The sequence below is a fragment of the Cyprinus carpio genome, chromosome B20 (genome assembly GCF_018340385.1).
Source record: "Cyprinus carpio isolate SPL01 chromosome B20, ASM1834038v1, whole genome shotgun sequence".
Lineage (NCBI taxonomy): Eukaryota > Metazoa > Chordata > Actinopteri > Cypriniformes > Cyprinidae > Cyprinus > Cyprinus carpio.
The window spans coordinates 11,094,799-11,238,977 of NC_056616.1; positions in this window are offsets into that span (position 1 = coordinate 11,094,799).

Below are 144,179 nucleotides of genomic sequence, written 5' to 3' on the forward strand. Positions count from 1 at the left end.
ATCTCCAGTGAAGGCTTCTGCATGCAAAAAAGAAAAGACCTGCATGAACATAATGATAGCGTAATGATATCACATGTATGATAGCATAATGAAGCTAGTGGCTTTTCCTGATGGATCTCAAATCCATAAGATGAATTTCTGTGTGCGAGGTTGCAAACGTTTGTTCCTTTTTTTTTTATGCACGTTTCTTAAAAATACACTTAACACTAACGCGCAAGTTCGCATCTGGAATAGTTTAAAAGAATTCGGATCCATTTGGAAAAAGCACATTTATTTTAAAGTAACCGACACCTGAGGCTGCTAATACCGAACCCGACCCATGTCCAATGCACTCATAGAAGTTTTGGGCCTTAACGCGCTCTGGTCTCGGGTTGGACCTCAGGTTTTCGGATCCAAGTGGACCCGTGAAGACCTCTACCACTGATGTCACGTGGACTATTTTAACAGTCTTTTTTTTTTAACTGACTATTTTAATACCTTTCTGGGCCTTGAACGTGTCAGTTGCGTTTCTGTCTATGCAGGGTCAGAAAGCTCTCGGATTTCATCAAAAATGTCTTAATTTGTGTTATGAAGATGAACAAAGGTCTTATGGATTTGGAACGACATGAGGGTGATTAATAACAAAAATTTCAATTTTGGGTGAACTATCCCTTTAAAGTGTTGGCAAAATGGACTTTGAATAGAGGGACAGAACTCTGTCAGGTTTCCTTAAAAATATCTTTGTTCTAAAGATGAATAAAGTTTGGAAGGTGATGAGGGTGAGTAACTGATGACATAATTTTCATATTTGTGTGAGCTATCCCTTTAAATACCGATTTAATGCACCCTGAGCAAATTCTGTCACAAATAATCATCCAACAGGTCTTGTGGCACATCCCCTACACCACCGTTGCATGCCGTCTTTCCTCTGAACCCATCAAAACTACGCTCACCCCCTCTGGAGTTCTTGCAATTTTTTTGTTTTTTTAACTGTCACATTTGTTATCCAGGTGGAATCCAATTCTTATTCTCGCCTCTACATCTCCAGCTAGTTTATTTATTTATTTATTTAATCAGAGGAAGAATATGATCTCCAGACTAATCTAGACTTTAATTATAACAGAAACCTTGAGCAATAACTGAGCAACTGGCAAATCAATAATGCATATCTGAGTTTTACACTACAAATGCACATATCCTGTGCTCTCCAGCCTTCAGATGTTTGATTGCAGTATCCTAATGGTGCTATCCGTCAATTCTGCACACAATTTTAATATTCCTGTCAACGCACTCAAGCAAAAACCTGCGGTCCATCTAAACTCACCATGACAGAAGCTGCATCTGTGGTTGGACACCCAAACGAAGGCCTGATTTATACCCAAGGAGGAAGAATAACCCTTACAAACAGCACATCACCACCATGCATTGTTATGACTCTCGCAACATCTATCAGAGAGAAAATTGGGGCTCTGATAATGAAGCTACGCTAACGTCAACACAGAGCGTGGTGCGAAATGTCCTCCCTTGATCTGTGCTTACAGACTAAACCGTTAATCTATGCCATCTCTACATCTGAGATCATCTAACAGAAATAGACTGACATGCAGAGGGGACTCCTAAGCGAGTGTTTCGCTAACAATTAAACAGAGAAGAAATCATGACTCCATTTGTGTCATTCTGTCACTGTGATTATGTCTGGGTCACAGAATGGAGAGCAGAAGAAAGCGCTAAAAATACTGAGCACAGTGCATGGTGTTGGCAGCCCTCCCGGCCTTCTTCATCATGTTACAGCTACTGTTGATTTAGCTGAGCAGGAAGCAGATGTCAATGGGAGGAGCTGCAGTGCCACTCCCAACCTGTAGGGTGCAGTGTTTCCATTTTAAATGAACAATGGATGAGCGGTGGATGGGATAGTGTTTGTTCTGTTTTCTTTTTTTTTTTTTTTTTTTTTTTTTTTTTTTTGTGAAGGGCACTTTAAGCTGAGGTCTTTTTTTTTCTTTTTCCTCTCCTCATTCTTTTCTCTCTATGTCTCAAGCTATATTAGAGCACCAGTGAGAGGTAAAATAGCTATTATTAACAGTCTGAGATTAAGAGTATAAGCTTGGTGACATGTTTTAGATGTATTTTTGATTAGGTGAGATTCATCATTACCCAGTCCTTACAAAGAATTACCCATTTGACAGCAGATCAAGAGTCACATGGCAGATCCGGAGGACACCATGCGTTATTATTAATTTTAACAAATCCTGTTATCTTCAAGATTTATATTTCAGTTTTAGTTTTAATCAACATCAAGTTAAACTAAATGAAAGTGAGAAATTCTGGCTTTATTTTTTGTTTAATTACCTTTGTGACAGCTTGCTCTGATATGACATGTATTGAAAATATTGTCCTGAGAACATAATTAACTATTTACAGTACTTTCATGAATACATGTTACTAATGCCTTCTATATATATATATATATATATATATATATATATATATATATATATATATATATATATATATATATATATATATATATATATATATATATTATTATTTTGTTTTGTTTTTTTTAAGTGCTGATTTTACTTCTGTAGCTCAAACTGCAGAGTGTCGTGTTTGCAAGACCATACCAAGGGCTGGTTCAAACCGCGTTTTTGGGACTGCAATTGGGAAACTACAGTTTTAAGGAGAAAATACTCAGCAATGGTGTTGATTAATGGATTGGCACATGCTGTCACGTGTATGTTCCTGTTTGTCTTTATTTGGTTTGGTTCCTGTTCTCGTTGTGTCATTATTAGTTGATTATCCTCACCTGTCTGTCATTCTAGCCTGTTCTGTTCTCCCTAGTCCGGTGTTGAATGTTGATGTTAAACATGTGTCCTGCCTGCTGTGTATTACCCCTGTTTGGATTAGTTAAAGACTGTTTGACCTAATCTTCCTCCCCGTGCGTGTTTGACAGACCATGATACAGTGACACATCCTTTGTCTAAAAGCAAATTAAAAACAACACATAGACAAATAAACAACATTAAAACTTGATTTTCCCTACAGGGGGACTTTAAAGCACTGTTTGTTTCATTTGTATCTTTTTTTCTATTGTTTTTGAGCTTTGCTTTTTTGTTTTTATTGTATTACTGACAGTTTAATTATTATCAGTATTTTTGAGGACTTTTACCACTAATTTATAACACAGCTTTGTGGAATACTTGATTCTGATTGGTCTGTCGTGACATTCCGAGGTATGTTATCCCTCAATAACAACTGATAAAAACTAATAACACAGGCTCATCCGGGTAACAGCAGTCAGCACTGTACTCTTGCTTGAACTATTTTTTCTTGGTGGAAGCTTTGTGTTTATTTAGCTAATAAAATATTACAACTCGATTCAAAATGGTGTACAATTATTTAATTATGTCATCCTGGTATCTCAGACTTGCTCTAGTTTCATACAAACGCAGCTGCTGCCATTTTGCTACGATTGGTTTGTACGCTGTAATGGATTATAAGAAAACTAACAAACTGGTAAGGTTTTAAAACATTTTCATCTTAATTTTTTTTTAGTGTCTTAATTATTTTTGTGGTGAAATGTTGTGTAATAAGTGGTTTGACTGCACCGTTTCCCTTAAATGTCCGTCTAGTTTAAATTTGCCGCTTGCTCGCAACTATTGTCTTCATGGAAGCTTTGCATTCAAATATTTCAACTCAAATCAATATTTCATGTTTAATTATTTACTTATGTGGCAAGTAGAGTGTAATAAGCGGGATAATGTACATCCAGCCGGTTGTTATCTCAGAATACACCCCTTCAGTCTGATACAAGACCCCTCTGTTTCGCTTCGATGTCCTGATCACCCTGTCGAGATTTATTCTGAGATAACAACCGGCTGGATGTACATTATCCCTTGAATAAGGTTTTGTTCATATGACCCACTAATAATCATGTTAAATAATCATGATTATAATACTGACCAAAATAATCGTGATTATGATTTTTGTCATAATCAAGCAGCCATAGCGCAAGTCACCTGAAAGAGATGAGTCGGTAAAGGTTCTTGATTGAAATCAAGGGATTGAGAGAGATTTGTTTAGAGCGAGAATGAAGATTTGTAATTAGACTTCGATGAAATCTCTCAGAAGTGCTGCATAATGACATTTCAGTTAAATTGAGGAATCAAATTGGAGATGGGTCTATTCCTTTGGCAATACAAACTTTCTGTGGGGTTTAATTAATTTGAGGATGTGATTATGCTGTGCCTACGTGCCCCATATAATGTGTTGCATCTAAATGCGTTACTATTTTTGCCATTAAAGAATTCAATTTTACTCCCCACTTCACACAAACAGGCAGCTGGCCCAAAGCCCTAAACAAACCCAACATGTGCGTTTAAGCTTCTCTGTTTGACAAATTTCTCCCCAATGCTGAAAGATTGAGCTGATTAAATTGATTTGTTTTAACCGACACGTAAATAAATCTATTTTATGCTTCTTTAAGATACCGCACAACCCGAGTCCCCTGTCAGCGTGCTGTGTGTTGCTCCGGCTGCATAATATTAGCCTTAAAAGAGTTCAGTCCTCAGAACAAATGACTCACTTCTGCATTTCATTTCAAAACGGGTGTAGATAAGCTGACCTCTGATTTTTCTTCAGAGACTTGAGGAATGTTTTTATAGGTGCGGCGTGTAGTTTTTTGGATGTTAAAATACTTTTTCATATCCCAGCTTAATGTTAGTTTGCAGCCTGGTTCCCTGAAGTGTAAATATTGTGGTTATGTGGTGCTATTAAAACACTGATATGTTTATTTGAGCGTCCTGACCAACCCATATTTGGGTGGGAGTTTTGTCTAATCAGTGGTAGACAGGGAGAGTGTTCAGGATACCAGTATGACAACAGTTATTATTCTTGCAGATCCGTGTGTTGAAAATAATTGACAAATCACACGCATCACCCTTTGACCACTGAGCAAATCATTTTGTGAGTTCTGTCAAAAGTTTGTGATCATGTGTGATATACATTAATTTGTTTGTTTATTTATTTATTTATTTCAGCCATCACTCCAATCTTGTCACACAATCCTTCAAAAAATATTATTCTAATATGCAGATTTGGTGCACAAGAAGCATTTCTTATTAATATTTATTTTTTTGGGGAAAAAATCTGCTTAACAATTTGTAGAAACTGACACTACCATTCAAAACTTTGGCTGAGTGAGTGATTGAGTAATTTATTTATTTTGACATTACTACTTTTATTCAGCAAGGATTAATTAAATTGACAATAAAGGCATTTCTTATGTTACCAAATATTTTTCTAAATGCTGTTTCTTTCTTGTCCTAAAAGAGTGCTGAAAAAAATCCACAGAATCACAGTTTCCACAAAAAAGTTTTTTACATTAGTAAAACATTACATTTTAAAACACAATTTTTTTTTTACATTGTTATAATATTTCACAATATTACTACTTTTTAATCAAATAAATAAATGTGTGTGTTTGTGTGTGTGTAAAAAACTGTATGTAATCATATATATATATATATATATATATATATATATATATATATATATATATATATATATATATATATATATATATATATATATGACCCTAAACCACAAAACGTCTCGGTTGGAGGGAACGGACAAATGGGGTCTCACTTGGGAGGCCAATCATCTCTGAGTTTTAGAGAAAATGCCAATGAAAATTGGCAAGTGGATTTTGCATGCTGAGCCACTCCCCGTGCCTATGGGTAAATAAGGCAACATCGTGAATCCATTCATTCAGGTTTTTTGCTGAGGAGCCGAAAATGTGTCCCGGCAACAGCGAATAGTTCAAGGCTGTGGCATGGGGACATAACGTCTCCATTCCCTCCATCAGGGAACGAGGGTTACGTACATAACTGAGACGTTCCCTATCTGTCAGTAAATACAAGTTATGTCGAGCAACATATGGGGTCCATGGAAAACGCCACAACCTGAACACCATCACAACCCTGTGGCGCTGCAATTGTCGACAAGCCGTGGCATGTCAGAAAAGATGCACTAAGGTCGTAACCTTCCCAAAGCCCTAGCGCAAATTCACTGACCTTGATTCCGAAGGGGACCAAAAGGGTGAGTACATCGCTGCGGGAGAAGACCATGCTGCTGTTCCGTCCGCAAAAAGTTTTTGGAAGAGATTTCAACCTTCAGTCTAAGATTGCTTCAAATCTTTTCTATTTGTTCCTTCAGCTAGGCAGAACGATGGGGAAGTGAGCCTAGGAAAAGGTCGCTATGGAGACCACATCCTACCCGTAGGGAGGTGACGTGGAGATACTGATATGGACTGACAAAAGGGGGCAGTTCTACATATGGAATGGGTCTCTGAGGCAGGTCCTACCTTAGAGTAAGGATGGAACAGCTGTCAGAAGAGACTGACACAGTGGGTCTGTCAACGGAAGACACAGGTTTACCAAGAGGGAAACCTTACTGCGGAAGAATACACATATGGGATTACCCATAGGGAATCAAGCCATATGGACACCTAGCCCAGTACAGGGGCTGACCGGGACTCCGTGCATGCTAACACCAGTACTGGGCCTGGCAACAGACTGCTCCGCCAAGTCTGACCACTGAGGGTGCTGGAGGATGCTCGACCAGGGTACGCCAACCGGGGAACTCTACTGGGAGAAAAAAGGCGCTCGCATCCCCGTGTTAGGGGTAATGGTGCAGCAGGCGTGACACCAAGCCAGTTCTTCCCGCCAATTACCTGTTACCCAACACACAGGAAGAAACTGGCTCTACACAAAGGTTGTAAAACCTCGCTAAGGTGTTAGATGTCGCCCAGCCCACAGCTTGACAGATTTCTGCCAGAGAGGCACCGTGCGCCAACGCATAGGAGGAGGCAACACTCCGTGTGGAGTGACCCCTCACCCCCAGGGGGCACGGCTCGCCTTGGGAATGGTACGCCAAGGCGATGGCATCCACTATCCAGTGGGCTAACGTCTGCTTGGAGACAGCCTTCCCTTTCTGCTGACCCCTAAAGCAGACCAGGAGCTGCTCAGAGCTTCTGAAGCTCCGGGTGTGGTCCACATATATACGAAGCGGTCTTATGGGACATAGCAACACCAAGGCTGGATCTGCCTCCTCTTGGGGCAGTGCTTGCAGGTTCACCACCTGGTCTCGGAAGGGAGTGGTGGGAACCTTGGGCATGTATCCAGGCCGGGGTCTGTGTCAATGGGGGACAATGTGAGAGTAGGCCAGCCCGAACACAAGGCACTCTTCACTTACCGAAAATGCTTTGAGGTCCCCGACCCTCTTGAAGTGAGCGCAATCAGGAGCACTGTCTTGAGAGACAAAAACTTAAGCTCAAATCACTAGCTCCAACCTTTTTGCAGGAAACATGGACCGGCCGTTCACTGCATCATGATGGGCTGCAATGGCAGCCACATACACTTTTAAGGTGGAGGGTGACAGCCTTAGCTCCAACCTTTTTGCAGGAAAGAAAGCACGACTCTGACCGAGCATCTCCGGGGGTCTTCTCAGTGAGAAGAACACCAATTTGTGAACAGACTCCACTTCAAAGCAAAGGCCTGCCTCGTAGAGGGAGCTTTAGCCTGAGTGATAGTGTCCACCACTGCTGGTGGCAGATTACTTAGGTCTGCCGTGTTGTCCTTTCCAGAAGCCACACGTGGAGGTTCGAAAGATCTGGACGCGGGTGCCATATGGCGACAGAGGGCTCTGCTGCACTCCCCTTGAGGAGTGAGATACACGATCGCAGCGATGCCATGCTCATATGCCCACAACGGACGCATGAGTCATCCACGAGCACCGCCTCAGCGTGTTCGATGCCCAGACACTGAAGACAACACTCGTGACCGTCAACCGAGGACAGGAAACGACCGCATCCAGAAGGACATGGACAAAACGGCATCTTGAAAAAGACGCGAATCGTCCGTGATTTGCTCTTTTAGGACAAAACTGCTCTTATAGCCAAAGCGCCCAGGGGAATCACCGCTCCAGGGACACCGCTGTACTGCACTGTCACACCGACCAGGAAGAGTCTTCCACCACGAGATGAAAATGGCTTTGTAGCGAATGTCTATCGTCGACTACTCGGCTCCGAAGCAAAAATCTGAATGAATGGATGCACACTATCGCCTTATATACCGGTAGGCACGGGGAGAGGCTCAGCATGCAAAATCCACTAGCCAATTTTTTTATTGGCGTTTTCTCTTAAACTCAGAGATGATTGGCCTCCCAAGTGAGACCCCATATGTCGTTTGACTCATAGCGACCAACAGATAGGGAACCAGTCATATGTAGCATGGGTATATTTGTAGCAATAGCCAACAATACATTGTATGGGTCAAAATTATCGATTTTTCTTTTATGCCAAAAATCATTAGGATATTAAGTAAAGATCATGTTCCATGAAGATATTTTGTACTTTTCCTACCGTAAATATATTCGAACTTAATTTTTGATTAGTAATATGCATTACTTAGAACTTCTTTTGGACAACTTTTAAAGCGATTTTTTTCAGTATTTTTTTTTTTTTTTTCGTTTGTTTGTTTGTTTGTTTGTTTGTTTTTGCATTTCCCTCAGTTTCCAGGTTTTCAAATAGTTGTATCTGGGCCAAATATTGTCCTGTCCTAGCAAAACCATGCACCAATGGAAAGCTAAATTATTCAGCTTTCAGATGATGTACAAATCTCAATTTTGAAAAACTGACACTTATGACTGGTTTATATATGGTATATATGACTGGTGTGTGTATATATAAATCATAGAACCTGTTATATCTAAATTCCAAGATTAAGGCCAAAATCCCTGTGTATGAGTGTGTATTTAATTTTATACACCCAAAGTCTTTTATAGATAATATGTATTTCAATTATAAGTTATAAAATGAAACAAACTTGAGATCACATTGCTATGTTTTTGTGCATGTATTTGTACATATTGTATTATCAGTGTATTTCATTTTTGCTGTGCAGGAACATCCAGATCTGCTGCTCATCTGTTGTCTGTATAAAGATGACTTAGCATGCATGGTACAAAAAAGAGCTGTAGATAAAACTAATAATGTGCCTCTATTCACAACAATAAAATAATCATTCCTAAAAACTCATCTCAAGGTCTGGGTGGCACAAACTCATTTTGCATGTTCAGTCAGTCCTCAGTTCAGTTCAGCCTTTTTCACAGAAAAGGACTGTAGCTTTAGCAGAAAACATGTTTATGGCAGCTATTTATGTGGCATACCTGTTGATTTATAATAACCATTCCCACCTCTCTGTGATTGACTGAATTCACACAACTTTTTTTGATGATCACGTGTAGTGGATGCAAATGGAAAACTCCCACCATTCCTCATCTGCATTCCAGGTCTTCATTTAATTACATGTCACATGTAGTTTCACGCTAATTACTATATATGTCCAGTCATTATTACCATTAGGGAGTTAAGTGTAATTCCAGGTCTCTCTCACATCCAGACCTTAACTGCAGCCAATGTAACCAAGGAAACCATAACTGAGGTGGTGACTGGCTCATTTTAGATAATTAGTACAGAGGTCTGTGCATTGGCTCAAAGGAAGGTCTTGCTCAAAACAGCCCTCATATTCAGACACAAAAGCAGTCATGCCTATCTGCACACGGATATTCAAAATTAATTTCACCAGATATAAAGATCAATGACAAGAGTGTCCACAATAAAGAAAAAGGAAAAATATTTTTTAAGAAATCTAGTTAAAAGTAATTAAGTTTATATTTTTCTTAGACCCTGAATACATGTGTGAGTGCATCTTAATATTTTTTTTTTTTAAAAGGATTTTAAATATATTTTTCAAGATAAAAGTATTTTTGTAAGTACCTCGAGTTATTAATTCATAAATATCATTACATTTTGTGCAGTAACACTGGATGACATTTTATAAACTGAACTAGCCTTCTTCGTCATAAAAAGGTCAAATTATCTAATATTTTAACAGTCTTCTAGAACATGGCACACAGTCTTGAGGGTTTGCATCTTTATTATATGATTTCCTCTTCTCAGGGGTTTTTGTTTATTTATTTATTTATTTTGCATGTTGGTTGTACCACATGACTTGGCAGATAACTGTTTATTAGCAAAGCAGTTTTGTCTTTTCTTTGAATTAAAAATAATAAAAAATAATAATGAAAAAAAAAGCCTTAAAATTATGAAATTCTTTTTGAGTTGTTTTGAATAATCTTATTATTTCTTATAATAATAAATGTATTTTATTATTATTTTAAGGAATAAAAGATGTAGATAAGTTTGTTTCATTATCAGAACAAATTTGGAGAAATGTAGTATTAAATCACTTGCTCACCAGTGGATCCTCTACAGTGAATGTGTGCCGTCAGAATCAGATTCCAATCAGCTAATAAAAACATCACAATCCACAAGTAATCCACATGACTCCATCAATTAAAAATCCCATTAAAAAAAAAAAAAAAAATTGGAGTCCGATGTTAAGGCATTTTAACTTTAAAATGTTGCTTCTGGACAAAATACAATTCCATAATCCATAATAATGATTCCTTCTGTTGTCCTCTCACATCAAAATCCACAGACATATTTGTTCAGAACTGTTTAAGACTTTTACACTCGTAAACGTTGTATATCTGCCTATATTTCTCTCCTAATTTAGACAAGATGACTTTTTCACTGGAGAAAGCAGTATTATGGATAGAGGACTTGTATTTTTGAAGTTAAAATAAAAAAAATATCTTGATGGATTTGTTTACTACAAACACACAGCTTTTGAATTCATAAGAAGTTAATTGATGGATTGGTCAATTATTTGTCAATTATTATAATGTTTTTTATCAGCTGTTTGGACTCTCATTCTGACAGCACCCATACACTGCAGAGGATCCATTGGTGAGCAAGTGATGTAATGCTAAATTTCTCCAAATCTGTTCTGACGAGGGAACAAACTCATTTACATCTTGGATAGCCTGAGGGTGATATATTTTAAAAATTTCATTTAACTATTCCTTTAATTCAGAAATGGAAAAGCATGCTCCTCGTAGAAAGGGTGTTTTCAATTCAATATATGAATGCAAAATAGCTCTCAAATATTCTCAGGTTGAGTAAATGATTGAAATAGATGCAGGGACAATGACAGCTCAAAGCTCCAGGGCTGGGACATATACAATTACTGCACATCGGCCCGGTGACTAATGTTATGATTCCACTATTGCAGTTAAGCAGATATCACATGCGGCATGCTGTCATAAAAGTTATGAGCCTGTGAAGCATATGAGATCAATGGGGCATGAAAGAGTGAACGAGATAGAAAGATTGATCAAATGAGCATGTAGCCTCATACTGTGTCTCTCTGAAGGTGGAGCAGGACTGCTGCGTTCTTTGGTGGTGGGATGAGCATACAAATGTTCTTTCGCTTTCTCAGTTTCAGAATGCTCATCTTTTTGTTCAAAGAAAGACAGAAAATGTATGTGTAGCATGTGACCCTCATTGATGATTTTCATTAACATATTAGAATCTGCAAAAGACAGCCAAGGAGTGATAAAGATACAGCCAGAGTCCTTACCATCTCAAAATGTCTTATAACAGCACATGGTTTAATGTCTGAACCACTCCATTTATCTGACAAGCTGTCAGTCTGTGCGCTGTTTGACATGGAAAGGTACTGTATTCCTTGTCCGAGAACTGTCAGAGTAACTTCCCATACTATGTATTAAATGTAGGTTATTTGATATTAACCTCTTGCTTTTTTTTTTTTTTTTTTTTCTTTTTTTTTTTTTTTAAACACACAAAGTTAAAATAAAAGCATCAGAAACTTTCAGAATTGGGAGAGAAGGCCCTCAGTGGCATGTTGTTGCTGATTATTTAAAGGCAGGGTAGGTGATTTTGTTAAAAAAACATTTGTATTATGCCGTTTGAAAGTCTCTTTACATCACGATAGCAATTACTAAATTAAGTTGTCTAAATTTATGTACTTATATCAGGCGTAGGAAGGCGTTTTATTTGTTGTATTTTTTATTTTATTTTTTGGTAAGAAAAATATCCATGTTTCGAATGTAATAAACACTTTTTTTCTCACATCCGCTGACTGTCACACGTGCAAGCCGTTCCAGCAGATGACGCAGCATGTATGTGCAGCCCGTGCACCTCTGAGATATGCTAATCTCACAAGTTTGTTTAGAGAAAGTGAAAGTGAAAGTTACGTGACATACAGCCAAGTATGGTGACCCATACTCAGAATTCGTGCTCTGCATTTAACCCATCCAAAGTGCACACACACAGCAGTGAACACACACACACCGTGAACACACACCCGGAGCAGTGGGCAGCCATTTGTGCTGCGGCACCCGGGGAGCAGTTGGGGGATCGGTGCCTTGCTCAAGGGCACCTCAGTCATGGTGTTGCCGGCCAGAGACTCAAACCCACAACCTTAGGGGTTAGGAGTCAAACTCTCTAACCATTAGGCCACGACTTCCCCACAGCAAAGAAAGCAAAGTTTCCTTACTTTAGCAAAGGAAAACCAGTCTCCTCTCGGCTTATATCAAAATCCTCCAACATTTTTCTTTACAAATCCTTGTTTTGTGCTTCATATTCGTGACTGGCATTCTTCTCTTTCCGCGTTTGTCGCTAATCATGCAACATAGCAGTCCTACATCATCCTCTGGAACGGTACGACAGTCAGCGGAAGTTAGAAAAAAGTGTTTATTACATTTGAAATATGGATTTTTTTTTTTACATAAATGCATGGATTTGGAGCTGTGATTTATGCAATGCTGTATCGCGTGAGCCACCAGGCAAACCTACTGAATTAGAAAGCTCTAATAATAATATGCGGTTTTTACTGTAATGTTTTCTCACTGGTGAATGTGACATGAAGTAATCTGACAGTGTTTCATTGAATCCTCCACCAACGTCATCTCTCATCGAGTTGCTGGTTAGTCTCTGGTCTGCCTGTGCATGTTCATGTGTTTTGGAGGAGGAGTGGGTTTGGAGAGTGATTTGCAGGGAGGGTGGGATCTTATGCTTCCAAAGCTAGCTTGCTATTGCTCTCCAAAATTAACTACCCTACCTTTAATTATTTAATTGAATATTACATTTCAAAATACATTTACATTTAATTTGACATGAATACCTTTTTGGTACTAATGATATCCCACAAAAAAAGATTAAGGATACGACTAAAAACTCACTGCACATCAACTTTGACTTTTTTGTTGTTTCCTTTTCTTCATTTTCATTTGTTTTTCTTTCAATTCCAATTTCATTTGCAGTCTTTGTTGTCCTTGCAAATGCGTTTGAAATACATTGCTCCTTTTTTGATGCCAATAAAGCACATTTGAATTGAATTGAACAGAGAGGGGGACAGAGAGAGAACATTAGGCTGGAGTGAAATTAGCGTGATTTGTTATAGCTTTCAAGAATAGCTGAAACCCATTTGCTGGACGTTCAATGAGTAAAAGACTGAAAAACAAGGAGAGCAGCCCACATCAAAATAATGGGCCTATGGTATTTGAAGATGAGAGCGAGAGCAAACAGTCTCATCTTTCCTTTCTTTATTTTCCCAGCCCAAAGTACACATTTTTTTTTTTTTTTGTTTTTTTTTTTTCGTATATCGTCTGGTTTTCCTAAAGCCTTACATGTCTGTTTTCCCACCCTGCGCCCATGTAGAGGCCTGTGGCGCAAATCCAGGACCGGCAAACAGAGAAGGACAGTCTCTTGTGAGAGTTATGGGCTAAACTAAAAGAATTTGCTACATCTTTTGGATCTCTGACAGCCCACTCAGTGGCATGTCATTGTCATGGCTTTAGTGGGCTATATTTGTCTGGTGATTTACCATGCTGCTCAGTGTAAAAAAATGGCTGACTCATGAGTCCGCATTCTCCACCATATGGAAACACTTTCAGACAGCCTGCTGTGCCCTCAAACTCTTACATGACTTTCCTAGTTTTAATAAAGAAAAAGTCTGAGCTAAAGCCAAATTATTATGGCATGCTGCTTTCTCTGGGCTAGAGTAACTGTAGCTGGGGAGGTCTGGAGAGAGTTTTAAGAGCAGGCTTTAGGAAATGGTTTCCTCAAAGAGCTCTTAGCAATGGAGCCTCAGCAAATTTGATTATGAGTGGTAAGGGTGTGAATGTGACACAACTGCATGTATCAGAGCGATTACATTTAATCTCTCGCTCGCTCTCACATCCCTCGCTCTCTTCCTGTGAATATTTATTTGAAAGCATTTAAACTAATGGGGCTGACTTTTGCAGGTCAACAGGGATGAACAAATGAAAACTTATCACATCGAAAAGATGGACGCATTGGTAAGTCGCGCATTGAGGACAGTGAGATGCAGAACCTGCAAAAATATCTATAATTAATAAACTTAGTATTCAGGGGTGTTTTAGATAACCCTGTGTGTCCTGCACCCTAGGGACATTTTGCAGTCTTTGTACAGAACTGGAAAGTGTTTGATGTGGTGATAAAGGAATATTCTGGGTTCAGAACAAGTTTAAAATCAGCAGTTTGTGACATACAGTAATTTTGATTATGACAAAATTTAGTTTAGACTAGTCCCTCCTTCTCTTTAAGAAAAAGCAGAAATTTACATTACAGTTAGATATTTATCATTAAAGTCTATGGAGTCAATTTGTAAATGTTAAAATATTCTCACATTTATATAGTATAGCCTCAAGATTTGTGTTAATATGATTTTATTATGATTTTTTATTTATTTATTTATTTTTTTTCTGGTAAGTTATGTACAGTTCTGCTACATTGACATATGCAACACCATATACCTTAAAACCATAAAATTAGTGGTTTAAAAAAAAAAAAAACATAACTGCTCATAAAAAACACATTTTGACAGAAGAATTTCTTTAAGTGTTTTTATAAAATTGTGAATAAAAATGAATGAATGAATGAATTAATGAGCTGTGGTCACCAGAGCGTAAATACTAAAATGTGACCTGTGTTGGCAAAATGAGTCTCAATTAGCAAATTTTCAAAAATGAGTTATTTTTATTCTTATATTCTTATACTTAAATACTGTAATTCTGTGTATATTTATTGGGATTGTGTGCTGGCAGAAGCACCTTTATTGGCACGATTCATATATCAGCCAGCAGCGCAAGAAGCGAGCAGAGAAAAGGGTACTCCTCTAAGAAAACATACAAATAAAGATAATTTTAGACGTTTAATTACTGTTTGGAGCATTGGGATTGCTCACGAGGGCATAAGGAAAGCTCAAAATTAAAAAGCTGACATTTCACCAAAATATAAAAATAAAATAACACAAGTAAAAATAAAATATCATTTTGCCAGCACAATCACATATATAGAAGGTGCCGAGTCATTAACAAATAGCACTAAAATAATGCAATAAACATTAATTTAACAACATAAGTTGTAAAATAAAACCCTAATTTATGTATCTTTTAGAGCGAGAGAAAAAAAATATTCATTTTAATGAAAAACCATCAAATGTGTGTTTTATCACTCTAGATTCTAAAATGTCTTTCGTCTCAGAATGCTGACTGTTTCTATAGCAACTGGGGCTTCTAGCGGCAGCTGCAGTGACACGCTGACTTTATTGATTAATGATTGGCTCTTTCATTCAGAAGGTGGGGCTTCCTGCGATTGAGCGGCCATATTAAGCATTGCATTTTTCCCCATTCAAAACTATACGAGTGACATGTCTTGGGTATTCTATAGTATTTGCTGAAACATCCCGTTTGCTCTATTACAGTTTTTTTTTTTTGACAATTAACAAGTTAAAAATAATGACAATTTTGTAATCGTTCATTAACCTTCAAGTTGTTCCAAACTTGTATCAGTTTGTATCAGCTGAACACAAAATAAGCTGTGTTGTTGATTGAACTTATATTGTATTGAACCTGGAACATTCCTTTAAACATAGGCAAGAACTTCAAACTAACAAACAGGCCAAAGACGCACCTGGAGCCAATCAGCAGACAGGAATGTGTTTGACAAAGCCCTGAATCTGTTTCTTATGCTCTCTTACCGCGTGCACTTTTGACCGAGTTTATCTGGGTGGGTTTTGAGAGCCGCCAGTCCATGTGAGGGTTTGTTTTTAAGCCTGATGTTTGTTCATGATCCAAAATAACTCACTGTAACTTCTGAGGGTGGTTTTAATAAGGGTCGCATTCGATCCTGAGTTATCCCAGTCTCTCTCCCACTCTCCTCATTTTCATGCTTTCTGAGTATCTTATTCCATTCACCTGGTTGTATCTGCCCTCCAGATGTCCCCACAATCCCTTTCATCTCTGTGGGAACCCTTGTCAGGAAGAAGTTATTTGTTTTAACATTTTCTGCCAGGGGAAAAAAAATCCTGGCATGATACTGCCCTACCTTTTGGTCTACTGAGAACGAGATGAAAAATATCATTTCCTGGATTTGAACAGTGTGAACACACAGCAATGAAGTTTTTCCTCTGACTACTAGACCACATCTTAGAACAAATAAGCACATGAGAACTTGTTTTAAAGGGATAGTTCACTTCAAAAACAAAAATGCTGTTATTATTTATTTGCCCTCATGCCATTCCGAAACCGTGTGAGTTTCTTATGTCAAGCACAAAGAGATGTTGGACAAAATGTTCAGGCTGCTCTTTTCAGCAAAATGAAAGTAATAGGTGACCAAAGGCTGACAAGATCCAAAAGTGAGATGTAAGAATGTCATAAAAGTAATCCAAAGTACTTTTAAATGACATTTCAAGTCATTTGATAGCTTTGTGTGCTTTAATTTTGGCCGTTGTAACTGCATTCCCGACATACAAGAGCCCAATTATATCTAGCATCATTGATGTCAAACCAAGTATTTGACGTTTGAATATAGGCAAAAATTAATACAATTTAAGAGCTACAGAACTGGATTATTAATAAATACAGTAATTTTTGCCTTGCACATAGCTATCAGATAGGTTTACTACCTTTTTGGAGTTTGACAGCCCCTGGTTTCATTGAATAGAGAAGAGCAGCATAAACGTTCTGCTAAACTTCCACAGAATAAAGGAAGTCATAAGGTTTTGAAATTACATGAAAGTAAATAATGACAGAAGTTACCTCTAATGGGCTTAAATTTTAACGCCAATGTACGTCATCTCTTCCCTTAATGCCACGTTTCCTTTTATGAGACAAAAATGGAGCGGATATGGAGAACGTGGACTACTTCTCTCTCTTTCTCTGTGCTGGGAATAAACGGGATGGGCTTTCAAGTCCTTCTCTTTCATCGCTTATAAAGGTGTAGGATGACATTTACAGCCCAGATACACCATTTAACTGGCAGTGCTTTACTTTGGACTTGTTCTCTGTGTGTGTGTTGCTGTGAAACATCCATTTAGGCAATGTGTCAGTGCAGCCTGTCTGTGTTCCCTTTACCTTTCCTCAAAGATAGCATCATCAGATGTAGGTCTCTCTCTCTCTCTCTCTCTCTCTCTCTCTCTCTCTCTCTCTCTCTCTCTCTCTCTCTCTCTCTCTCTCTCTCTCTCTCTCTCTCTCTCTCTCTCTCACACACACTCACACACACACACACACTCACACACACACTCACACACACACACACACACACAATCATCAAAGTCATCTAAGAGCTGCGGAAATCTCTCGAGAGAACTTTTCATGCATGGTCATGTCACTATTTAGAGCTGAAACTCACTAAATATACAAATCATCATCTAACTGATGGCAGACAGCATGAAATATTAAAGAGAGAGTGTGTATGTTGCCGCGTATGATACTAATTTGATACTTTAATCTAATCATTTAAAAAGGATGGTTTTGGTCTATTTAAAATTCTAAACTCTGTCTTTGGAGGGATGGAGGGTCTAATGAATATTTAAAGACTATTTTGATTTGAGTGTTTTTCACTGTTTTCAACTAGGAGAAAGCTGGAACTGTAGAAAACCTTGGTGCTGTCTTGTTACTGAATGAACAGGGCCAATAGCTGTTATCACCCCGCTCTTATAAAAATTCTTTCACACACTCCTTCCTTTTGAAGTACCCTTCATATTCTCCAAAATGGTTTTATTGCATTAACCCAAAAAAAAAAAAAAAAAAAAAAAAAAAAAAATGTGAAAGTTTAATTGTGTTGTCACCTATCTACAAATATTTTAGGATTGAAGTATTTTGTTTTTATCTTTATTTTTGTTTGTTTTTTAATAGTTTGTCTTGAGAAGCATGACTATTTAAAAATTCATTCATTATTAATAAATAATTGATTATTTAACATACATTGGTGCATATAATATTTATATATTAAATGAAATGGAAAGAAATATGATTAAATGTTAAAGAAATAGTTCACCCAAAAAATGAAAATTCGGTCATCATTTACTCACCCTTGTTTTTCCAAACCCATAAGACTTTCTTTCATCTTAGAAACAACTTGAGACTTGGACTTCAGAGTATTCTATCTCTCAGTCGAAAGTGTAATCCCTCAAAACTATGATGCTCATAAAACAGATCGTAAAATGAATCCATATGAGTTAAGCAGTTTAATCCAAGCCTAGGATAGGATTGTTTTATATGATGAATCGATTTAATTTAGGATTATTTTTACATGTAAACATTGCAAATACATAGAGTGCATCAAATATTGTAAACGGAAGCTCAAATTATTGGTATTATTGGCATAGACTTTTCAGCCAATGGAAATCTGTTTTTATTAAAAATACCCTCATTTGTGTTTCGAAGATGATTGGAAGTGTCTTGAGTTTGGGACAAGTAATTGCTGACAAATTTCCATTCTTTGTTGAATTGTCCCTTTAAATGTTAATTGGTTAGTTAAATGTTAGTTTTTGACTCTACTAAAGCATTAAAATACCATAATATGTTTGCAGATATTTAGGAGACATGCTAAGTTAACATACTTGTTTACCTAAAAAACAATGCTACAGTCAGTTATTGTCCTTTGAAAATGTGTGTTCTGTGCCGGAATGGCTGTCTTTGTTTTGCCAGTTTAACCAATTATATTTCAGCATCCCCGGGTTGCCAGTTGGCAGAAAACATAGCGTATTTGTGTCATCTGTTGGTGTCATCAATCTGGCAACCTGCATGTGCATCAAGTCTGAGGAGGAGGGGCCGGGTGAAAAAAACCCTCTCCAATATTTTGAATTTGGACTGCAATACCTAGTTCAACCACTCGGTGTCAATCCTACATACAGCACCTTTAAGCTAGACAATGTATTTAATTTTTATCCCTTTTATTACACACGCTAGATTGTATTTTGCAGAAAAGGAATACAGTATATAATGTAAAATGATACCTGTAGTTTTTTTTATATATATATATATATATATATAGTTTCATATCACGAATTTGAATAAAAAACAATAAAACTCAGCTCAGAGATATTCAGACTTATAAATATGATTGTAGATGTTCTCTGCTCAACACCGCTCCATGCTGGCATTGCACAAAAGAGAGTTTGACCTTCCTTTGGTGAGATGGCTGAAGCGATAGTTTTGTGCTCTTCCTGACAATTCAGCAGGGGTTTCATACATAATGCATTCGATGGCATACACTGCAGCTGGCCATGGCCACAGTCTTTAATAAATATCTGTGACAACAGATAGACAGAGAGAAGAAGCATTATAACCAACAACAAGCTAATGTCTCCGTGCACTTTCATGAGGCTGCGAATGCATTATTCAGCTTCAGAATAGATGGCTTCCCACTGCATTTTTCATGCTCTTCTATTCTCTACCTTTTTTATTTTCTTCCTTGCACTTTCAAACATTTCTTTTTTTATTCTCACTGACTCTATATGTATGTGTGTGTTCTCAGTCAGTCTCGTCGGAGCCTGGAGGTGTGATCGTATGTGTATCACTGCGCAGATTCTGATGTCGTGTTTATTCGCAGGCGTTGCGTCTGTCTGAAGAGATGCAACTTCACACTGGGGCAAATAGAGAGAAAAAAACAGCACTTCAGAGATCTGAACTGATATGACTTACAGCGCCTTAAGAAAAAATCTGTGCAAAGAGAACAGGGCTTGCTGCCATTAAAGCTCTCTTTAGAAACAGATGCATACATTTTCATAGAAAACATCTTGCGGCGTTATCTTATTTGGAGTGGAAATTTTTTCATATATCTCATATTATCCTTGTGAGCTGTTCGAGTTTGGGTTTACATCTGAATAGTGAGGCAGATCTGTAAAGGCAGATTTTATGTTTTTAGCATGACACATGATGTCATTTTCAGAGCATGACAGACCCATTTTTATGCAAGACAATGCAAGGCAATTTTTAACTTGTTCTAATTTCTTGCAATAACTTTTTACTGTTTGTATTGCTGTTGATTTCATGGTTTTGAATTTTTTTGTTTTACCAGTTTTAAGAAAGATTTGAATTTAATGACTCAAGAAAAAAGTAAAAGCTTCTATCTTTACTATACATATATGAATATATAAGTATGTGTACAATATAGATAGATAGATAGATAGATTGATGATTTTTTCTTTTTTCTCTCTCTTTTACCTGTTTATTTTTATGCATAAGATCATCTTTTACATAAAGATGATCTTACACATATTCAGGGTGTGGGGAAAAAATCATGTTATTATTTATTTATTTATTTATTTTTACCTGATGGTTGCACCACATTACATTTTTGAGTCGTTAATTTGAAACCTTTCTCTAAATTCTTACCTTTAAAAAAAAAAAAAAAATCACGAAACGCACATTAATACAAAGAGTAAATTAAGCCATATATCTTGTACTGCATGCAGAACATGTGAAAACACAAGCATGCAAACATAATCTGTATTATTGTTAGTTGTAAAACTGTGAGTTGTCAAAACAAAACAAAACAAGAAATGCAAAAACATCTTTAATAAAATGGAATAAACATGTTGAATTATTTGAAATAAAATTCAGAAATGAACTTGACAAAATAATTGTTAGCCATAAGTATGCAGCCTTTGTGGCCTATGATGACTTCCTGTAACCATCTATCTTGCTGTGGTTGAATATAGACTAGCCTCAGTTTTCTATTCATGTCCTCATCTTTTATACTCTGTAATGTGTTTGGCCTGTTAGATGACCCCTCACCTTGATATCAGGCTTAATCCAAGAGTTTTAAAGTGCTAGTTTAAGTGTGAGTGTGAGTGTGAACATATTTTGCTCTAAAATAAATCTTTTATCTGATTTCTTCATATGAAATACAGTGGGCTCTTCATTCTATAGCTTCCCATAACATTTTAGATGGAGTTCATGTTAGGGAAGATGCTTTGTAGTCTTGAGAACTTTCTTTACCATTCTGTTTGAATTAGTGTGTGTAGTAGCTGTACTTTACTGCAGCCAGTACCCCCATCCTTTTGACTTGTAGAAATATAGTGGAGGGGGAAGGATATCTGTGTGCTTTTGTTGTCAGTTTTGTAATATTACCAAACTTGTTTCAAAAAGCCACGTTTGTATTTACTCTATTTTAACACAGTTTTTCAGTAGTATGAAGATGCATATGTCTTTTCAGTCATTAGAATGAAACTACTGCATCTAGAGCTGGTTTATTTTCCATGTAAATATGAACTGTGGAAGAGTGCTTCTGTGTTTTTAATGTTAATTTTGAAATATTACCAAATACATATTTCAAAAAATGCCACATTTGTAGATTACTTCTTGTTTTACCACAGTGCTTTTTTTTTTCTCAGTGGTGTACTGATGAATGTCTTACTTTTCAGTCTTTGCAGTGAAACCATGGGGTATAGACCAGGTTTACACTCCAAATTTGTTTTGATGAGTAAATATGGACTGGGGAAGGATACTTGTGTGCTTTTAGTGTTAATTTTGAAATATTACCAAATATGTGTTTCAAAAATGCCACATTTGTAGATTACTTTTTGTTTTACCACAGTTTTACCAGTAGTGTACTGATAAATGTCTTACTTTTCAGTCTTTGCAGTGAAACCATGGCATAATAATATTACCAAATACACTTTTCAAAAGACCTTTTTATTTTTCAGTAGTATAAAGAAGGATGTCTTACTTTTCAGTCTTTGCAGTGAAGCTTTACTGCATCTAGAGCAGGTTTCTGGGTCCAAAATTGGTTTTAGCAAGTATATAAATGTAATTATGCTTAGTTACTACTTAGCTATTCATTTGAAACATATTGCATGGATTACATCACAAGAACTATAATCTGTCACTGTTTTGTAAGACATAAATGTTGTGAGCCATTGAAATCAAACACATACATATGCTATACTAAATATGCTTTACAAACAGATCAAAGAGCATAGAGACTTTGTGCGTTTACTTCAGTGAAAAATATAGCATCAGATGTTTTTCCAAAGGTATTTTTTTTTCTTTCTTTCTTAGAACTCTATGTGGGAATGCATATGTGTAATATTCTTTGCATTAAACCACCAAAACAAAAACATAAGGGATGAAATCACAGTGTGCTTCACAAATGTAACAGGTGCAGATTTACAGAGAGACAGTGACTGTCTCATCTCATATACGAATTACACAGAAGAAAAACAGCTATATTTATGCAGCTTAATGTAAATATTTAATGTTGGTACATTTGGCAGTTATGACAAAAAAGTTAACTTTGTACATCTTTCAAGCGACTAAGCACATTACTCAAAATACTGTTCATATGTAGCTTTAATTGCATAAGGATGTGTTCCAAAGAAAGACAGTTCTTACAAATAAAAGCAGGTGCATGTTGTTGTCGCTAGACTGATTCTAACATATCTGGGCCGAGTTTAAGAGCTTTTGTTTAAGGGTTGACAGTGAAGTAGCATTTAAAAGAAAGAAAACGGTTATTCCTTTACACAGTAATACACACATACGTAATAGGACAGATACACATCTATTTTATTTTCATTTGTGATATTGCTGGAAAGGGTTCTCATGTCTTTATAAGTGCAGGGCTAGGTTTGAGTGCTTTGATTAAGGTTTGACAGTGTGATATTCTTTTGATTATGGAGACAGCATGAAGGGGTTTATCCAGAGATGAAAATTAACTGTCAACGTCCAACAGAAGTACTTTGAAAGGATTGCACTGAAAAGTAGTCACTTCTATTTTATTCCGTCTCATTAAAATAAAAAGGGGAGAGATGCTGAAGAGGCTTTTGTTTGCTTATTTATATTTGCAAAATCTGCAAATCTTTTCTTGATTGTGTTGCTCTGAACTGTGAAAACTGTGAATACATTTTTTTTTTTTCACTTGACCATATATTTAATTGAGATCAGAATCTATTAATCACAATGGAAAGCTGTGAAACTGCTATAATCTTTAATAAATCTTGTTTACTACACTTGGTTTAGTTTATGTCCAAAGTTATTAAAAAGTACTCTCTGTATTAATGTTGGTTTCATATTGATTTAACTTTACACTTTTAAAACTGAAAATATTAAGTAAAGGTAAAAGTCCTATTTTACAAATCATGAATTATTAATTAGTAATATTTTTAAGGAAATAAACCATAGTATATCACATTATTAAGACAATATATTTTGTATTACATGTTTTCTAAAAATAAAAATAAAAAAGTTGTTTAAATATTAAAATAAGGCATTATCTAATTGCACCACATGACATTTTACAGCCTGAGCTAATCTTGCGTAGTCATGAGAAGTCAAATTATCTGATTCTTTAAAAGACTTGTTGAGATGATAGGGTTCTTCTCTATGATATTTGTCTGTAGTACTGCATATTGGTCATACCACATGACACTGATTCGTTGGACAAATGCTTTTCAAATGTTTGTAAGCACTGGAGTAGCTTTGTTACTACTTTTTTGGTGCCAAACTAAAGCCAGATTTTTTTTTTTTCATTATTATTATTCTTTTAATCTGTTTAATATACAAATGAAGGTTACATTGGAAATTAAAAACATTGTCATCATAGAAGAGTATTCCACTTATTTTCCTACAGTGGTTGGCCATTTTTTTTCTCTCTATTTTTTGGGTAAACCAAGCCTTAAACGACACTTTAATCGTATAAGGATATCTGTTTTCAAGCATCAGTTACATAGACTCCGTCATGCAATTCTTAGCGTGTCTTAATCTACAGTGTGCATGATGTATGAACGCACTCAAAAGATCCTGTGTGTGTCTGACACTCAGTGTGCGATCTCACGCACCCGAGATCTATCTCATCACTGCTGCCTGCTTCTTGAAACATGGAAAAGTAAATAGTGTGATATATCAGTTTCACATCAGTTGGCATGAGGATTCCTCTCTCACCGGTGAATCGCAGATCGCGTGGAGCTCACCGCATGTAAATGAGACATCACAATGCCGCTTACCAGGAGAAAGCTGTTTTAGTTTGATTTAGTTGGTTATTATGCAAGACACTGATTAAAAGGGACAATAAAATGTGACAGTTTTTTTTGAGATGCCATTGCAATGTTTCATAGTGACAAGAAACGCTCTTTGATCCAATTGATAAAGGCATGCTCTGTTTCTAAACCTAGTAGAATGGGTATGTAGGCAGAGTTTTAACGCATCATTGTTGCATTCCTGAAGTAAAAACTATTTCAAAAGATAGGCAACTTAATTAAGATGACGTCTCTGTTACGTACGTAACCCTCGTTCCCTGATGGAGGGAATGGAGACGTTATGTCGAATGACATATGGGGTCTCACTTGGGAGGCCAAACTGTTATGTTTGTAACTGAGATGTTCCCTATCTGTTGGTCACTACGAGTTATGTCGAACGACATATGGGGTCCATGGAAAACGCCACAACCTGAACACTGTCACAACCCTGTGGCACTGCAATTGTTGACAAGCCGCTGCGTCACAAAAGCTAAGCTTAAGGTTGTAACCTTCCCAAAGCCCCAGCGCAAATTCACTGACCTTGGTACTGAAGGGGACCAAAAGGGTTAGTACATCGCTGCTGGAGAAGGCCATGCTGCTGTTCCGTTCACAAAAGTTATTGGAAGGGATTTCAACCTTCAGTGAAAGATTGCTTCAGATCTTTCCTATTTGTTCTTTCAACTTGGCAGAATGATGGGGAAGCGAACCTAGGAAAAAGGTTGCTACGGAGACCACATCCTACCCGTAGGGAGGTAACGTGGAGATACTGATATGGACTGACCCAGGGGGTTTATGTTCCAAGTGAGTGGTGGGAACCTTGGGCCGGGGTCTCAGGACAATGTGAGAGTAGGCCGGCCCGAACACAAGGCACTCTTCATTTACCGAAAATGCTTGGAGGTCCCCAACCCTCTAGATGGAAGTGAGCGTGATCAGGAGCGCTGTCTTGAGAGACAGGAACTGAATCAACTGAATCAAGTGACACAAATGACCCATCTGAACTCCAGCCAGGACAATATAGAGATCCCAGGAGGGTATCAGGGGTGTCCTAGGAGGATTTAACCTTCTGGCACCCCTCAGGAACCTAACGATCAAGTCATGCTTCTCCAGGGACTAGACGTCCACTGCATTGTGATGGGCTGCAATGGCAGCCACATACACTTTCAAGGTGGAGGGTGACAGCCCACCCTCCAACCTTCCTTGCAGGAAAGATAGCACGACTCTGACCGAACATCTCCGGGGCTCTTCTCGGTGAGAAGAACACCAATTCGTGAACAGACTCCACTTCAAAGCATAGGCCTGCCTCGTAGAGGGAGCTCTAGCCTGAGTGATAGTGTCCACCACTGCTGGTGGCAGGTGACTTAGGTCTGCCGTGTCCTGTCCAGAAGCCACACGTGGAGGTTCCAAAGATCTGGACGCGGGTGCCATATGGTGCCCAGTCCCTGAGAGAGGAGGTCCCTCCTCAGGGGGATACACCAGGGAGGGGCTGTCGCGAGGAGCATGAATTCCGAAAACCAGGTCCGGGTGGGCCAGTAAGGCGCAACCAACAGGACCTGTTCCCCGTCCTCCCTGACCTTACACAGTGTCTGTGCATGCAGGCTCACTGGGGAAACGCATACTTCCATAGAGCCCGAGGCCAGCTGTGTGCCAGTGCATCTGTGCCCAGGGGGCCTGGGTCAGGGAATAGTACAGCTGGCAGTGGGAGGACTCGTGGGAAGCAAACAGATCTACCTGGGCTTCTCCTAATCGACTCCAGATCAGCTGGACCATCTGGGGATGGAGTCGCCATTCCACGGGGAAAGTGAGCTGTTGTGAAACCGCTGTAAACCTAGATGCACTGCCAGCAACTCCGGACAGTTGATGTGTCGAGGTCCTGTCCAGGACCCTGAAGCTGCCTGCCCATTGCATGTTGCACCCCAGCCCGTGTTGGAGGCATCTGTCGTGACAACAACATGCCGGGACACTTGTTCTAAGGGCACCCTGGCCCGTAGAAAGGCAAGGTCCGACCAGGCGCCGAATAGGTGGCGAAACATCGATGTGTACCGCGGTGCCATGCCCATCTTGGGACTCGGGAGTGTAACCAGTGCTGAAGTGGTCTCATATGAAGCTACGGATGCCATATTCCCCTAGAGCCTCTGAAAATGTTTCAGTGGTACCACTGTCCTGCCTCTGAAGGAACTCAGGCAGTTCAGCACCGACTGGGCACACTCGCTGGTGAGATGCGCCGTTAAACTCACTGAGTCTTACTCCATACCGAGATAAGCGATTCTCTGCAAAGTGGAGAGCTTGCTCTTCTCTCCGTTGACCTGAAGCCCCAACTGACTGACAGACACTAGGTCCCTTTGATCTCACAATTCCTCTTGGGACCCGGCCATGATGAGCCAGTCATCGAGATCCTGATGCCCACTTCCCTAAGTGGGGCAAGGGCGCCCTCCGCAACCTTCGTGAAGACACCGGGGGACAGGGAGAGCCCGAAGGGGAGGACCTTGTACTGCCATGCCCAACCCTAGAACGCAAACCGCAGAAACGGTCTGTGGCGAGGTAGGATTGAGACATGAAAGTACGCGTCCTTCAGGTCGATCACTGCAAACCAACCCTGGGCTTGAACGCATTTGATAATACGTTTATGTGTCAACATCTTGATCGGGAGCTTATGCAGGGCCCGATTCAAGACTCGCAAATCCAGGATAGGTCGAAGGGCACCGCTTTTCTTGGGTACGATGAAGTAAGGGCTGTAAAACCCGCTCCTCATCTTGGCTGGAGGGACCGGCTCGATTGCATCCCTTGCCAACAGGACAGCAATCTCCCCATAGAGGCGTCCCAGACTGCCACCAAAGTCTCGAGAATGCCATTGAACTTGGGAGGTCACCGTGCGAACTGAATCACATAGCCAAGTCGAACCGTCCGAATGAGCCAACAGGACGGGTTGGGCAGCACAAGCCACACCCCCAAACTCCGTACGAGTGGCACCAAAGGGACAGTCGATGTACCCACAGTGTGTTACGATGGGGAGTCGTGTTGGATGGCCCCGAAAGCATCACGTTCTGAGTCATCACAGCAAAACTCCCTGTGTTCCCGAAGGAACTGGCCAGAGATGTGTGGAGAGGCATTGCGTCTCCAAAATGTGACCTCTTGGCCACTGGCGATAGGGGGTGTTGTGGGTGAGAATGAGGAGGCAGTGTGTCACTCATTGTCAACCCACGAGCCCTGCAACTTGGAAGAAAGGGAAATTGCTCTTTTATTGAAAATGTGGGTACCATGTGGAACAAAATGAGAAGAAATCTGAAGATTCATCACCTGGCCCTCCTCCGGGGGAAAGAGTGCCACTGTCTCCGCCAGCTCCTGAAGAGCAGTCTCCCACATCTCCGAGTTGCCCGTGTCAAGGCCACTTCGTCGTGTTCCTGGACAATTTTGCGGCTGGATGTGACACAGGGGCACCGTTCTCCTGCACGGGGCTCAATGCGCCAGCCTCTAAGAACTCTCAGTGTGGGGCGGAGCTGGTGTGGAGGACGCAGGAGGGCGCCCACAACAACAAGCAGGCTGAGGCATGGCCCGCAACAGAACGGTGGCAGCCAGAGGATCACGTTGGGGCAAGATGCGCTATATGGCCTCAGTCTGCTGTTGTACTGCCGGGAACCTCAACCAACATCAACCAAAAACATCACCACACAGGCCAGCCTGGGAGATAGGAGCATCAAGAAAGTGCACTTTGTCAACATCTCTCATCTCAACCAGGCTGAACCAGAGATCGCACTACTGGACAACCAAAGTGGACATCGCCTTCCCTAGGGCCTGCGTTGTGACTTCCATCGCCCGGAAAGGCGAGGTCAGTCAACGTGCGCAACTCATGCATCAACCTCGGGTCAGTTCTACCCTCGTGCATTTGTTAAAGCCTTAGCTTGGTGAATTTGCAGGATTGCCATGGTATGCAGGGCAGAGGCAGTTTGGCCCCCCTAGCTGCCCCACCATCGAGGGTAGTGAGGACGGAGGAAGGAGATGAGCGGCTTACCCATGCACATCCGGGAAGAAAGGAGAGACACGATCGCAGCGTTGCTATGGTCACGCATGCAGTGCGGGCATGAACCATCCACGAACGCATCTTCAGCGTGCTGAGTGCCCAGACACGGAAGACAACGCTCGTGGCCATTGTCAGAGGACAGGAAACGACCGCATCCAGAAGGACATGGACAAAACGGCGTCTTCATCCTCCGGACCATTCAACCAAAATAAATTTTGAAAAAATTGTGTCCCTACAATTTAAGTCAGTGGTTAACCATCTTCAAAACATAGATTTTTTTATGTTTGAGAGTTTTATAATAACTTAAGGGTAACAATTTATTTATTTATTTATTCATTTGATGAACTATCCAGTTATTATCATTGATGAAGGCAGATGAAAAAATCATGTTTAAGTGTATAGAAATTGATTTTTAGATTTAGAAATATATTTGTTTCATTTCTGCTTCTTGTCTCAGAAATAAATAACGATTAACAATATATATATTTTTTTTAATTAACTATTATTAATAATAAGTGTACACTAATTATATTAATTCAAAATTGTTCTTCAATTTAAATGTTCATAGATTGTATGCATTTCAGGCAGTTTTGGGTTATATCGCTTACATTTACATTTATGCTTTTAGCAGAAGATTTTATTCAAAGCATCACTTGATAAATGGCTGTAATATAAAAAGTTGTTTATAATTAACTTTTAGATTATGCAAACTATGCATCAAAAGTGTAAGCTGAATACCCTTGTTTTCTGTGTTTTTATAGCCATTGTTGTACATTATCCCACAGAGACCCACCAAATTGTGGTGCTTTAACCTTATACTGAAGACTTTAAACAGTTAATAGAAAAGAGTGAATATTGATATATAAAATATCAGTCAAAGCAACTGTTTTTCTGTCTAAACATCTTTTGGTCAAATCTAAGGCAGTATTAAATATCATTTAAGGTCATATTTACAGTTGATCTGTGAAGATTTGTGAGTAAAATAGATTAATTTCAATAGGTCAGAGTTTTGCACGAGAGCGAAAAAGTTCCCCATGCAGATTTTGATCATTTTCAGGGTGGTCAGTTGAATTCACCACTCTGACCAACAGAAAGCTGCTTGGCTGGAAAATGAATTCTATGTGATATATATATATATATATATATGCTGAGGTCAAACTCTATTAAAATCAATTGAATGGAATGGAATTTATGTCCCTTGCAAAGTACTACTTGTAAGACACATTTAGTTGCTTGCTTATTTACAAATTCGTCATCTGAGGTCATGATGGTTAAGATGCTGCCTCAGAAGGCAGTATGTAGGCAGTGAGACAATTTACTAGATTATGCAAAAGAACTAGATTAAAAGAGGAGGTCATGTTCTGATTCTAATTAATGAATGCAAAGCTAAAGGTCTGAAGTCTTCATCTGAGACTTCTAATTGTGGAGATATGAAGTGCAGTTCTTCAGACTGCTGAGTGTTTCTGTTTGTATCCTATATGAACTCCACACTGAGATTTTTATCCACCGACTGAACGCATGCCTAGATGTTCTCTCGCGACACACACGCACACACAGGACATGATGAGTGTGTCAGCTAATGCTTTTGTTTCAGATGAGAGCTGTAATCAAATGTGACAGGCTGTGTGTGGGGGGGATGTGTCGATGGCTAATTGCAGGGCTTGTTTAGTGAATAGGCTCATTGATAGACATCCGCAGGTCTGCATAATGTCATGTAAATGGGGCATGATGGTGTCTTAACCTCGTTTAACCATCCCCGCTCATCTGTAGGGTCTCTATCCCCCTATCTGTCCCCCTTCTCTCCATCTCTCAGCACTGTAAGGCCAAATGATTTAATTCAGATGCTGAATGTCAGAGAGCTTCTGGATCCAGTTCTCTAATTGCTGATTAGTTGTGAGAGGTCCAGGAGTTTACAGAGCATGCTGAAATTTGTGAACGGGTTGGCAAATCTCTTAGGAACAGCATGGTTTTGTGAGCGTGTTGTTTGCTTTTGTTTTCCACTGTAAGTAATAAACACCTTGGTTAACAGAGTTTAATTGTAGAGGATATTTGAAATGGTTGTTACTGCATGAATCACAATTCTAAGTATTCACACTGTATTGGAGGTCAGTGTGCTCTCGCTGGAAGCCGTTTGTTCTTGCTCAAGTACCCATGATGCGTTAGGGCATGAGTGAAGATAAGGTCTGTTGTTTTTAATCAAAATACTTTATTGGAGCTGATCTCAACTGTGGTGTCATTCACATCAACAGCACAATATGTTCACGAGCTTTGGCAAGTCTTCCAAGGCCAAGTCTTTCAAGTCATATCTCGAATACGTTTTGTTAACAATACTGCTGTATGTGCTGTAGGTTAGTTTTAAAATGCAAACTGTGCTGGGTAGTAACTGATTACATGTAATCTGAATTATGTAATCAGATTCCAAAATTACTACTTGTAATTAGATTATATTACATTTTAAAAGCCATTGTCTTTGGAAGGCTTTTGTTTTTCAAACATATTAAAATGCACAAAATTCACATATTTCTTATTTACATGTAATGCAGGAAGTCACAAATTTTCTTTTTTTCAGCTGAACCTCTTTCACCTAATATATTTTTATTTGAATTAGCTCCTGAGATTTTAAAGTAATAAGTTAGTAAAATATTTGTGTGTTCATGGTTCTCTGACATTGGTTAATGGTCACATGACATGTAGCTAACCTTTAGGAAACCTTGAAGTAATGTTTAATGAACTTGATGTTCTTAATAACAACCAGTGGAATATATTCTCAGTTTCTTTTTATTTTTATAACAATATGGTATAGTTTTTTACCCAGTTTAAATTGATGTAATAAATGTGTTAGGTCCCAAGTAATCTAAAAGTAATCAAACATAGTCTGATTATGTTACCTAAAATGCATACTGTAATGGTTTACATTGGTAACTACATTTTTTTCATGTAATTTGGAAGCAGTAACAGACTACAGTTTGTAAGTAATCTGCCCAGCACTTGCACACACACAACACAGTGTGTGTGTGTGTGTGTGTGCATGTGCATTTCTGAAGATTCATGACACTGAAGACTGTACATCACAGTTTGGGGTGAGTTTTTATATGTTTTTGAAAGAAGTCTCTTATGTTTATCATCACTGCAAGGTTTTTATTAATATTATTATTTTTTTTTTACCATAAATGCGGTAAAGACAGTTATATAGCGAAATATTATTACAATAAAAACATTTATATAAAAACTGTATTTTAATATATTTAAATTTTCAATTCAATATATTTTTAAATGTTATCTATTCCTGTGAAGCTACAGAGTGTATTCTGCGATGTTGACTTTTTTCCATAGCAGACTCTGTTTTCTGCATGTCCTCCAATGATATGATTATTGACAGTTATTTGAGTAATTCTCAAGGTTTTTTTTATTATTTTCATTAAGTGTTTTTAATAAAGAAATTTATTTACACATTCCTCATTGTTCCTGGAACAACATTCCTATAGTATGATTAGCAAAGGATTAACAACTGACAGTTGTAAACTGTAATACTGGATAACTGTTATCTTTTCCACAAGATCCAGGAAGACTGTACTTGAGTGAATTCTTGTAAAATCCCAACTTCCCCAAGTTTTCTATCAAATATTTTGTGTTTATAACAATAGCCTGTCAAGTTGCAGCTAATGGCAGAGGGTCAAATGTGGTGACAAAATGAAAGCATACTAAAAATTAGTTTACAGTGGCTCAAAAATGTTTCAGTGATATGGACATCTCCTTCTTTGCCCTATTTCATCAATCACCAGAATGCAGCAGGTTTTATTGAATTTCTTAGAATTCACCCACAACATCCAACTTGGATATATATATATAGACAACTACTGTTTTTTTTTTTAAATTCACTTTTAATTTCAATCTTTTTTTTTCCCTCTAAAACACTGTAATTCAATTTCATTTAAAGTAACAGCCTTTAATAATACAGGTAATAAAAACTCTTAATTTGCATCTGTTCTTAATCTTTTTAATACATCTAACTATTTAAATGAAGTGTTCGGTCGAAAATGAATGTCAGTATTTACTCACATTTTTATTCTAAACCTGTAAGACTTACTTTCTTCTGCACAACACACACACACACAAGAGAGAGAGAGAGAGAAAATAAAAAAAAATATTGGTGACCTTTGACTTTCACAATATGGACAAAAACATTTCTCAAAATATCTTCTTTTATATGAATTATGACAGAATTTTAATTTTTTGGGGGGGTGAATTATTCTTTTAATGATGAATAAGTAATTTAATTATAGATGTTGATTCTTTTGTAAATATATTTGACTCTTTTGTGTATTGTCAAAGAATGATCAAAAACTAAATTGTTGACCTTATACGTTCAAAATGAGCATGAGCATTTGTAGTCTGTCAGCATAGTTCAGGGTAGACCGCCAGAGAGAGGAACCGATCGATGACTGTGCCTCATCAGAGAGGTCAAACAGGTGGGCATGGGTCCCGTCAAAGCGCTGAGGGCAGGGAGCTGTTGTCAAATGAAGTCCAGGTCATCGTTACAGCATGTCATCTGATAAACAGAAGCCTTACCATGGCAGACAAAAGCAGATATATTGAAGCAATTAAAAAGCTGTAGGAAATGCAGTGCCCACAATGAGTAATTTGTTTAATGGTCTGAAAATGATCTACTTTTGCCCACTGGTTTCAGCTGGTACATCATTAACATTTTACACAGTTTTATGCTCTTTTTTGCAACTCAGGGTGATAAAACTTTTCGTTTAGCTTGATGAATCCGAGTTGCCCCCCTTTTTTAATTTTTATGTGGAAGAAATTGGTTAACACAAAAGAATGGCTTTTGTAAGTCCTGCCCTCAAAATAAAAGTGCTAATAGTTGTACATATATTTATAAAGACTGCAATTTAATGATTTCTTTATTGTAATATATTTTTTGTTCAATAATTTTAATAATAATCACAATAAAAATCAATGGTTTGATTTTTTTATCTTATTTTCTATGCAGATGCACTGCCAATCAAAATCACTCAGTCATTCTAGAATTAAACTCTCTATTATTTGATTATTCTTTACAATTCTTTTCAAATATAGCTATTCAAGTCATCTGATGAAAATTCCTGTTTTGCTTTGCTTTTTGATTTTATATCGCAATATATTACAGAAAATCAAAGCATCATGTATACATGTATTTCTTTCATTATTTGAGAATAATAAACAATACAATACAATACCTTTCCTTTGAATTTTCTAATTGATTTGAAATATTTTATTGAAATATGAGTTTGTATTTATTTTATAGTACAATGGTATTTTTATTGCAACATATTTCTTGTTTTAATATTTGACTTGAATAATAATCATAATAAAATCAGTAGTTTGCACTCAAAAAAAAAAGCCTTGGAAATTTTTTAAGCTTACTTTCTATGCAGATGGACTGCCTCATCCAGTCATTCTAGAATTACAAGTTCAAATATAGCTTTCAAGTCAAATCTAGCTAAATACAGTTTTTACTGTTATTTGAGAATAAAAAAAAAAAAAAAATGAAAATCAATTTATCATACTTTTCCTGTTTTACTGATTTGAAATATTTATTTGGAATGTGAGTTTGAAAAGGTGTTTGAGATATTCGTACTTCCTCACCAATTAGAATCTTTGCTTGCATAACTAAACATAACTTCCCAAGTGTGTTCCCAAGATGGCCACCACTTCGGCTGACTTCCTTTGAAGGGACTTCATTTTTATTATTAGTTAGAAAGTAATTATGGCTGAAATGTTGACATTATGGGCCATTAGCGCGTTATGTTCATGATGGAGTGGCATTGAAGCGATCGTGGAGTGAGAAAGAACACAGACACAAAGGCTCCTCGCTTCTGGCAAAATCACACATACTCTGCTCCAGAACAGCTTGTTTGTTTTCTTCCGGATCACTCTAGTCAGACAGTGATTATTAGTTCTTGTTTATTTAGTCGAGAGTTTAATATAAATGTCAATTTATTATTGTGTCTGTGATTCAGTAGTCAGACAGCAGGGGGAATTACTGCTGGGTAAGCAGGGTGTCATCTGATACTGACTGATGACTCAGCCACACACACACACACACACACACACACACACACACACTTGCTCACATGTTTGTGCAAAGTTATTTCCAGTGTTTTATTTGGTCATGGTTTTATCTTTCAATTACTCTTCTCTAAACAATAAAACTGCAGGATGGCACAGTGTCCAGTCATAGTTCACCCGAATCATACTGGCACTGCGTATCCACACACACACACACACACACACACACACACACACACCAGCATCAGCACACACACCATTTCCCATGAGTCAATGAGATTTATGCCCTGCTCGGCCCTAAGTAAGGCAGCTGGATGCCCCATGGCCTTCTGGGTAAAATGAAAAGTCTCTGGGAGATAAATTATCAGCGGCCTGGCTGATTTGGCCGTCGCGCTTGGCCACTCAGACTAGCTGCTGTTTATAATTGATTAGCCTCCCACAATGTTTTCTCATTTAGCGACCTTTGTGAAACACGGTCACGGTCATAAAGCCAAAACCTCCCTCCCTTCCCCTCCGTGAACACGTCCTCAACCGACAGCGACGAACAAAGGCAAAGAAAGACGGAGGATGACGAAAAGGACACTATAGGGCACCTGATCAGAAGATCTAAATCACTTACAACAGCACTTTATCCACTTTGTGCTGCTGTATCTGATGGTGGATCATCTTAAAATCCTGAAGAAAAGTCAAACGATAACAGGTGCTGTGCGATCGTACCCAGTCATGAGGATTTTCGAGATAAGTACATCCCCTGTAAGTCTGTTCGCCGTTTTTCAAAAAGTAAGAAATGGCGATATGTTAGATTTCCAGCTCCAAGACTTTGGCACATGGCGCCGTCCTTGACACTAATTACCCGGCAGCCGGGTAGGACCTATATATCACCATGTTTACACTTGCGGTATCGATCTTGATGTAATGGGCCAGAGATTTCTGCCTGTCAAATCTCTCTCGCCCCATCCTCCTGCCTAACTCTCATTTCTTGAGTGTAGAGAAGGGTAGATGTGGGAGGTCATCTACTCATCTCCCATAAGACACTTTTTTCTGCATTTCACTGTCTCTGTTTGTGTGTGTGTGTGTCTTGTCCTTTGCTGAAAACTCAGTAATTAGATAGTGATGGGTCTCTAATGGATTTGACTTAGTGCATTAAGGTGCAGGCGCAGTCCCTGAGGAACATGCCCACAGCACAACAATCACATCAAAACAACAACAGTGACTCCGTAGAAAGAACAGCTTAAAAAATAGTTGCCAAGGGCAGCCACTGATAATGAAAAGATGAATGGTGACAAGGAGAAACCCAAATTACAAGTAAATGAAAACACAACAGGAATTCAATTTACCAGGATGTTTTTAATTACAGGATACGTCAAATGTGTTGATATGATGTATGATCTGTGGAAATGTTTGAACTCAGTTAGACTCCTACATTTTGAAAGTACAAACACTGAATTTTATGCAACGTCACATATGATTGTTAATTAAAGGGATAGTTCACCCCAAAATGAAAATTCTGTCATTGTTTACTCATCCTTCACTTGTTCCAAACCTGTACTTTCTTACTTCTGCTGAACACAGAAGAAGGTATTTTGAAGAATGTTCTTCTATAGTATGAAAGAGAGAGAGAGAGAAAACTAGGGATTATTTCTTCTGTGTATTAACTTTTGAACTCTGTAACCTTTAAAAAAAAGGAAGAGACTTGTGTTGTAATTTAAGGAAGTATTTTTATATAAGAACACTCACAAGGAAACATGACTCTAGTGACTTTAACCTTTTCAGTGGTGAGTTTAAAATATTCTAGCGGTCCCCCCAGAGATTAATTTTGTTTTTTTTAAGGCGACCGTTATTTTAGAACGTTTCCCCTTACTGTTTCCATGATTACGCATCAGGCTTGTCACGTGACACACCGTGGCTGCAATAACACTGAATGACAGATGGATCGCTTTTATTTTGTTTTTCCTTTTTCATTTAAAATATTCACAAACTTGCATACCATGTCATGAACAATCTGATTTTCTGATTCACAAATATTTGTAAATGAGTGTGTTTTATCATTTAAAAATCTTTCTAAATGATCGTGATCTGTAATGTGCGCCGCCATGTTTGTTCGGGCTGCAGTTCAGAGAGTCCTGTCAGTCAGATTTATAGCATGTGAATTCATTGATTTCTCCCGAAATACAAGTAATAAGTGGCTGGTGAATTGGGAGAAGAATATAGAGTGAATTTTATAGTTACTGACACTATGTGTATCTGATATGAATAAAACATCTGCAAATTAAATTTGAATGGATTGATATTGTTGCTTCCATAGACATATGTGTGTATTTTTCAAACACTAAATGTATTGTTTTACTAGTACTTATGTGTATTTAAATGTCTGAAACCTAAATATATGCATTATTAAGAACACTGCATAGTTGTGATAATATAACGCCAGCCAACGCGCGAAACCACAGTTTGAATTTGGCAGTTATGCAACATCACCAAACGTTCTAAATCCCATATGTGGGACCGTACTGCTCAAAGGGTTAATCACACGCCACCAAAATGTCACTCTTGTTCCGTATTTCAGATGTCACTCTGCTTGGAAAATCTGTAAAATGATTCCTAATAAAAAAAAGTTTTGTTTGAAACATTTCGATTAGGTAAAATCAGATGAAGAAAAAAAAAGGAAGAAAAACTATACTAAGAAACACCTGGAATATTTCTTAATTGCCCTATTTTAGGACATGGCAAAAATGGCAACACCCACTCAAACCAAAAGTTAAATCATTTACAGTTCACACCTTTGTTGTTCAGTTAATTATGATATTATGATGAAAGAACGCTAACTATTATGATTTTCTTGGCAAATTGTAGTTATTTTATCTAATATGGAATGGACATGAAAATAGTGCATAGGTGTTATCTCTACACTAACCTGTGTAGGTGTTAGCCAAGCATTGTGAGCTAATAACCAACTGAATTACTGAAAATGTGTGTTGAGTTCCACTGTGCTGGTTTTCTAATTGTTTTTCTATGTAAATATGCATTACATGGGCATTTTTTTTTACCAAGTCTTGCCAATTTTTCAGTATCTCACACATGAGCGCAGCATTTTTAAGAAGTTCCACTTTTAAAAATGTATCTTGAGACACTGGGTTCCTTTCCATTCATCCTTGCTGCAGCGCTACAAACATCCTGCCTTTAAACAGCAAAAATGTTTTGTGCGAACAGCCCCTTATATGATTTTTGATGTGCTGCAAAGCATTTCAGTGAACCTCATAGGCCTGGGATCTAGGTTAGATGCAGTAAAAGTGAACAGTTGAAGTCTATATATTGTGTGAACACTTTGGCTAACTGAGTTATTAGTCAGACATGGTCTGTTTCTGTTCATCTATATAGTCACTGTCTCAGTTAATCTGTCTTTCTCTCTCATTACTGTGTCTCTGTGATGTACCACAGTACAAAAAGCAAACAAAGGATTAGATTAGTTAGCCCCAAAGCCCTCAGTGCAATCAAAGTCTTTTTTAGGCCAGTCAGTTCACTCTGTGGCTATCTTTGTAACACCCCAGGGCAGCTGTTTTCTATGGGGGCACACAAGTGCAGCTCCTATGTACTTAAATGGGGAAAGACATCTCTAAAACTGTTTGTCAAGTTACATTACAGCAACATATTTTATATTTAAAAAATGCCATCATAAAAATAACTTTTTTACCTCAAATCATGCTAAAACCTGCACTGTAAAACTGTGCTGCATGTGGTATAAACTGAATTAACTGCTGCTAACCAAGTAAAAATTATTTATTTATTTATTTATTTATTTCAGGATAAAATATTTCAGGATTATTTGATGAATATAGAATAAGTTTAAAAGAGTCACCATTTACTGGATTTGAAATCCATAATCATTTGCAACATTATAAAAGTCTTTAATGTCACTTTTAAACAATCTAATAAAGACTTGCTGAATAAAATTATTAATTCATGTAAAATAAAATCGTACTGCCTTGAAATATTTGAACTGTATTTTATATAACGGTTAGTCAGCCTGATCACTTTAAGGTCAACTAAGTTAAAGTTACTACTAAGTTACAGAGAAATTAAAACGACAGCGTTATAGAGGTATTTATTACCAAACAATCTCATGAAAGAATTATTTTACCTTTAATGATGTCATCTGAGATTTGAGAGCTAGTACTTCGCTGTGAAAACTTTATTTTGTGGTTTTCAAGGCTGACACGACTGAACGAGTTTGAAAAGTCTTTTTTTATGATACATCTTTTCTCCTCACCAACTCTTCCTCCTTCATGTTCTCAAGTCATATTCTTACTTGGGTCAGATGGCCTAAGAGCTTCTTCAGAGGTTCACTGAGGTCTGAACTGAGCTGTGAAAATCAAGGGCTCTGTCTCTCTAACACACATATACACACACTTCTGGAACTGGAACAAGCTGAAAGAAATTCTTACATAAAAGCTGACATGAAGTCTCTCAAGCAAACCTTTCTGAGTAACAGAGAAGGCAGGAGAAAGAAAAAGAGAGAAAGACAAAGCAAACCACAGACAGAAGAGTTGAGAGAATGGTGATGGTTTTGACTGGTTAAACTGGTGATGTAATGGCCATGCGGCGCCCCTGTGGGGTCAGCAGAGAGCATCCATTACGATTCCGTGGCATTAATGTGATAATCTGAAGCCTAATGAGAAACTGCCTCAGGGATGTTGTTTGAGAACAAGGGGTTGGGATGTCACCTTCAGTCTTTAGCCCTCTCTGCTCTACCCTTTCAATCTCCGCTGTCCTGTCTCTCTCTTTGTCTGTCTTTGAACTCAGAGGTCAGTGCATTAGCCTTGCTGGAGGAGCTGCCGGGGGAGTGAAGTGTGCAATCCGTGTGTTTAGCCGGAGCGGATGACCCTGTACACACACCTGCAGCCCACACATAAAACAACATTGTGAAGAACAAAGTACATTAATTTTCTTTTCCTCTATGCTCCTTTGAACTTAAAGGACAAAAGTATGTGGAAGTTCTCTTCTTATTAGTGGATTTTGCTATTTTAGCTACTCACAAAACAAGTGCATTAAATATGTCTATTTGTCTGTCCGTCCGTCCATCCGTCCATCTGTCGATCTCTGTACATCTGTCTGTCTATTTATCCGTCAGTCCGTCTGTCTGTCTGTCCAAATAATTCTACTCTCTTACATTCATTTTTCAATCTGTGTCCAGTTTGCATCTGCTCGATTCAAATTACAATTTTTTTCAGTTTCTTTGGTATATTTCTTAGATAGGACCTGAAATTCTCAAAACTACTTGTTCAACTTCAACATCATTTAGTCACTTGTGCACAAGCAATTTCTAATTATTTTGAAAAAAAAAATGTTAATGCTTTTGTACTTTCATGCAATAGGTTACGTACAATTGTCTGCTGTTTCCTTAATTATCAGTTGCTTATATTATGTTGATCAAAATATAATTTATACTGGTTTTCTGTATAATAGCCTTACCTCTCAAAACATCTATAGGCATTAGTTAATTGGTTATGTCATTTAGTGCAAAATGGTTGAGCTAGTTGTCATAATCTGACAAGCATATTTTCCATACTTTTTGTTTGTAAATGTGTTCTTTAAATTTAAGTTTATGCATTTAGCAGACGCTTTTATCCAAAGCGACTTACAGTGCATTCAGGCTATCAATTTTTACCTATCATGTGTTCCCAGGGAATCGAACCCCCAACCTTGTGCTTGTTAACACAATGCTCTACCACTTGAGCTACTAATTGCAGTTAATGTAAGATGTAAGATCAGCCAGTGATCAACCAGTTCTCTAAGTGAGTAGATGAAACGGTAGGCAGGCAGACAAAGAGGTAGAAGGGGCCAAGGATGTATTCAAGATTCCTGTTGTTCTATTGATATATCATACAGGAAAAAGTGCATTTGTGCATTTTCAATCTATCATTGTAACGAAGACTGACGCGGTTGTGGGTTTGAATCCATGTGCAGAGTTTTATTAAGCACCACAGCACAAACAGAGGCAAACGGAGAGCAGATATCGTGGTCAATAAGCAGGCAAAGGGTCACAAACAATAGCGGCAGTCGAGATAGCAAACACATCCAAATCGGTAATCCAAAAGACGAGGTCAAAGGCAGGCAAAAGACATACACAAGCAAACAATCCGTGACTAAGAAATACGCTTGGTAGAGACAGGGTAAACTGGCAATACTTCGCAACATAATGCACAACCAACATGGCTTATAACATGTGCCGGCAGGAAGTGATGAGAGAAGAAGCGGCAGTGTTCAGTATTCGGGAGATGGCTCCCTCTGGCGGTTGGATGAATGAATGGCGGATGCAGATGTTACAGAATCCCTCCCCCTATGAACACCTCCAGGTGTTCTCCGAGGCCGTCCCCTTGGTCTGGGTGAAGGACGATTAGGGTGTGCCTGGTGGAACTCCTGGGTCAACGACGGGTCTAGAATGTCCTTGGCCGCCACCCAAGATCTCTCCTCTGGAACATAAACACACCACAACACCACATATTGCAAACGGCCCCCCATGACGCCTGGAATCCAGAATCTCCTTTACCAAGTAAGCTGGGGCTCCATCAATGTCAAGTGGCGGAGGAGGTTAACTCTCCTCAGTAGTGGGGCCTGAAGCAGGGTGGACCGGTTTCAACAGAGATACATGAAAAGAGGGAGAGATACGGTAATGAGCAGGAAGCTCTAGCCTGTAAGTTACTGGATTAATCCGTCGTAAGATACGAAATGGGCCTACATACCGTGGGCTGAGCTTCCTGCTGGGGAGCCGCAACCGTAGGTCCCGAGTCGATAACCAGACCTTCTGGCCCGGCTGATAGTTGGGATGGGGACGCCTCCTGCGGTCTGCCTTGATCCTCTGGGCTCTGATCGCCCTTTGCAGCCTCACATGGGCACTGTCCCACACACGTTCACTTCTTCTGACCCAATCGTCCACCGCAGGCACTTCAGAAGGTTCCCCAGACCAAGGGAACATGGGAGGATGATAACCTAGAACACACTTGAAGGGGGTGAGTCCTGTAGATGAATGAGTGAGTGAGTTCTGTGCATATTCCCCCCAAGGTAAAAAGTCACTCCAACGCTGTTGTTCCCGACTACAATAAGATCTGAGATAACGCCCCAATTCCTGATTTAATCTCTCAACCTGTCCATTAGCCTGAGGGTGATAGCCAGATGTTAAGCTTACGTTAATGTCCAGTTGCTTGCAGAAAGCTTGCCACACACGAGATGTAAACTGTGAACCCCTATCAGAAACTATATCCTCTGGTATTCCATAAACACGGAAAACATGGTGAAACAATGCTTGTGCAGTTTCCATAGCAGTGGGTAGGCCCCTTAGCGGGATAAGACGGCATGACTTCGAGAAACGATCAATAATTACCAGGATTGTGGTGTAGCCATTGGAGCTGGTAAGATCTGTAACGAAGTCCACGGCCAGGTGTGACCAGGGGCGCTGAGGAATTGGTAGGGGTTCAAGAAGACCAGCTGGTAGTTCCCGTGGTGTCTTGGACTGAGCACACACACTGCAAGACTTGACATACAAAGAAACATCATTAAATAGATTAGGCCACCAAAAGGAGTTACGCACCATTTCTACTGTCCGTTGGATGCCAGGATGCCCGGAGCTCAACGATGTATGCACCCATTGTATAATTTGTTGGCGGAGAGACCCAGGCACATAATGACAGTCAGGGGGACAATCTGGTGGCGTGGGTACTGTTTGCCTTTAACGTACCAGCCAACCAAATACACACCAGCCAATGCGTCACACAACCAACGAAGGAGGTAGAATAGGCCCTTGGCAGCAAGAAGTTTCATTCGAATCAAATCTTCGTGAAAGGGCATCAGCCTTGCCGTTCTTGCTTCCTGGACGGTAAGTGACTGTGAACTGAAACCTAGTGAAAAATAATGACCAACGGGCTTGTCTAGGGTTGAGACGTTTAGCACCCTTGATGTACTCCAAATTCTTGTGGTCAGTAATAACCTGGAAAGGATAGCGAGCTCCCTCCAACCAGTGTCTCCACTCTGCCAGTGCTGCTTTAATTGACAATAGTTCCTTATTACCCACATCATAGTTCTTTTCTGCGGTTGTTAGCTTTCTGGAAAAAAAGCACAGGGAAATACTTTTCCAAGGTTTCCATGTCTCTGCGACAGAACTGCTCCAATGCCGAAGTCAGAAGCATCTACTTCTACAATGAATGGTAATTCAGGATCCGGATGTTTCAAAATTGGGGCTGTAGTAAAACTGGTTTTCAGAGTCTCAAAGGCTGTCTGGGCAGACTGAGTCCAAGATAAATTTCTTTGGTTTGCCCTTAAGCAATGAGGTTAGAGGGGCTGCAATGGAACTGTAGTTACGGATAAACCTCCTATAGAAGTTAGCAAATCCCAAAAATCTTTGTAGCTCCTTTAGAGTGGTAGGACGTGGCCACTCTGTGACTGCCTCAACCTTTCCATTGTCCATCTCTACTCCTTTATGACTTATCTTATAACCCAGAAAGGTGGTACTAGAAACGTGAAACTCACACTTCTCTGCCTTGACATATAGATTGTTAGCCAGCAGTCGGGACAGAACATTTCCTACATGATGGATGTGCTGCTCACGTGTCTTTGAATAGATCAGAATATCATCAATGTAAGCAATAACAAAGTGATTCAGAATGTCACGGAAAATCTCATTAATGAATGATTGGAACACAGACGGAGCATTGGCCAGGCCATACGGCATAACGGTGTATTCATAGTGCCCCCTGGTGGTGATAAAGGCGGTCTTCCACTCATCACCCTCTCTGATTCTGATTAAATTATAGGCACTGCGCAGATCCAATTTAGTGAAAATAGTGGCTTCACGTAACTGTTCTAATGCAGGAGGAACTAATGGAAGTGGATACCTGTTCTTGACACTCACTGTGTTGAGACCGCGGTAATCTATGCAGGGACGTAGACCTCCATCCTTCTTTTCAACAAAGAAGAAACCTGATGCTGCTGGCGACGTGGAAGGACGGATGAAACCGGATGCTAGAGCCTCCTCAATGTATTTTTCCATGGCCTGCGTTTCCGGAATGGTTAATGGATATACCTTGCTCTTGGGGGGTGCAGTGTACGGTAACAGTTCAATTGCGCAGTCCCAGGGGCGGTGCGGGGGTAACTGGGTGGCCTTGGTTTTGCTGAAGACCTCGTTGTAGTCAGAATATTCTGGGGGAATAACAACTGATTTGTTAGATGCAGGGCTTTCAATGCTGGTGGTTAAACAGGGAAGTCGTAACGGGAGTTGAAGGCAATGGCTGATACAATATGGGGACCATTTAGTAAGCTCCTTGGAGCTCCAGGAAATCTGTGGATCATGGATAGTTAGCCATGGATTCCCCAAGACTACCGGATGTTGTGGTGTAGATGTGACATACAAAGACATGGTTTCTGAGTGGAACAGGCCAATCTTGACAGTAATGGGCACAGTTTGATGGGTAATTCCTCCACCAATAGGTTGGCTATTGATGGCAGTGATGTTAATAGGTGGTATGCACTGGATAACAGGTATGTTTAGTTTATGGACCAAATCATGATGAATCAAATTCAATGCAGAACCGGAGTCAATTAGCGCTGGAACACAATGAGCAGAATTAGCATGGTTGATTGTGAGGAGAAGAGTAAAACAACTGGTCAGCATAGTAGTTAGGGAAGTATTCACTTTGATCTGGGAGGGCTTGTTAGGGCATGAACGACATTGATGACCTGATTGACCACAGTAGAAACACAGATGGTTAATTCGGCGTCGTTCCTTTTCTTCCACAGAAACTTTAGTGAAACCAATCTGCATGGGCTCAGCGGTTTCCTGATAATTAGTGGCTGGAGTGGACATTGAAGTAGCAAGCAAACTCGGAGGGATATTACATAGAAGATTATCAATCTTGATAGCCATTGAAATCAGTTGGTGGAGATCTGAGCTAACATCCTTGCAGGCCAGTTCAGCCTGTAATGTCTGATTGAGGCCCCTGCTTAAACACTGGTTTCAATGCTACCTCATTCCAACCACTCTGCGCCGCTAGGGTGCGAAATTCAACTGCATAATCAGCAGCGGTGCGATTCCCTTGACGTAACTGTAGTAGCTGCACTGAAACGTCTCTCCCACCCGCTGGGTACTCAAATACTTCACGTATTTGTTTGGTGAAGTAATCAAATGAGGTTCTTATACAATCATTCTGGTCCCAAACAGCTGATGCCCACTCGAGCGCTCTTTCCCGTTAACAATGACATCGTAAATGAGCACTTCGTCGAGTCTCTAAGAAACGCCTCGGGCTGGCTATCAAAATAGATTGTACACTGACGCAAAAATCCCCTGCATTTTTCAAGTGAACCATCAAACTTATCTGGTAGAGAAAATCTTACCGGATCAGGCCTGGTCGGTGGGAGGGATTGAATGTAGCGTGTTAGGTGTTCGTTTGTGGCTTGCAGAGAAGAGAGTTGGCCCTGGAACTCCTTTATCATTTCGTTCTGATAAGCGAACGCGGCCTGTAGTTGCGTCAACTCATATCGATTCCAATAAGCAGAAAAATTATGTAACGAAGACTGACTCTGTTGTGGGTTTGAATCCATGTGCAGAGTTTTATTAAGCACCACAGCACAAACAGAGGCAAACGGAGAGCAGATATCGTGGTCAATAAGCAGGCAAAGGATCACAAACAATAGCGGCAGTCGAGATAGCAAACACATCCAAATCGGTAATCCAAAAGACGAGGTCAAAGGCAGGCAAAAGACATACACAAGCAAACAATCCGTGACTATGAAATACGCTTGGTAGAGACAGGGTAAACTGCCAATACTTCGCAACATAATGCACAACCAACATGGCTTATAACATGTGCCGGCAGGAAGTGATGAGAGAAGAAGCGGCAGTGTTCAGTATTCGGGAGATGGCTCCCTCTGGCGGTTGGATGAATGAATGGCGGATGCAGATGTTACAGAATCCCTCCCCCTATGAACACCTCCAGGTGTTCTCCGAGGCCGTCCCCTTGGTCTGGGTGAAGGACGATTAGGGTGTGCCTGGTGGAACTCCTGGGTCAACGACAGGTCTAGAATGTCCTTGGCCGCCACCCAAGATCTCTCCTCTGGACCATAGCCTTCCCAGTCCACCAGGTATTGCAAACGGCCCCCATGACGCCTGGAATCCAGAATCTCCTTTACCAAGTAAGCTGGGGCTCCATCAATGTCAAGTGTCGGAGGAGGTTCTCTCTCCTCAGTAGTGGGGCCGGAAGCAGGGTGGACCGGTTTCAACAGAGATACATGAAAAGAGGGAGAGATACGGTAATGAGCAGGAAGCTCTAGCCTGTAAGTTACTGGATTAATCCGTCGTAAGATACGAAATGGGCCTACATACCGTGGGCTGAGCTTCCTGCTGGGGAGCCGCAACCGTAGGTCCCGAGTCGACAACCAGACCTTCTGGCCCGGCTGATAGTTGGGATGGGGACGCCTCCTGCGGTCTGCCTTGATCCTCTGGGCTCTGATCGCCCTTTGCAGCCTCACATGGGCACTGTCCCACACACGTTCACTTCTTCTGACCCAATCGTCCACTGCAGGCACTTCAGAAGGTTCCCCAGACCAAGGGAACATGGGAGGCTGATAACCTAGAACACACTTGAAGGGGGTGAGTCCTGTAGATGAATGAGTGAGTGAGTTCTGTGCATATTCTGCCCAAGATAAAAAGTCACTCCAACGTTGTTGTTCCCGACTACAATAAGATCTGAGATAACGCCCCAATTCCTGATTTAATCTCTCAACCTGTCCATTAGCCTGAGGGTGATAGCCAGATGTTAAGCTTACGTTAATGTCCAGTTGCTTGCAGAAAGCTTGCCACACACGAGATGTAAACTGTGAACCCCTATCAGAAACTATATCCTCTGGTATTCCATAAACACGGAAAACATGGTGAAACAATGCTTGTGCAGTTTCCATAGCAGTGGGTAGGCCCCTCAGCGGGATAAGACGGCATGACTTCGAGAAACGATCAATAATTACCAGGATTGTGGTGTAGCCATTGGAGCTGGGCAGATCTGTAACGAAGTCCACGGCCAGGTGTGACCAGGGGCGCTGAGGAATTGGTAGGGGTTCAAGAAGACCAGCTGGTAGTTCCCGTGGTGTCTTGGACTGAGCACACACACTGCAAGACTTGACATACAAAGAAACATCATTAAATAGATTAGGCCACCAAAAGGAGTTACGCACCATTTCTACTGTCCGTTGGATGCCAGGATGCCCGGAGCTCAACGATGTATGCACCCATTGTATAATTCGTTGGCGGAGAGACCCAGGGACATAATGACGGTCAGGGGGACAATCTGGTGGCGTGGGTTCTGTTTGCCTTTCACGTTGCAGTTCTTCCATTATATCCCAGCGAATGGGTGCCACAATCACCGAAGGAGGTAGAATAGGCCCTTGGCAGCAAGAAGTTTCATTCGAATCAAATCTTCGTGAAAGGGCATCAGCCTTGCCGTTCTTGCTTCCTGGACGGTAAGTGACTGTGAACTGAAACCTAGTGAAAAATAATGACCAACGGGCTTGTCTATGGTTGAGACGTTTAGCACCCTTGATGTACTCCAAATTCTTGTGGTCAGTAATAACCTGGAAAGGATAGCGAGCTCCCTCCAACCAGTGTCTCCACTCTGCCAGTGCTGCTTTAATTGACAATAGTTCCTTATTACCCACATCATAGTTCTTTTCTGCGGTTGTTAGCTTTCTGGAAAAAAAAACACAGGGAAATACTTTTCCAGGGTTTCCATGTCTCTGCGACAGAACTGCTCCAATGCCGAAGTCAGAAGCATCTACTTCTACAATGAATGGTAATTCAGGATCCGGATGTTTCAAAATTGGGGCTGTAGTAAAACTGGTTTTCAGAGTCTCAAAGGCTGTCTGGGCAGACTGAGTCCAAGATAATTTCTTTGGTTTGCCCTTAAGCAATGAGGTTAGAGGGGCTGCAATGGAACTGTAGTTACGGATAAACCTCCTATAGAAGTTAGCAAATCCCAAAAATCTTTGTAGCTCCTTTAGAGTGGTAGGACGTGGCCACTCTGTGACTGCCTCAACCTTTCCATTGTCCATCTCTACTCCTTTATGACTTATCTTATAACCCAGAAAGGTGGTACTAGAAACGTGAAACTCACACTTCTCTGCCTTGACATATAGATTGTTAGCCAGCAGTTGGGACAGAACATTTCCTACATGATGGATGTGCTGCTCACGTGTCTTTGAATAGATCAGAATATCATCAATGTAAGCAATAACATAGTGATTCAGAATGTCACGGAAAATCTCATTAATGAATGATTGGAACACAGACGGAGCATTGGCCAGGCCATACGGCATAACGGTGTATTCATAGTGCCCCCTGGTGGTGATAAAGGCGGTCTTCCACTCATCACCCTCTCTGATTCTGATTAAATTATAGGCACTGCGCAGATCCAATTTAGTGAAAATAGTGGCTTCACGTAACTGTTCTAATGCAGGAGGAACTAATGGAAGTGGATACCTGTTCTTGACAGTCACTGTGTTGAGACCGCGGTAATCTATGCAGGGACGTAGACCTCCATCCTTTTTTTCACAAAGAAAGAAGAAACCTGATGCTGCTGGCGACGTGGAAGGACGGATGAAACCGGATGCTAGAGCCTCCTCAATGTATTTTTCCATGGCCTGCGTTTCCGCAATGGTTAATGGATATACCTTGCTCTTGGGGGGTGCAGTGTACGGTAACAGTTCAATTGCGCAGTCCCAGGGGCGGTGCGGAGGTAACTGGGTGGCCTTGGTTTTGCTGAAGACCTCGTTGTAGTCAGAATATTCTGGGGGAATAACAACTGATTTGTTAGATGCAGGGCTTTCAATGCTGGTGGTTAAACAGGGAAGTCGTAACGGGAGTTGAAGGCAATGGCTGATACAATATGGGGACCATTTAGTAAGCTCCTTGGAGCTCCAGGAAATCTGTGGATCATGGATAGTTAGCCATGGATTCCCCAAGACTACCGGATGTTGTGGTGTAGATGTGACATACAAAGACATGGTTTCTGAGTGGAACAGGCCAATCTTGACAGTAATGGGCACAGTTTGATGGGTAATTCCTCCACCAATAGGTTGGCTATTGATGGCAGTGATGTTAATAGGTGGTATGCACTGGATAACAGGTATGTTGAGTTTATGGACCAAATCATGATGAATCAAATTCAATGCAGAACCGGAGTCAATTAGCGCTGGAACACAATGAGCAGAATTAGCATGGTTGATTGTGAGGAGAAGGGTAAAACAACTGGTCAGCATAGTAGTTAGGGAAGTATTCACTTTGATCTGGGAGGGCTTGTTAGGGCATGAACGACATTGATGACCTGATTGACCACAGTAGAAACACAGACGGTTAATTCGGCGTCGTTCCTTTTCTTCCACAGAAACTTTAGTGAAACCAATCTGCATAGGCTCAGCGGTTTCCTGATAATTAGTGGCTGGGGTGGACATTGAAGTAGCAAGCAAACTCGGAGGGTTATTACGTAGAAGATTATCAATCTTGATAGCCATTGAAATCAGTTGGTGGAGATCTGAGCTAACATCCTTGCAGGCCAGTTCAGCCTGTAATGTCTGATTGAGGCCCTGCTTAAACACTGGTTTCAATGCTACCTCATTCCAACCACTCTGCGCCGCTAGGGTGCGAAATTCAACTGCATAATCAGCAGCGGTGCGATTCCCTTGACGTAACTGTAGTAGCTGCACTGAAACGTCTCTCCCACCCGCTGGGTACTCAAATACTTCACGTATTTGTTTGGCGAAGTAATCAAATGAGGTTCTTATACCATCATTCTGGTCCCAAACAGCTGATGCCCACTCGAGCGCTCTTCCCGTTAACAATGACATCGTAAATGAGCACTTCGTCGAGTCTCTAAGAAACGCCTCGGGCTGGCTATCAAAATAGATTGTACACTGACGCAAAAATCCCCTGCATTTTCCAAGTGAACCATCAAACTTATCTGGTAGAGAAAATCTTACCGGATCAGGCCTGGTCGGTGGGAGGGATTGAATGTAGCGTGTTAGGTGTTCGTTCGTGGCTTGCAGAGAAGAGAGTTGGCCCTGGAACTCCTTTATCATTTCGTTCTGATAAGCGAACGCGGCCTGTAGTTGCGTCAACTCTGCTGGATTCTGGTCAGGCGAAGTATTCTGTAACGAAGACTGACGCGGTTTGTGGGTTTGAATCCATGTGCAGAGTTTTATTAAGCACCACAGCACAAACAGAGGCAAACGGAGAGCAGATATCGTGGTCAATAAGCAGGCAAAGGGTCACAAACAATAGCGGCAGTCGAGATAGCAAACACATCCAAATCGGTAATCCAAAAGACGAGGTCAAAGGCAGGCAAAAGACATACACAAGCAAACAATCCGTGACTATGAAATACGCTTGGTAGAGACAGGGTAAACTGGCAATACTTCGCAACATAATGCACAACCAACATGGCTTATAACATGTGCCGGCAGGAAGTGATGAGAGAAGAAGCGGCAGTGTTCAGTATTCGGGAGATGGCTCCCTCTGGCGGTTGGATGAATGAATGGCGGATGCAGATGTTACAATCATCAAAACCATGCCTTAGTTTACATCATGAAATACATAGTACACTGTTATACTGACAACATGGCTAACTTGTTCATGATCAGTGCCACAAGGACTTGTCATTCTGATAGCATGATATGTAGGGCTGCCCCCTATTAGTCGACTAATCGTTAGTCAACCAGAAGAGGCTTGGTCTACCAACATTTTATTAGTCTCTTAGTCGCAGAAAAAAAAAAGAACAAATCCACATTGGCAAAGTCACGTTTGTGACGGACAGATGGTTAATGGCTAGTCTATGGTAATACAATACATCGGGCATGACATCCAAATGCTCACCTATCATTCATCGACCTCAAATATGGCTTATCATCTGAAATATGTAAGTATTAGCAACTTTACATGGTGGCTCAATCTAGTATTAACCTAGAGAAATGTGTGCTGTTCAAGTGTCTGTGCAGAGTGTGGAAGCTGAACAGTAGTGTGCTCTCTGCAAGACAGATGGAGGTGCCTGTGTGCTCACTTGCTCTTAAAATACTCCTTCATTTTTGGTCATACAGATAAGAGTAATACATCTTTCAACTCTGTAAAGACTCTATGTTTATTTGTGTCCATTCACAATAACAACAAAACACGCATTTGTAAAATATTGAAAACAAAAAGGATGCGCTTTCTGTCGTCTCAGTCTCTGTGAACTTGAGCGTGAAACTCTGTGTATATCTTTGCCTTACAGACATTAGAAAAATATCTTTAGAGAGTGAAATGTCTACTTTCAAATGAACCAATTTAAATGGAAAACAATATTTTCAGATTAATCTGTATGAAACATGCACACAGGACTACACTACTGCGGAGATGACGAGTCAGTGTCACGAGTTCATCTCTTAAACCGAAAACAAAGAAAGCACTAGTTTATCAAATTATTAAAATGTTAATGCAGCCTCCTTACTGTTTTTTCCCGACACATTCATAATCAGTACTTCTGCCGGTGCGCTGTGGCAAGCTTTATGCATGTGCTTGAGCACTTATTAGGCTATGTAGGTAATTAAAGGATCTTTATATGATTTGGAGCAAGTTACAGTTTTTTTGTGTTGTGCTGTATATATGAATTATTGTGAGAAATCCACATACTGGTTTGCAAATATTAATTTATATTAATATTAATTAATATTAATTTAATTGGAATTTATCAGTTTATCAAGGCATTCTCATTTCAGTTCTGAATGGTGCACAACCCACATATAATATGACCATATAATTCAGCCAGTCTACACAAACAAATATTTGAAGTATAATATACAGTTTTGTGGTGCTGGATTTCGGACCAATGAGATTTCACAGTAGACAGGGCTACCACATACTTTCCTGTCTCTCGCTGAAGCTGTGGCTTGTTAGGACAAAAATCCTTGTTTACACGAAAGATATTACTTTTATCTGGTTAGGACAGTGTAAGTCTCTACAACAAACCATTATGCCATATTTTGTCCCTTGCAACACTTGCAGCAAAGAGCGGATATTCCTGTGTCATCGGTTAGTTTCTACCTACTCGGCCATGCAGTGTAATTTACAATGTCATTTATTAATTTACAAGGTCATTATTATGCAGATATGTTCCTGTGTGTGTATTTGTGTTTTGCCAGTAGAATCCACTCATTCTTCTGTGCATATGCATGTGTGTGTGTTATATACTCAGTGAGTGTGATGTAGTAGACTAATTCAGTTACATTGTGATTACAGGAGCATATCTCAAAGCTCCCTATCAGGATAAGAACAAGATGAACGAGACTGCCAAGGAGAGTGTGAGGAGAGAGGATCGAGAGGGTGAGAGAGAGGGAGAAAGAAGTGAGAGGGTACAAAGAAGATATTGAGGCAGTCAAGATGACAAATAAAGGATGGAAGACAGATTAAAAGAGGAGAATAACATGGTAAAGGAGACAGAAAGGACATAAATGGTGTCGTTTGTTGGGATCACACAAGCACACAACTCACAAACACTCACATCTGTACACACAATCTTACACACACAGTGGAGCTGTTAGATGTATTAGTTTTTCTCTGCGGTGATCTGTCTTCAGTAATGGCTAATACTTAAAGACAGCGTCTGTGATAGTGCAGACGAGCAGAAGATGAGTTAGTCAGCGTAGGGGACCGGCTCTATGCCTGGGGACAAGCCGTAAGGACCTGACTCTCAAAAAACATCACTAGAGCACCCTGATGCTCGCCCCTGGCAAACACTCAGCCCCCTACTCTCAAGACGTTACCTCAAACGCCTTCTCTTCTCTTATAAAGACTAAAATACAGAGAAGGAATTCGCAAAGAATAGTGTGCCCACTGGTAGCAGGGTCAATGTCATGGGGGGGGTATTTTATTTAATTAAAAAATACATAAAAAGCACATTTCTTTTATACAATATCTGGAATAAAAAGTGAAAGTAAGTGACGTGACATACAGCCAAGTATGGTGACCCATACTCAGAATTCGTGCTTTGCATTTTACCCATCCAAAGTGCACACACACAGCAGTGAACACACACACACACACACACCATGAACACAAACCCGGCGCAGTGGGCAGCCATTTATGCTGAAGCGCCCGGGAGCAGTTGGGGGTTCGGTGCCTTGCTCAAGGGCCCCTCAGTCGTGGTATGATTGTAACTTTTGTTACATCATCTTTTTAAATGGTGCCAGCTTTGACATCATTTGTGACATCTGCTCTAATAAAATGACCGCCTCTGTCAATAGATGCACCGGTACAGCTGAAATCATCATGTTCATCTGTAGAAGAGCTAAACAGAAACCCAATTTGGGTAATTACCAAAGCAATATTAGTTTCGTACAGTTGTACTAAAGTTTTTGTTGTTGTTGTTGTTTTATCTGTCTGAAAAAATAACAATTGAAACCACATATACCCTGGGTGGCCTTATAATCATGATTAGATTAAGTTTAATACATAGTGTAGGTATTTCATTGTAATACAATGTGTTTGTCTGTTTTAAGGTTCAAAAAACACATTATTTTCTACATAATGTACATTATTGTTGTTCTTCTATGCCCCACCTTTTTGAAACACGTCGATTTTTACAAAGCTCATTGTTCTGAAAAAGTGAGGTGTATGCTGACTGGCCAGCTAACCAGTGGGTTGTGATTGGCCGAATGCCTCAAGCATGTGATGGAAATGTTACGCTCCTTACCGTACTGTGATGCTGTGTCTAAAACCATGTCTGCATTTGTGATCGGACAAATGACAAATAACAACACATACTCTAAACCACAAAAAACATACATTCCACACGTCAGTGGCAAATCCCCAAAACATATAAACGTACTTACAGACTGTGAGCCAGAAGCGCCAGACTGTCCTTGCAAAGTTGGAATTGCCCCACTTTATAGAAACAGCCTTTGTGCCACAGACACATCGTAGACTACTGGTTCAGGAAACAGTCCTCATCCTCCATAAAATATGCAGCACACATCTGAATATTTGGGTTGAACTGTTCTGGAAAAGTGTTGTAAACACAACTTAACCACTAAATTCCAGTTGCGTCATCAACAATAATACAAAAAAAAATAGTTTCGCTTTCACAAGAAACACACAGCGACTCCACAACATGGCGGCGGCAGCGGCAACAGCGAGAATAAAAGTTATGCCCTCTTTCTTTGTGTGAACATTTGGGCGGTGTTATGCAAATCTTCCCACATGTGGGGGTGTGTGAGAATGAGCCGTTTCGGAGGGCATGCTTGACTTTTAACTTTATAAAGAATATCTCTTTGGGTTTGAGACTTAGTCTTTGCAACTTTATAGATCTTCTTTATGCACCAAGAGCTTGTAACACTCCAAAGATAAAGGAAAACTTGAAATCACATCATATGCCCCCTTAAAAAAAAATCATATACAGTAAATGAGTAAGAAAAGTATAACAACACAGATGGAAGTCAGTTTCCACCACACAATAAGGAAAGAAAGAAAGAAGTTAATTGAATCTTTTTTCTATCACAATTTAAACTTTCTCCTGTCTCAGACTTTATAACTCACCTTCTAAGCTTATATCTCACAGTTCTGACTTTTTTCACAGAACTCTGAGTTTTCATCTTGCAGTTTAGTTTTTTGTTGTAGTTTGTTTCCACCACAAAATAAAATAATAATAAAAAAACATTGACAGTGTTTTTTTTGGCACAACATGTTTTTAAAAATATTTACAGCAGGCTAATTAAAGGTATTCATGTTTGGTGTGTTTTAGAGTGCATCTTTAGAGAGCACCATATGTTTTTTCAGAGTAACGAAAGACTATAAAGCCCTTATACGAGTTGAAACCAGGCATGTTTTATGCAAATTATGCACGTTGTGAATTAAGCTGAATTTTATTTGGTTTTTTTGTTTGCTTGTTCGTTTGAAGTTCTCCTGTGGGTGCAAAATATATGCAATTATTAGTGAACAAGACTTACTGTTCCTTAGTGAGTAACTTTTTTTTATACCGCGCATATATATATATATATATATATATATATATATATATATATATATATATATATATATATATATATATATATATACACACACACACACACACAGTTTTATACCTCTATCTAAAGTTATGTAGTGTACCTTTAAATAATCTTTCCTTTTATGTTTTTATCTTTTACTTATCAATGACCCAAGTACAGACATTGGCACATGCCGTGTGTTATTTTAGCACCCGATTCAGTAAGCAAATTGCACAAACAGTGCTATTAATAATGCTTTGTTGCTTCATTGCACAAGAAACACGGCACAAAAGAAGAGACTGACTGATAGAAATAACACAAGAAAGGGAGAGAGTGACCTTACATTTCACTGATTTGCGTATTTCCATGATGGAATTTTGAGCAGGAATTTCACTGTGCTGGAAACATTATCTTTCTCTTTGGGATGGCTGGAACCTTCATATGACTAAACAGCATTTCCAAAAAAAAATAACATAAAAAAAAATCTGTTCTTGCATGAAACGTTGGTCTTTTATAACAGCATAAACTCACACAGGCCCAAACACACATTCTTTGAAAAGTGGAAGAGAGATTTTCAGCACGATTAGCCCCACTAGCAGTCCTAATTGTTAGTCTGTTTCCATGGTGATCACTGTCTTCCAGCTGTGCTTGCGATGCCTGACTGGGGGTTTTATTGTTGGGTAACTGGACCTACTAAATCGGTCTGATGAGATGTGCTCCTTTTCATTCATGAGTTAATTAAGAATATGTTTGGCATCTAAATATGTTGTACTCACAAGTGTGGAAAAGATATCTTGCAGCATTCTAACCAGCAACTTTATTAGGTACACCTTTCTTCACTCTAAAAAATGCTTTGATATATTTTTAACCCAAATGCTGGGTAAATTGTGCCAAAACGGTTAAATTTGACAGTGGTCATTTTGTGTTCTTTCCTAAGACAAAAAACTTCCTGAATGAAATTAAGTTTGTATTACATTGTATTCCTATCAAATCATTACTTTATAAATAGGAGAATGTCTGAAGTCTTAGATGTTTCCTTTTTTGTTTAAATGTAGGTCCTTCTACAAACGCAACATACGCCAGATCTACACTCAAAGGGAATGACATGCTGGAGCCACCATGGAAGTGTCAGCTTTCGCCAAATGAATACGCGACCAGGGCTAAAACATGATGCAACTTTACTGTTATATATAACAAAGTTTCCATGTGCTCCACTGACTACAACAGGAACGTTTTTGATCTAGTGCACCATTAGCTATGTTTCCATCCAAAGTTACGAGTTAAACGAGTTTAACTTGAGTTTTAAATTGACAAAACTAGCATTTCAGAAGCTGTCCCGTGAGATCAGACCGTTGGTTGATCCAGTTTTATACTGTCCTGTTGCAAAGTCATGTCTTTTTGATGTGCATTAATTAATTTATTAAGTAAAAGTGTTTCCATCGTAGTTTATGTGCATGTTTTCTTACTTAGTTGAGCGCATAAGGTTTTTATGCACATTTTTAGAGTTTATGTGCATCTTGGCATTTCCATCCAGCATTTTCTTTATGCCATATCCCAAAATGTGCATAAAAATAGGTAAATGGATATATATACATTAACTATTGTTGCAGCTGTGGTCATGATATGCATTTGACAGGTTGAAACTTAAGTGTCTGAGAGACAAAATGGCATGAGATAAAGCTGTTTTTGATGTAACTTTTCAAATATGAATATAAGTCATGAATTCACAAGTAATTTATATAAAAAAGAGATTTAAGAGGGCTTTTTTTATTTAAAATTAAAAGCCTTCAATTAGTTGACTGACCTAGCACTGTCAAAAAAAAAAAAAAAAAAAAAAAAAAACAGCAAATGGGTTAATATAAAACTTAAGCTGCATGGGTCAAAATTACGGCGCCCCGCACATGACATGCAAGAAAAAAAAAAAAATCATGTGCACGATTTACTTATTCGTTCCCTCGATGTAATAAAACGTGCACACGATTACTAATTTGATCCTCAGTTTGCTAATTAGTTCCTTCGATTTGCTAAACCGTGCGCACAATTTACTAATTTGTTCTCTCGATTTATAAATTGTTTGCATGATTTAGCAAATCTAGGGAATGAATTAGTAAATTCTGCACACAATTTATAAATTGAGGGAACGAATTAGTAAATCGTGCACAAAATTTATAAATCGAGGGAATGAATTAGTAAATCGTGCACAAAATTTATAAATCGAGGGAATGAATTAGTAAATCCTGCACACAATTTATAAATTGAGGGAATGAATTAGTAAATCGTGCACACAATTTATAAATCGAGGGAATGAATTAGTAAATCGTGCACACAATTTATAAATCGCGGGAACGAATTAGTAAATCGTGAACATGATTTCGCCTACTATTTTTTTCCTGCATGCCATGTGCGAGGCTCACCCAGCATGTTCTGTCCAATATTTACCCAGCAATGAGTTGCCAAATAACCCTTCTTTTTTTATCCAACATTTTTTCGAAATTTTAGTCTTTTTTTGAAGTCTTTTTGTCTGTCTGTCTGTCTGTCTATCTGTCTATCTATCCATTTTTTTTTATATATTACACATACTTTTCTGTGTCCTTTTTAAAGATGGCACACATTTCATGTCTCACATTTCAGAATGGTTCAGATTTTTTTGACATTTCTTTTCCATTGGTTCTCCGTTGATTGATAGATTCAATATCATTCCATTTTTCCCTCACTCTAAAAAGATTTTTAAAAGGCAAAGGCATTGAGAAACTGCAGTAGTTTTCAGTCATACACAGACGCCATATTCACTGATGGCAATGAAAATGAGACCGTGAGGGACAATATGTCACACCATGCACCTAGGTGTCAATCATTCAGCTGCAGCAACAATGAAAATGCATCTTTGCTCATATTTCTGTGTAAATTTCTGTGTAAATTTATTGTACATGTTTCTACCTTATATTATATACAATTTTTATTAAACGTTCCATTGTATGTAATCTTAACAATGGTAGGTCAGTTTTGGCAACCCTCCCTGAGGGACAAAGAAAGTCTCACCATCCATAGCCAAACTGCTTATTCATCCGGACATGCTATTAACAAAACAGTCTTTGTTGGGTAAACAAAAATTACTATTTCAGGTCTGCAAGTGCTTTTTTCCCCCCTAGCTGCAGGGAACGACCCACAGTCTTCTGCACTGTGCTTACTTTGAGACTCTTTTTAAATTCAGGTCTCAGACCCACCAAGATGAGTTTAAGTAGCAGCAGGGAAATGCAGAACATGGCTGTTTTCATGCTGCGATCATAAACAAGCCTCAAAACACTCTAACACACACAAACCGCCTCAAACATACAGGCAGGAGGAGACCTCAGCTGAACTCTGCTGATTCATTAGGCTGCAGTGATATCTGCGAAACATTACCCTCTTGCACGAAGAGCAGAAATGTTCATTGTGTCATGCTGAGAAAACTATATGTGTTCAATCTAAGATAAAAGCGGCAAATCTGTGCAAACAGCGCGGGGCTATAAAGCTGATTTGCTTGAAATTGTAATGTCATTATGAGCCCTTTAATGTTTCTAACATAGATTCTCAAGACGAAGCCTTGCTGATTTCATTGATTGAGAGATATTTGGTGTGTCAGACCATCATGGCTGGGCAGATGAGGTCTTTAGTTTGAATGGTCTCGGATTTGCCATTGGACGTCAGAGCAAAGAGTCAGAATCCAGAGATGAAGCTCTGAGGAGGCTTTTGGCCCAGTTTGGCCCCCAGTCATCTCTCCAAATGCCACTCTATAATGTTGCAGCATTGGAATCAAGGCCCAAGCTATTTGTCTCTTCCAAATTTGTAACAATAGAAATGTGATGAAGCCAGTGCAATGTCTAGATTTTATGACTGGGGTGTAAATTATATATGTTATATTATTTAACAATTTGTGTATTATTATAATGTAACTATGTATATATATATATATATATATATATATATATATATATATATATATATATATATATATACATTGATACATTTTAAATAAGGTTTTTATTATTTATAAAATATTATTATTAACATGTTTACTTATTATTATTATTATTATTATTATTATTATTATTATTATTACATATGTGACCCTGTACCACAAAACCAGTCATAAGGGAAATTTAAATTGAGATTTGTTCAATCTGGAATCTGAGGGTACAAAAAAAAAAGTTTTGTTATATTTACGGTAGAAATTTTACAAAATATCTACTTGGAATATGATCTTTACTTATTATCCTAATGATTTTGGCATAAAAGAAACATAGATCATTTTGACCAGTACATTGTATTTGTGACTATTGCTAAAATATACCTGTGCTACTTAAGACTGGTTTTGTGGTCCAGGGTCACATATATAAGTATTGGTTTCAGTATCTCTTATACATTTTGTATAGTTTGTTCTTTAATAATTCTGTATTTTAGTGCATTAAGATTTAGTATCAGTTCAGTTGTTCAGCTAACTGTTAAAAATAATGTTCAAAGAGCATTACTCAATTGACATAATAATTTCATTCTAATATTAATTTCATGTAATATTTCCATATTGCTCTGTATTAATAGAGAAAATTTATATAGCATACACATAACACACTAACACATTTCTAATATTCAAATCCGTTAAAGGATTGTTAGGGATGACCTCTACCTCAACTACCTCAACTAGATGAGCCCCAGACCTCTTGACCTCAACGACCTCGACCATCAGGACAAGACCACAGGAACCAGTTGAATCCTCTGCACAATCTAACTTTGCTGCAGCATGGAAAAACCTGATGGTTCATCTGGCCAGAGGAGAACTAGCCCCCCAACTGAGCCTGATGTCTCCCAAGGTTGTTTTTTCTCCATTCTGTCACGACTGAGATTTGGTCCCTTGCCGCTGTTGCCTCTGGCTTGCTTAGTTGGGGAAACTTAATTTCCAGCGACATCGTCGACTTGATTGCACTGATATTATTTAAACTGTACTGAGCTGGATGATGACATCACTGAATGCAATGATGAACTGCCTTTGACAGAAAATTGAATGTTTACTATTGTCCTTTTGCATTGACACAATCTGTATTGTTAAAAGCATTATATAAATAAAGGTAACTTGACTTGATTAAATATATTAATTTTATATATTTTATTATTTATTAAAAAACTAAAAGCATAGTTTGAAATGCATTTTTATTTTATTTTATTTTTTTATTAAATATTGTACTCAATCCTGCATTTTAATTTTATTACCAACTAATTTACATTTAGGTTTAGTATCAGTTCAGTTGTGATTTTCTCCAGTAAAATATTATTATGTGCACACTAAATATTTCAGACATTGCTTTCAACCCAAAGCATAATACCCAGAATATAACCAGATATGAGGTGACATGACACATCTGACCATGTCAAGGAGAAAATGGACGATCATAGCACTTGGTGTCATGTTCCACTTAACACATTATCACATTGTCTGCAATGGACGTAATCATTATTTATAGTCGCGCTTCCACATCTGATTACTTCAAGCCTTCTTGAATTTCACAGGCCAAGGATGCACTTCTGGATCACAAATGTGACAATGCAGTGCAATTGACAGTGGTCTCTGTTATAATTTAAACTAAAGAGGTTCAGTGTGGTTTGAGTGAAGGTCTGCCTCTGACTCGATAGCCAATCTTAATTTAGCATTTTGAAGTGACACTTGGGGTGGCCAATCAGATAGCAAACAACCCATATGGAGGTACCCCTGATGATGGAGAAAATATTAGCACAAAATTATTTTATTTTTTTAAACCCCTTACCCTTAATTTGTATTTTTTTGATGAGCAAATGTGAAGGGTGATAATTGGAGTGTCATGTGTCTGTGTGTATCTGTGCATGTCGGTTCATGCCAGGCATGCATGCACATGTTTGTCTGATGTTTGTTCCAGACTAAATGAATACCTGTTTCAGAATATATTTGCACTGTATGTCTCATGCGGATGTACTGGGAGCGAAGTTGCGTTGTCATGGCAACCATGAGCTGGAAGGATGATTTTTGGCCATATGTACGCAAGTTACCAGCAGGATGTGGTAGCAAAGTCCTCTGATCAACGCTTCAAAATGTGATTGCTCTCCCTACACTTCTTTCTCTTTTCTTTCGTCTCCTTCTCCTCCGACTTCATACAGATGCGACAAAACTGCCGGCTAGATTGTAGTTTTACATCATGTTGTGAGGCACACTCTTGTTTATAGTGAGATTTTGCAGAAAAATATGTTCTTCTGATGTGTCTTGTCCATTAAAACCTGCATGGGGTTTAAAACCCAAGGCTTTGTCACAACTCTTTCTCTAGGCATTTCTTGGAAACTAAATACTGCATGTAGATTTCGAAAGACTGTCAAATGCTTACACCCAATATTTCACACGTATTGCATCTTTGAGATCATAAAGAATGCAAAAACATTCATAAAAGAGCAATAGAAATAAAGAGAGGACAAGAGGACAAAGTTGAGGGCATAATGACTTTCAGGGATTCAAAACATTGATTTGATGCTAATTGCATTGTCTGGTGGCATAGAAAGAGAACATCATTAGTGTCTTTAAGTGTAAACATTCTCAAGTGTAAGTACAATGAACTAACACACACATACACACCTGATAACTGCATTCATCAACATTCATCACTCCCTGCCTTTTCTTATTTTTTTTTTTCTTATTTTTTTTTTTTTTCAAGGGATCTGTATTCATTTGGATGCATCTTTCTTCTTGTTAGACACCCTGCCTAAGCATGAAATGGTTTCCGTCTGTACTTTCCCCCTGGTTATGCTAACACAGCCTGCTTTTGGTCTGCTGGAAATAAGCCAATCCGGTTGCTTTCTTTTGCATTAATATGCATGAGATTGTGATTTTATTGGTGGGGTGTTATTAATGCTGATTTGTACTTCCCTAATAAACAATCTGTACACACATTTGTAGTAACAAACATGCATTTGTGGGTCGGAGTTTGTCCAAGGCGCTCTCCTGTCTGTGGCCTGAGATGCTGAGATGGGCTCCAGCATCCCAGCGACCCTACATAGAACAAGCTTTGGAAAATAGATGGATGAACACGGTTTATGTTTTCAGTTGTTCTCTTTTAATGATGGTGACTGAAAATGAATATACTGTGGATGAAGCCCTGGAGAAGAAGCTTGAATTTTGGTTCTGCATAGAACATAACCTCTTTTAAAACTCTTTTTATTCACTGGTTTGTCTACTAATATTGTGTATGAGTGTTTACATCAAAATAGTTTTATTTTTTGCTTTGTTTTGCTTTTTATTTTGTTTTATTTTGTTTTTGTGCTTTGTTTAACTTTGATTTGCTTCTGTTTAGTTTTTTTGTTTGCTTTGCTTTGTTTAGCTTTGATTTGCTTCTGTTTAGTTTTTTGCTTTGTTTTGTTTAGCTTTGATTTGCTTCTGTTTAGTTTTTTGCTTTGTTTTGTTCAGCTTTGATTTGCTTCTGTTTATTTATTTATTTTTGCTTTTGTTTTTCATATTCTTAGTTTGGTCAAACTTTATTTTAAGAACCAATTTGCGCTAATAATAAACCATTAACTATAACTTTTGCCTTAATAAACTACTATTTTGCTTCTTATTAATAGTTAGTAAAGTAGTTTTTAAGTTTAGGTATTGGGTAGGATTAGGGATGTAGAATATGTGCTTTATAAGAACTAATAAACAGCAAATATGCATGCTAATAAGCAACTAGTTAATAGTGAGAATTGGTCCCTATACAAAAGTGTTTGCATTGTGCTCATTGCATCTCTGTGGAAATTCATTTCTATGGAGTTGGCAATGATGCTTTTTGTACCATGTCACCTAAGCAATGGTTTGCAGTAAAGTCTGATTATGTCAAAAGTTTGTTGGAAAACCACATCAGACTGTGCAAACATTATACAGGACCCGATTAAACATGTTCAGTCAGTGAAAACAGACACAAACAAATGCAAACATAATTAACATACTGATCCACCAAAATCCAACAACTGTTGGATGCTGATGTTTGTTGTAACTAGCCATTAGACAGAAGACTTTTGTGTTACCTGTAAAAATTGAGTAGACAAGACTTGTAATATGGGTGTCATGTGGTAATGTTTGCTGTGAAACACGCAAAAATAACTAATAGTGGTAAAACAATAATAATAAAATCCTGTAAAATCACAATATACAGTAAGTATCATATAATGTTGGCACATTGTTGCTATTTATGTATTTATTTATTTGTTTTTTGGTGATTTTTTTTTCCAGCACGATGTGTTGACATTTTGTATTTTGATTTTGCATGTTTGATGTTGCATTTTGTAATTAGCATTTACCTTGTCTGTTTGTTTTTTTCTCCTCATTGCTTCCCTGATCAAGGGTCATGACCCTCTAAAATAACAATACTTCAGTAACCCTTCATATATTATGTATTCTGATACAGTCATTCCTGTATTCATGACCCTTTGACTTTGCAGATGAATTCTGTCTCAGCGGCTTTAGTCCTCCATATAATGAAACAACTGTTGAATTGACATTGTCCAAGCTTGCAAAAATCATATTTTCTGGCAAACTTACTCTATAGTATTTATAAATCTTTGTAATTCATTACTTTTGTATAATCTGAAATCTTGAAAGATTATTTTCCATCCATCGTTAAGAAATGTTTCCTTGTCTTTCCTTGAACAGCTGTGCCACTGAGCTTTAGTCACATCAGACGAATTCAAGTTAAAATCTGGAAGGCTCAAAATCTAAATGCAGATTATTCCTCCCATAATCCACTGCTCTCTCATCCAGTGTGTTGAGCAGGATTAAAGACAGACTCTGCCAGATGTGAACAAAGCAACCACTACCTCTTTACTCTTAGGAAAATCTTTTTTTTTTTTATGTTTTAGTTCTTAGAGAGAAAGAGAGAGAGAGGGTGAAAGAGAGATCAGTGGAAACCTTTCAGTCTCATCCGAGGTCACAGGAAAGGAGGACACGAGGGAGGGTTTCTTAGCCTCCTCCATTTAATATAACATGTATTATTGAAGGTGGAAGTGTGGAAGCGCCATGCTAATGCAGGCGATTAGCTGCGCTCGAAAACTCTTCCTGAATTTGGCACAGAGCACATTAAAAACATCTCCATTTCACATTAAAACAGTCGTGTTTGTGGATAATTTGCGAAGAAGCGATATGCTGTCTGACTGCCGTGGAAAGGCAGGAGGTACCTACACAGCGGAACGAGTGAGACTTGTGTAAGTGCTAGGCTAAAGCCCCACAGAGAGCTAGTTGTGAACCGCTAAGTGCAGATCCAAGCAACGCTTCAGCCGCCTGCAGTACTCGCCAAGCACCTAACCCAATTCCCCTCACGCTCAGAGCTAGCATAAAAGCACATTAACATCTGCTGAAAGAAGAGCGAGCCAGGGCTGTGGCTAATGCCTCCTAGATGGTTAACGGATGTCTAAGTGATAGAAATTCAGGAAGACACTGCTTTGGACACACTCACACACAGAGTTCAAGGCCTTTCCACACAATACAGCCAGACAAGATTTTCATTTATGTGACTTTTCAACAACCGGACGACTAACCCCCTTCTTTCTTGTTCCCTAAAGACACACACACAACGTAAAGCACAAAACTATCCAATTGCAGATTCTTTGTTCTCGTTTCTGGCTGATTGAGGATTTCATAGATGCGTCCAGTTTAAATCCAGCATCTGCAGCCCGAGGCCTTCTCTTTTATGGGCAGAACTCATGTTCTGAGCGTGAGAAAGAGAGAGAGGGAAAAGCCTGCAAAGATATTACAGCTCTGTCTTCTCTAAGGCTGCGTATATGTAAGTGATAATGGAAAATGTAGAGGAGTGAAAATGTGATTGTGCGTGTGTGTATGTGTGCTTGTAAGGTACAGTTGAGGAGACTGGCTCACCTGCCTGCAGCAAAAAGGAATCATAACCAATCTATTCCAGACAGACAGAAGTAGATGAGAGGGGAGAGCGAATAAAAGAGAAAGTGGAGACGGTGAAAGGGGACTCTGGTTTTCTGAGGGGCCTGTGCTGCCGGGCTCAAACACTTGAGCCAGTGTAACATTTTTCCCTTGGAAGATCGCAACAGATCACCCTCTTTTTTGCACTTTCTGTCTCCCCTCATTTCATCTCCACATCCCACCCTGCTGATTTATCTCTAGTTCAGTGGTTCTCAACTGGTTTTGCTTCAGGATTTCGACATCAAGTCGCAACCCAACACAGTACCGAAATAGTTTATGGTTTTGCTCTAGCATTTCTTTTTCTTTCTTTCTTTCTTTCTTTCTTTCTTTCTTTCTTTTTTATTTTGGTAACATTTTAAAATAAGGTTCAGTTGGTTAATTAAAAGCTTTAGACATCCTAAAATGAACATACGTTTACAGGATCTACTGTATTAAGCTGGTTTAATGTTAATTTCTACATATTTTTAGTCGGCATTAACTGAAAGTAAATTCTAATTCCCACCATGTGACTTGATGGTTGAGTTATTTGTGTTATTTTAGTTGTTTTGGGCCAAGATAACAAAAAAAGGGAACATTTATAATAGCTAGGTTGAGGATGTACATAATACATTTATTCAATGAGTGTTAGCTTTTTTGGGGGTAGAACCCAACACATATAACATTGGGTGGAACACACCTTAAATGAAAGACAAAATAATAATTCTTATTAAATTGTATTGATCTAAATTGAGGGAAATTGTTAATGCACAGTTACTTAACTGATTTGTGTGGAAATGATGTACATGATTGCATGATGTAAATTCAAAGGATTATTTAGCTCATATTTGAAGGTGCTTCATTGTGACTAGGCTATCAAGCACTTACAGGCACACCAGCTTTTATTGTTCATTTGTTAACAAGAGGTGCATGAGTGGTGCTTGAGATCGTTTTCCTTGTAAAAGTGTAATTTGTAGAAATTGCAGATGGATGGAGATTTTCAGTTGTAGGGCTGCTCGATTAAGGCATAACATCATAATGACGAATAGTTTGGTCAATATTGAGATTACGCTCATTTAACACAATTACTCATTGGAAACATCATGCATTTATTGGCCTCAAAATGTGTTTTTAACAGTGGATATAAATTGTTGTATTTCAATTCAACAAAACATTACAAGTATATCTCTATATACCATACAAACCATAAAAATCATAAAAAAGCATATAAAAAGAAAAAATTAAAATCCAACATATAGTCAACCTTTTTGCAAACTATGTTCTTCTTGGTCATAGCTGTGTGGGCAGCACTTCGACATAGTATACAGTACAGCTGCGTTTCAGGTGACAGAAGTTCAAGCCCTAACTCAGTCCTGCTGACCCCATTCCCCAGACAAAGAATGTTGTGCTTTGAAGCAACATCACTTCTTTGACTCAAGGGCGAACCTTTAAAAAGTTGAAAACACAAAGAGAAGAGATATTGTGTGCTTGCAACACCTAATGTGTTGCATCTATTCAACTGTTTACTTAACCTTGTTCATAAGGGTTTTATATTTTAGTTACTGTGTGTGTGAATGATGAATTTAATTCAATAGCGAGTACCTCACAAATTCCAAAATACAGGTCTTTCAAACAAAAGTACGGATTTTTATGTTTAGATCATGCATAATAATGAGAACACTGAAGCATCTTGTAGAAGTTTTACTGTGCTGACTGAATGGAGAATGAGTTTCTATGAACACAAATTTAACAGCTTGAACTGTTTCTCAAACAAAGCTATTGAATGTCTTTAGAAGACCTAGAATGTAAAATCATTTATGGTGCTTTTATAATAGCTCCCATTTTCTTTGGTTTGAAATGATGTCAGGTTTCACCTCGACCAATACTAGATTTTTTATTTTTTTTGCAAGTGTAATACTCAGATAGCTCAGTGTGTTCAGAATGAACTACAAAATCACCTTTCAAAGTAGTGAAGGACATAATGAAATTGCTTCTGTTAAAAATATTTAATCACTGCATTGCAGAGCCTTGAGAATATCTCAGTTTAAACATGCATGTATCTGTTGCATTTGACTATAGAAGGTCAATGTGTTCAAACTTATGATTATAATTTTACAAATCAAATCATAATCGGAATGTATTTCAATTATCAGGTATGAATGTTTGCATGTGTGGCTAGTAGAATGTGAAACTTTGAAAGAAGTACATTTTTGTTTTGCTCTAAGGGGTTAAATAACATTCGAATTGATGTGGGGTCAGTAAATACTTTTTACAAAATCTGTTTGCATAATGTATTTGTATAATGCTAAGGGATATTGCTCATCTGCAGACCAGCGTGATCTACTGAAGGTTACGTAGAAAGAGAGATTTGTGGAGGTGAGATGCCAGAGGAATTGACAGCATTAATGAGGTTATGATTATTGGGAAATATTTTATTATTCTCAGAGCCTTTTTTTTAAATTACTTAATATTGCAAAACTGAGCCCTGTATTTAAGGGATACTCCACCCCAAAATGAAAATTTTGTCATTAATCATTTACCCTCATGTTGTTCCAAACACGTAAAAGCTCTGTTCGTCTTCAGAACACAATTTAAGATATTGTAAATGAAAACCGGGAGGCCTGTGACTGTCCCATAGACTGCCAAGTAAAAATAAGTGTCATGGTCCACAAAAGGTATGAAAGTCATCGTCAGAACCTGGGTTATCTGGGTTATATGAAGCAACAAGAACACTTTTTGTAAGCGAAGAAAACAAAAATAACTTTATCCTACAATTCAATGCTTCTACGCAGCATACGGTGATATGGAGAGACACAGAGGAGACTGCTGACAAAGGAATTGTTGAATAAAGTCGTTATTTTTGTTTTCTTCACTCACAAAAAGTGTTCTCGTCACTTCATATAACCCAGATTACACGTCTGATGGCAGATGGAGTACTCTGACGATGACTTTCAAACCTTTTATGGACCTTGACACTGTTATTTATTTGGCAGTCTATGGGACAGTCACAGGCCTCCCGGTTTTCATCCAAAATATATTAAATTGTGTTCTGAAGACGAACTAAGCTTTTACAGGTTTGGAACAACATTGGGTAAGTGATTAATGAAAAAATTTGCATTTTGCGATGGAGTATCCCTTTAATAAGTGTTCAGTGTAAGGTGTGTTGCGAATAAAGTGAGACTGTAGAATCAAATGATTCCTTATCTTAAGTGAATGCAGTTAATTAGAGGTACTTCAGAAAAGTGCTGATCTTGCAAAAACAAACATTTTTTAAAAATTTATACACACACACACACTCCAAAATGCACATGGAGCAACTGCTAATCGTGTTTTCTTTTTTATAGAGTCATGTCATTAAGATTTGCCAGAGACTTTTTGCAGATAAAGCAAAATTAGAGAAATGATGAGGGGATAGTATGAAGTCCTTAGTGGGGAATTTTTCATTAGCATTAGACAGTAATTAGCTGTTATTAGCATACTATTTTTCTAGATTCTTTAGGGTTTATATATCTTATTCATGGGGTTGTGTATAGGATTGGGGCTTGATGTCTACATTCACAATTTTAGACTAGTTTTCATCATCCATTGTTTATTTGTGGTATGAAAAACTCAGCAAAACACAAAAGCTGATTCATTTAATTTATGCATAATGCGGCAAAGTTGCAGATAAGAGAATGGAGCGGAGATGGTTTATAAGCTTATCTTTGATTATTATGAAAGATGCTAATGATAAAGATACCAATTTTTTCAAATTAACATATAACATAAATAACAGGGCAATAAAATATCAGTGTGAGTTTTTTTTTTTTTTTTTTTTTGAAGAAATGCTAATGGCTATCACACAGGCTAATGACATCTTGTCTCTCCTTGTTGTTCAATTAAAAAAAGAATGGTTCAGCATAGCCTATGTTGCGAATTTGAGGAATACTGTATCTGATTATGATAAAAAATCTTTCACTTTGATGAAATTTAACATTTTGTCAAGAAGTGCAGCTGTCTCTTTGCACTGCTGACATCATTTTCTGTCTTGTAGCATTCATGGTTTTTATGCCTACTGGTCCGTACTGCCAGATGGTGCTAACTAATTTTCTATCAGCTGAAGGTGCTTCTCGGAAGCTCGTTTTAGAAGTTAAAGTCAAGTTCAGACTTTATAATCCATCGTTATTATCAGCTATTCTGATCATACAAGGTACTGGAGTACATTATAGAGTGTCTTTATAGAGCTGGGCTACATTTCTTAGATGAAGATTCCCCAAAAAGTAATAAACTGTAGTTATATTTCTAATTTCATTGGCTACCTTTATTCTGCTCTTGAGTCTTGTTTTTGAAAAATGTAATTGCACTTTTGGGTGCAATTTTCCCTTCATTCTTCAAGGTGTTTCAGTGTTGCTTTATACTGTTTTCTCAAATACATTTGAGTATTTGTGCTGTTCATAAGTACTGTACATTTTTATTTTAATTTTGTTTTTGTGAGAAGAATCCACACCTTACAATCAGGACCGTCCTTAGCTGACGCGGGGCCTGGTGCGGGGTAGGGAGCGGGCCCCCCCTCGGTCCGATCGCGTTCCTCCCCCTCGGTCCGTTCGCGATCACGTTCCTGGGGGTTCCCCTCGGTCCGTTCACCGTGGGGCCTCCTCAAGCGTGGGGCCCAGTGCGACCGCACCAGTTGCACCCTCCTAAGGATGGCCCTGCTTACAATAATGTCAACAGGTACATCTGATTCATTTCACTTTGTGTCATTCGCCTCATCAGATCTGAAAACATTTTATCTATTGGGTGTCAGTGTAATTCAATAATTCAAATTGTCATGATTATGATATAACTAAAGTATATATTTTAATTTTAAATAAGACTTTCTTCAGTGATGCAAATATGGAGGAATTTTGAAAATGTTGCTGTATTTTTCCAAAAAATAAATCTCACCAGTCAACACTGCATTGCAGATGAGAGAGGGAGAGAGAAACATAGGTAAGTTGCATCAGTGTGTAAAAGTCATATTTTATTATTACATTTAGAAATAACTGTTTTCACTTGTAAACGGTGCTTGATCTGTTAATATTTTGAGACGTCTTTTTCACTGGAGAAAGCAAAATTACTGTATGGATAGAGAACTTTGAACTTAAAAATGGATTGATGTATTTTTCTTTTCTTTTTTTTTCTTACTAACATGCAGCTTTTCATTTCACAAGACGTTAATTGATGCACTGGAGTTGTGTGGCTTACTTGTGGATTATTTATTCTGACGGCATCCATTCACTGCAGAGGATCCATTGGTGAGCAAGTGACATAAGGCTAAATTTCTCCAAAACATTTTTTGTGTTGTTGCTTTGGAAGTCGCAACATGCTTCACATGATAACACACAGAACTTATATTCAATAAAATATGGTACACTGAACAGGGAGAAAGAAAATAATGCAGATTGATTTTGTTGTTGTTCTTGTATACTTTAGGGCAAACTAGATCTTTCTAATCCAAATCGTCCAGTCCTTTTAAGATGTCTGCTAGAGCTGCTACAAGGTCTTGTGATGATAAGAATGTCCTTTTGTGGTTGTTGTCCGATATATCGATGTGATCCAGTTAGCATCGGCTGTGGACTAAATGTTGTTTTGGAGGCTTGGATCTGTGAGCGAGCGGGCACCTTAGGTCATATCTCTCCGATGCAACTCATCCCTAAACCCTGAGACATCTCCACTCACTTCTGCTCCTTCTGTCCTCCTGATCCTTTTACTACTGCTAGATCCCCTTTCAGGTTTGCTGTTTTGGAGAGACTCTTCTTTATTTCTCTGTTCAGCTCTTGTACACAAACCCTCAGCAGGGTTTTGACCGCACTGGACTGATCTTTGAGAAGCTCTGGGCTTTTGTACTTTTTTAAGCTTTTGTACTTCAAACTGACACAGTCTGGAGCTCTGTCTACATGTCTGTCTCTCTCTCTCTCTCTTGCTTTATATGCGTGTTAGTAAACCAAGGCCAGTTTTTACGTATTAACCCACATCTAACAGATTGTAAAGGGATTAAAGCAGTCAATCAGTCTCATCTCTCCTCTAATAGACATATTAATCATCTGAGCCAAAACCGTATTAGTTATACCAGCTCAGAACCAGACCGTTCACATGTGGGCTCCTCATGATCTATCATTCTTACAAATATTATTATTATGTGTGTGTGTGTGTGTGTGTGTGTGTGTGTGTGTGTGTGTACACTTAGCTATAATGTGGGAGCAAAGTTGTGCAAGAAGTGAAATAAATCTGACTAAATCCATGTTTAGGGACTTTTGGAGGGAAAAAAATGATTAATATGTAGGTAAAATGCTACATGTTTTCTTTATGGTCTATGTTTTGTTGTGTAATATGCAGAAAAATACAATCACCCTGCCTCATTGTTTAATGTATTTAAATAAAATATTACTAAAAGAGTATTCTTCTTTAGTTTATTTCCTGGAAAGGCCTCATACAGGCAAATATGTAACTGCTGCATGCTGTAGAGGAAATTAAGCTATTTTTTTTTTCTATTGCAAGCATGTCTTTTCTTTTTATGTAATACCTTTTATTGTTTTATCAAGATAGTGGTTTATTAAGAAAGAAGCCACACTTGGTATAGTAAATGTTTTTTTTTAAGATAGTGGTTTATTAAGAAAGACACCACACATGGTATTGTAATAATTTATTGAGAAGGTGGTTTATTAAGTAAAACACCACACTTGTTGTTTTAAGCATTTATTAAGAAAATGTTTATAACGTATAAGCAAGCATGTATCACCATTGCTGATATTGCCTTGGGCAAATAACTTTTTCATATTTATACTTTATTTAGTACTTGTATACATAGTTGTAGAATATTTGTACTGCTTACTTACTAATTATAATGAATAAACTGACTTGTATTTATATAACACAAGTCTGCCTCCCCTGCATTGATTTATAGCTATAAGAACATAGGTCTTCTGTGACTATTTTGTAAGTATGAACTTAGATGCTTATGGGATAGGACAGATTTGACTTACTTTACCTAACCTGAGAATAAATAAAATAAAGTAGAAGGTGTAGAAAATGTAACACCATAAAACAGTTTGGGGTTGTATTATTTAAAATGAGATTTATAAAAAACATTACATATTATGTCTTCTTTTGTAGCTAAAAAAGTAAAAGTGTGGGTCAGTGATATGACACATTTTTGGTTGGATGGCCATTTATTAATTTATTTGAACATATATTAAATTTTTAAAATATAATATAAAATGAAATTTATATACACAATAACTTAATAAAATAAAATCCATAAAATAATTTAAATACATGTTTCTTTTATAAATAAAAGTGTGTGTGTGTGTGTGTGTGTGTGTGTGTGTGTGTGTGTGTGTGTGTGTGTGTGTGTGTGTGTGTGTGTGTGTGTGTGTGTGTGTGTGTAAATATATTATAAATATATGAGAATTTTTAAAATGACATTTATATACACAATAACTTGAATACAAATAAAATCCATACCATAAAATCCATAGCTTGAATATGTTTAATTTATAAAGGAATGTGTGTGTTTTATTGTTTTAGATGAAAGGAAAGTATTTTATTATGTTTTACTTCAGGATTTCACCATTTGATCTTTCCTAAATAAATAAATAAATAAATAAATAAAACATATAAAGGTTTTTTAAAATCAACACAAATGCAAAAAGTAATCTTTCTCACATTTCTATTTCTATTTCCTTTGTGGTGGTCTGTGTGTGTTGTTTAGTGTGTGTGTGTCAGTGTGTATTGAAATCAGCAAGAGTGTGTGTGTGTGTGTGTGTGTGTAATCCCTAAGGAGTTTTCTGATAAGAACAGAGTTTTTAATCCAGCGTTCATCCAGCTGTTGGACAGAATATCTGTCACCACAGCCGCTCGGTAATCCTTCACTGCTCACGCTCTCCCATCGATCAAATTCAGCACATTTCTACATCATAAACAAATACATCTAGCCCAGTCCATCCCCACACCTCCGTGATCCATCACCTCTCAGACATTTTCACTACAGCTAGAAATGAACTGGATAATTAGACTCAATATTAATGATTCACAACAGATATTTATGAGCTAATCACCAAGGTTTGCACTTGAATTGGTGCATCAGCAGCCTTAATACAGGGCCATGCCACTTGCTGCAATGATATAATGAATTCCTCCCCTCTAAAAATCAATATGGAGATTCGTTTTTGTTCCTAGTGGGACTGAGCAGATGATAGATCCAGAAAGACCCATCAAAAAGAGAGAGCATGGAAAAGAGAGCTATTTTGTAGCCTCTTTATCCACAAAAGTAATAAGAATAGTAGCACCCACTGTTTGATTGGCCCTTTTGTTTAATTGGCATATTGAAAGATTTGGAAATGGCCTTAAAATGGCAAGGAACCTGCGGTTTTGTGAGTTTACATGAGTTAATCAATTCCTTTTTGTCTTTTGAGTAAGTGTGTGCGTTAGTACCTAATAACAGCGTAATGGCAGTATAATAACATCCTTACGAACCTTAATGAGGGACCGGTGCAGCGGGGCTCGGGGGACCGCGAAGGCCATGTTTGGTGTCACATCGTAAGTGCATGCCTAGGGAAACGATTAAAGTAACGCAGCGGACACTGCTGCAAATCTCACTGCAGTGGGAGGGATGCTGGTGGGCCTCCAGCAAGAATTTTTTAAGCTTGATATTCAGCTGGTGAATGTAGGTCAAGGGATTAATCTTCATTTAGCCACCTTGAGCTGTTTTTCCATACTTTAAGACGGAACAAAACACTCTCTGGGATATGTCCCTCCCTTGTTGCTTAAAATCGCACCAACTTTGACGCTCACAATAATTTTTACTGCATATGATTGGAAACTAATCATATGATTTGAACTGGAATTCTTTGATATTTGGATTTAATATAATGGGTGTTTTTAGGGAATCAAAAATATGTAGTATATCACAATCTCTGTAATCCAATTCCTGAATAAATATCTCTAATCAGTCAATTCTTTTTAGTGAATCAAATACATGCAGCTTGCAACTAATTGTTATGGCTCGTTCACAACAAAACTATAAAGATAACTATGATCACAAATATATTTGCATTTGCACCAACTCACAGTAACACAGTAACAAAGGGTTTTGTCGTCTGCCGTCTTGAGGGCTCAGGCTCTTTAAATTCAGGTGGATTCTGATTGGCTGTTAATATATTTTTTTGTTTGTTTTTGAAAGTGATTATAATATTACTGTCAGACTCTGTCCCATGTTTTGTGTGTTTTGCTCCCCATGTGCCTTCCTCGCCCTTATTTCGTCATCTTCTTGTTCCTGCTCCTTGATTGTTTCTCATTTGTTTCTAGGTGTGTCTCTTCTTCCCTTGATTAAGTTGTGTATTTAAAGTGTTTCCTGTTTTGAGTTCTTTGTCCAGTATTGTTCATGTCAACCTGTGCTACGTGAGTTCCCTTTCGAAGGGAACTTCGACAATACGTCATCGACGCTATGGGGAACGCCTCAGGTGTGACAGGTGTCTAAAATCCAATATCAACTCACAGCAATCATGCTGACCGGCGACAGCCATGAATCATCAGCTTGAGTGATGAGCGTGCGACCTGGATATATAAAAAGGGCGCCTTGAAACCATGACAATATCCTTTTCGTCTTCAGGGACTGTTTTGTCTGATTTAAATGTCTGCTTACAGCGAAAATGAAACGCACATCTAAGGCAAGTCCTAAAAATTTTGTGAAATGTATGTATGGAGCTCGCTGACAGTCTCGAGAGGGGCGTTAACCTCTCGGACGCGTCATCGGCTGACGAGAGTGAGCTGCAGGTGGATGACGGAGATGATTCTCCTACTGATACTGCAGCGAGTGCTCTTCGGCCCGGGCAAGAGATGGCTGAGGAGGATGATTTAGATCCTCAACCTCGTCAGCCATCCTGCCCCGTGTACGCAGAGTTGGTGGAAGTTATGGAGCGCGCCACTGACAAACTTCAGTTGCCATGGCGGCGCGCTCAAGGAGAGATCATTCGCGGTCGTTTGGACGATTGGTTTCTCCCTGAACATAGACCACCAGCTCAGCAGAGCCTTCCGTTCCTCCCTGATCTCCATTCAGAGATCGAGAGGGCATGGAAGAATCCATACTCTGCCCGTATTCATCGACATCAGCGTGGTAATTTCGCTGATGTTGAGGGGATCGGGGAGTATGGTTATGTGTCGATGCCGCCCATTGAGGAGACGTTTGCGAACTATCTCGTATCTGGGCGGGTGTCGACACTAAAAGCTCAGACTCTGCCATCCAAGCCCCTTAAAACCACGGCTCGCTTGAATGGCAGAGCGTACACGGCAGCAGGTCAGGCTGGTGCTGCCCTTCATACCATGGCAGTGCTCCAAGCCTACCAAGCTGACCTGCTGCAGGATCTCAACCAGGGGGCAGGGCTGTCCCCTGAGGCGGTCGCTGAGTTGCGCCGGACCACAGATTTGTCTCTCCGGGCCACTAAACAGACTGCTGCCGCGATCGGCCGATCAATGGCAGCGATGGTGGCCACGGAGAAGCATCTTTGGCTCAACTTGGCTGATATCAGGGAGAAAGAAAAATCCCTTCTCCTTGATTTAGCAGTTTCGCCTGCTAAACTTTTTGGCACCTCCGTTGAGGCGGTGGTTGGAAAGTTTAGGGAGGCGAAGGCGCGCTCAGCCGCATTTAAGACCTGTATACCGCTGAGATCCGGGCCCCAACCCAGGCAGGCGGGAGGACCTGGTCCATCTTGGTCTGAGGACCGTAGACAGGACCAGAGGTCTAGTGTCGCCTCTCGTGCGCACCCCCCATGGAGGAGTAGGACGCAGAGGAGGCGAGCCTCCCGCAAGAAGAGGGACTTAAGGGAGGTCATTCAGCACAAGCGCGGCAAACAGCGGAAGTAGGGTTTGATCTCCCTGGAGGGCCTTCTCTACCAGCCCTCTCCCTCTTCTTGACTCCCCAGGCGTTACGTTACACCAGCCCTGGGGATGGGCCTTATGATGAGAACTATGTTCTGATGGCCCGCCGTAGCAACTGGTTGATGTGAGCGCCTCTTTTAGGCATGTAAAAGTGGTGGACCCCAGATTCATTGAGAACTCTCTGGCGAGTCTTCACTCCGCACGCCGCAGGTGAACTTTTGGTTTTTAAAATTCTGTGTGTATAACTAACACTGATTTGTATTTCTCTACAGACCTTGTTCCCTGTATAGACATAGGGGGTCATTCTTAGAGGAGCGATTAAAGTATTGGACTTTAGGGCCCTGAAGCCTCCCCCAGTTGGTGGCTAGAACGAATTAGGGAGAAGCTCAAAGAAGATTTGGCTTCTGTGCTGAGTATGTGATGGCCTTCCTGTCATAACATTTTATATGCGAGGTGGGCCACCGCTCATTTCTGTTTTAGCCTCAGGGCTATTAGCCACCCAGCGGTAGAGTAGTTGGTCTTCCTAAAATAAAATTTTGCTTTAGGTTTAGACTGACGCTGGCGCTTCAGATAGATCTTCAGATAGATGTCCTGCCTATCGGTTTGTGACATTGGTATCCTGAATGTTCGCTCTGTGAGCTCTGTAAGGTTTCAGTAGGTTGAGTGTTTCACAGCCTCTCAATCAAGTAGGCTGTGGCTCCTCCGAGCCCTCAGGTAGATCTATGCTTGTAGGTCGGCCCTCACCCGGGCCGCCTCTGTAGCTGGCCTAGGCTATGCTAGGGATGTTGGAGACGTGTTGCTAAGTATAGCTGCCCCATTCATTATGTGTTAGGCTTCCTCCCCTAGATTTCAGCCTCTTCCCTTAAATGGGAGTTGTTGGCCAAGGCCCGCCCCTTTCTCTGCATTCAGGGGTGATAGAGTAATGCAGGGTGGTAGATGAGGTAGGATCAGTCTGGCAGGGTTAGGCCATCTTTCATTCTGCGAAGTGACAGTTCGTCAGACCCTGCCGAACGGAGATGTTTGGGCCTCTAGAGCTGGCTCCACTCAGCCCGTTGAGCTAATCGCTCGACCGATGGGTTGAAGTGGGTTGGCTTGCAATTTAGCCCCCCCCGCTCCCCTAGGCTGGGTGCAGGACAAATCCCTGTCACCCTTTGGAGCCACTTGCAGGCCTGCTCCCTGTCTAACATTGCAGGGGCATATTGTTGTTACTCCCCCGCTAACTCAGGGTAGTTTTAAGTAGTCCATTCTCAGCTCTGTATTTATCTACCTCACACCACGATGGCTCCGGTTGAGCAGGGAGTTCTAAACTACATTTCATTCCGGTTTTTTGAACTCCGCTCCCTTGAAGCCAGAGCATTGCCATGGGCTGACGCCTATGCATTTAGTAGGTAGGCCCCTAATGGGGCCTCCACTAGGCAGAATGGCGTATGTTGTACTCCCCTGCTATAAGGGTATTGCTTTTTGCTGAGTACACTGCCTTTGGCAATGTGATTAGGTACCAGGATGCTGTAGTAACAGCTTTCTGCCGCGAAGGCTGCACGGTTAGGTAGTAGGCCCCAGCAGGCCTCCTTGACCGGATAGGCCCCAAATAGGGCTCCTAGGCCCAGCTCACCTTCAGTGGTTGGCCCTGGTAGTTCGGGCAGAAGGCTCACTGCCGAGTAGTAGGCCTTAACAGGCCTCCTCGGAGGTGGGTCACAACATTGTGGAACATACACTAGGACTAAACTATAGGAAAAGTTTTTTATAGTATGGTTCCAGCAGTGTTCGTTAAAGTAGCAGAATAGACTCGCTATCAGCTAGTAGGCTCGACCAGGCCTCCCTGTTAGGCGAGTCCCCAGCAGCAGTCACATCCAGCTGATTAGACTGTTTCAGGTAGTAGGCCTCTTCAGGCCTCCCTGAAGGTGGGCTCCCACATTTTGTGGTGGTCAGGTAGTAGGCTTTACTAGGCCTCCCTGAGGGTTAAATCCCACATACTGTGGTTACTAGGTGGCAGGCCCCACAGGCCTCCCTGGAAGTTGAATTCCCGCTTTTTTTAACTATCAGGTAGTAGGCCTCATAAGGCCTCCCTGAAGGCAAAGCCCCAAAGACAGTCAACTGGACTGCCAGTCTGGCTCACTATCAGCTATGGAGGCCTCTCCAGGCCTCCCTGGAAGTTAGCTTTGAGCACACATACTGTGCGTTTCCACTAAACAGCATGGTTTTTCAGGTAGTAGGCCCCTCCAGGCCTCCCTGTAAGCAAGCTCCCATGTTTTGTGGTTGTCAGGTAGTAGGCCTCACCAGGTCTCCCTAGAGTTGAGTTCCAAATTACTGTCAGTTTCCACTTAAGGTGGTTATCTGGTAATAGGTAGTAGGCCTCTCTAGGCCTCTCTGTAGGTGAACTCCCACATATTGTGGTTATCAGGTAGTAGGCTTCACCAGGCCTCTCTGTAAGCGAGCTCCCATGTTTTGTGGTTGTCAGGTAGTAGGCCTCACCAGGCCTCCCTGTAGTTGAGTTCCAGATTACTTTCAGTTTCCACTTAAGGTGGTTATCTGGTAACAGGTAGTAGGCCTCTCTAGGCCTCTCTATAGGTGAACTCCCACATATTGTGGTTGTCAGGAAGCAGGCTTCACCAGGCCTCTCTGGTAAGCAAGCTCCCATGTTTTGTGGTTGTCAGGTAGTAGGCCTCACCAGGCCTCCCTGGAGTTGAGCTCCCACATACTGTGGTTGTCAGGTAGTAGGCCTCTCCAGGTCTCCCTGAGAGTAGTTTCACAGTGGTGCTGGGTTTTGTAAGCTAGTGGCCGCTTACTTTCACTTTAGCAGTCCTTTTCAGGCAGCTACCGAAGGTACCGAGCTTGTGCCCTGGCTCGGCTCAAGTTTTTATTCTCTGCTACGGGTTCCCTCCTGGACCCTCTTTATCCTGCTACAGCCTGGTTGCCTACCAGGTAGATCTTATGCTCCCCTCACTGAGGGTCAATATGAGTATGTGGTCTCCTGAGTCTGGTCGTAGGCCTCTCATGAGGCCTCCCAGTTAGATCAGTCCTTAGGCCCTCACAGGCCTCCTCAGTGGTTTGAAACACAAACACTGGGTAGATCCGTGGATCGAGTAGAGAAACTCCCCTCGCTGGCAAGGGTTGTAAAGCACTATGTCATACTCTCCAGGATATCCCGTCTCTGAGATCCGGGCCGAGTGGTTCACTGCCTGCTCCGCAGTTCCTCGGGTTGGATGCCTTCCTAAATGCAAGTGTCCAGAGGCTCTGTCTTCAGACAGACAGGAAGTGGCCAGTCTGTAGTGTCCTATGTAGTGACACCAGGTCAGGCCTGCCTGGTGGCATTTCAGGTGGCACGTTCCCCTGAATAGTGACTGGCTGGGGTTCCCTCGGGTTCCCTAGCCACATTCCCTACAAGGGACCCCTTCTAAGAAGTTGAAGTTGTGGTCCTAGGCCCTTGAGCAGGCCCAGGTAGACCTTTCACTAAACTATGTTTATGGAGGTTTTCTGTGGTATCATATAGCTTGGGCTATGACCGTAGGGAGTGCCGTCACTGACAGCCCAGTGTGACCTGAGGGTGAGTGGTTCTAGCGTTCATTGAATTGCTGGTTCTGACAGTTGTCACTGCCATTGGGCATGCACTCCCTTTAGCATGGCGGCGTGGGTATTTCGTTCCCCATAGCGTCGATGACATATTGTCGAAGTTCCCTTCGAAAGGGAACATCTCAGGTTACAAATGTAACCTTTGTTCCCTGAGAACATGCCATGCCTCGGGGTCTGCCTGCCAAACAGTCCCTTCAGACGAAAGGATATTGTCATGGTTTCAAGGCGCCCTTTTTATATATCCATGTCGCACGCTCATCACTCAAGCTGATGATTCACGGCTGTCGCCGGTCAGCATGATTGCTGTGAGTTGATATTGGATTTCAGACACCTGTCACACCTGAGGCGTTCCCCATAGCGTCGATGACGTATTGTCTCGTTCCCTGTTCTCAGGGAACAAAGGTTACATTTGTAACCTGAGACATTTTCCCTGTTTCTTTGATGTCATTAAAATTCTCTCGACTGATGTACTCCTTGTCTCCTTCGTTCCTTGCTCTGCACTCCTCTCAGCAGTTCAACTTTGACAATTACAAAATAGGTTTTTGCGTTGACTGTGCTATTCTTGTCAGTTTAGAATGATTTTGAAAACATTATAGTTATTGTTATGGTTATCATCCTTAACATCCTTATCTTGGAGGGGTGAAGTTTCTAAGTCACAATTTCTTGCTACTGGGGTTCCTCAAGACTCAGTGCTTGGACCACTTCTCTTCACCATCTATATGACGTCATTGCAGCCTGTCTGAGTGACATTTCAAGCTGGATGTATGACCATCACCTTCAGCTCACCTTCAGCTCAACCTTACTAAGACAGAACTGCTGGTGGTTCCAGCTAACCCATCGTTAAATCACAACTACTCTGTACAGCTGGGTTCGTCAACCATAACTCCTTCCAGGACAGCCAGAAACCTAGGAGTTGTGATGGATCATCAGTTAAGCTTCACAGACCATATTGCTACAACGACCCGGTCCTGCAGATTTGCCCTGTACAACATTAGGAAGATTAGACCCTTCCTGTCAGAGCAAGCCACCCAACTACTTGTCCAAGCTCTTGTTCTCTCCAGACTGGACTACTGTAATGCTCTCCCAGCGGGCCTTCCTGCATGTACTATCAAGCCTCTACAACTGATCCAGAATGCAGCAGCGAGGGTTGTCTTCAGTGAGCCAAAAAAATGTTCATGTTACTCCTCTCCTCATCAGGTTACACTGGCTACCAGTAGCCGCTTGCATCAAATTGATGACCACTGGCACGGCACAGATATACATAAACTCACTAGTTCAAACTTATGCGCCCTCCAGGAGCTTGCGTTCTGCAAGTGAACGGCGCCTTGTGGTGCCATCAAAAAAGATGTTCAAAATCACTCTCACAGACCTTTTCCTGGACTGTGCCCGACTGGTGGTATGACCTCCCAATCTCAATTCGAACATCCGAGTCTCATTTTCAAAAAACATCTAAAGACTCATTTTTTTGCCAGCACTTGACCAACTAATACTAGCACTTCCCTTTTCTTTTCTTGTCTATCATATTCTTGGGAAGTGGAATGGGAAAGGGAGGGAAAAAAAACCTTGCTACAAGTTCTGTGCTAGACTAACTGAGACTTGTCATGGGACTTGTATACAGTTGTTGTTCTCTCGTTGATCTGATTGCTTCTATTGTTCTCATATGTAAGTCGCTTTGTAAATGTAAATGTAAACATTCTTGTATCCTTAAATTACAGCCTGTTCTCCAACCAATACACTCGTACAGGTCGTTTGTCAAAATCCCTGAAATATGACCGATGAGAGCGTATACTACAATTGCGCCTCTATCAGCAACAGGATGTTTTCACATTAATGTTTTGTACTCTTTTATTTGCACTATAATTCGGGTTTCATGTAGCTCAGTTGGTAGAGCATTGTGTTATACAACGATATGTAATTATGCGATCATGGGTTCAATCCCAGAGAATGTGCATGCTCATAAAATGTATATGCTCTATAAATTGTGATTTTGCATGATTTCTGTGAGGGGTAGGTTTAGGGGTGTGGTTTGGTGTGGTCATTCGAACAAATTAGCCACCTAGTAAAATATGTACGAATTACCGTGAGACTGGTGTAAAATGTCCATACATTGCATTTAAATAAACATGCATTTTGATTGGTAATGATAGCTATACGTCATTTCATCATGACAGGCGCAAGACGACACTGACATTATTTTTACGCCTGCTAGATGGCGCTTAACTTTAAAATGTAAATAGGTCACAATAAGGTGCTTGCACAAATGACCTATATGTTCGTTTTTTGTTGGAGGACAGGCTTTTAAATTAATGTAGTTACTATTTGTTAATTTGGTGTAGTTAAAGACATGAATATTGGCATAGTATTTTTTATGAAAATTAATTAATAAATTTTTTTGTTTGTTTAATGTTGTAACACAGTTCGTAGATACGAGAAGATGGAGGTGGGAACCTGCTAACATTTAAAGATTTTAATAATAAAATAAACACAAAACTGAAAATAGCCCCTCACAGACGATTGCCGCGCACAAACAAGACCATAATAACATAAATAGTCCAGGCCTGGTCCTCTCTCATCCTTCACTGTCGTTACTCCTCATTTTTTCATTCCAGAGCTCCTCCGTAGGACTCGAGACTGGTGAGTGGCGCAGGTGTCGCTCGTCATCAATTACTCCACCGGCCTCGCTCCATTCCCATGGCTTTCAGCCCCGCCCCACTCGTCACAAATGTATTGCTTTTTAATATATAGGCCAATTACTGGATTGCATTTGTTGCCTATAAAACAGTGTAAACAATCAGTAAAAAAATCTATTGAAAGTTCTAGTGAAAAATTCTATATGGTTCAACAACAGTGTTTTTATATTCATATATGACTATTGGCTATGTTTATGAACATGCAAGGTATGATGAACCCCTGTTTTTATTTATTTATTTATTTATTTATTTATTTATTTATTTATTTATTTATTTATTTTTTAACCACCTTATTATCATGGAATTAGCTTGGTGAACTGTGAACTATCCCTTTAAGAAATCTGAATAGTTAAATGGATAATCAGAATAGTTAAAGGGATACTCCACCCCAAAATGAAAATTTTGTCATTAATCACTTAACCCCATGTTGTTCCAAACCCGTAAAAACTCAGTTCGTCTTAGGAACACAATTTAAGATATTTTGAAAACCGGGAGGCCTGTGACTGTCTCATAGACTGCCAAGTAAATAACAGTGTCAAGGTCCATAAAAAGAATGAAAGTCGTCGTCAGAATACTCCATCTGCCATCAGACGTGCAATCTGGGTTATATGAAGCAACGGGAACACTTTTTGTAAGCGAAAAAAAAAAAAAAAAAAACACGCCTTTATTCAACAATTCCTTTGTCAACAGTCTCCCCTGTGTCTCTCCATTTCACTGTAAGCTGCGTTAATCTTCTGTTTTATCCGCGCCACAAGGATGCGCTGTTTTCATTCAAATCAAAGCTAAATACACATAGAAACAGTGCATCCTTGTGGCACGGATGATACAGAAGAGCATACGTGGCATATGATGATATGGAGAGAAGTGTTCATGAACATTTGCTGCTTTAGCTGTGAATTTAATTTAATATTGTGTTTTTGTTTAATGCATTTTCATTTTCTCAAAAAAAAAAAGGGTTTGAGATCAAACAATAATTGGTGAACCCACAGTTGAAGCCCCCCTCATTACAGCAGGAATGCTGGGCCATAACTATAAATATTAAAATTACATCAAAAGGGGCAAATGCCAACTGTGTTTCCACATATACTCTGTATATATGTATATGTGTGCAGCAGCTTGTACACAACCTCTGATCAGCATCTACATGTTTATGTATGGTATGGCCTTTAAAGTAAATTAATTCTTAATGTATTCATTTATACTCCCAGCTAATCCATAACTTGAATATGCCGAGGTCTGTTTCATTACCATATTTCTGTAGCCTCATTACAGGCTGAGAAATAACACCTGATTGAACAGTTTCTGAGCACATGCAGTGCTGCTGTGCCAGAGACAGTATTTCAGCCCGAATTGCATTGACCACGTTAGAATAAAGGTTTCGAGACGGTAATAACAAGAACAATCTAAACAGCTGCGTACATTGAGCAAACAATGTGCAGAGAGCAAGCATCAACAGCAGACAGCATTAAAAACTCACACAGGGATTTGGCCAAAACAAATGAGCTTGGACTCCAGCTCTGGGTTTGAATCATCAGCATTTACATTGGTTTGAGTCACAGAAGCGCAAAACTCGTGAATATATTTCAGCGAGATCAAAGCGCACACCGCTGCGAGGCATCCTTCCACTGTAGAAACATTTACCACTTTTTGAATATCCCACCATGGTCATTTTTCATAAAAATCATGATTCTCCCAAAGTGATCTTTGAAAGCCAGACGCGGGGCACAAGACAAACTGGCGTCAGACTCCGCTGAGCAGAGGGGTAAAAACGTCAAAGCTGCGTTTCCCTGCAAATCCATCAAAGCTGTAATGCAATGAGAAAACACAGTGCAGCTTCCGAGGAAGAATACACAAACAACAATGAATAAAAGTTCGGGAGAGAGGACCAGAACAGACGGGAGCCAATTTAAAGGCTCTGCTGTATATATATGGAAAATGAATAAAAGTGAAATGTTATGGTTTGGTATTTCAGGAGGAGTGTGTTTACCTCTGCTGTAGCAAAAATAATCTTGGTGAACTCTGACTGGTTTAGTTTTATTTTAGTTGGCTTCCTCGGCAGTGACTTTCGCAGTATGTTAAGGAGGTGGTGGAAAATTTAGCTTCATAGATAAGACTCGATGCAGGACCACCAAGGTGTCTAAGCTAAGAGTGTTATAACCGGTGGATTTAAATGAGTGTTATACAAGAGAGTCTGTGTGTGGTCTGAAAGTTTACTGCACTTTTCAAAGCAACATCAGTAAAAGGTTGTTGTACTTTGGACAAGAAATAAAACTCACTTTTATGCACAAACGCACACAGCTCTATTGTTTGTTATATCATGTGCACTGCAGCTCAGTTGATGTGTGCATTTGAAGAGTTAGTGCTTTCAAAGGGCTGTAGTCTGTCACTATCCCTTTAAATTAGTACTACATGATGATGACAATCCTAAAATATTGAATATCCACCATTAAATATCCAATATCAAATAATGTATAAATGAAACAAACAGATTTCGTCCGATAGTTGAAATGGTGCCAATACTGCACATCCAATGAAGGAAGGAAGGAAGGAAGGAAGGAAAGGGTTTAATCTTTGCTATAATTGATCAATATTCCAGCACATACGCTCACATACAGAAAAGTCAAGATGACTAAATCCCCCATTGTATGTATCAATTATGCATATAATACAAATGCTCTGCGGTGTTATCTAATTAATATATGGTGAGTGTTTATTATATTGTATATTATATATAATGTATATTATGTGTATATATATATATATATATATATATATATATATATATATATATATATATATATATATATATATATATATATATATATATATATATATATATATACATATATATTACAGTTAAATCTTACAGTAAACCGTGAAACAAGTGAAAATCACAAGTTCAAATCTCAGATTGCACTTACTTCACTGTAAACTAAATAGCTGGGTGAATTTGGTTGCATATGTTTTATGATTTTTTACAGTTCTGATTGTCTTGACCTTCATCTGTCTTGAAGACATTCATTGGCAGTTTTGACAGAAAGCAGAAGTGGGATGGGATAGCCACCGCAATGAAGGAAGCATAGGAAGCATAGGAAGTTAACTATTTACACTGTATATTAATTTACTTTTGACAGTGGGAGTGTGTTTATGGATGTGGACACATTAGATCAGTGAGAATTATTTCTGTATGTGCGTCTATGCACATGTGTGCTCAGTTCACTGGGCAAGAGAACAGTAGTGTGTACTCAGCTCGTGTTTAACAAACACACTCCTTCGCTAGAGCGGATCAAAGCTACGCTATATTCTCAACTGTTCTGTGGGAGGGAAGCCCTGACATCTACAACTCTCCCTGTCTCCTCTTCCACCATGTGCTCAAAAACAGTGTCATATCCTTCTACAAATCCCCATTATTATGTAAATATATAGCCTACGCCTGACAATGCAGTTTGAACATGTATAAAAATCCATATTTGTCATATAAATACATTTTGACCCCTCAAGACACTACAGTTTTGTATAAATGGACCGGAAAAATTATGTAACATGCATACAATGTAGTGTCGCTTGCAGGGTGTACCTGCCCTCCTTTAGTCAGCGTCATATATTTGATAATGATATTTCTTTTTAATTCCATTTTGTGCTCTTTAAAGCTCAAGTCAGATATATATATATATATATATATATATATATATATATTGACTAAACTGGACAATAAGTGACTGTATACTTAATGACTTCAATGAGGGAACAAACTACAATCCCATGAAACATTGCAAATGACAATCAAATTAAAAGTGATGGAGAAATACATAAATATTGATTTATTATGACATTCACAGTACTTCGTTGAAGTGGGCGGCCACTAAAGATGGTGCAAGTTGCTTGTTTAATTTATCTGACTGGTGAAAACATATTTGCAGAGTAATAGGTAATGTAGTTTTCACAATAAATGTTGCTATTCCCCCCCCCCTTTTTAAAGTAAGTTGAAATAATGCATGTTGAAGGCTTCAATAACAGCATTTACCATTGATTAACATCATTGTAACTCACAGTACATCTCTTTATAAGCTATTCAAAATCAACTGAATAAAAATTACCCAACTGTTCCACTTGATTTGAGTGTCAGGACTCTTTATTTATTAGATTAATACAATAATTTTGACTGTTGACCCTTTGTTTTCCCTTTGTGTTCTTTAACAAGCAATCACATCCATTAACATTGTTAGCTAACTACTGTAGCTAACAGCTAGCTAATGGTTAGATGATTGTCTGTGGCTTTTCCTACCTGAACATTACAGTTCTTGCTGTTGAATGTCATTTAGAGGTAGTTTTGTTAAAACTAGACTTATTTCTCATTGTTTAAGATATCCTAGAGGCGCATCACATATCGCGACGTCATGGAACTTGTGAATTGCTGTGGGAGCTGCTTCACTGAAGGTGTGAATCTCAATCGCTGAAGGATTTGCCTCACTGAGCTGTGAATCGCAATCGCTGTGTGAGTGTGAATTGCAGCAAAACTGCCAAGGTAGATTTGTAAGAACGGCATTGCAAGTAACCACAGCTACAGCAGAGAACATTCAGACTGGTGTTGTGTGTAGATATAAGAGATCTAAGTTGACCTTCCTTTCCATGATGATGGCGTAGCTGGAAGAATGAAAATGCTCACTGAGCATTTTTGCTTTAAATTAATATATTACGATTTTCCTTGTGGAAGTTAAAGTATGTGTATTATAGTATGTACTGTACACCACTGTTTGGTTTTGGTATGTTTGTTCTAAAGTTTTTTGAAGAAGTCTCTTTTGCACTGTTTTATATTTTAATAGATTTTATAATGTAATTTATTTCTGTGATGCAAAGCTGAATTTTCAGCATCTTTACTCCAGTCTTCAGTGTCACGTGATATGGCAGAAATCATTCTAATATGCTGATTTGCTGCTAATGAAACATTTTTTTCTACCATTAATGTTTAAAACAGTTTAATATTTTTTGTGGATAAGGGCATATTATTATGATTTCTGTCATATATGACACTCAAGACTGGAGTAATGGCTGCTGAAAATTCAGCTTTGCATTACAGAAATAAATGCAAATACACTGAAATATGCCTCACTGACATATAATGATGCTATATTCCAACTTCTCTGAAGTCATTGTTTAAGATTGTAATGAGGGAACAATCAGGGAACGAGGGTTACATATGTAACCGAGACGTTCCCTTTCAGTTGGTCACTCTCGACATCATGTTGGATGACTGACGAATTGAGATCCCAATTCATCGGTCATCCGACATGACGTCTCCGTTCACTCCTTCAGGGAACAAGGGTTACATACGTAACCAAGATGTTTCATTCTTCAGAAAAGTGATGTTTCTTCAGATGTTTCATTCTCCTTCTGTGTTCCACAAAAGAACACAAAAGCATTTGACTAACTTTCTTGAAACAAAAAAAAAAGAGAAATAATTAGATTTTGTATCAGGTTTGGATTAGCATGAGGGTGAACTATTCTCCTAAGGTTTATAGGCTTAGGGGAATGTACTGTAAATCGAGTAGTCAGGAAGTCAGCATCGGTTCCATGTCTTTTTGGACACTGTCTTGCTAAGTCAGTGAAGCCCTCCTGTATATCTTAAAACAGACTAGCCCAGACAATAATGATAAAGGCAGCAAGATGGTCTTTTCTCTTCCCCCTCATAACAATAACAGCAGCAGTAGAGAGGCAGTATTATCTGGAAGTTAAAGCAATATGACAACATCAAATAACAGTTCAGGAATTTCACTTCTTGTATCCTTACAATAAAATAAAGCAGGCTGGAAAGCCCTATTTCTATAGTCCTGTGTGTGTGTGTGTGTGTGTGTGTGTGTGTGTGTGTGTGTGTGTGTGTGTGTGTGTAGGTGTGTAGGTGTGTGTGTGGTGGTACCCTCAGGGAGACAATCGCTCCCCTGAAAATGAAAAATACTCCAAATGTGTTTTATTGCCGTCTCTATGCGCTCCCCTCAGCACTTGAAGCAAATGCATTTCCATCAAGTGCTGGAATAATTTACCACATACATTTCACGTTTTCCCCTCTTTCCTCACTGGTTTTCCCTTTGTGAAAGAAAAGAAATGAGAGCAAAAGAATCTGCAGTATTTAGCGAAAGGTGTTTCGTGGCTCTTCCTCGTTTGTATGTTTTTGTTGTGTTCTGTTTGGGATTGAAGGTTGGGTCTGTGGGGAAGAGGAAGGGTGATGTATGGTTGTGTTTGAGCGATGGTTCTGGCCCACCCCTTGTGAGTACAGTACACTTGAAGGAAAAGAACGCTGTTGTGTGCTCTGGGACTAGTCCAAGACTCACGGAGGCCCTGGGGTTAAACCTGCTGTAAACACTGAAGAACGAGCCCCTGCTATTCATCCATCATTATGCCAATTAATCACATGCAGTTCTTTTAACATGCCAGGGGTTTCATGTTTTTTTTTTTTTTTAACAGGCCCAGATTGAGTGGTTGGTGCAGGCAGAGCATGTTTAAATATAGAGCCTTTGTATTCAGGGATGGTGCATTACAAAATATCACCTCATTTTAATTCCACATCTACATACAGGTGTGTGTGTGTGTGTGTGTATGTGTGTGTGTGTGTGTGTGTGTGTGTGTGTGTGTGTGTGTGTGTGTGTGTGTGTGTGTGTGTGTGTGTGTGTGCTGCTAATGCCTTTTTATGCAAATAAGTGTATCCATTTGTTCATTAGTAAGTCATATAGTGAGTTTATTGTTAAGTTTTTAGGAGTAACTCACTACAAGTGACAAGTAACTCAACTGTCTTCAAAGAAGCTTTTACATTAACAAGCTGCTCTTTCCAATTTAAAACTTATTTTTGTTTTAGTTGCATTTAGTGTAAATGTATGTGTTCAAGTGTAATCCTGTCACCATAATTATGATCCTCAGTGGTTTCTTTGACCCAATTTTTTGACTGCACTTGATTTAATTGTGGACTGTGGTTGCATAGGGTGGAAGTTTTCTTAACATAAAATTACCAACTCAAAATCCTTGCATAGCAGAAACATTAAAAAAAACAAAAAAAGTACTCCAATAACATTAGACACGTCAAATAACAACCAAAGGCACGCACATCAATACACCTTATCAAGCTAAACTATGTATTAGTGTAAAAATATTTTTTTTACAGTTTGTAATGTATAGTGTTAGCAGGAGGAGGTACAAGAAGAGAGTGATTACTGTGGCTTCTGCACATGCATTGGTTTTTGGATCGGTGTTCTGTAATAAAAAAGTAGAAATAAATAACTTCAATGTAGCTATCTACTCTTTGTACTTGAATAGTAGCTTTACTGTAGCCTAATGTATAATAGTTTTAAAGTAGCTTCACCCAAAACTGTTCCAACCCTTAACAATTGTTTCTGCTCACAACCGTACTAACCTAGCTGTTGCAATTTTTTTTATTCCCATATAATTTATCCATCTGCCATTTACAAAGCGGATAATACAAGATATTTTGCTTCTGAAAAGGTCAGTCAACTCATATTAGCAATTCCTTTAATCAGACAAATTTCAGAGGGTGTGGTAGAAGCGCTTTCATCTTCAGAGTATCTGGACCGCATCTGTTCTCAGCATTATGCCGCCTTACGCGTTCACAGTACAGCTACAGACATCTACAAAACCTCTCTTTATGAATATTTAGGGCACAGATCAGCGATGTGATTTTGCCTTTGCCCTTTTTTTTGTAGCAGATCAATTCCTTGTTTATGGGATTTACTTTCCCGTAAGCCCTTCGTCTGTTCGCTAGCCGTGCTGCCAGTAGGCTGAGCTGTTAGCCTGTTCTGCTGCTAGCCGCTGATGGAGTGGATCTGTCCCCAGGGTGACTAATATCTGACCTTCCACCGGCAGCCCCTTTAGCCCACAGACATGCCCAGAGGCGCGGGTGAAGCACAGCTCTGATTCTGACCGAGTCAGCGCCTCCCTAAATGAGAAATATTGAGCGGCGGTGAGCAGCAGGGAGGGCCGGGGACTCGGATGCAGTGCGAGGGAGAAAATATTGGGTTTGTTTCCTCAGATTACCTGTCAGGTTAGGTCTCCAGTCTCTCCTCCACTCCATTCCATTCTGCGGCGTTACGTTATGCTCCCGCCGAACACACATCAAGTGCCTGACAACCTAATCTTCCCCAAAAGAAGCAAACAGTACTACAACCTGCAGAATGTGTTCTGGCGAAGAGCCGATTCAAAGAGCTAAACAATATGACTAAAAACCTCTCTTGTGACGTCAGTCCATCTGGTTTATTTCAATAGTGGTTTAAAGCAGGTTGGTTTCCCTGACGATATTCTCCTGTCTTTGCATTCTTCACAAGAACATCTAATTTTTTTCGATAGCTCAGCTCGGAAAGGACACCTCCTCGACGTCTCAACCGTTTACCGTAGCTTAACGAGACGGGAGGGTAAACCGAAGTAAACAACAATCTATTTCTCCCCAAAGCTTCAAACTTTTAATTAGGACAAATCAATTCAACAGAATAGTGAGAGTGAACGGCAAAATAAACAAATAAAAGAGTGATTAGCAAATTACATTGCGCTTGTTCCAGAGATGCCATAAGACTAATTAGTGTGGAAGGAGGGATGGGAAGGGAGCTGTGTGATCGGTGACAGAGGGGGCGGCCAAACAAGGTGGATGGACACATGGGACAGAGATATGAGGACATCTGTATTCCACATGAACTAACCTGAGCATGTTCCCTGTGAAAAAGCTTGACATTCAGCGCTTTACACACTGACGTTTGCCAATTCCCAGGAAGCTCTTTGCCTGGTCAGGCTTTGCTGTCCATTAAAATCAGTTTTATGGCACACCTGTTCATTGCTGAATTCCACTCTCAGTAAAGCACCTGTGATTCTACAGCAGGCTGTACTGAATCACATTTTTCATGAGAAGAGAAAATGTCCTTGAATAGAGAAATATGAAGAAAACAGACATTCTAGGATGAAGCCAACGAAACCTAGCATTTAAGATGTACTGTACTTCAAGAGCACAGAAGAGGCTATTTTAAAGGGATAGGTCACCCAAAAATAAAAATTCTGTCATTAATACTATCATCATTGTTTATGAGCAGAAGAATGCACACTTATGTGTCATGGTACTGTCGATAATGGCAGAGGACAGTGCATGAGTAGAGGAATTGTTGAAAAAAGTCATAATTTTTGTTTTCTTTTCACACAAAAAGTATTCTTGTAGCTTTGTAAAATTACATTTGAAGCACTGATGTTACATGGACTATTTTAATTATGTCCTTAATACATTTCGGTGCCTGGGTACATTTCAGTTACATTTCTGTCTATGGAGGGTCAGAAAGCTCTTGGATTTCATCAAAAATATCTTAAATATCTTAATTTGTGTTCTGAAAATGAATGAAGACACACACACACACACACACACACACATCTATGGCAAACAGAGATTTAAGATCCAGCTGTACGAAAAGTTACATTCAGAAGCTCATAATCTTGTTGTCAGCACTGCCATGCGACTTTTATTAATCAATACAGAATTGCTACATTATACAGTATTTCTCAGCAATGGGGGGGGGGGGGGGTAAAATCGCTGTTTTCAAGTAACTAAATTCAGCTTCATTGTTTGTAAAGAGAGACACAGACGCAGACAATTTACACTTCTCTCTCTCACACTCTCTCTCAAAATGACCACATTTGAGGGGGAAAAAAAGCTAGTAGTTTGCGTCACTGGATGTAGCTATCGGTCATTTTCTATCGTAAAATGTATCATTAAAAGTTGACTAATATTAAATGATTTGCAGCTTCATCTTACCTCGCTCTCTTTAACATTAAACTGATGCTTCACGTTCTGCTTCTGTGAACAGTAAACTCCACCTACTTTGAGTTGATTGGCCATCTCAGTCATTTTGACATGTACCTGTTCCTGCTCTAGTGCAAAGAAAGTTTGTAGTGAAAATTTGGAAATGCGCTCCTGAATCGAAAAATCTGGTTTTCCTTAAAGGGGTGCTACAATGGTGTTTCATGTATTCAGAGTTGTTCACAGTGTTAAAGAGATGGATTCTCATGCTAAACATGGCCAAAGTTTTAAAAAATAATTTGGACCAATGACGGAGAATTTCTGTGCCGAAAATCTTACTTCCAGGTTGGTACAAGTTTCGGCTGTTTTTTTTTCGATCATGGATCTAATGACGAAGACAGTGGTGGAACTCCTTATATGAGCATTTTTCTTAGAAAAGCGCGCTCGCGCAGACGTCGACCAAAGGAGAGCGAGACCGCAATCATCAACGCGCTTCATCTGGAAATCCTTGGCAGCGCTACATAGGATTTGTTTGAGAATGTCTCCAAATAAGTGTGTTTTTGAATGTGAGGGAAAGTTTACGGTGTTCAGCTTCCCAAAGAACCCAGCGTTACACGAACAGTGGATGCAGTTTGTTTTTCCGGGGCAGCAATGGTGTGTAGCAAGTGCGTTTGTGTGTTCTCTTCATTTTAGTGACGAATGTTTTATAAACAAGGCCTAGGTCGACGCTGGAATTGCACATCGTTTGCTATTAAAACATGGAACGGTCCCTGTGATAAAAGACCCCATTCATGTAAGTACAACTGCATCAGATTTCTGTCTTTTGTTGGAAAACAGCACATAAGTGAATATATGTTAATGGAAACAACACGAAACATCAGTATTATAGCTCCGCCCACGGCATGCCTCCAGGAGCTCGGCTTTTTCCGGAAAGAATAGGAAAGCTGTATTTTCTTTTATAAATATGATAAAAATAAAGACTTTTGGAGATATGAAGGATGCTGAACTACTCTATAGGTACTCAAGATTAACATGATATTAGGTGAAACTGTGTATGTTATGTACCCTTTAACAATCATTTCCATGGAAACACTGCCCCTAACAAGGTCAAGAGTCCATCTATCAGACAGAGGGAAAAAAAAATCTTAAAAAATGACATGACCTGACAGCACTGTGTGAAAAGCCTATTTGCAGAGCGACAAATTCAGCAAATCCATCTGAAAAATGAAACCTCACATTTTTTTTAGCTCTCTATACAGAACTGACCCACTACAGCAGCCACCTTTTTTGCCCTTTACTTAGTAGTGAGCATAATTTATAAAGCCTACTTCATGAAACAACTCCTGACTCAATACTCATTCATCAGATCTAACCAGTGCATCAGTGTGTTCTCATCAGCCGTGCCTTTGTTTCAGCTGTGGCCCCCGTGGAGCTTAATTTCAGCGTGTGAATATCTTCACCCGTGAGCGGCAACAGTCGGCCCGAGGTTGAGAAGTTGTGCATTATGAATAATAGAGAGACAGAAGAGTCATATTTCCCCTGACACAGCCTCCCCTTTGAGTATTACACCCATTTGCACTATAAAGTGAGCAAGAGGAACACTTGTTATCGAGATGAGGTAGACCCTGTGTGTGTGTCGCTGTCTGTGTGAGGGAATGAGAGAGAGAAATAGAGCATTGTGCTCCATTCACTCAGCTGGAGACTATTCTAGCCAACATAAAAGAGAAAATACTGCCTAAAACAAAGAGATTTCACAAAAAGCATGTTAATGCCTGAGTGTGCACCTAAGCACATGAAGTCACATAGATTTCAATGTAACAGCAGGTCAGCTGTCTGCTGGGAGTGTGTGAGCTTATATGGAAATTGATCTCCTTTGGACATTTAAAAAGAAAATGGTGCCCATAATTTTAGTTGTTGACGTCAAAGGATGTACTATACATCCAATCAAACTGTATTTTGGTAGAAAATACATCTGTCACTCGATTGAAGCCAGCCAAATTAGCCAGATGCCAACATGGACAGGTTGTGTGGCATCATTGAAAACCATGGACAAAGATAAACAAAGTGAGTGCTGACCACGATACATATAAATATGAGTTATTTCATACAATTAGTAATACAGTATTTATTATTGTATTAAAATTATATAATATATTATTATTATTTGCAATAATAATAATAAAAATAATAATTTAATAACATTTCTCATTACTCTAAAACAAAACCAACTGAGAACACTGGTTTAGAGGCTGTTGTAAGTGCTGTCATTTCACATTTCACAAGTCTGAGATGCTCTAAAATGGCTGGATTTTTCTCTCTTTTTTTTTTCTTTTTTGGTCTTGTTTTTCTGAAGTGTATGTTGACCTTGGGAGTGATGCTGGACCTAAATCTTAAGTGAACACTGAGTCCGTCTGTCAGTCCATATCAGGAAATATATCATTCCAAATCCACTTCTCTGTGTGATGGCCATATGTTTGCTCTGCCTGTAAACCTCAACAGTCAGCAGTGTTGTGCAGCAGTATAGCTACAAATAATGAAGCTATTAGTTTAACAACATTTCTCGGGTGCATATTTTATTATGCAGCAAATGCTCAAACATTTTTTTTTCCTGACAATATTTCAAAAACTGACTTGTATGTTTGATATTTCTTTCAACTATTTAAAATCCAACTCGACCTCATGAGAAAATGTACAGTAGCTATTTTATGTCTGGAGAATTTGTACAATTTGTGTTTTGAAAAAAAAAAAAAAAAAAACTCTGCTGCTAAACCCTAACCCTTTGTCACATGTATATTGTGTTTTGGTTTATTTCTCGTATTTCACTGGTTCCTATGCTTGATTTGACCTATAGTGGTGTTCGTTCCCATTTCCTGCAACTTGTTTGTTTTCATGGTTCTTAATTTGTCTTCTTCTGTTCTCTCTTCCTTAGTATTTAAAGGAATAGTTCACCCAAAAATGAAAATTCTGTCATTATATACTCACCCTCATGTTGTTCCAAACCTGTAAGACCTTCATTCATCTTAGAAACACAAATTAAGATATTTTTGATGAAATCCAAGAGCTTTCTGACCCTCCATTGAGAGCAAGGGTGCTAGCACGGTTAAGGCACAAAAACGTAGGAAGGACATCGTTAAAATAATCCATGTGACATCAGTGATTCAACCATAATTTTACAAAGCTACAAGATTACTTTTTGTGCACAAAGAAAACAAAAATATCAACTTTATTCAACAATTTATTCTCTCAAGGGACAATCCTCTGTCCCAAATTGTGGAATAAAGTCAGTATTTCTGTTTTCTTTGCGCACAAAAAAATATTCTCATAGTTTAATAAAATTATGGTTGAACCACTGATGTCACATGGATTATTTTAACAAAGCTTTTCCTAAGTTTCTGTACCTTGACCGTGCTAGCACCCTTGGTGTCTATGGAGGGTCAGAAAGCTCTTGGATTTCATCAAAAACATCTTCATTTGTGTTCCTAAGATGAACAAAAGTCTTATGGGTTTGGAACAACATGAGGTTGAGTAATTAATGACAGAATTTTCATTTTTGGGTGAACTATTCCTTTAAGCCCTCAGTTATTTCTGTTATTTGTTGTGTGTTGTCAATATTATGTGCTTGTAGTTTGTTTTTCTGCTGCTTAAAGCACCTTTATTAAGATGTACAAATGTGATTCATAAGAATTCACAAGCGACTCTGCCATGAGAGTGTTTTATAAAAATCAGAACAAGTGTCATTTCATTTACAAATGAATCACACTTTTGAATCGACGGTTTTGCAATAATTGATTTTTTGGGTTATCAAAACAACCCACAAAATCTTCATTGATTGACTATTCAGTGTGAACCGTTCTGACATCTAGTGCATTGAATCATTTGGAGAGGTTTCTCACTAAGTAAAACCATATGAATGCATATGCAAACCTGCAAATGTATCCTTATTGCTTAATTGCCAGAGATGAAGAAGCTATGTTCAACAGCTTGTGAATGACACTGCAGGTAAAGACTCTTTTACGTCATTAACACACACACACACACACACACACACGCACACCTGGCTAAAATACAATAGCCATTTAGGTTTAGTATAACTACCTGCTTTCTAACACAAAATATTTTTTGGAGTAGTTACCTAGCTAACAGTTTCTGGATCCCAGAATGTTCTCTGAACATTTCCAAAACATGCATGTTTAAGGTTTGTTTTTGGTTAGCCAGAAAATGAGTATTTACAAAACTAAAGCATACTGATTACATTTGCAGAACATTCCCCTAACCTTCCACTAACATTCTCCTAACCTATAGCTAGCTACATTCAACTGAATATCTCACCCAACTCTATCAGTTAGTCCTCCCAGCTACCGCCTACCTCTGAGAGTGTCCATGAGTGTGTCTGTGTCACATGTCATCCCCTCCATCAGACTGTTTGATTGTATTTTAACTTGCGCAGACCCACACACACGCTTCACCATCTGAGCTCAGAGAGTCCATTAAGAGCCAGTGATTTAGAGGCGTTTGGCTATGTTTACATTCCTGCCTTCTTGAAACGGTGTCTGAGTGGACAGCTGAAAGTCACACAGTCAGACACTCTCTAAACACACTCACTCTTCTCCCATGCTACAGCCCGAATGGACCCATTTCACCTCTCCCTTTGCCTTCCAGATGGAAGTGTTTAAGCAAAGTGCCTGAGATCAAGAATGTGCAAAAAGCGATTTTAGGTCTATCCTACAGTACTGGAGCTTGTGCCATTGAATATAAAACATTAATTTCATTTACATATGATAACTGTTGGCACCGAGATTGTGAAATGAGGTCGAAAAAAAAAAACAGTGGAAGAAGATAAAAAGAAAAGAGGAATGAAGAAGAAGAAGAAAAGTGAGTTTTTTAACTCTAAAGTTGGACCAATTTTATAGAAGCATGCTGTGTGCTCCTCTTAAATGTGCTTCTCATAGGAATTTACTCGGAGCATGTAATTGCTTTTGGCACGTAAGAACATACGTCCTATCCAAGGAGGCACTGAATAAATTATGAAGCCCTGTTTTTCCATCGTTCATCTTTAAAATCTGTAGCGGAGCGCTTGAAACGCTCTAGAATCACCCTCTGGTCATGTCATTCCCGTGATCTGAACAAATCCTCCACATCTGGAATAAAACCAAAGACGGGAATGTGGGCTCCCAAATCTAGTTCACCCAAAGAAAGCATTCTTCGATTTACAGTCCTCTCATTCTAACATGAATATTCTCAATTTATGACTAATCTTAACAAAATAAACATGTTCTCGCCAACAGTGCTGGGAGAAAACTGAATAGAAGCGTGGCCTAATCTTCACTTTTACATGCAAACAGAACTGCTTTCACTCTAAATAAGCACGAGCTGCCCCAAGGCTCTCTGGATGGTAATTATACCGTTCTGTATAAGGCAGCACAGCTGGGAACGAAGCGCATTCAATTATTATATCAAACATTAATTATTAGCCCATTACCTACACTATAGAGTGCATATCCTGAGCACACCCCCTCACGTAAACCCTCACTGAGAAAAATGGCTTAAGTGCCATAAATCCTCACAAATACAGATTAGTCCTGAAGAAAATGCAGACTTTCCGAAATCCCTCACAACATAACAATGAATCCTTACTCGGAGTGACAATGAAGCTTAGGTATGCTTCGTTTTTCAAAACCTTCTTTAAATTAAGTTAGAAGTGCGTTTACACGCGGTCTTCACCCCAAAACGCTCCTTCTTTTTTTGGCTCCACGCTTCATCGGTTCCGGGAGAGGCCCATTTATTTCACTCGTCAAATCACTCACTCATTTGGTTTCCATGGTTTCAGCAGATCATTCTCTGTTTGAGGCCAGAGATAGTCCGTCAGCATTATGATGGGCTGTCACACAAAGAATATGGAAGAGTATATCTCAGATTGAAATAATAATAATGCCTGTCTATCATCATAAGCCTCCTGATGAGCCTCAGCACTTCCTGGGTTTCAGAATGCCACACTGGCTTCCTGTTTGAACCCAACACGACCGCCACCCACCAAAAGAGCTTACAGATATTCAAGTGATCCAGTTAATATAGAAAACAGTCTGACAGTTTCATGAACAACTTGATGGTGAAAAAAGCACAACAGAGATGTCTTGCTGTAGTTTAAGCAATAGATTGTGATTTGTGGTTTATTGTTTTTATAAATTGGTGGAATGAGTACAAAAAAATATTCCATTATAATCAGAATAAAAATTCAACTGCAAATGTACTTTTGTTGTAATGCAATCAATAAATCAATATTATGCTTAAAGTATGATGTAAATACAATTTATTTATTTATGTATTTCTGTGTTAATGGGGTGAAATCATATAGAAAAATATTATATGAAGTTGCTATTTAAACTTAGCATTGTGCTTAACAAACAGCATGATAATTTTGAGATACATTCTGCTCTGTAATTTTGTATTACTCATTCTACGGTTCTTGGAGCAAATATATATTTGATGCAGCAAAATCCAGGTGACACATTTCACTGCCACGCGCTATTTACCATCATACCACCAAGCTCTAATATAGTTCAAAATCTCAACATTAATAAACAATAAAATTCAAAATTCAATCGGTCACAGGTCACAGACTTCCTAATACCTCATAAAAAAATACAAAAAAATCCTTTTTCACATGCATGTATGAACTCCCATCTGAAAGGTCTTGTTTACCTAAATACAAGCTTTTTACCTGTCCTCCCTGTGCCCTTCTCTTTATAACAGTTAAAGAGAACTACACAGATCTTTACAGAATATTTGCAAATAAAAACGCACACTTAAAGGTTGATGGGAAACAGCAGCTCACTCATGCGTAAGGCAAGCAAGCAAATGGCTTTTCCGGATGTACTACATGGTTTTTCTATTCTCCGTAACAGTTCATTATTTAATATTTCTCTTGGCTGCAGCATCTAAGTACTCTGTCGCTGCATGCGTAACCATCTTCAGATGGCTTTATACGGTTATTAACCCTGTAAAGCCTGACACGTGAAATAGTAGTCAGAAAAATCAAATCTTTTGAAATGGAACTGTTTTTAGACAAAATATTAAATACTGCACATGTTTTTTTGGTCAGTATCTTATTTGAAACATCAGACTTTTATGGATCATGTATGATGTAGTGAGAATATGGTGATCATACTCAAGGAGGAAAAAAAACCTCCCTTTTAGGCCCAAACTGTGCACAAATATGCAATTTAGTGCAGTTGTTGATATTTATATGGTCGAAAAGTTGAAATTCTGATAGCTTGCAATGTACATTAATGAGATTTTTTGTAACAGAATAGCTAATTGCTTACATAAAATATCATGTCACCAGAGGTATTACAGTTACCTAAAACTAAAAACTGTTTAAAACCGTTAAAAATGTTTAAAATGAAATCAATGTCGACTGAAATAAAGTAAAATTTCTCATTTTAGATTAACTTAAATAACTAAAAACTTTTATTTAAAATAACTAAAACTGACTGGTTGTCACTGTACTCCCAATAATATGTATTTTTAAGATTACATTTAAATGCTTAGTTTTATGATCAAAGCTCTGTAATTTTTACTGTAGAGGCAAAGCATGAAAATTTCCACAAAAGCCTGTAACCTCATATTTTAGCTTTTTTTTTCTTCTTCGATAATCAGGTAACCTTAAGATGCTTCATTTTGAAATACTAATAACATTATACAATGTTTGCTTATGTTTACTTAATAAAAAACAGTAGCCTTTTACAAAAAAAGTAACTACCAATCAAACAACAGAATGTACAGTAGGCTATGTTTTAGATTGCATACAATAAGATTCTCAGCAATTTTTTAACCATGCTAATAATTTGGGGGCCTTAGAAATTCATCAAATATGACACAGTTGGCTTTACAGGGTTAAAGATGTTGCGGCACTTCAGTGACGGCGATGCTGGAATCGTGCTACCTCGGATCATCTAAGTAAAATTTTTTATACCCCTCTGAGAGCGTGTCCGACCGATCCTGCCTGCTGGTATATTGTCCTGCAGGAGAACCGCAGGATCCTGAGTGCACGGTTGTAACCCCGCAGCTCTGTCTCACATGCATTAAACATCAGCTGCCACTCAAACTTTAACTGCAGGTTCACAGTGTAATTGCTTCCTATTTTAGTGAGGTTGATGCCAACTGCATAGCAATGAGACAACAGCTGCACACGGACACATACGCACGCTCAAGCATACACAAGCAGTCACGTGTTCGCCCGGGCGCTTTCTCGCATGCTCGCTTTTCCTCATGCATACATGCACACACGCAGACGCTCACAATTAGAGTGAGCTTTCATTAACATTGATTAATGTAATGCATCTGCTCCTTGCGGTGACAAGATCTCACTGTCAGGTGCGCAGACAGGAACATAAACCGTGAATACTTGATTCAAACCAAGTCCTACCCATCTTATCTGGGGTCAGGCATTTAGTTAAGCAGGTTGGAAGCGGTTATCAAACGCTGATGCTGATCTGGGATCAGATGAGCAGCCTGCACACTGTTTAAACTAACTGATGGTGGATCTGATTTAGGATCAGGCTTAAGGGATTTGAGACTCTAGTGATCAGCAAGCGCTCATCCAGGCAGGAGTCTTTGTGCAAGAGTTTGATCATTTCACTATTACAGAGAAAGATGAAATTCAGTGGAGTAACAGTTCACTTGAAGCCGGTATAATGCATTAGAAAGGGCCTCATACATCAGCAGGGTGGCTGAATGATAGCAATAATACATCATATTTAAAATGTCAATAATTAATTACATATATATTAAAAAATATCTTAAAATATAAATTAAATGCTAGTTGTAAAAATTATACATTTTAACTTAAAATAAAAAGTTTGGGGAGCAGTATTTTTTATTTTATTTTTTATTATTATATTATTTTTTAATAAAACGTGACGGCTGAAGTAAAAACTTGAAGACTGGAGTAAAGATGCTGAAAATTTATTGTCATCACAGGAACAAAATAACACTTCTTTTTCTTTTTCTATATAGTATTTAAAAGCATTTAAAATATCTTTCTGACCCCAAACTTTTGAATGGTAGTGTAATAAGAACAACATTAAAGTTGCATATTCTCTTTTTATTGTGTTTGGGGCAATAAAACTTAAATTAGAAATATAATAATAATTGGGCTTTTAAAGATGTAATTACAAATAGGCAAGTATTGTAGACTATTATAACTATTCCCTATGAAAAGATACAATCATTACAATGTTTATTATAGGGCATTATAAGACATTAAGGTTATTTATAATATATATGCATGAATAGATTTGAAGTAAAGTGGTGATAAAAGGTTATATCCTATAGAGATTATAAATTCAGTGATGTCATTGATGAATTGTTTCCTTTAAAAAAGGAAATGCTAAGTCCCCTTTGCATATAAATTCCAAGCCCTACTCTGACCTTGTGTGTGTGTGTGTGTGTGTGTGTGTGTGTGTGTGTGTGTGTGTGTGTGTGTGTGTGTGTGTGTGTGTGTGAGGGAGGAAAAGCGCAGATGGGTAATTAAGTGAGAGTGGAAAACTGTTTATGACCCGATTTTTGAGTGTGTTTACTGCAAGTGTGTGTAAGCTAGAGATACAGGGTGGCAGTAAAAAGAGAAGGAATTATCAGTATTAATTTGTGATTGAAGTGTCCTTTATCAGTTCAACCCGCACTGCCTCTTTATCGGCTGCTAACCGATCCTGCAGCTTTCCGATGAAGTGAGTGGATTATTTACGGGATTTCAGTGTAGCGGGAAACAGGGGCTCGACAATCTGCGCAGGGTCCCTCAGAGCACACGTGTAAGACACAACAGCATCCTGCACAACATATACACACACACACCCTCCTGTATCCAAACACACGTTCATGGGTTCCCCCTCCTCCTGCCATCACATGAACACATGCGGAGCGCGGCGGGGAATGGTGTAACCAACAGCAACGAGCAGAGCGGGGAGTTGAGAGAGCCTTGTCACAATTTTGGTTCTCATGCCCATGGGATTGTTTGTCGTTCTTGCGCTCTCTCTGAGGAAGATGTTATGCATTTTGACAGGATTATAAAAATAAATAACGAGGTGGAAGTTTGTTAGAAAAAGCGGAACCATCTCAGAGGCCCTGAAGTATGTGTGAACAATGTGTGTGTGTTATTGTACAGGAATCCTACAGTTTTACAGACTGCCACTACAAAATCTGTTTTTGCGAAATGTATAGTGGCTGGTGAGTGTGGTTGAGGTCTTGCACATTTTGTTTGTTTGTTTGTTTGTTTGGGGGGTGGGGGTCACTAGTGACAGTCCTGGTTCCCTAGACAAGATAAGACAGGACCAAAAAAAGAAAACAACACAACTATAACCACTCTTCCAAATGGCATTGAGAATTTCATGAAGCCATGTACCATTTGTAATTTTAGTTTACAAGGTCACTCGTTAGCACCTCCTATGCAGCATTATATACAATATTTTATTTTTCATCCAAATTTCATAAAATTTTAAATAATTAAAAATTAAAATTAAAAATTAAATAATAATAATAATAATAATAATTTTCTAACTCAGTATGTTTGTCTTGTTTTCCAGTACAAATAGCTAAACATTTTGAAGTCAAGATACATTTACTTCAGAAGCAACATGACAAAATTAGGTTTATCTGCCAATGGGGTAAGGAAATTGAACTTAAGGTTTGAAGGCAAAACATGTTTATTTCCCTTATCTCACTGACACTTGTTTTAAGCTTAAAGTGATTCAATTTTGATAGATTTTTCTGAAAACAAGACTTACTTGTCTTATGTATCTTGCTTTTTAAGTAAATGTATCTTAATTTAAGAATATTTAGATACTTAGAAAATAAGACAAAAATATATAGTAAGAAAATATAGTTTGATATTTATACAGAATGCATTTTGCATGGCGTTAAAGTATATACAATATATGTCATGTATTGTATTGTGTTTCCCTTTTTTCCAACTAATGTACTCTGAGAAAACTCAGCAATAGATCACATATCTAGTTAAAAGCATGACTTTGCACAATTTATTTATCTTAAACTAAACAGCCTTTCACTGTTAATGGCTCTGAAGTCTAAAATGAGTGTGCTTAACCAAGGTGTCTCTCTTATTTGTGTTTTATGTGTATGGCAGTGGCCCTCTGTTTTTATATTAGTTGCTACACATTGCCAGCCTTATACCCTGCTATTCCAAACAATAAAACCCAGCTCTCGAAGAGCAATTGTAGAGAAATATGTGCTGAATCTGCTGTTTTAAAGTTTGAGTAAGCCTTCTCTATGAAAGGGAATATTGTGGCCCATTCACTTTCTTTCTCACACAAGAGACAAGTCTCTCTTTCTCTGTCCATGTCCTCCTGAATATTTCCCCTCTCCTTTTGCACAATGGAAACAATGAAGTGTTCTTGGAAAATTCACCAACCAAATTTCAATGTAGATCCAGACAACAAATAAAATGCACCCGGACGCCAATTCACACACATTCTGTGGGAAAACACATATTTAGAGAAAATAAAATAAGAGAGTGAAAGAGAAGGAAGGAGAGAGAACAATCTAGGTCTCAAATCTGTCTGAATGAGAGTTATTACATTACATAAAACAACATCCAATAGAAATGTAACCTATATAATTGTTGTCACAATTTGCTATTGTGCGGGAACACAGAGCGAGGAGACCTGGAGTAATAAACCAAGGAATTTATTCATATCGCAGGAATCACATGTAGCACAAAGAGTTGACATTAACAATACCAGACAAAGAAACAGGGAACTGAACAATCTTTAAATACACAGACAAGTGGGACTACTGACTAGACACACCTGGATTCAATGGAAACTACACAGGGAACACCTGTATTAAATCAACGTAATGATGAAAACTGGGTCAGAGGGAGCAAAACATACACAAAACACGGAACAGTGTCTGACAATAATAGAATATAATCTACATAATGTTTTCAATCTGTTCAATTTTCTAATTGTTTGTTTCAATTTTACTTTGCACTGTTCTTTTATTTCGTAGAACAGTTTTATTTTGTTGTTAATATTACTTGTATATTGTATTAGTTATTTTTCAAACAATGAAAAATACGTTTAGAATGCATAAAATTAATCAATATTATTTTTTATATACACCCCAAAAAATGCAGCATTCACCACACAAAAAAAAAAAATAAAACAAACAAAAAACAAGCAATTCAATAAAAAAAAAATGAAATTTTGCAGTAGAAAGACTGAAATAGTATTTTCTTGTAAAACATTGATTAATAATCTATGAAAAATCATTGTTTACAGTGTAGATAGAAAGTATTGGTTTCTAATGCTCTCCATATTCCAAAGAAACTGTATAAACATAATTTGGTCTGAAAACACAAACAGAAAAAGGACTTTGCCACCTCCTTTCACAAGCCCACCACACACAGCACTGTTAAAGTACATCCAGTATTCCCATTAAAACACAAATGCTAGTTTTCCTTCAGTGGCTCTGTCCCTTTGGAGAGTTTCATGTCTATGAACGAAGCTCATCAAGTTTTTTAACAGCAGGCTCCCAGTCAAACATTCATGCTTTGCGCCCCTCTGAGACTAGCTTGATAAGATTTTAATTGTTTTCCTCGCTAGTGTAATGCCAAGATTTATTAATGGCAAATTAATAGACATGTTCATAAACATCCAATCAAAGATAGTGTGATTTTGTGCTTAGCACAGAGATAGCTATATCTATCAGGAATATTCTGGGTTCAGCCCAAGTTAAGTTCAACTGACAGCACTTGGCATAATGTTTTAAAACAGGCAAAAAAAAAGAAGAAGAAAAAATGCACTTGTCCCTTATCTTCTTTAAAATCCAAGTTTCATTGAGGCACTTACAATGGAAGTGAATGTGGGCTATTAAAATACTCACAGTTTCAGTAGTAAAGCCCCAAGATGTAAACAATGTTACCAAGGTTTTTGTGTGAAAAAAAATCACTCAAGGCTCGTTCACACCAAGGAAGATAACAATAATTGTAAAGTTTTAAAAATCATTTTAATCCAGTGAGAATAGGAAACTCCACACCACGACTATAACAATAACCAACAGTGGTTTATTTTTTCTAGCTGATCAACCATAAAAACATTGACAGCCAATCAGAATCCACCCAAAATTAAAGAGCTTAAGGATTTAAAGTGCCAGACAAGAAAACAGCAGCACATAAAGGTAGCGTGTGTTGGTGTTGATGCTTGCAAAGTTATCATTACAGTTATCTTCATTGGTCATCATTGTTTATGTGAACGGGCCTTTACTTCTCTGTCTAGATTTCTTGAAATCTAGATTTACAACTTTACAATAGAAAACTTAATCAACCATAAAAGTGATGAGAACAACTTTACAGCTTATATAACACGGTTTAACAGAAGTTTATTTTTTATTTTTATTTTTTTTTTTTTTGTAAAAATTTGGCAACCTGCCAAAATAAAAGCTCGTTGATTTTAGTTTTGAAAATGTTGAAAATTTATATATAAAAAAAAAAAAAAAAGGAAAAAAAAAAGGAAAATGTAAATAATAGCATTATATTTTATTAAGTATACTAATTATTGTATTTTTATTTAATACTAATTTTTTATTTTAAAATATAACTATATACTATCACACTTTATTTATTATTTTGCTTAAGAAAACTAACTTAATAAAGTGCAAGAAAACTATTATTAACACATTTAATCCAAATTTTTTCCTAGAGATGAAAATATCCAAATGATGTGTCATTATAGTAGCCCTTTGAAATAATCAGTAATGATTTTTGACCATTTATTTATGTATTTATTTATTTATTTATTTGGAAAAGTGTGTGAAAATTTGTGTTTTATGGTCGGACTCAATTGTGACCAGTGGGATAATAACCTCAGCCCAGTTATTATAACACATTTTAAAATCTGGGTTACATAAAAACCCTTATACAACACTGATAGGAATACAGAGATTCTGCAATAAAAATATGAAAATATTCCACAATTCTTACTTTATTGTAACATATACAGTATCATAACATTGTTATATTGGTGCAACCAATATTAAAACATAATATTTTAACTTATTTGTTAACTTTTCATTTAGTGCAGTATTCACTGTAACTTTGTCATTGCGACATTTTAGTGCTAACAACTGCAGTTGGATGTATATGTATTCCTAAATCCCAGCAGTCACTATTGTTGTCATCAAAATGTTTACTCATTCTATGACCGCACTCTACAAAACTGGACAATTGTGACTTCATATATTAATGCTTAAAGATAATGTGCACAAAAAAAATAATTCATATCTTTATGTTAACTTTTGTTTTGGAGCTTTGATGCATGCCATCATCTTCTCATGGTGCAAACAGGAAGTCAGCTGCTCTGGTCATGTGACAATTTGCACTAACTATGTGACACTGCACATATTTAATTGAGACCTTTTATTTTGCAGAAAATGCACTAAAACACCAGTCAGTAACATTTTTTGAGCTTTATAAATGAAAAACCTTCTTTATGGTCACTACTGTGACCGTTGGGATTAAACGGGTTTATCCCATCAATCATCATAACCTGATAATCAACATACATAATGCCACAAATGCTATATTGAATTATTCTTTCAAATACCAGAGCTATAGCTTCAGAAAATCCAGCTGCTGATTTGAAATGTGAAATTGGCATTTATTTGTGAGCTGTGTTTCCAACCAACCAAAGATTTGCAGCAAAAGTTTCATAGTCACCTTTTAAATAAGAGTGATGCAGAATGCTTTTAAGCAAATCCTGTCATCTCCTAGCAACACATTTTTCCGTCTGCATCACAGGCGAACAGGCTATATAAACAAATTTCCGGAGTACAGAGGTACTCTGACAGACGCTCTCGCTTAATCAATTTAGAGAGGTGCCCCAGGCCCTCGACGAGCCCTTTGCTGATGTCATTGTTCTCTTCATCTCATAGTTCATTTCAATGCACACATCACACTATTACTGAACAAAGAAGGTTGTCCAAACACACACACACATCTATAGACAGAGTCAACATGCACTCATGGCCTCTCATAATTGACTGGAGAAAACTGCAACGCAGTACACATGCTGATTAAAATGCTCTCTAATTAACCGAAGTAGATCTTCTGCTAAACCGCATCCTGGCCGAAGCATCTTCAGAAGATGCATGGACGCGTGTGGATATTTACAAGCAGATGAATGAGATAACATACAGCCATAATCAACACATCACAGCTGTTGAACATTTGCCCATATCGAAAGATGGATTATCTGTATCATCTCACTATTCAGCGCCTTTCAAAGCAAATGACGGCAATTTGTGTTCAGCACTCTTGATTTCCTTCTGGCTTCTCAGCTGTTAAGTATATGGTCTAAGAGGCTGTAATGGATTGAAGCTAGTTTGACAGATTCAGTGTGTGATTGTAAGCTGAGGTAAACACACTGGTGAGCAGGACAATCGGCTTTTAGCTCTTCTGAGCATCAGGCGGCATATCAACAGGCTGTGAAAAGGAATGTTTTTTACTAGCACTTTATATTCTGATTTGTATTTAGTTATGTCTGATTTGAGATTTACCCACCCCTAAACATCATGCTTAAAAGTGAAGTGTGGTTTGATTTTTCATGTCAGTCCTCTTTTGTACATTCTGGCCAGTTCATCTAACGTGAGCTTTTTAATGCATTTGATATTGGATATTGTAACATGCCATTTACTTTATTTTTAGTCCTAAACTTCGCAAAGTCTTGCACACACACACACACACACACACACACACACTAAAAAAGTTTAGGGTCAGTAAGTTTTTATTTTTCCTCCTTTTTTTCTGTTAACTTTCTATACATCAAACAATGCTGGGAAAAAAAGTACCAGTTTCAAAATCACCACAACTGTTTTCAACATTGATGATATTAAGAAATTAGCACCAAATCAGCATATTAGATTGATTTCTGAAGGATCATGTGACACTGAAGACAAGAGTAATGATGCTGAAAATCCAGCTTTGCCATCACAAAAATAAAGTGCATTTAAAATGATATTCAATAGGAAACAGTTACTTACAGTTTTTCTCAATCGATTTGACACTTTTCTCCAATGCAGTGTACTTGTTCTCAAAGAAATTAGCATAGCCACCCAAACACAAAATTATCTTCAACTTTACTGCAAAACGATGCACTGCAATTTTTTCTAGTATGCATTTACTAAAAGTAAATATTAACATTGAATCTATAGGTGTGATCTCTATTGATTTTTAAACACATTCAGCTGTAGATGCACAAATATGCTAATGAAAATACGTTTATTCTAATTCTTCAACAGGGAGTTTTGTTTTATGTGTATTGTGTATATCTAAACAAAATAAAAACTATCCAACACCTGCTGTCACCCATGAGAATAAAACTAAGTGCCCTTTTAAACTTAAAATCTGTTTATGCACCTTTAACAGCAAGAACTGCAAACAAACTTTTCTGAAAACTACAGTTCAGTCTTTTACAGCACAGTGGTGGATATATATATGATTTTTTTAGCTGGTGAAAATACTAGTGTTCTAATAATTTTGGCCACCACTGTATTGATCTTGCCTTTCATTTGCATCTGGAAGAGAATTTCATTGCATATTACCTAGACTACAAATTTGCTGCGCTTGCATCATAGGAGAAAAAATGTAAGAAGTTTGAATCCATGCTTGCTGCTCCTGTCAAGCTCCTGTCTCAACATCTCCACAGGCCTCTTCCTTTGTGGCTGGTGGTGTTGTTATGGACCACCATGTCAACAATGCTCCTGTTCCATTCAAAATAATTTTGAATGTCCTCCTGAATGATCTCAAACTTAAAATTTTGGAAAAAAAATGTTTGGACATTTACAGTCAATAACAGAAGTTGTCCCAGAAGTCTTCTCTCTTTCCTTCTCCTCTCCTCTTTTCTCACATCCTCCTCTCTGCTCATCTCTTTCTACCTGTTACACTTTCTCTCATTACACCCATTTCTCTAGCTATTCCACCACCTTATAGACTCACACCACTTTCTATTCACCCCCCCATTTTTATTTTTATTTATTTTATTTATATTTTATTATTATTATTATTATTATTATTATTATTATTATTATTATTATTATTATTATTATTTGCATATTCATTCTTGATCTTTGTATACTTTCCCTTTTAATATGACTCTAAAACAATTGTGTGATGTGCACAAAATGTGCAAACGATTAGGAAAAACTGCATTTCCTGTGTTGAGTGAATGATTAAGATAAAATTAAAAAAATTACAGCCAATCGAAAATATAAAAATTCAATAAAACACAAAAATTACAGGGATATTTTTGTACACATTGTAAAAATTAAATTTAATTTGTGTAAAACCTTTTTTTTTCAGATATTTTAAAGTATTGGTTGGTTGCACACTATTGTAAAACATTTGAGAGTTTTGTGCACATTGTTTTGAGAAAATTATTTGCATGATTCGTAATTTATATGAAATGAATGAAAACATACAATCTGTTTAGGACAATTATAAAGTGTTCAGGTGACCTGAGTTTGGAGAAATGTGTCAAATCGATTGAGAAAAACTGTAAAATTGTAATAATGTTTTAGCTGTGGAACTAGCTAATTTGCACATTATTAGGAAAGGCGATTAGCAAAGATTTATATATATTTAAAAAAAAACCTTATACTAATTTCTTCTGTTGGTAAAGCTGGATCACGAATGATTCGTGGAAACATAGATGTATTTAGGTAGATCGGGGCCGCATTTCCTTCAAAAACAAAAGTAATCCACAGCGTCTTCAGTGGCTCAGATGTCAGGAGTAAATGACGACTGCTGTGTTCATTATTACATCCAACAACAAAACACCTCAGTTGCTTAGAAGACATTCTTGTCTATACCTGCTCTGGTGTCAAAACAATGGAGGACTTTTGACAGCTCACTCAGGGCGGGTCAATGCAGAAACGCCACTGTCAATCAACAATCGTGGTAGCGGCCTGGGTCTGTGTGACGTCACACATCTGACAATGGCTTGATCTGAGAAAGGGGTTATGATTTTAGGGGATTAAAAAAGAAAACACTGGGTGGATTTTTATCATTATAGGGTGGTTGTGTACACACACTGCCAAGACACATTTCAGTTTAAACAACAAAGGGAATTTTGTATCTGATGAATAATAATTATAATTAATATAACTGTAATGCTTTTATAACGACCATAGTATCATTGAGGAGATAAAAAAAAAAAAAGATTAAGATTAAGATGCCATGTTTGTTTACAATGAAATGCAGTGTGGGATATTTCTGACTGCCAAGTTCATCCACTTGTCCCATAAGGGATGAAAATGAGTTACTGCTGAACTGGGATAAAGCGCCAGTGGAGTCATAAATCACCAGTTTTTGTTTACTGTTTGCAGTTTCTGTCATTCTAGTACTCCTGTGGTTATTCAGCACAGAAGTATAAGTATTTTATGATTTGGTAAACTGCTTGGACATACATATAAATTTGTACAATTTCATACAAGAATAGTGTCAAACACATTTTTTTATGAAAACGCACACTCATACAGTACTGAACAAATCAGGTTGGATGTTTTGAACATTTGTGACATATTAAGATATTGTGTGGTTCACAAGACTGCTTGTGTTGCTGTTTCATATGGATAAATGACAACATCTCATGTTAGACGAACATCGATCAGCAGATTTGACTATTATATGCCTCAGGGAGCAGCCTAGAGTGATCACACCTGTCTGATATCATGTTCTAAGGGGTTAAATGAGCTATTCTTGGACAGAATAAACCAGAAAAGCACCCCAGACTTCTTTCCAAAGTCAGAATTCTGCTTCTTCTTCTAAATCCATATGGGTCAGAAGTTTAAGCCTTAGCTTGAACGTGAAATGTGTCATATGGATGTCCATTAGCACCGCTTGGGATTTAGCATTACTGATGTATCATCCAATCACGCAGCCCAGCCTCTGCCACGTTCGGAAAATGGGCCTTTATTTGAAGCCTTCCCTCCTTATTAGTGCTGATTCCTGACAGATTTAAAAGGAGTGAATCTGTTTAATGGGGGTCTAAAAAAAGCAGTTGCCAACCGTGTGGAAATCGATGAGTTAATGACTGATGTTGAGGCTATATTACAGCACAAATTCACTGTAACTGCCTGTCTCGTAGCTTTAAATTAATGGACATCTCAGCGCCGTGATGGGCTCTTTGCTTTCAGGAGGATGTACAATCACACACCAACATACATAATCGATGACGTTCCCTCACTCCAAGAGTGACGGGTTAGGGGAGAGAGACTTATTCAGCTATGCCGTCCGTGTGGTGAAAATTGAAGCGAGCAGGGCTGAAGTGAGGATTTTTTGGAGTTAATTAAAAAGTCAGAGTGTAATCTTAATTTATGACTCATCTGAAGGCAGGGAGAAGGGGCAAGGGAACGAGAGGGGTGAGAGAAAGAGGAGTAGATGTTTGATCTTCCTATTAGAAGTTAAAAGTGAGGCCTGTTGGGCGATTTCGCATGAATTCATTCTGGCTCCGGCACCGCAGTTTCTGCGAGTTATCGGCGGGAAACGATAACCCTCAAAAACCTTCGCACGCACGTCGCTCTCCGCCTGAAAGCTGCTCTCGCAGAGGGGATAAGAATATTACGATGTTTAGGAGATGCCAAAGACTCTCCAAGAGCAAGAGAGAGAGCGAGAAACAAGGAGAAAAAGTGGGAAGCCTGGGGCTTTGATCAGCGGAGGGAGAGTGACAGAGATTTAAAGGCAGCTGTTGTGTTGTCATCTTAATGCTGCTGGGAGGAATGATACAACAGCCTCACATCAGCTCAGGCGCACCATTGATCTGCTGAATGTCATTGCGACAGCTCAACCCGGCAAAATACTGGCTTAGACCAACCCCCAGCATCAAAAGCCCGTCAAAGCGAGTGGGAGACGGGCCGCGTCAGCCCTTTGACACTATCCCGCTCGGCCCAAGCTTCATTTGCACTGCTCATTTGTGCCTGACTCAAAACCAAAGGCTTATTTACAGCTTCCACAGATTGGTTCTCACTCTTTGATTGGTGTCTTCGTCAATCTAGGCTTCGTGACTGAAAACGAGAACTTTTTTCCCTATCGGAGCCATTAAGGAATGAAAAGTTAGCTGTCGGTCGCAGCTAACAGCTAAAAGGATCAAAGCTGATGGAAACACCTGAGGGAAAAATGTGCTAGGACCCCCACCCACCCACATGGAGACAGCTGTACAAGCTTTTACAAATGTCGTATGGGACTTAAAGAGAATGCATTTGCACTGCCGCACATCATTATGGAGGTGGAGCTCCATTTCCAGCTGGCTGAAGGAGGTTTATAGAGCCACTCACATGGCCATCAGCACTTAATAGGAGAACCTGCTACGACATAATGGACGATGTTTGTCAGCTCATTTCTCAGCATACTGTACCCTTTGCAGTGAAGATTGTTGTGTTTTTCAGTGATGTGTAATGGACATTATTTGGTCTGGTTTGATGGCTTTAATGAATTTGATTTGATGTGTTCTGTTAGCCTACTCTTTGTTAGCATTTCCTGAGACATCTGCATTGTACTTGCTTTGTATTACCTGTATACTGTTAAAAAATATATAATTTTAATAGTAAATATGACTGTAAATATGCTATGATAAAAGACTGTTAACTGGTTAATAGTGAGTTCCTTTACAACTGATTATACATTGAAAAATCTAACAGGAAATTCTATTTTACAGTAAAATACTTTTAAATATAATTGTTTTCAGAAGTGTAATCACAGTAGAAAAAAAATCATGAAAAACATTATATTTTTTCACACAAAAAAAAAAAAAAAAAAAGAATATTATAATATGTTGATATAGTATAAAAATCTCTCAAAACCACATTTTTTATTTATTTATTTATGTATTTATTTTTTTTAATGTCATGTTGGTTATAATTGTATTTATTTATTTATTTATTTAGCACTATTGGTCCATATTGTATGTTTAACTGTGCATGTTCATTTCTGCAGATCAAATCAATTATTGGCTTGGCTGATAATATTAATATTGGATCAGATAATTTTGCAGATTACCAATCCACTCTACCTTAATTTAAATCAGTCAGTGAGTCAATCAATCAATCAATCAATCAAACAAGCAATCAATCAATCAAACAAGCAAGCAATTAAGCAAAAAAAGGCAGTTAAAATGAACATAAACTGTGTCATAAACAAGAGGGTTTAAAGATGTGATTTTTTTTTAAGTTCTTGTATTCATTAAAAAAAAGTATATATACTGTACTTTAATGTGTATATAATGTATATTATAAATGTGTAATTTTGGCTTCAAGTTTGTCTAAATCTTCATGAATTGTCATGTTAACTGGATCCATTTCCGTAGTACTGTAAATGTGTACTTCAACAGCATTGTTTACTTTTTAAAAAAAAATTAGTTAAGGAACTAGTCGTTTTGAATCATCTCAATCATTTTCTCCTGTGATTTCACAAATGCCATCAATAGAGCTTAACTTATTGAACCCAAAACATTGCTTTAGGAGCTCAGCTATTTGAAATTGGCTTTATGAGTACTGACACTGTTATGTAACATTTCTAACCAATTTGTGAAGACATGGACAATAAAAGAAAATACCAAGAGACGAGACGAGAGAGAAGCGAAGAGCAAAATCTCCTGACTCATTTCCCATCTCCTTACTGTTTCCTCTCATCATCGAAATTAGCAGTAAAGTCTAATATCTTTCTCTGTGTAACATATATTTTTTCAGAAATACAATCAAAATGGAACAGAACCAGGCAATCATTTGAATGAGGGCCAGAGGTAAATGGAGGTAGAGTTTTGTATTCTAGGTTATGCGGGGTTGTGTCTGGATTGCTAATTGCTTCATTTACTTTGTGCCTGCATCTGTACGGGCTGTATTTAAAAGAGCCATGCACTAGAGATGTCAGCACTGGTAGAGATGAGTCCAGCTCCATACAGATGAGTCAGACTACATCAGTCATTGAGTCATCACACGTCCTCACCCTCCACTTCAGAGAACAATAGCCACCCCAATTATACGATTTTAAACATTAGTTTGGAAGATGCAGGTTTTTCATGCTTGTTCCAATAACTATAATCAAAAACAGAATGTCTATGTTTAGAGATGGAAAATTTGGTGCTTTCGAAATGGTTCCAGAAAAAAATGGAAGGACGTACAAATGTTTTCAGAGTGGCAGGAATACTTGGATATCATCTGCAAATGAATGGCAACACTAAATACAAGGTTTCTTTGGACTCTTAATGACCCTTAATTGTTCATTTTTAAAGTTCAGTGGAAGTGCATCAACACTGTCCACAGTCTGTCAGCAGTTTTAAAGTAATTTAGAAATGATTAAATGTAGGCATTTGCATATTTTTGTAAACTACCCTTTCAAAGATACATGTGAGCGTGTATGCACTATTAGTAGATATGTAGCTTTAAGAAGAACATAGTGTATCATCAACACATATGCAACCATTGAGTAAAAAAGGAATTAATTCTCCAGCTATAATTTTATATTCAATGCTAAAATGAAAGGGATGATAATAAACAAATTACTTGTATTTGTTGAATGCACATTACAAAATGCCCAATTTTGTTTTATCTCCACTCCACATTTGTTTTGTTAATTTTTTTTCTAACGGTACGCAATTAGCCACTCGAGGGAATAATAAATCAATCATCACAAAGCACTGGTCCTGGATTCCTCTGCATGCTTTATTTTTCATCATTTGAATTGAACCAACAATTCAACTAACATAAAAAATAAAAAAAAAAACAAATCAAATGTTTGTATTCTATAATTTAGAACATTTTTAGTTTAGTTCTCCAACCAGTTCCTCTACTCGTATTTTAGCATTTTATATAGAATTTTAATAAAACCACAGGACTTGTACCTTTTGGAATATTCTAAAGTAATTTAAATACATTAGCAGACAGATGAAAGTTTGATAAAACATTCATATTAATTGGTGTTAAAAAGTAATGCTTTCTATGCAGTAACACATCCACACACTCTTAATGCTGTTAACAAGCTAGCATACAGAGTGTATGTTTATACAGTTGTATAAAGACTCATACTGTGTGCTTAGATGTTTGTTCCCAAAGACTAAAAATAAAGCTTACATTACTAATTACTTGATAAACCAAGTGCTAACTGAATTCCTTGAGAAGCTGCTGCAAACTATGATGATAACTCTAAAAATGGTCTTGCAACAAAACAGTTTTCTCACCAAGTTTTTGCTCTGAAATGGAGATAATATATTATTTTTTATTATTATATATATTTTTTTGAAGTTGTAAATAAAACAAAGATTGGTATAGTGAGTTGGAATACATTTTACAAGAAAACCTGTTTCAGTCTTTCGACATCAAAATTTCACATTTAATCCAACATTTATAATTATCTGTGATCATTATATGCTTATTATATGCACACAGACACACACACATTTTTTTACAGTGCATGTTTTGCCTGTTACTATCAACTTACAAAAAGTGAATGGTTAACTGTAATTCTTGCATGTAATGAAAAAAAGAATTCAACCTAAATTCCAGCTGTAAATATCAATTTATTTTATATTTAAAATGTAAAAAAAATCCTGCATTAGTATTAGTATGAAGAATTTCCCCTGAAGATTTTAAATTTCTTTATAATTTCCTACACCTCTTTTACCTGTGTTTTCCATTTGTACGTCATTGAATTGTGTTTAAGGATTAACGGAAATGTTCATAAAATTAAGAAAATAAACAGTACACTTTGTGTGTGTGTGTGTGTGTGTGTGGTCTTAGCCTAAAAACTGTAAAAACCCCTCTAAAACCAAGCCAAGAGACTATTCTGACCAGACTGAGACCAGAAAACCAACTTAAATTGATTTTATACTTTTTTTTAATTTATTTATTGTTTTTAGCAGGGTTCTGGGTGCTTATCAGCTGGTCAGGCTTGAAGACGATCAGTCCGACCAGCTAAACCAGCTAAGACCAGCCAACTCCCTCAGACTAGTTTAAGCAGATCTTTTTAAGCATGTTATGAAATAAGTACAAGAACATTATGAATCGCAGCTCTACCAAAGATAATACCTGTGATTTATCTTAACTACAGCCCGAATGAAAGAGAAGAGAAACCGAAAGACAGACGGAGACAGAGACGAGAGAACGAGAGCAATGTTTTTCTCACACATTCTCTGATGGGAGCAAAGCGCCAGTGATTTAGGACATTTTGACCAGTTCGGAGCAGTACAAAGTGTAGCATGATTTTGAGATCACAAGACATCAGCCGAACCTCACTTCAGTCCACACAATACATAAATAAGTGAAAGGCCAGCATAAGAGATGAGTGCATGCAACCTCAGGCTACTTCAAAGAGAAGAAAAGAGAGCAGAGATGAAAAAGAGCTTTGCAGATGTGTGACTCTGTTAGTACGCTGCCCACACACTGACCCTGAAGCTTAGAAGAGACCTCAACGCACTCTTGCACACCCATCCTGATGCAAACACAGGTGTATTTGCATTCAGTCATGTTCGCGTACATGGACAGTCCGATACATATTCATCACGATGCTTCCTTCCGCTCTCACATCCACATGGCAGCAGCTGGATGACCTTTTGCTCTCATGACACATACTATCCAGCGTACATCACATGAGACCCGGTGGAGGAAGAGCAGATGAATACAATTCGGAGGAAAGAAAAACAACGAAATTCCGAAATTCTGTGATTTGAACAAAGCCGAACCGTGGCTTTCTGAGAATCTGGGGGTTGCATTATTGCTGATATGATTGGTCAAGTTCCTTTGTGTAAGGCTCAGGTGCTCATATTACTGACCCACTCCGTGTTCATAGAACAGGATGATTTCCTCTGGGTTCCTCAACAAACAGTCTTCATTATTAGTTTCTAACTCCAATGTTGCCCAATAAATTCCTCACGCTCTTTCTCTCAAAACTCAGTATCAGCGGATATTTGTCAGGAATTCCAACATTCCCAAAGCGGCTGAAGCAGGAGAAAGGGGTGGCTATTGTAACTCACAGACTAACACAAAACTACCTGCCAGCTTTTGGTACTAGAAACACATTTTACACGCATTTTTATGTGCCAAAAGTAACTAACATAACTGTAATACCCTTCACTCAAGTGGGTTTTTGCTGCTTCTTTAACTTAGTTAATAAAAATGTGCTAATGCAACACAAACATTTTGTCACAAATCAATTTTAGAGCATTCAATCAAATTAAACATATAAAATGGAAATCTACTTGATTTGCATTGGGACTATGGGAATAATTTCCACTGGTCATTACTGGATGTATGAGAATTCAAATCCAAATACATTTTCTGTTGAGTTTACTAAATAAATACATGGCAATTTATTTATTTATTTTTAAATATTTATTTAAATCTTTTTTAAAGGCTTTTTCCCTAAATTGTATTAAATGTGTGTTTTTGTTTTTAGCTAATGCAACACATTTTTTTTCCAACATTTTAAGGTCAAGTGGATTATATAATTGCTTTTACATGTATTAATATTACTCATTTCTTTAAAATGTTAAAAAGTTCAAATTCTAAATTTAATTAAGTACAATTACTAAAATATATTGAGTAAAAGCAGTCTTCAACTAGGCAATATTGTAATAAAATAGCATTCATTAAGCATATTTCAGAATACACAATTTTTATAATCATAACTAGTTACAGTTGCACTAACCTCATAGATATGAGGACTCAAAAGCACTGTAAAAGTGAATTTGAGTTGTCAAGTAAAGCTATTGGAGAAGAATAGATCGAAGCTGTTATTCACTGAAATTCTTGACATGTGCTCGGAGTTCTTGAGAGATATAATGTCTTAATAAGCAGTCAATGATTTCTAAATGAATCATTCGTTTGTGTCATATCAGGTACATGTTAATAATTATATAACACAGGGAAGTAAAAATAAATGAAAAGGGTATAGAAAATAGGAAGGAATATCGGTGTGTGCGCTTCTCTCTCAATCTCCTTTACTCTGATCTGGTGAGAGGAGTACATTTCCAGGGAAGGTGTTTTGTTTTTGTTTGTTTATATTTTTGTGTTTGCTTTTATTTTGGGATTTAGGAGTATGAACGCCCTCTATATTAATCTGCTGTCAAGCGGGGTGCAGAGATATTAATGTATTACACACACACATAAACAACCTCTGTTTAATATTTCATGTTTTTAGGCTGAGGAGGGAAAACTGAAATAAAGAGTTTGATAGAGTTCTTCTCTCAAAGAAGGGGCTATGAATTATAAAACAGCTCTTTGTACTTTTAAACCTCAAATTAAATTTACTGCCACACTCCTCGAACTAGCTTAACAATAAATATATGCATATTTTCACACATTTTGCATTATGTGTGAGCAACTATAGTCCTACATGACCTTCATGATAATATTCCATTTATTACCAAGGCTTTTTTTATTTTATTTTTTTTGCATCCAGTACTGATTCAAGTTTTCTTTCAGTCAAGGATAGTAGAATAATGATTTATTCAGATAAATATGATCCAAAAATGTATATATATTTATATAAATGATCATGTGACACTGATCTGAAAACTTCAGTAATGGCTGCTGAAAATTCAGCTTTGACATCACAGGAATATTTAAATATATTCAAATAGAAAACATTTATTTAAAATTGTAAATTCATTTCACAATATTGCTGTTCTTATTGTATTTTGATCCAAATAAATGCAGCCTTGATGAGCATAAGAGACTTGTTTCAAAAAATGGTTTTGAAAAAAAAAAAGTTATAAAAAAAAAAAAATAATATAAAATAAAAAAAATGTTTTTTTTTTAATTATTCCAGTCTTTTAAATTAAATTAAATTAAATTAAATTAAATTAAATTAAATTAAATCAAGTTAAGTTAAGTTAAGTTAAGTTAAATTAAATTAAATTAAATTAAATTAAATAACTGCAACAATTCTCATGCTGAAGTAAAATTAGATTTATAGCTAGACATGTACGCCTCTTCAATTCTTCTACATCCTGCTTTTAATAAACATTACTGTTACATGAACATCTTACAGAATATGTATTGTGTTCTTTTTCCAGAATATGCTTTTCTCCACACACACCATGAGTAATGGAAGCACTGTAAGGTGGGAATTCAACCCTAAATTGGTTTCCCACTTCAATGTGAAATTCAATTAGATTATGTTCCAGCGATTTGCCAATTGAATTTATTTTCAGTGCCAAAAAAGAAACTGGTGGAGAGATGTGTGGAGTCCCAGCATATCCATAAAGTGGCATTTTGGGGGTCTAATTCAAAGGCATTAGTCCAGGTAAATGTGCGAGGCTGATTGCTCCAGCCCTGCTGTGAAAATGTCTCCATGTCTCTTTTACCCCTAATGAGAATCAGTGCAGCCCTGGGGGGGCATCGCACTCAAGACAAGCATCAAACTCATTTGCACCCTCTTATACACACACACACTCATTATATGCTATCATGTTTTCATCTTTAAATTTGATAAAGCACTAAAACTTTGATTAGGTGAACTCGAGAGGAAGAGTGTTGTTGTCGATTGTTGTCGAAAACGTTCTTTGTTTCTGAAGTCAGAATTTGCTTTCTTAAACATAAGAAAGATATTTAAGAGCAAAACACCATTGTCCCAAATGCATGTTCTGTATCTATTTACATATTCAGCCACAAGACAATTAACAGAATAAAGTATGATCAAATGAAACTGCATGTTTCAAGAGAAAACCTGTTGTGCGAGTGCTTACATGGCTTGCTAATGTCTTTGTGGGAGAATGTTTTGTAACATGGTGGGCTGTAAACAGACCCACCTACAGAGCTCAAAGAGTGATCACTTTAATAAGTGTGTGTGTGTGTGTGTGTGTGTGTGTGTGTGTGTGTGTGTGTGTGTGTGTGTGTGTGTGTGTGTGTGTGTGTGTGTGTGTGCACAAGCACAGCCACAGTCCTGTATAATTTGTGCAATGTTTGATCTAGATACATTTCAAGGACTCAGAAATCCCTTATATTTATGACCTTTACCTGACCTATAGGTGACCTATTCTGTCCTTACAGCAGATGTTAATGGTAAATGGCTTGTTTATTTCGTGTGATCTCTTCTAAGGTCAGATTGCATATTAATAAGTGGTGCTATCTGCATATGAATCATGGATGGGCTGAGGGACGGAAAATATAAGGGATTTAACAATTCTGCTTCTGATTGCTCTTAAATTTGGAATGAAGTGGAAATTCACTTATTTATCTGTTTTCTAAACGCATTTATTGATTTTATTGTGAATAATTTATTAATGCATTCATTTCTTTTCTTTTTTTTTATATAAGCCTTCTCGCTGATAACGTATGTAGGATTTCTCCAAACATTCAATCTTCTTAAAGGGCCAGTTTACCCCAAAATGTTAATCTTGTCATCATTTACTCACACTCAAGCTGTGCCAATCCTATGAGTTTCTTTCTTGAATAATTATTAATAATTATTCATATTTCACAAATCTCAAATTTAAGGAAGAAATGTTTGGAAAACAGTAATGAACTTCTGTTGCCAGATGATGTGATAATAAATGTAAAATTACAAAGAACTAAAAATGTGGTGACATATTTCATTCATTCATTACCACTGACAAAACCAATAATTTACAGTATACGGTATCTTTGTCATATGAGCATAACAACGATTTACTAACTGAAGTAGGACATATAACAAAATGTAAGTTTTTTAATGTAGTTTTTAAAAGTTGGAGATTGAATTAATTACTTGTGGTTCAATAAACAATTTGGGTTAATTGAGAAACTGTTCTAAATGATACCTAAGTGTTTGTGATTCACTAAAAAGTTCCAGCTCATAAGAGTGATTCATTTGAAAATCAGATTTGTTGCGCTATATTTTTTATTTGTTAAACAAACCAACTCAGATTCAGAATAAGTCATGCTGTATTATTCACTAAAAGAAAGAGCTCTAAATAGTGATTCACTCAAAAATCATACTGTATTTTGAACACTAGAACCAACTCGTAGAAGTCTTTCTCTTGGGAATCAGACTGTTTGTGCTATATGCTTTTGATTTGCATTTGTTTTTTTGTTTTTTGTTTTTTGAAGTCAGCATGATTGGTACCTAAATTATATACCTACAGTATATTAGCTGTTTTGGTAGCATTATCTAAAAGCCCACACAGACAAGTCAAGTCAGCAAAGTCATTTCAGAGGAAGAGCAAGCATTTTGATTTAAGATTATGAAAAACATTTTTCTTCGAAGTAACATGAAGCAATGAATTGCTCACAATAAAACCCGGAATAGGCATTAAGAAACTAAATGGGGTTCATGTTGACTTTAAATTTGTGGTGAGACACATGTTTGTGCTATTGCCATAATGAATGAATGAGGGAGTTACGGAAGAGGATGAAATACTCCTTGTCCTTTGAGAACACTTACGGATGTTGTTGTCTTAAAAGCCGTAGGAGGTTCAAAGACATGAAGAAATACCCACACTGCTTCAGAATTATTCACATGTGCACAAAGCATACACACACCGTCCTCCATGCACACACACCACACATTGATTAATACATGGTGTCAGTGGGAAATGTGCAGCACTTGTGAAATGGAGATTCATTTACATAATAAAATCACTGAAATATCACACTCGCACACACTGACAGCATAAAATTTCACCAGAGATGGAAAAATGAGAGGGGCTGAAGGGTGAAGAGAGGAAAGGAGGATAGTACAGAGAAAGAAATGTGGTAATAAGCGGGATGCGAGGAGAAGAAGTGTCTGATGAGAGATACTCAATATTTACTTGGCCTGAGAGCAACGTATAGGCGCATGCACAAACACAAGCATATTTCACTAGCAGTTTCCAAGAACATGGTACAGTTTGGTCTCCTATGACTAGTATTTGTGACATAAAGCATATGTTTCTTGTGTGATCTATTGAACTTTACATATTGTTGTGTAGACATTGGCCATGAATTAAGAATTTGTTCCCACAGCTTATAAATTCATTCCCTTGTTTTTACTTGAATCCTGACCATCATTTAACTAAATTAAAACAAGGAAAGGAATTGGTACAATTTACCTGAAACAAGAGAATGAATTAGTACAATGTGGATGCAATTTACCTCAAATGAGGGAATAAATTATTCACTGAATTAATATTCTGTTTGACCACCTGAGACCAGACCCTATTTTGTACCCCATTTATGGAAAGAGTCTATTCTTTTAGACCCATTTGATATTTTATTCAATTTTAGATTTTGTCGACTCTGTACTTCTCTTGGCCTATGTCTGAAAACAGTGTTGATGCATGACAGAAGTAGCCAGGTGAGACTAACTGACCACAGAGTGCTGTTACAGTTCTGCTATTGACTAGTGGTCCTGGGGCTCTTTCTTCATCCGAAGGACAAAGTCTAAACAGTATTGATGGCTCCATGAGGACTGAACAACTGTATCAGACCACCATGTGCACTTCACTGTACAATATTGCTTCTGTGTGGTATGCACATATTCAGTGTGATGCATATTGGTTATGAATGGGTATTCATTTTTTTTATTTTTTATTCTTGAATTATTCTGGCTATCTGTAATAATGTAAAATACAATTTTATTGAATTACTCTTAAATATTGTGAAATGTTTAATGCTCTTTACATTTTTCCATGTGACCTGCACTCGCTTTTATGCATTTTTGGCTGAAGATCGTACAATATGCATATACAGTACTTAATGTAAGATGTATTCACTGATTTATTAAAATCTGCATTAACTTCCCATGTGTGCTTACACAATTTCCAGAGTGCTCATTTCTCATTCCTGTCTATGTGATTGAAATCAAGAATGCAGCATTATGTAGTTTATTGCATTCCAATTTTAACTTGCAGCAGGGACAACAACAACAACAACAAAGCCAATATTATTTAAAAAAATATATTAAATTGCATTATACAGTAATGGGAAAATGGCTGCATTGCTTGTATTTTTGCCTATTACCTAGCTTTTGTTAGACTTGTTAACTGATATTTGATTGCATTGATATTCATTCATTAAGCAGATGCTATCATAAAAAAAGTGATTTACAAATGTGGAATGCTACAAAAATTGTTAGCAACAGAGAACTAGAAAAAAAACTACAACAACAAATAGGACTCAATAGAATAATTGATTCTGATTAATTATTTTTTGTTAGGTATAATCTCAGATTTTTAATTTGATAAAAGTTTATGAATATAAAATATAATAAAAGTAATATAAAATTGCCTTTAAAAATGTTTTCTTGATTAATTTCAGTTATTTTATTTAATTAATATCTGATTTTAAATTGATAAAATTGTTCAAATATAAACTAAAAATAATTAAAAATAAAATGAACACTTCAAAAGTCTTCTTCAAAGTGAAGATTCTGTTCCCTTTTTCTCTTTTTCTACTCCCTGTTGTTTCCTTTCTAATGTAACTAAAATATAACTTTAAAAAGAATTAGATAAAAATGAATTTCTATTTCATTAATTTCTGTGAAGATCTGTCTGTACATGAGGGACTGTTGTGTGTTTGTATTGAGCATGGACACTTGATTGTTACCGTTGCTGGTGTGCTAGGTAAAACGCTCGACGAGAGAGATATCAAATGAGGCTTTTAATAATAATCCACGGGTGAAAAAGGGCACAACCAAACACAAATCCAGAAGATCAACCATAACACATCAAAAGTCAAACGACAAACACTCAACAATAGCGGACCAGGAGGAACTAAACAACCAGGGTATTTAAACACAAGGAAAGTAATCAGAGGAGTGGAAACAGGTGGGGAGTAATCAATTAACAAAACGAGGAACGGAACATGACCAAATAAGGAGAACACAAAAGGAACAGAAAGTCCTTGACTGTGACATTGATGTGATCTTATTATGACTCTTCAAAAATCTGAAGAGAACAAAATAAAACAGTTTAATACCAAATGAGGTTAATTTGTTAATGACATATATGTTCACATTTCATATTTAGGGTAAGATTTCACAACAATGATGTACTAAATTGTTTTTTTCATTTTTTTCATTTTTTCTCAGTGGTTACGTTATGCGCATGCTCGTGATGTCACCGTTTTCATAAAGTTTACAGAGAGACAATACAGGTATTGTTTTCAAAAACTTACACTAGGAAACCTGTTTTTAAGAATTTGCATATTCAGGCCCCCAAAACACCATTGTCATGTAAATGAATTGCTAAACACATTTCAAAAAAATGATGCTGTATAAGTTTCCCTTAATTGTTTTCAAAATTATATTCTTGGTAAAAGAAAGAAAGAAAAAAAATGCTATTTTTTACATGGAAATGCAAATGGCAATAGATTATTTCAGTGATGTCTGAAATAATCTTGATAAAAAGTAAACAAAAAAAAAAATCCTATTTTTTTTTAACATGGAAATGCAAATGGCAATAGATTATTTCAGTGATGCCAGTAATTATCAGGGAATTTCCAAAGTACTGTTTTGTTTCAGAAACCATCATTGGCTGGCATGACACATTAGAACTCTGACTGGCCACAGTGTTTCCCACTGGCATTATGAGCGGTTAAGATTAATGTCTGTCATATAAGGCAGTTACAGTAGTAGTATCCATGGACAAACAGACTATGGGAGTGTGAAATATGAGCCTATTTACAGAGGAAAGGCCCGGGGCTGTGACTTAACATAAGCACCATGCTTCAGTCTCTGTTCACCTGGAGATCAGCCCCCAGCAGGGCTTTAACTAATACACCTGTCACCCCATTTCACACCCACACGTGCGCCCAAACCCACACACATAGTCTAACTACGTGTCTGTATCTTTTTTTCTTTTGTTTTCTCATTCTTTCATGTACAAAGACCTGCGCACCTGGTCTAGGAAAACTCCCCTGACTCTAATTAAGATTCCACATCTGCTATCAAGAAGTGAGACGTGAAGTCATTGACTTTACACCACAAACGAATACCGAATCATGCACTTGTACGTGTCAAGAAAAGAGAAAACACGCTCGATGTGTCTGATTGAAATATTGGACAAAAGGTGCAGTCACATTGGTGAAATTTTGCTGACAAAAAGGTCCATTGTCAGTAATGTTGGGTAAGGTTACTCAAAAAAAAGTAATCCGCTACAAATTACTAATTACTTCTTTACAATTGTAGTTTGATTAAATTACTGATTACTGCATTTAAAAAGTAATTAGATTATTAATTATTTTACTTTCAAGTTACTTTCAAGTTTAATTTACTTCTCAAGTTATCACACATAAAAAATATACTACAATGTGAAACTTAGTTCTTTCAGTAATTCAATATTGACTGAAAAATTACAGAAGTATTGAAATAGCAGCTTGAGCCATTTCTTGCTTTTTTCCTGATAACAGCAAAAAGAGCTTAATGTTTCATAATTTTTTATCGTACAGATAAGAGTAATAAATCATTTGAAATTGTAAAAGGTCTACTTTTATTTGTATATACACTCGCAATATAAACAAAACTTTTTGTTGTTGTTGTTGTTGTTGTTGTTGTTTTGCTTTCGTAAGATAAGGAAAACAAATAAGGTGCGCTTTCTGCATTCATCTTCTGGAAACGAACAAAAACACAGCAAATAAGTTGACACCATACGAGAAATATATCTAAAGAAAGCTTGAAGTGTAAACAGTGTGATTACTGAGTTTCAAACTAGGGCAAAAAAAAGTTCCACACATGGATTTTGCTCATGTTGAAGTTGGTCATGCAAATTTGCAGTGTTGAAAACCGAAAGGCGCTTGGTCTGACAGTGACTTCTGTATCACCTGTACTGATAAATCTGACCTAAATTTTGTGACAGCACCACAAATGTAAATGTGATGGCATCTTAATAAGGTTAAAGGTAGAATTTAAAAAATAATGTCATCCATAATTTTTTGATAGCTTTATAGTGCAAAATCAAACGCCCACTCCATCTGCTCCTTCCTCTTCAGATAGCAGCGCTCCATTGAAATCACACACTTCATTTATAGCCCTCAGACTTCTGTACCAATTACACCTCATATCAAAAGGCACGAGGGCTGACATGTCCTACAAAGAGCCTGATTAAAGCCTCACATAAACACACGTGTATCCTCGCACAATTTATTAGCTGGAGGACCGAAAGGATATTTTACCTCAGAAGATAGCATCTCCACTCTTAATGGCCCACTGAACAATCACACGCACACACAGCGAGTGGAGGAATGGCAGGTTTTCATAACACATCCTGTGGGCTCTTTGACTGGCATGGAGGAATGAGACAGGTTCTCCACTAACAAGCCAACTTTTTTTATTTCCTCTCCTGTCAGATGGCTCTAATATTAATCCGTGGTGCTATCAGACAGAAAACTCCTAGCATGCAATTTCCGTCTGTTTCTTGCAAAGGAGAGATCGCATTGATCAGCGGATGTCTCCGAACATGCACATGGACATGCGCATGCGTGTATTATATATTACGTGCACGTCCCTCTCAAGGACGTACTTCAAACAGGAGGCCTGTCAGTCAACTGGTGGCTGGATTAAATTGAAGAATGTGTTTGGAGGCATTTCCCTTCCTCCCAACCTGCAAACACACACACTCAAGTGGACGCCCACCACCCAGTACCTGCTGAATCCATCCATCAGCACAGTTTTGTTTGCTTGCTCTGTAAAATATGTGAATTCCAGCTCCGTATTTGTTGTTGTTGGTTAAAGCTTCACTTGCATGTGGCGTTTCATCCTTAACCGTAGTAAACATGCAGAATTGGATTTGGTACCTGAGGCAGGACAACAGAGATGAACGGATAAAATGGATTTAAATTAGGGCTGTTTAATTGAATTAATTATGTGATATGCTGATTATTTAATCCAATCATGTACATGTATACATATTTTCTGGGAAAATAAATAAATTATTATGGCATTAAAAAATGGCTTATGCACTGTCAATATAAAATATTATAATTGAATTAATTAAATTTTTGGTCTGTATATACACGTGTAGATTGAAGTCTTTCATCGTGAATTTAAGATGTTTTAAGTCAAATGTAAAAATTACTTTAACTTTTAAAAACATCTGCATTCTTTTTCATTCTGTTGTGCTCTTTGCAGATGTTTTTGAATGTAAGGTGGTGTCTTCTGTGAATAGTATTTGGACAGCGATTTGCTGTGTCAAAGCAACTAAAAAGTCATTTTTTTCTTCAAGATCTGGCATTTTCTGGCATGATTTTCTCCCCCCACACCAGTTAAGCACAAACAACACCCCTGAGTACATTCTAGAGATTTCATTGGTCACTTGCAATGCTGATTGCCATATATATATATATATATATATATATATATATATACACTAACCCATAACCGTACCCTAAACCAAGCAGCAAACTTGCGGTCTCTCTCATGAAACCAACACGGAAGTGACTAAAACTTTTTCAGTCCCATAGACTCCCCATGTTAAAATGCCCAACTTTACAGCAGAAAAAAAAAATGTGTTTACAGCCTGGTACAAAAAGCGGTTATAGTCTATATAGCTAATTTTGCCCTTCATGACTACTGTGAGGGGGGTGATTTTTGTATAACTCATCAGTTTAAATGATATAAAGCCTTAAAGTTCTGCATAATTAAGGGCGTGGCCATTTGAGTGACAGGTGGATTGCCGCTGCTGTCACCACCGTCGAGCTAGGTGGCCGTGGTTTCAGCAACCAGCTCCCACCTCTTTGCCCATTTTTGACTATCCGGGAGTGATGTGTGGTGACATGCTGCCAAGATGGCGATGGCCTGCTCCGCCCACTTTGAGCTTCAAAAACGCTTGGGTGACATCACGGACACTACGTCTATGTTTTTATACAGTCTATGCCCTAAACCCTAACCTTAATAGCATGGGAGCACATTGCAATAGATTGCATTACTGTTTATCACGATTGTATCTATGATTTTTTATTTTATAATTTATTTTTCTTGAAAGGTGACTGAGTGATTGATTTAACCAATAAAATCCATTATGGGGAAGGGTTTGTGCTTTCCTGCTTTGGGGAAAAATCACACACATCAGTGACCTTTGGCAACACTGAACATGACTAGTGACAAATTATTATTGTTATCGGCTTAGAATTTATTAACTTAATTTAACTGAGCAGCAATTCAGTGTGGCAGCTACTAATGTTAGTGAAGCTCATCAACAAGATGATTTCGCTCTTCTATATGATTTTTATGTCTATATGAAAAAAATATGCATGGAAAACTGTCAAATTACTGTCTTTCTGGCTGAGTTTGATGCATGCATTCATAATTGTTTGTCTAGTTAATTATATGATGTATTTGCACTGCTGCAAGATAAAGCTAATTCTTTCTTTATTTTTTACCATTAATACATTTCATTTGTGATCAGATTTTCAAAGCCTAATTTTTTATTTATTTTTATAAAGAATTAATCACACTAAATTAACACATTAAATTGACAGTTCTAGTGTAAAATCATATCTTTTTCAGGGGCTGAGATTGATCACAAATGAACCGACAAAAGCAAGCCATAAATTCATTAACACTGATGAAATATTTCATTTATCCTTTAGAAAACAATTATAGAAGTGGTTTGAATACTATGAAAGCCAGATGTGTTTTAAAGATCTCATAGCCTACATGTCTGTGAGAGAAGTTGCATGAGAAAGAATGGGATTTTAGCTGACATCTGCACTGATACTATGTTGATCTTTTGGGCCTTCAACATGTTCTGTAGGTAAAAATAATGATACTGAATAATCACTTAGTGATATATTTTGACATAGGCTAGTTGGCAGTCTACCACCCTTACAAAAATAACTAAATGCCAATTAATGAGGAGACCATGGCGGAAGAATTAAGGATTACTGAGAAGGTTTAAGGTAGAGAACACCTGCGAATAAGATTACTGATTACAATGATTTCTTTGAGATCAACTGTAGAAGTGTAAATTGCAGGAATATCGGCTTTGCTTTTTCCAACAATAAAGTTTAATTTTGGCATCTGGAACTGTCTTGAGTGATCTTCAAAGAGAGAGACAAGTTGCTCCACTAGAACACAAGCATGCTTTTGTGTTATTGTCTAAAGTTTGTGATGGTATGTGGGGGTGAAACAGAGAGGGGATGATTGAGCTAATGATGTACTGTGAGAATCCAGCACAGTGAATCATTAACGTATCAGTATATCATGGCTGTATGTAATGACCTCGCCGCATGGAGAGAGAGAGCTGGTCAGAGACAGCACTGAATCATCAGCATCACTGCCCGCAAACAACTCATACCTCTAATAAATAGCTTTTATAATCACACCTCCCTCCCCCTCGCTCCATCTATTTTTCCATTCTTCTGATATTTTTGCTAGCTTCTTTCCTTCGGTCATGCTCTATGCTATCTAGCCACAGCAAAGCGCGGGAGTATTTCCGGTGCTCTCGGGCTCTAAGGGATAATGTTCTGCATCACGGAGACTCCAGATGCAGGAAGTGCAGGTGGCTCTCCGGCGGTGGTGATTGATTTCCATGCGCAGAGAAAGCGGCTCATATTCCATGATGTGCCCTGACAGGACTTCCTAAACACCCCCTACACACACATGCACACACACACATACATTTTAATCTGTGGGAGATGCGTTTAGCGGAGCGAATCTGTCACCTCCACCACTTCATCATCATCTTCTTCCTCGCAATGGTGAAGATCAAGTAGTTCTACCACACTTGCAGACTAGGCTTGAATGCTGTACAGGTACTAGAATATTTTGCCAGATATCATGTAAAGTGTGAAGGGTATCCTGCTCACTGTTTTAACATATAAAAGTACATTTTTGAGATTATATGTTTCATTTGGCAATTTATCTATAAATCAAATCCAGATAAGATGTTAAACAAAAGTTAAGTAATTTGCACTATTTAGAACATGTTTTATTCACTAACAAGTATGAAATTTTGTGCAGGAATTAATGAAAATACTATAAATAAAGCCCAAATGTACATAAAAACTACCATTTAAAAGTTTTGGGTTGGCATGATTATTATTTTTTAGTAAAAAATATCTTATTCTCACCAAGGCTGCATTTATTTGATAAAAATGCAGTAAAAACAAAACAAAAACAAAAGAACTGCAATATTGTGAAATATGATTACAATTTACGTTTTCTGTTCTAAATTTTTTTCTATTTTAATATATATTTTAAAATGGAATTTATTCCTTTGATTTTCGCCAACCACTGAAACAGTCTTCATTGTCACATAATCCTTTAGAAATCATTCTGAATATGCTGATTTGATGTTTAAGAAACATTTATTATTATCAATGTTAAAACAGTTGTGCTGCTTCATAGCATTTATTTGAAATAGAAATGTTTTGTAGTAATATAAGTCTTTACAGTCACTTTTGATCAATTTAATTCTTCCTTGCTGAATTTATTTCATAAAAAAAAAATTATATTGGATTCTATTACAGATATACTGTATACAGTATATATTCCACAAAAATTCATCAAATTGAGCAACGCAACAGTTAAACATTATTTTCTTTTCTTAAAAAGAAACTGTCAATGGGTTAGTACATTGTGTACAAAAATAAATAAATAAATAAAATACATTATGAGATTAATCACAAATTACTGACATCAAATTGCTGAATCTAGTGACAGTTTCATTTGACAGTTTCATTTCATCAGTCACCAGAGGCTGTTTATATGCTGCCTAAAGTATCGATTTAGTACCCTGAATCAGTACCAGAGCCAAAAATTTTGGTATCGATCCAAGGCTGCAGGCACCGACTGAGCTTCACTTTCCTTGTGTTTGCAGAACTTTGGCAAATCGTTTGCGTCTTAATGAGAGGGCTCTATCAACGTATTAATAGTGTCAAATTTAATTCATAATTTTAAATGCCAGAACCGGCATATAAATGTGAGCATGATTATTTTTATAGCACTGAGAGATGTTTTTCCAGACCTGTTGTTATGGGGCTTTGGTTTTAAATTGGAAACAGGTGGTTCATAATTACACAAATGAAAGATCGTTGTTCTAATTGTTATTCATCCAATTATGTACAAAATGTTATTTGATGACACGTGATGCTGTGATAAGAGGGAATATGGTATTCAAAGCAGCTGGAACAGAAATTGTAAAAATGACAAGATTCAGCTTGACTCTTTCCAATTATAAACATTATATGAAAACACATATTTCAATGTATTTTTGGCTCAAGTCTCTATATGTAGACAACATGCAATATTTATAATGCAATCAGAAATCAGTGGCGGTCAGTAGAGTAGATACCGCATGAAAATGATATATAACAGACACAAGATAACCATGAATAATATGGAATATTTACTAAATAATGCATGATGCGGAAGGGCCGCTTCATCTCTTGGCTTGCATTACACATCTTGCATTTCTCATGTGGAGGTGTGTGAGTTATTGGGAATGTATATGTAATGTACTATGTGTATGTGGTTTGAATCAAATCTTCACGTTGAGACACCAGGTGCTATGACCCGACATCATAACAGTGTTGTGGAAGCAGCTATTAAAACTGTAGTGTGACAGCACCTATATAAATGCATAACCTACAAATGATAAATTATGCAATTAATGCATTTATTCAACACACACACACATACATACACAAATAAATAAAAACACTAAAGACCCCTTGAAACCATTTGATGAGCACAATTTTCACCTCTTTCTCAATGTATTTTCTATTTGAACAAGTAATAAGTTGGGTAGGAACATTCCCAATGCTATCTATGTTAGAGAATATAGAACTTGTTTGATTGTTACCTCTGCTTGTAGTAAAACTGTGGGCACACACACACAAAAAAAAAAAAAAATGTGTAAAAATACAACACAACACTAATACTTTATGGAAAAGGTAGCTTGTTAAACAGCTGAGTTACTGTCATGCTCCTGAAAAAGTTAGTGTGTTGCTACTTTTAGCCACTTACTCCCCAACACTGCATCATGACCCTCCTTACCCTGCTATTGTATGTGTCTAAGAAGACAGGAAGGATGAGGAATTTTGTCCTTTAACTCTCCTGACCAAAAACTGCTTCAGAATTAACAAATGGGTATGGAACCAAGGGACAGGAAAAAAAAATCCTTCCTCAATACAAAAGCCAAAACATCAAGATTTAGTGACAGCAGAGAAAGAAGTAAAAATGTGGCATTAGAGCTAAAGGAAAAGTAAGAGAGAGATAGAGAGAGAGAGAGAGAGAGAGAGAGAGAGAGAGAGAGAGAGAGAGAGAGAGAGTAAGAGAATGTGTGTACTGTAACAATAGACCCCTGCAGAGTTGATTTAAGGGAGTATAATGGAAGTGACCGATTGCATAGAACTCACATACTCAAACTGCGAGTTTTTCTTTCATTCTCTCCTCCCAACATGGGTGTACGCTCGCACATAGAGTCGAGATGCATTTCTGACTCGGACTTTAATGCAGGGGCCATTACTCAACTTTCTGAATACCCTCATGCATAATGTATGAGCCAAGAGGTGATTCCTATTCCAATTCATTTATTATTGCACTTAGAGCCAAATCCTACTGTAATTTCATTTTCAAAGTGAATCATATTCTTGCACTGCAGAAATATTTAGACTGATATCAGTAGACCTTTGAATCAATCATATCTCAGAATCGCCTAGAGTGCTCACGCTTGTAGCCTCATATTAATGAGTCTACTTATAGCAGCAGCACTACCTCCAAAACTGCAATAATCTCCACGAAATAAATCACATTGTATATTACTTATTCTATTTTGACCACAGCTGTAGCATTTCTCTGCAATATATCTTTGCTTTCCAGATGGTTAGAGGCTTGATGTAGGTAAATATCTAATATTCAGATTTCTCTGGCGGTTCTCAACATGCCACCTCATTCGTCTGGGTTATGTCACTGTCTGCTTCTGTCTGCCAGTGTTGGGACCAACAAACTGTAAGAATATTTCCAAAATATTTTACAGTAATGAGCCACTTTTACCAATGAGTAGCGTGGTGGCCAAGCACTATACAGATCTGTTTTAATGTCTGAGCCCACAGATTAATCAAAGTTCTAATTTTTTTCTTTTACTTTTTTTTTCCAGACAGTCCTCTCTTTATGTAGTGTTGGAAGATCTGATTCATTCTACTGAACCTGTTTGCTCTAAAAAGTGTGCTGTAGTGATGATGTATTTTTATAAGCAACACCCAGGTTTCCTCAAAAAAAAAAAAATGATTGGCTTTTAGATTATTGCAGTAAATAAGCTCTGTGACTAGCAAAAGCTTTAGATTTTTACATGTTTTGTTTATCATAAAAATCTTCACAAATGAGCACATCTTGTATGAATTTTGAAGCCTAAATGCATTCGCAAGAATTATAATGATAACATGTGGTCACATAACTTAATTTCGCCACTATTAAACTTCTGGCAACACTTTTATTCTTAAATAAATAACTAAATGAATCCCTGAGGGTTTGAGTCAGAATAGTTTGCAACTGTGCAATTCTAAATGCAACAAGGCTATGAAAGCAGATTAGTGAGCAGATGAGTTTACCTGTTCGGCATTATGACGTTTATTTTCCACAAAACAATGTCACTTGTAAGCAGATGCCTTTTTCATGACAAGTAAAAGCTTTTAAAAACTCACAAAGTGCCGGGTTATTTTATGTTAAGCAAAGACCTTATTTCAGGCATTTAACCAAAAACCCATTCAAAAACACACACACACACACACACACACACACACACAATTGACTTCAGGACGATGGAACTGATAGTGCTAAAATGCTAACTCGTTTTCGGGTTCCCATTCATTCTACTGAAATGGCATATTTTGAATGGTTCTCTTTCATGCTCTTTCATGAAAGTCCAATTTGTTCAGTTAAATGGGTCTGTTCTGAGTGGTTCTTATGTGTTGGAAAATCTAAAAACGCTGTTCATTCAAAAGCATTGGTTTAAATGTTCATCTGTCTCATATGTATTGCTAAAAAAGTACACTTCATTGTAGTGAATCAGTTTGTTGTAATTGGTCCTCCCCCATATTAAAAGTTGGAGAATTCAATTCATTCTAGTGAATCACTTTGTTCGGATGTTCATGTAAATCGGGGGTTCTCACACTTTTTTTGTGTGGGGATCTACCTTTCAAATGAGAAACTCACAGAGATCTACCAACTAAAAAATAAATAAAATACATATAAAATAAATATATACAAAGCTTGTTAGGATGTATCTTTATATTGCATTAATTTCATTTAATTTCATTTTAAAACAAAAAATAATAATGTTCAATTCTTAGTAGCCTTTGTATTCTAGTGTTATTTCTTTGCAATTCCATGCATTATTTTTAAACAAAACAAATTCAAAACAGATTTAAACATTCTGTGTTCTTTTTTGCAAACATACTTTGCAAAAAATGCCACAGGGAGATGCCAAAGGACTGCATATAAACTATGGATCCATTCAGGATCACTAAACACACCGAAAAATACAAATGAAAAATAAAAAACATTTTGAATGTGAGGAATCTCAGCGATCTGAAGGCAGCAGTAAATAGTTGTGTTAGAACGCATTCTGTGTTTGGAGTGTCTGATGCCCATATGTATGCTACATAAACACCACGGATCCTCACAAACTTCTCCAAAACTAGCATCCATTATAAAACACTTGCTACAGGCTATACAACTACATGAATATACTGAACTGTGTTCAAGCAGAAATGTTATAGTGATCAGAGCACCGAGAGCACACATACACAGTTTGTTTGCACATCAATAATAACGGACACACACGCGACTAATGTATGACTCCTGTATCTGTCACTAATCGTCTTTACCTTAATTATAGTCGTCATGCATCAAAACTTACAAACGTGACCCTGGGTTGAGTATAGAGAAGTGGTGCTGTTATATATATATTTAAAATCATTTAACATATTAATCATAAAATAGCCGAAGTTAATTTATTAGTTTTTTACTTATATGTAAATGTAATGTAACTACATGTATTATTGCACTGTATGTAGTATTGTATGTAGTGTGTAGTCATTTTTATGAACCTAAGAAAAATGTTTAAGATTTATAGCTAGAAATATAGGGCTACTGTACTCCTAAGTAACTTGTTAGCTACTTTTTGTTTGTAGCTTTTTCTTGCATCAAATTATGATTAGCTAGTTTCAAAGTAGCTCCCGCAACACCGCTGTCTACATAGCTTATTGTTTGAATGATTTCCTACAGAACCCTCATGTTAAAAAGACATTTATCAATGCAAACTTCCTAATACTTATTATCAGCAGCTCTTTGGAGAGCAGGAATATTGATCACAAAACGTCTTGTAGACTCCATGAGGTGCAAATTGTGAACCAGTATTGATTGCATTGCTTGAATATCAATTGCACTGACCTTAACCCATCCTAAGCACCCTCCTTCCCTCGATAAAAAGTGAAGCATCCTTATGTTGATGCAGCAGTTAAACACAAGGAAACACAGTTGAGACAAAGTCGGTGGCAGGCAATAAATGAGCAAAGGCAAAGTTCATCCACAATCGTGCTGTCAGTAAGGTGTTGCAATACGCCTCTCTAAATTAGATTCAAGATTTCACACAAAGGAACGTCTCTGGCTCTGAATAAAACATTTCCTTTTCACAACTTTTGGTGCTTCGATAAAGCAGCAGAAAAAGACCAAATTCAGGGAGATGGAGGGAAAAGAATGCCTCCGCAATGGGGGCTGTCATCTTCCATCTATGACGAGGGAAATGAATTACATGGCAGTGGATGGAGTTGCAGGCTTTGTCCGAAAGAGCCGTGTCTGGAATAGTAATAGAGATATTCACACATTTTCTTTCTTTCTTTCTTTTTTTTTTTTTACTTGTTAAGTATAAAACCTTGTGAAATGTGAAATTAAAGTTTTGAAGTTGTTTTCATTAACAGGCCTCAACTAAATTGTTTAATTCTCAAAGGTTATAGAGGGTAGAAATAGTTGTAACACTTTTGGTTTTCGCTCATTTCATCTGAAAATGTTTAGCCTAACCTTTGAAATTGTGCCTCAAATATATTTCCAGTCATAAGCTGTGTAAATACAATCTAAACTTTAAGTGAGTCAGATTAAATTTAGAGTTAATTAAACTGTAGGTACAAAACAGTCTGTTACATTCACCAGTGCTGTATAATTGTACCAAAACGTGGCATGTTATAAATGTAACAGTATATATATTAAAGCTCTTTTAATGTAAATTAAATGTGTAGATGTCACATACGCATCCTCAAACTCTAGATGTATACTGGCATTCGCATCAAATTATTATTTTTTTTTTTTTTTTTGCAATATACTGCAACTGATCAGGTTAAAAGATAAAACATAAATACACGTAACCTTTAAAAAACAGATGAATGTTTTTAATTAGGTGATTTGCCTAAAACTAAAAAATACAGGAAGAAAGGAAGACGCTTTTACTTCAAGAAATTTTAAAAATGAAATTTCTGTCATCAATTTCTTACCCTCGTGTTTTTCCAAACACAACCCAGGAAATGTGTGCTTCTGAAAAACTAAATTACTTTTTCTTTTTTTTTTTGTCTTTTTTTTTTTTTTTGCACTTTTTGTGATACTTTCAAAGGGCATCGCCAATGAATGTTTTATTATGTTAGTTGTATCACACACACACACACACACACACACACACACACACACACACACACACACACACACACACACACATAATTAACATTTTATTGACTAAAAATCACCAATATCAGTGGCGATTTCTTTAAGACTGCAAGGGAAGCTCGGCTTCCCTTATAACGTCACAAAATTAATGGTCAAATATGTCCTATTGTATTAACATTTTATTGACTAAAAATGCGTTAGTAAACGTTCATTTCAAAGACGAGTTCGTTCAGAATCAGTTACATATAGCAGGTCGGCTGACTCGATTTCCTTCTCATACATTCCCGCAGCGTCACAGTGCATTTCCCTATTGAAGCCCAGCGTCCATTGACTTCAATGGGGCTGCTTTGAACGGTTTTTTTCAGCGCTTCGAAACTGGACGGTCATTGGATAAACGCTGCGATTATGTCCCGCCCACGGACGCTCAGCGTCTCTGGGGGTGAATGGGGAGTGGGCTGGCCCGGACTCCGAGCTTCTGCGTGATGATTGGTCTGTCGAAAGACTGCATCTCCTTTTGACTGACAGCGATTCTGCTATTCGCGCTCAGTCCCATCGCGGATTTCTCAAGTTCAGTCGAAATAAAAACTGCTGCAACCTATTTCTTTGATATTTGCTTGGCGAAATTGCTTGATTTTCATCATACATTTCACACAATTATACACCACATTCCTTGTTTCAGTTTTACAGAGTTTAATATTTTTTTTTTAGATCGTTCATTCATTCATTCATTCATTCATTCATTCATTCATATAACGTTAGTAGGCTAGGCTAGCGTCGTGGGTGAAACAATGGGCCAAGGCTGTTTAAGCAGCCTAGCTCTGCTGGCCATTGAGAGGACACTGGTCAAGTCACTTGAAAAGACTCCTAGTTGGTACGACAGGGTCACAGACCATTTTCTTGAAAAGGAACGTAGGGCAGAATTTACTTTTAAATAAATAGACAATTTTATGATGTAGGCCGAAAATGAGCTTCCCCTCTCTAACAGACCAGTAGCCGCCACTGATATATATATATATATATATATATATATATATATGTATATGTATGTATATATATATATATATATATTTACAGTGCATGTTGTCCAAACCTGTATGACTTTCTTTCTTTAAAAAAGAAGATATTTTCTCTAAACTGTATTGTCCATGCAATGAAGGTCAATGAATCCAAAGCAACCTTAGATTCCACTGTCTATTGCTGTGTGGAGAGAGAAAAAAAAAACACCCTGGAATAATTTCACAGGTAATTCAATCAAACCAGGAGCAATTAATTCCCACAGGGGCAATAACAGTAAATGATCATGTGTTAATTTAGCACATTATTGTCATACAATATAATGCCATCATATTCCTTTGCTGCATTAACTCATTGCATAGTCTCAACATAATGACACTGCTGCATGTGATGAAGGTGCATGTCAATGTAGTTTCACGCTAAGCAAGCTGGAGGCTATATTGGATGTGTGTTGGTAATGGGGGGCATTTGAGGGCGGGTTGCCTTAGCCTCATGCTAACCTGGTCTGTCAGCAGAATGTAATATGATGAGGCGTTGCGCTTCATTGTTTGGCTTGCCGCCTGTCTGATACGCTGCTGCTCTGCTGCCTTTGATCATTAAACCAAACCATGTCACCGCCCCTGGTGTCATGAATTATAACGTGCCGATCTTTGATCTTGACAAATATTTTCCCCATTTTCTGGCCCTTGGTGGGAGATGTGTTACATACCCTAACAAGGCTGTTCTGTTGTGGATCACAGAATGAATAATTTACCTCTAAAAGGAGCACAGCCAAGCAGTTTTCTCTTTTATTCCACGCTATTGTCTTAGCTCATGCTTCTCTGTTTCCTCCTTCTGGCCTTTGTGGAGTTTCAAAGAGCACAAATAGAAATCTAGTCAGTTAAGGTTTGTCAAGTAGCAATTCAAGGTATTCACCATCCTGAAGGTTTCCAAGAATTATTTTTAGTTCGTCATGCTTACCGATTTGCTCCTGCACGACTATTATGAAAGTCAACAGGAATTGTATGGAACACAATTAGGATGAATATCTGCATCAAAAGCTAGAGAAACATAAGCAAGGAAAAAGACTGAAGATGTCTTGCCTCTCGGTTTGTCTGATACACTGTACTGTGACCTTCACACCATCAACCTCACACATCCAAGGTCCTTTCGCACATACACACACTCACACTTATTGTGTAACCTTGTATGTGAGGGTCAGATGCTTTCTGAAATGGAAATGCACATCCCCTCCATATGGCATTATTGGCTCTCATGTTTAGTGCGATTAACACACACACACGCACACACACAAAACTGTCACTTCCATTTATTCAAAAAGTAAATTTAAGAGGAAGAGAAAAACACCCACAAAACTCCACAGGATGAGCACATATTTTGCTGTCTTGGTGATTTTAATCTTCACACTGTAATGCATTTGACAGCCATGGAAAATTAAAGACATTAGCTCAGCACTGCAAATTGAATCTACAGGTCTGAATAATATATTATGTTGAGATGTTGCATGTGTTCAGTGATAAACAGCCCCAGTGAAATGCCCTCCGAGTGGCAGCATGAGAATTATTAGCCCTTGCTAACTATTGGGCTCAAGAGCACTTTGCGGAAGGAAGCGCAGATGTTAGTTTTTGCTCCCCAAACCACCAAGATTGTGAGTCATTTGGAACTCAGAACACCTGGATAATCCTCCCGCAGATGGAAGAAGTTTAGGTATAGCGACACAACAGCACTGTACATTAATGCTGACTTTAGAACACATAAATATCTGTGTACTGCAGGTGGAAGACTAAAAGCTGTACTAAATGTTTTAAGATTCTCTGTAGTATGCCTCAGTGGAAATACAAGGCAAATAAACTGATATGCAATGTATCTTTTCTTATTAATTGAATATTCAGTGCTTGTTGACTCAGCTTTAGTGACTCATCTGTAGCAAACTGATTTACTGTTACATATTGTGATACTTTCTACATTCCCATGTTTCTTAGGTGTTTCTTGTTCCTTCCTTGTTGAACAAAAAATAAAAAAAACAGCTTTAATCAGCCAGCAAACCACCTCAGGCCAGTTTAGTTTTTTTTTTTTTTTTTTTTTTTTTTTCAGCAGGATGGTCAATCTGGTTTAGTTTAGTGGTATTAGAGTAGTTTTGGGTACTTGTAGCATGGCCAGACTGGGAGACAAGCCAAACAAGATTAGATCAGTACGACTAGACCACCTTTGGCTGGATTAAGATCTCTCTCTCTCTCTCTCTTTTAAGCAGGATGATCAATCTGATTTAGTTTACTGATTTTAGAGTACTTTTCATCTGTTGAAGATGTAAAATTAGCCATCTGAACAGCTGAAGATCTGCTTGGCCGGTCTGGGAAACCATGTGAACCAGATTAGACCACCTAAGACCAGCAAAGCACCTCAGGCTGGTTTAGGTTTTTTTGTTTTTGTTTTTCAACAAGATTGTCAATCTGGTTTAGCTGTATACGCATACATTTTGTATCATATAGGCGTTTCGTCCAGACAGATCTGGCGTTTTGGGAGAGTGAAATCGATATTTTTTTAAACCGGGTCCCAGAGTGGATAAATCTGAAAACGCCACCCTTGCGTTTTCGTGTGTACAGCGAATCCGTATATTTTCTGAAAGATGACGTCATCAGCCCACGTCTGGCTCCTAGTCAGACATCGTTAAGTCACGTAACAGCAACAAAAACATGAACAGACACTGAACAATTGTTTTTTTATTAACTAACATTAACAGAGATTAATAAATGTATTGTTCCTTGTTCGTTTGTATATCCCGCACAAGGTTTATGCGCATCATCCAAGTCTTCTTCTCAGTTTTTAGTGTATCTCTGTTGCAGAATTACAGCGCCACATGCTGGTCTTGAATGCATACTACATCGTTTTGTGTCCGTTTCGTGGTGTCGTGGACGCAGATATTTCTTGAGATGAGGGGGAAAAAAGACTGGATAAGTAAAGCTCTAGCTTCATGTGGATGTAGCCTTAGAGAGCTTTTAGAGACAAGCCAACCCAGTTTATACCAGCTATGACCAGCAAACCACGGTAGGCAGATTTAAGATGTTTATTTTGCAGGATTAACAATCTGGTTTAGTTTACTGGTTTTAGAGTACTTATCATCTGTTGATGATGTAAAATTAGCCAGCTGAACAGCCGAAGATCCCCTTGGCCAGACTGGGAAACAATGTGAACCAGATTACACCATCTTTTTTTGACAAGATTGTCAGTCTGGTTTAGTTTACTAGTTTTAGAGAGGTTTTAGAGACAAGCCAAACCAGTTTAAACCAGCATGACCAGCAAACCAGATGGTCAATATGGTTTAGTTTACTGGTTTTAAAGACAAAAATTAGCACTCTTAACATCTTAAAACCAGAAAATTAACAGACTAAACAAAACAACATCATCTAAAACAGATTGGGTAACCAGCTAAACCACCTTAAATCAGCTAAGATCAGTAAATGAACTTAATTTGCTGTTTTTTGTTCAACAAGGTAAGGTTAAACTTGTCACAGACAATTTTTTTTACTGGAAAAGCTACACTATTCTAAAACCAGCGAAGGAACTCAAATAATGTAGGTTGATTCAGCAAAAAATCACTTGAAGCAAAATGTATAGAACAATGTAAATGTTAATCAAATTTTAGCATATCATATAGTTAAACTCATACATGTGTTTTGTACGAAATTCACCAGTATGACTTGGCTTTGGAATCATGTCAGCACATCTAATAATGATTTAATTCTCTGTATCAGTATTAAAAGGTTCCTTTCTTTTTGCTGTTCCATTTAGCCTAATTGCACAATGACTCCACGTGAACCCAACCACAGTTAGAAATTCTCCCTAGAATTGCGCTGCTGCATTCAAGTCTTTTTAACATTTAATTTTAGACATCAAAAATGGAATTCACATTAATGAATATGACTTATTTATCAACAAGACAAACACTGAGTCAAATAAGACCAATCATTGATTAACTGTACAAAGCAGAAATTGTGTTGCCAATGCCAAGTACAAATTGTTGCTTTGTTTGTTTATTTTTTTCAACTGGAGTGCAGATGATAATGAAGAACTAAAAATGAGCAGAAAGCATGATGGACATACTACTTCTAAACTCCAGAAGAGCTGACAATAAAAGTAAAGCATAAAGAAGTATGTCAAACCTTTGTTGTGTATAGCATCTGCCAATCTATAATACTATATGCTTCTGAAGGATAGCAGTGTTAGGAAAGAGTGGCTGAATTGTCCTTTTAACAAGGAGCCTGATCCGACTTTATCAGTTTATGCTGCGCATTTCAGTGTGGATTGTTTTATGAATCTCTCACAATGCATTGTAAGATTTACAGTGAGGCTGTAACAAAAGAATGGGGTACCGCATGGGGTAACTACATTTGAGGTTATATATTATATATTACATTATACTTGAGGTTTCTCATTTCACATGTGAAGAGGGCATTTACATTAAGTTTTACATACACATAAGCTTTTCAGGGGGGAAAAAAAGGATATTTACACTAACAGTTTGGAATATTAAGATTTTTTTAGTAGTCTTTTATGCTCACCAAAGCTGCATTGATTTGATCAAATAATCAGTAAAACTGTAATATTGTGAAATATTATTACATTTTAAAAGACATTATGGATTTTTTGGGGTAAAATATTATTATACATGGTGAGAAACAAAGACTCTGAAAGCAAGAAGGTCAAACATTCATACAGAGCATCTGTAGAGTGTGTGACAAAAGACAACTGTAAACTATATCAGGCTGTTCTCATCTTAACAAATCATAATGCATATCATGGGGCCCCTGCCTGACAGAAATAACACTTCTTGTCTTGCACTTGTCTAACACGTGAGCATGAGCATCAGAAGAAGCTTCAGAACAAAATATGCAGATAATAAAGTAATTTTCCATCACAATAAACTGTTTTTATTATATATATATATATATATATATATATATATATATATATATATATATATATATATTTTTTTTTTTTTGCATTTAAACATAGTATCTAAGTTGTTGGAACCTAAAAAAAATAATGAGTCAGTCTCAACAGAACATAAGGGTTGTAACACACATAGACATATGCATATATATTCACTGACGTGCTTTTGTGCACAAACACCAAAACATCCACACGCATACAAACAAACAATCATGAACACACTATGTTCTGACTGTCTGCAAGGTCAGCAGCATCTGGTCCAGAGTGAAGACAGAAGAGATAAATCACCACTGCCAGATTAGAGCCAATAAAATGGAGAGAGAAAGAAAGAGGATAGGGGAAAAAGAGAGTAGGACTTTAGAGAAAGATAGCAAATGGTCTACATCACAGAAGAGGGCATGCAGGAAACAAATGGTGAGCTAAGGGTTAGCGTTGCAGGATATAGAGACTAATGGGAGTCTGTGAAGGTTGTTAGTGATTCAAGGTTGTTGCAAAGAAAATGGAAGCTACAACCATGACTCACAAATGAGACTGTACAAGTTCATTAGCACAGTGCAGCGACAACAGAGCCTGTACAGATTCATCTGGTGTTCATTTGGTGATACTTGCACTTTGTTTTATTTCATACACACTAACAAAAAAAAGCTCTGTTCCAAAACCCATGGACTGTTTATTCAATTGCCAATATATTTATTATATTTAAATTGTAGAAACCTGTTTTTGGCATATTGAATAATTAAAAATTTGTATAACCACAGTTTTAATACAAATAGCATGGTTTAACCAGGGTTATTTATTTTCTTTATTTATTTTTTGTTTGTTTGTTTGTTTGTTTGTTTTTGTAAAACCATGGTTAATTTTTGTAGGGGACCTAGTGAGCTAACAATACCTATAGAGCATTTTCAGACATAACATCTGTTCCAAATGCTATCCGAAGTGATGTTGCCTTCTATAGAATAGCAACTTATAAGTTACTTTGTTTCAGCCAAATTCTATAGGAACATTTTACTCATTCTTCATGATGCATTTCGACTAGCTCAGTGAAAGAAAATCAACAAAGGTTTCAAGGGAATGATAAATGTACCTCTAAATGTATTTTATTTTTTTCAATACTAAAAAAGTACTGATAATTCTTGGAAGTGCCAAAAATACGACTAAAAATATGACCCCAAGTGGTTTAAATGTCGACATATTAAGATGTGATTTCATAGATAGCTTTTTTTATATAGATACTTTTTTATATAGATAATTTTTAATATATGTACATAAATGGATCAAGGTGAACATATAGACAACATTCAGTTTAGACAACACTCGGTTCAATCTTAGAAAGATGCAGCCCCTGAATTGGGATACAGCTTACGTGTAACTGTAAACTCATTTTTAAAAAGTAAAAATAAATTAATAATTGGGCTGTCAGTTTGGGTTAATTTGTTGCAAATTATAATTTAACGTATATAATAATGATTACTTATAATCAAAAATGGCATCACAATGGAATGGGTTAGGATTAACCCTAACACGTGCAATGATCAAAGACAAGGTTCATTTAATTTGATTCATTCACTGAAATTTAAATAAACGCAATTAAATTAAACACAATTTGTAAGTGATTGATAGCCCCAAAACATAAATTTGACATAAATGTGAACTTCATCTGAATTACTGCCCTTAATCTGCATCTTTTATACAAATATTTTAGTTTGAAATATTCATTGTGTCAATTGAATCAATCTGCTATTTAGAGAACAATAAAATACGCCCCCGTTTACAAGCTCACAAATGATTTCTTTTAACCTTATTGAGCTTTTGTGTTCATCACCAGGGGATCAGTTTATGACCCACTGCTCTTCAGTTTGCTATTCACAAAATATTCAGTTCTTTTTAGCGTTCATCAAATGCCTCTAGATGCATTTTAGAAAAGGACGACAAAGACCTCTTGTGCTGTCAGACAGTTAAAGGATGCGCTCATCTCCTAGCAACTAGTTAGCAGCCCACTCTGATAACACACTGCTGAGATGAAAGTCAAACAAAGCTAAATCTGATTACACTGCCAAAATGAGCACAGAACTGTCTCTGGCTAATATCAGGCCAACAGCACCTCACAATAGCCTACTATATTGTTTATTTCAAATAACATGATGTAAGTGGAAAAAACACCAAGAGCTTTAAGGGGGCTGCGAGTGGGACGTGAGGTTGTGTTTGAGGGAACAGAGTGGTTTTTGTCTTTGCATTGTTTTCACCAATCACAGTGAGGCTTTGTTGTATTATGCATATGTATTATGGTTATGAAGGTTTTGAAGTCTGAGCTGGTTTAACTAGATAAAACGGCAGGTTGTGTATGTGGCCCTTGTGCTAGTGTGTGTGCAGGCAGTGAAAGAGGATCAGGATGAGTATTGATCGCAGACGAAT